Raw genomic sequence first — 111,369 nt, forward strand, 5'->3', positions numbered from 1 at the left:
TCACACAAGTTATAATTCAGTGGGATTTTGGACACCACAGTGAGCTCCATTACAATTTGGATACAATTTAGCTCCCCCTTCTATCTCTAATTCTCAGCTTGTTTGTATGTATTTCTTGCCATATTCAATGTAAAGCTGAAAAATTGTTTTGAGGCATTTTTTTGGAGTATGTAATCACAAAATATTTGTCCACATATGATTTGTGGATGTCACAAGTCGATACTGAGATCCATACTCTTGATATCACATTTCAGGTTTTTCTCTCAAACTGATTTGCATCTCAATCTTCATGAGAATTCAGCTGTGACTTGGCTTTAAATCACCCAGTTTGAATGCAGCAGCAGTTAGTGGATTCAGTATGAATGAGCACAAGCATGCAAGGATCTTCATTATCAAGCTAGTTGTGACTTGTCAAGTTCTGGAAACACAGATTCAACCAAACTGCAGCCAGTTTTTTCTAATCTTAAGTTTCCATACAGGAAAAATGTTCATATTTTTTGGAAGGCTGACACCAACAATCTTTTCAGTCTGACGGCTAAACCTCAGTATGGCTGTCTGCCTCCCTGTGTGAGTTCATCAACAGTATGTAGCCAGCAACCTTTATCCTTTGCAATGTGGTCAATGTGTCAGTTTGCTAAGCACAGCTTGAGTATGTCAGTTAAAACAAACCTCTTTCTGTGGGCCTGTAGCCCAACTTCAAAATACATGCTTACTTTAAATATATTAACACCAATTTATTTTCCATACACAAGGAAACATTTTACAGTTAGAACCAGGAGTATTTGCAAGAAGTAGTTATGTTTATCAATACTTTGTTGGGCAAATAGCAGACCAGCAATAATATCTGTGACCTGTTTTGATTCCCAATCATGTATTCTTTCAATTTTCACACCTAAAGTATAAAATGTATAGGCCTATCTTAAGGTAAAACTCCTCTAGACGACTGTATATCAGCTCAAATTTTTTCTGAACTCTTTCTCCTACTCTCATAATTTTTCATTTCTCCTTATTATTTCTCTCTGTAGTATTCTGTCTGTTCCTTCTACATTTAAACTCATTCCAGCCATTTCCTGAGCCTGCAGGCTAATTCTCTCTGTCCTTGCCTTCCTTCCTTTGTTTCCGCCCTCCCCCTCAGCCCTTTCAGTTTAGGTGAGTCAGTCCGCTGGGCTGCATCAAGCCAAGTTCTGCTCCACCAATTCTTTCCCTCTCTCATTCCCTTTGCTTCTCTGCTGTCTCTCTATTTAATAGATCTGATAGCTGACAGTAAACCCCAAATCAAATCATTCCATGAAACTGCAAAAGAATGTCATTCCACATAATACAGAGAAAGCTTCATCCATTTTCTTGTGACGTACCGTGGCTTTCTCCAGTGAAGTTGTTTCTAAAAACAAAAACAAAAAGCTCTGTCACTTAAATAACTAGGCTGTCAAGTACATTTAATTGACTAGCTAGCCACAAGTTCCAAGTGCACGCCTCCCTTCACAGTATGCCACGGCAACATTAATTCAGCACTCTGCGTCTGTGGACAGCAACAAATAGTAAATGGAGTTCCCTCCTTATCAGTAAACAGAATATGAAACCCACTAAAATAAGAAAAAACGTCAACAATAAGTCAAGACAAAGTGAGGTTATCAGCCAAGTAGGCCTGTGTGTGTGCACAGTGGCAGCAAAAGAAGATCAGTATTTTCAATTAAAAACCAGCAAACATCACAAGCAAAGAACCAGTACAAAAGAGCATATTGTCTTGCCTTCAGAAGTGCTTCCTTCTGGTCTTCTTCACCACAAACTCCTTGATTGTGTCTTTAAAATCCATGGTCCAAAGAATGTCATGTCCGATCGACATTAGGGTGGGGTGGCCCAGTCTTTCTTGCTGCATAGTTGACTAGCACCTACTTTTATAAGAGGAAATTTTTAACAAAAGAAAGATCGCTCTCTGCTTGCACTGGTGATTGGAATGGTAAGAAAAAGGCAAAGAGCTATGTCCGTACACGGTCGGCAATTTTCCTTGCCTCAAGAGTTTGAGCAGTTCATGCCAGTTCAATTCCAAAAATTGAATAACTTCTGCCACAAAGTCCTCCTCCAAGTCCATGTGATATTTTTGTTGGCGGCTCTACACTGATGAGTGGAGCTCCTGTGGGGAAATTGCCTGAAATTTGTTTTAAAAGTGAAAGCTTTCCAGAATATCGTTGTATGACTGGTATCTTCTGTCCAGCTCTGCCACTAGCCTGTCAATCACAACGGTAAACACAGACATGGAAAACTTGCTTTGGCTTGACATCTGACAGTCTGGTTCAGACGATTCATTGGCCTGTCTTTTTCATTTTCTCACATGTTGTGTGTCTTATAGATCTCTGATACAGTTGGAGACATCTTCTTTGCTGTCATCTCAAAACGATCAAATTGATCGTATAAGCCTGCCACATACAGCATTACACAGGTCAAGTTCAACTGCCTGTAGTGGAGCGCTCACTCTACGAAGCTGCAGAAGAATGTCATTCCATATATTGCAGAGAAATGCTTTTTCCAGCTTATCCATTTTCTTATGAAGTACTCTGGCCTACTCCCATGTATTTAGGGACTAGTGCTTATTGTCAGCAATGTTTTATAGTGGTTGCTGGATAAATGCATAATTCAAACTCAGGGCTTTGGTGGCGTCTGAGTGTACTGACCATCTTGTATCTGAAAGTGTTTTCAGCATTTCAATGCAGTTCTTTTCATTGTCCTGCAGTCCCACAGTGATAACCCGCCAGTGAGATGTAGACATGGAAGAGAAGTTGAAGAGTGTTTGAACAAAACTAAAAAACTGTTCTGATTCTTCACAGCAATTTACACTATTAATTCAGCGTGTGGGCAACACAGGTTACCCACTCTGCCAGTGGGACTGCAAACCTTTGTATGTGGCCGACATGTTGCTTGCATTATCATAACACTGTCCGCAACAGTTGTTGATGTCAATGCTTGCAACACACTTAAAATGGAATTAAAGAGGGCTTCTCTGGTGTGCTAGTGATTGGCAGAAATTTCAGGTAACACTCCTCAATATCGCCCTGCGGGGACATATAGTGCAGGATGAAGGTAAGCTGGTCAACATGGGTTACATCTGGCGTGGTGTCCATGCTGATTGAGAAGTATTTTGCCACTTTAACACGACTGATTTCAGTAAGGATTTTTTCTCCTAGTAGCTCAATATATTCTTCACACACATTCAGAGACAGATATGAGGGGCTCCCCCTGTAGGCATTTCCATACTTTTCAATAAAGTTTTTCTCTTCTCTCTACCTCAGTACACAGTCCTCCATCTTCCTCCACAGCAGCAGAAGTTGTAGCCCTGTTTTCCTCATTAGGCGGGATAGAGACTTGGTCGTTTGCTTGCAGCTGCTGATTGACATTGCTGCTTCTAGGCTCACTAGTAAAAAAGTCGGTGACCTTTGGCAAAATTTCATCATACACTTTCGTCTGTTTGTTTTATTTAATTATTTTTCTTTTATTTCTGAGCACTGCTAGAATGCGAATGCTTCATCTTTCGCACTGGAACCTCAGCTACAGCTAATCTGAAAGTAGGCTAGTCGACATTCAGAAAGCCAGTCCTACAGCTACCTGATTGGTGATTTGATGAATTACAAAACATATGAATAAATTTAAACATTTTATTTTTTTTAAGCTAATGTCTGGTTAGAGGCCCGGGGCCCAGGGCTTAAGCTCCGGTAAGCCCGTGTATTAAGGTGTCATTGTTAACATGTCTCAGTGAGCTTAAATAGCCTACAGGAACAGCGTTGGACTGTGCAGTGATTTTGGTGCAGTGGCAACAAGTGGAACTACAGGTCATGTGGCACCTGCTACGACAGAAAGAGTCTATAGTCACAACACTGGCATGGCAAAAAATGGTCACCTATCCTTTTAAACATATACTTTGCTCAAAAGCTTTATCTCATCCTGTGTGTTGAGAGATGTGCAGCCCATAGCACATGTGCATAGGTGTTGTTCCTGGATGCATGTACTGTCATTGTACACTGAGCTGGCACCACTGAAACAACATTTAGTGGGGTATTCATTTATGATATAGTATATGGACACCATACCTTAGAATATATTGTATTTCTGGTGCTTTTCATCTATTCCAACAATACTGATGTCAGTAACCAGTCTAATTTTTAGTTGTCAGTAACCAGTCTAATTGATATATTTTGGTAAAAGCTACGAGATGTCCTTTCTGTTGGATGTAAATATAAAAAGAAATTACACTGTTTTCACACTTAACATCATTTTTACAATATTTAAAGGTGCTGTAATCAATATTATTTTGTTAACAATAGATCAAATGACTGCATATGTATGAAAGGGGTTGCTTGTGGTGACAAAGCCGCAGGTAATTATCACCTGTGTATTTTCAGTTCATTGTTTTTGTTTTATGGCCCACAACTTTACTGTTTTGGTTCAGTCTCCCTGATAAAGTTAGTGACTAACTGGTGAATGTAATGGAGCATTTAGCAGCTATAGAGCCAGATATTTATTTCAGGAGTTGGTGGAGAGTAAAACAGAGCTAAAAGGAGAGTGAATATTGGACTTACATTTGCCAGATGGGCAGAAACACAACTTCAAATGAATGCTAACATTGCTCTGTGTTTGCTCAACGTGTAAATAGGCAAGTCTGCTGACACATTTGCCATAGTAGCTTTATAAGCTGCCCCCCAATGACCAAAACATTTATCAATGCAGGTTTAAGTATATCCAATATCCATCCTCCTGATCATCCTCATGGTATTATTTTTATCCTCATTCTTTTGTTTTGGAATCATGTTTGAGCCATTATACTTTACATCACAACAAATGCATAATAACATACATCAAAGCTGAGAATGGACCCTAACCCAAGCAAGGCAGTGAGAACACTTGGCTACAATATGTGTAGTTGAAGGGAACCAGAGATCAGCCTGGCTTCTATAATCACCAGCTGTCGTTGAACCACTCTGAACAGGCCTATTTAGTCAGGAATGCCTGACAGCCGGGTCGCAACAAAGTGTATTGGTGCAAATAGGTGTTGGAGGTTTGAAATTACCCCAAGATGGCCCTCTAACAGGTCATCACTGGAGGAGGCCCACTCTGATGGTCGAGGGCATTTGCCTGGTTTTATAGGGTGGCTTTGATGCCCTGGCCCTAACAGTTTAGCCATTTAAACACCTATAATAAATATAATAAACCTTTCAATCTGATTCTGTACAGAAATTATACATTATCTTTAGCAAATTTCATTATAAATTTGTAATCTAAATAAATTTAAATCTCATGACAGCCTGATCCCAGGGGGGTGCCTTCTTACCTGGAAGGAGATACCAAAAGACCTCAGAGATGAGCACAAGTCAGGAACTTTGCTTGGAGTGTACAAAAATACAAACCAGTTTTATTTGGTTTTCACAAAAATGAGTAATACAAAATACAAAAGGTTGAGTTAAAAATTAAAAATGCAAAAGAAAAAAAGCAGACCTCAAGTGACGACCCAAAAAGGAAGCCCAAAAAGAGAGACCCCCAGTCTCTCTTGGCTTTTCTTTTTATATCAATACATCTCCCCCTTCTTACATTCCTACACCCATATATGGTCTTCCACCAGGACATCTACCAGCTACATGCTGATGTTTTATGACTTTGCACAAAACAGTGACCTTTCTTTGTCTGTCACTTATAACACGTTCCATGGAACATTTCAAACTTCTACTTTTTTACGTTTGAGGTTAAAATTTTAGGGATGTCTGCTAGGTGCAGGAAACCACAGCTTCTCCTTTGGCCTGAGGTTCTTTACGGGTTATCTAAGTCCAAGGTGATTGTTTATGTCTTTTTAGTCTCACTTGAAAGTTCAGATGTAGTTCAGTAAAAATTGTGCAAGTTCTGCACAAATGGTATAAGACATTTGACCATATTTTGACTTATCACCAATTATAATTAAATAATTTAGTCAGAGGTAGGTTTGAGTGGAGTTTGTCTCAACCATTTATAGTGGAGCTTTCAACAGAAGGACAAACTGATGCAAGGTCATATGAGTCAGAAACACCTTTTTGCATGCCAATAATAGTATCAGTTTATAATTTTCTTATTTAATTAAGCACAAATGTATTTTTTTTTTGCAATATGCACCTATGTTAAACTGTCTTCAAATATTTTGGTAGCTTTATTACTATCATTTTTCTTGTATGTTGTTAAAAAAATGCAATGAGCATGAAACTATCCATATTAAAATCACACAGTTCTTTATATTTTGTATTGAAACAGAAACATTACATGTCACATTATATATTTCTTACTTAGTGCAATTGTACCTTACAGGCTCAGGGCTAATTTAGCTCCTTGTCACACAATTGACAGCACAGTTATCCAATGGTTAACAGTTTAATAATGCAATTGTGACTGGGTTAAGTGTAGTGTGAAAAGAGGTAATAATCATTTTAGAATTGAGTAAGATTAAAGTTTGACTCACAGCCAGTCTTACCCTGTGTTGGTTGTTAAAGAAGCTAATTAAACCCACATGAAAGCCTCTCCTCGGGAGCCAGAAAGATTAAACACCCTCAGGTGAATTCTTTCTCCAACTACCACACAACAAAAATAGAGCAACAATTAGACTGCACGCACAGTCATGCAATACAGATTCATATTCATTAATTAATTCAGATGCAGGATTAATGAGAATCAAGATCCCAGTGATGGAAATAACGTGTAATAATAATGATATTACTAGAGATGTAATAAAAAATGTCTCTTTACTTGTAGTTCACCCACAGTATTCAGTATGGTTCAGGCTGAGTGCAGTGATTAAGTCACTGTGAGTTTGAGCGTCTCCAACTTATAATTGCTTGTAAATTCATAAAATATGAACAGCAACAGCAGCAGTGAGCAGCAATTTCTGTACTTGTCATTAATCCCTTTGTCTCCTGTCTTACATAATTACACTGTGTTGAAGGCAGTTTGTGCTTCTTTCTTCAACATGTGTGTGCTTGTCCTCAGTGTGTATATTTTTCCCTGAATGCCTCTCTTTTAGATTACCATTAATTAATGCATTAATGACACGTTGAGTCCCTTTTTTTCCTGCCAACCTCATTGTGAGTGAGTGTATAATTTTGCTTTTTTCATATGAATATTATATGAGAAATATGAAGTCAGGCAACTGCACAGCTGTGTCTTCAGGTTTCTGTGTTTTGACATGTGAATTAAGATACACGCACGCGCACACGCATGCACACACACACACACACACACACACACACATACACACACACATACACACACACACACACACACACACACACACAGCAGCTTCCTCTTCGCCTGGCTGGATTTTGTAAGCCCTGAGCTCTAGCCAAGCTCCTGTTGCTGAGGGGAAACCAGCTGCACACTCATCCAATCCTCCTGCCAGTTCTCCCGCTAATGGAACAGCCCAGTGCACCCTTGTCCACCCCTGCCAAAGAAAAACACTTGGTACATCCCATTGGTGCTTCTCTAGCTGGTTTGTCACTGACTCAGTAGTATCATAGCAGTCAGCCAAAAGCCAGCCTGAACACACACACAGCAAGAGTGAGGACGTAAAAAGGAGAGAGTTGCAAGAGAGACGCAAAGAAATCAGCTAGCCTCTGTTATCTCAGTCGCCTGGTTGTTTTGCATCCCTGATATGACCCTGTTCAGCCCAAGATGTGAGTATACCGGAGTGCATACCTCTGTGTTTGTGTGTGTGTGTGTGTGTGTGTGTGTGTGTGTGTGTGTGTGTGTGTGCATTTGTTAGTGGATGTTTGCATGCAGCACTGTGTGTCTGAAAGACAATATTTTCCACAGTGCCTCTCATTTTTTAGCTATCCCCTCCTATGTTTTGCCTCTCTGTCTACTAGCCCTTCTCACAGGAGAATCATGCTTTATTATTTGCTTGTCTCTGTACTTCATTGTGAAGCCCAGGTTTCCTTTCACTTTTGCCTCATATGGCATGTTTTCTCTGGCTTTTCTTGTACATTCACATTAATTTAACCAGATGGTTTGGTAGTGAGTCAGAGGAAACAGGGATGTTGGAGTTAATGATGGTAAACACTGGGGTGAACTGAGAGGTGTTTCTGACAACTTTATGTCTACATCAGGTATGGTGAGAGGTATGATCCAAGCCCAACCTGTCTCTCACATTGGCAAGGTCAGCATGCTCTTTGGGCATAATGGCTCTGGCCACAGGTTTAATTACTTTATAGTCCTGCTTTCTGCTGATTAAAGCTTAGATTTTGTTTTCTTTTTTCTAAACAATTAGCATGAATAGTTCCTTTCTTCTGTAATCAGAGCATTTTACCAGACATGCAGGCAGAGCAGCTACTGTACAGCTACACTCACAACTTCCACACTTGATCAGAAGCAGCACTCAGCTCACAAAGCTACATGTCTGTTGGGAAAGAAAAGGATTCAGTAGAGTTCTGTAAAGGCTGAAAGACTTTATGCTTAAGTGAAACTCATCTTAGACTGTGGCTGTGTCATTCGCTGTGATGTGGATGTCAAGAGGGTTTTCAGGATCTATAACTCAGATAATGTGTAGTCATGTAACTGCAAAAGCTTCCATTTGCCTCTTTTTCCACTGCTGTGGTGTTAAGAGCCAATCTTTTCACTTTGGCACACCACAACATCTCCCTCTACATGCAGTCTATCCGTATCCGTACCATCTCTTTGTTTCTGTTAGGGTTATATTCCTCCCTTTTATGTTGACAGCCATGTCTGTGATCACTCTGCATTTAGCCCCGAGCATGGAAACTAAACCTCTTCCTTCATGGTTACAGACTTAACTCTAGGTCTGACCTGAGGTCAGTTGCAGTGCAGGAAATGGAGAAAATGCAGCATGACAGAGTGCGGAGCCTGTCAGCAAGAGGCATGCATGTTGTACTATTACATCCACATTTCATTTCATATGTAGGGGTCAGACTGTGGCCTGATTAATAAACTTCATGGCAAGTCAGGGCTAAAAAGCTGTGAATGCATTAAAGTGGAAACAAGCAAAGAATGGCCTCTTTACTGATCTACAAGATGTTCTAAACATCAGCCAAATACACAGCAGGCTGCAAACAAGGTGTAACAACAAAGCATATACTATATAATATAAAGTATGCCTAGTTAATTTGAAGTTTAAGACCTTAATTATATTTGAAAAAAATCAGCAAACCTAGGTGAAGAAATCAAGTTGAAAATTTTCTCGCTTGACCTTTTTGCTGCTTGAAAGCATGTAGCATTATATCTTAACTTTTCTGCGAGCTAAGATAAAAAATTGTAGGTTGTACCAATATCGTTACCACAATGAGAAGAAGCAATCTGCCAAAAGCAGTTAAAGTGAAATCAGTTTTGCAGTCTCAGTTGTCCTCGTTTAAATGATTGTTGCAAAGGCATTCAGTCATAATTGCTTTGCTTTTAGGCAGAGAAAATAAAGATATGTGAGCAGGATTACTAAACATTATTTTTTCTCTGATAAAAATGTTTGTGTCACTCATCCACTCAAGCGTTTAATAAAAGTAATTTTGTGTTCTGTTTTGAAATTAGTTGTTTGATTTAGACGTTAATTGAAAATTACATAAAAATGTAAGGATGCGGCTCAGCCCATCACATGAAAAATGAAAGAATCAGGAAGAGAGCAAATTATGATGAATACAGAAGACAGAAATTTTAGTGATGTTTTTATCTGATCACATTATTATTCCATCTCCCACACATCAGTGACTTCAAAGTGCACAGATTAATAAGACATACAGCGGTAATTTATAGTTTGTTACGCACATTACTGTCTGTATGGGTTTCAAGGCAAATTTTAGTGGCCTTACTGCAAGAATTAATTTTTGGGGGAAACAGTAGTAGTAACAGTTGTGTGTGTGCGTGCGTGCACATGTTGTGCAGAAGATAAAACTGCTTGCCAAAAAGTCTGTGAACATAAAGTGCATGCTCATGTGTTTCTGCAGAGCTGATGACCGCATGTCTCATTCTGGAGTTTTAAAGTTGCATTCATTAAAAAAAATCACGTGAAGCCTATCTTGTGGTAGTAATAAAAACAATAGGATACTTGATTGACCCTGGTAGGAAAACTCTCTTTTCAGTGTATGCAGGGAGGTCAAATCACAGGTGGAGATCCGGTGTTTTGCTCAACGACACTTCAGCAGGGTGGATGCTGTCTGACTTCAAAGGCTGTCCAGTCAGTTGAAGCATCCCCCCCCCCCCCCCCACTGCCTCCCATGGAAATTTAAAATCAGTAAAAGCTTTTCCACTGTGTAATTTTGTTTCCAGGTAGGGTGATTAAGCCGGCTCTCACTCTGGCTTAGTACAAAGTGACAGTCTGGCACTTGACCTGACATCCGTCGATATAAAGCACAGTGACAAACTGAAGACCGAGGCAAAGGCTTTATAACTCATTATGGCTGATCGTGTGTGGCCTTGATGTGTCCTCTGGTGCCCTTTGCTCCTATTTTACAAACATGCTGTTAAATAATTGTTGATGTCTGTTTGATGTATTCACACTTTTTCAGCAAGAGTGTGTTGAGCTTATCTCTGATTCAGCTGATATATAGTAAGAATCATGTGGTGACTCATCATGCGTTCATGACATGCTGCCCATTTTGTCATATGCAGTATAATGTAAAGCAGCTGTTTTAATACTGTTGTAAAATATCTATTTTAATACAGAGGAAAACGAACCTCTAGGATGGCAAAATAATCTTTCAAAAGTCAACAGTTCCTCATAATACTGTTCATGATTTCATGAAGTTCCATCATTTACATTTTATAGACAACCAAGGCGAAACAAAGTGCATCAAAGGGTACAAAGCCTGAGCCATTTTAACACACATACAGATGCGCTATCATTCTTTTTTAATAGTTTATTATGTTGGAGTCCAATTTCATTGGCATGTTACATGTTGCATGTTAAGTTGTAACTTAAAAAAGTAAATAAATAAGATAAAATTAGAAAGGCACACATGAGAAAAAATTAATCACATATCTATAACGATATGGGCAAAATGTATAATTACTTAACATCAATCACCATTATCATTGCATTCATCGTCATCACAGCCAACACAATTACTGAGCATAATGTGGGTTATCACAGAGGACATCTGCCTTAAGTGGTATTTATAAAGGCTCGATGTTTGGGTTGAGAGCACATATGGCACTCACCAAAAAAGAACAAAAAAGGGAGGAAAAAGACATCATAACAATCGTCATCGTCGATTTGACTTCATTCTAATGTAAAACATTCATACACCTCACTAAAGATTGGACTGTTTTCAGTAAATGAAGGAAACACAATGTACTAAATTTAAATCAACACAAACCTCAAATCAGAAAAAAAAAATTCTAATGTAAAAGCCACCATCCATCCATCTAACAAAAATACACATGCATCTATGTTTCTTTATTTGTGCATGGGTGTGTATGTGAAGTCTGCACTGGAGAGGCTAATTGCAGCGTATACGATTTTGTTTACCAAATAGCAGTCTGATTACCTCCTGAGGTTTTTCTCCTGTGGAGCGAGACAACTGTGCTCAGCAGCATCCTCCCCTCTTTTCCTGTGTAATGGCTTCATCATGCAGTCAATCATACAGTCATCATGTTGCCAGCAAACATGCCATAAAACGCAGTTTTGTTTCTGTCTGACACATGACTTCAGCACCATTTTGTGTAGATGAAAAACAGTCCAGTATGCTTTTAAAGTGGTCCGTCTAATACATATTGTCATAAACATAAATCTTTTGTCATCTTAGTGGAAGAAGATATAACTAAAAAGACTGAAGATCACATTGCATCTGATTTTATTTAATTTTATCTTGAAAAACTTTGAATATATTAATTTTCTGGTCTGTAGGCTGCAATACAAGTTTATTTTTGCTGTTTTACCTATGTTACATGAACAATGATTGGCCATCAAGTTAAAAAATCATATTCATCATATTCAAAAAGTAAAATGTGTTCACGTATCTCCTACAAGTACCAGTAATATTCCTTCAAAAATTGTCACTTTGATCAGCATTTAGATATTTAAAACATGTCATAATATTTGATAGGGTTATTACACAGTAGTAGTTTTCCATCTGGATGCAGGTGTGCATGCATGTATAGTTCAGAGAAGTTAGATGTCAGCAGCAGGGGCCTGTTCCTCACCAGCAGAGACACTGTTGGCTGCAGACAAGTCATCCAGTGGGTCACTGTTTGACTATAAACTCAGAAAATAATCTCTGCTGTGGGAGGTAAAGGCACTTACACGTGTCTATTTTTTTTTTTTTTCACACATTCAAACCCATACTTAATTAATTGTAGCTTCCAGCCATTTGACAGTCAAGCTGTGTGAGTGCATGTGCAGCTGGCCCGGTCACACTCCATTCACCGCCCATCTGTCCATGTCAGACTGGCCTCCTCTCCTCTCCTCTCCTCTCCTCTCCTCTCCTCTCCTCTCCTCTCCTCTCCTCTCCTCTCCTCTCCTCTCCTCTCTTTTCCTCTCCTCTCCTCATTCCTTCCTTTTTCTCTCTTTTATTCTCACTTTTGGTAAATCAATACCACACCACCACCAGCACAAGCAGTGAGCTGTTGGCATATCCTGTAGTAAAGATGGCTCATGGTTAATTGGCTCATTGGAACATGTGTATGGGGGTATTTGCAAGAGAGACATACAAAGACAGAGAGAAGGGGGCAGGGGCACACCACTAAAGCTGCACCCGGTTCCTGTTGTATGCTTGCAGACAGGAGACAAAAATGGAGGTGAACAGCTGGCTCAGACTGGCAGGAGCAATCAACATGGGTGTGAAGGAAGATGGACATGAAGAACAGCTTCTGTCAGTTTTAGCCGACCCTTCATTCATTATCATGTCAAATTATGGCAATGAGTACAACACAGAATTGTTTGAAACTGCTGTGAAAACAAACAAAAGACAGATTAGGGGTTATTTTGGTCAAATGAAAAGAGTGAAGTTTCAGGCAGGATGAACATAACCAGACAATGTTGCATGTTAGTTAATCATCTGAAAGTTCTTCTCATGCTGTGTTGTTTTATGATGCTCTTTACTGTATCAGTATGACGTTAATTGGTTGCTCTCCCATGCAGACATGAGCATGAGTGGAGACTTGAAGTCCAGCCGCCCCAGGGCAGCAAGTAAGAGGGCCAGCAACACCACTTACGGGTAAGTACAAACCATGGCCCCCCCAACAACCCCCCCTTTCCCTGCCCCCCGAAACACACTCCCACCCACACACACTCACAGATAATCATGTGCTCTATTATTTGCTGCAGCCCTTTATCTGTGATTCAAAGGCTGCACATCAGCATTGCAATCAATGCAGCATTATGTGTTATTAGCTGCATACCAGCTGTGTATGTAGGCAGCTATTGATTTTAGCCAGAGGTGCTGTCTCCATCAGTCAATGTTTTAATCTATCTGTTGATGTAGTGCACACATATGATTTGAGCTGATTACTGTTTATTGCCAGCGGTTCAATACAGTGCAGTGGAGCTACACTAACATTAACTGTGTGCTTAGATAGCTGGTGGATGGAATGGAGGGCAGAGGGGGATAGTGTGTGGGCTTGTTTGAATTCATTCATGCCTAGATTACTCTTACCTCCAACTCTCTCTCTCCTTAAACAGCATCTCTCTGAACAGCACCTACTCTGGCTGCAGCTTTGTTGGCTTGAGCTCCTCTGATGAGAATAAACCACCAATAAACTGTCTGTTTGAGTAGATTCCAGTTTCTTAGCTCTTACCTCACTGACTCTGACAGTGCATTTTTCTTCCACATGTCATCTGGAAGTCCATGAGAATCTCTCTTGTTCCTCTGTTGTCATACACTGATAGACATGCAAGCAAAGCAAGGCACTTCGGAGACATCCTTTAAACAAAACAGAGAAGAGAGACACCAGTAATGCAAAAAAATTATATATATTGTCTTCCTGAAAACATATGTTTAGCTCCACTTACACACATGTAATAATACACACATGCCTTTTTGCTGACAATAGAGCTATTGTAAGGGCATATGTTAGCATTAAAGCAACTAGGGTAAACATGATAAATATTCAATAAATAATACTGAAATTCTTTGCAGGACATCCACCCCAGGACACCAAAATGCAAAACAGATTAGGAATACAAACAAGAATAGGAAATGAATATTAACAGATGTAATAATATTAATGCCAGCTTGTTTGTCCCACGCCGAATCAGTAAATCTCATTAATATTCTGTGCTTCTGCAGAACTGGGACTCCACATATGTTTGCAGCTCCCAAATAAATACTGATATTTCCACATTCCTGGCAGCTCCATTCCCTCTCCCTCTGTTATGCTTCATCATTATCATACAGTACTATGAATACTGCAGTATGGGACATTATATATTATGTCCCCAGCCTGTCCTTCAGAACAGTTAATCCAGCGAGGCTGCTGCTCTCCGCTCCCTCCTCCATTCCCCACGTCTCTGACCATCTCTGCCTAAACCTTAAAACCCCAAACACTGTTTGCCCATTCCACCATGTAGTTATTCAACAGCGTGCGGCCATGCATTAATGAGGTTAGTCATACAGTACAACACACGCACACACATACAAATGGAACACACCTGAGGTATCAGCCCTGATATAGCCTCAGCCCACGAGACAAGACAATCTACATTATAATCTCCCAGAAACAGAAAACTACAATACAGCTAAAGTCACAAATGTAAATCAGGGTGAGACAGCCACCAAAAATCTCCCTGTCCAGACTCCAATAATCCTGCTCTGTGCTGCTGGCAGCAGCGTGCCCCGTCTCCTCCCTCCTCCCACTGTTCTCACAGAGCTGGCCAACAAACGCTGCTGCCTGTGGCCTAGATTACTTTGCGAACAAACTTTCTAACTCATGTCTAAGATGCGAAAGCAATGTAATCTCCCAATGCAACACCATGCGGGCTGCTAGCATTTCTGGATTGTTATTACTGCTAAAGAGTTGGATTATCATTTTAAAGAAAAATGATTGCCTCCCCTTTATTTCAATCAAAGCTTTTCCTCTATTTTTTTCTCCTTCTTTCTCCCCACTGCCACTTGCTCATATGTCACCCCACAGGCCATTTGCTTCAGAGCGAGTCTGACGACATAAGGGTTTTGTCATCATTTATCGTCCATGTTTCATGACTGTCACAGGTCCCCTCTAGCTTGTCAAGCCCCAGCTGTGGAAGGAGGGATGGGGTAGACAGAGTGGTGAGCATTTCACAGCCCAGATGCTGCTGCTACAGCCGTGGCCTCTGTTTGCTCCATTGCACTACTACAAAAGCTCACTGTACTGTGTGGCCTATATAGGGAGGCTCAGGTGCCAGAGGAAGGGTCTCAGCGGTCTGTGTGTATGAGTGTGTGTAGCAATTATCCAATGATTTAGAAAACTGTGCGGGTTATGACAAAAAAACTTCTGTAGTTAAGCAATTCTTTCATCTTTCCTCTCTTACTTTTTGTCTTTTTCGTGCCATTAAGAGACAGAGAAATATTGAAGACGGAAGCTCCACAATACAAAATCTATTTAATTATTTTAAGGTTAAGTCTCTTCCCTCCCTGATGTTTTAACCAAACTTCAAAGGAAATCTCTGCAAACCTATAACAGTGATTCTTAGTTTGTGTGGTCATAGCTTTATCAGTATAAATGTCCAGCTGTGTTGTGTGCTTGTGTTTTAACGCTTGCGCCATTAGTGAAGAGGGGAAAGAGAGAGCGACTGAGAAGGAGGAGAGGGGACTGGCCTGAACACTGAGTGGCAGAGTGTACTGAGCATATGGTCTCTGGTATTTTTGTCTGCTTTCTCTGTGTGCTTCATTCTTTTAATATTCTCTCATCTGTTTCAATTATCAGAAGGGCTGGTCATAGAGGAGTTTGAGTTAGGCTGGAAACAATGCAGCAAGCCCATCTGTCGTATAGGCTCAAAGATTTCAAATGGAGCAGGAAGGATGGAGGCATCAGGGTATGAACTCTCTGTCCTATCCGATGTATAGTCTTCCACAAGCTAATCTGATAGCAGACATTACAAAGATAGATAAGAAAGTGACAAAAAATAATCCCACTATATTAAAACTTATTCTGGCCATCACTCTTATCAGTAATAATATTATTGTACTCCTCAAATTAATTCCTGAGTTCTGGATGTCAACATCATTAAAAACAAATCTGATGGAGAAAGAAACATGACATGTAGGTTTTAAATAAACCCCAGGTTAGCCAAACTTATTTGTGAGAGAAAATGGAGGCATATGATAAAATTACAACCAAAGGTGTCCATTAGAGTTAACAGACCAACTTACAGACCTTCCATAATGGCTTTAGATGTACATGGTTTATATAATGTGGTATACCGTCATCTGACTGCCTCTTTCTTGCCCAATTAGACACTGTTGTTGTAATGCCACCATGTTCCTAAATCTCAGCTATTACTTTAATCAGTGTAATGTTGCCATAATCGATAGAAATTATGACCAAAACTATGAAAATAAAGACCCAAGATGTAATAAACCAGAATTACCCTTCAACATTTTAGAGGCAATGTGACCAAATCTTTAGAATAGATCCTTTAAAGTTAATATGCAGCTGAAATGTGTATCTCATTTTGTTCCCCATGCAGCACTTGTCACTTATTTTGACGGACCATATATTTGTATCTCGCCGGAGGCTCGGCTGCCTGACATCTGTAAAACCACCAGAAGCAGCGGAAAAAAGCAAAGGGCAAATCTAGGCAATCTGCAGTAAAGAAAACGATACTGAGGTCAATCCATGTTTATGGAAGACATCAGTCTGCCAGACATATTTCTGTGACATTACCCTTATTGTCACAACACAGCTGACTGCCAGCTGTTATGACACCCACCCACAGCTAACGCTGTACACGCTACATCCTGATCATTTAAAAACTGACAGCTATAGACATTATTTAAAGAGGGCAGTATAATGTACAGGGTCACAGATTGGCAGATAATATCTCCTATTTATTTATTGTTAATGGGAATAAATAACATTTTGTTGCTTGCAAAAAACATAAAATACATGCAACATACACATGTCCACCTACCTTTTTACCAATGTGTCCTGGAACTGTGGTCAATGTGGGTCCGTGCTGAAGTGTTGTGTCAACTCATGGCCAGGCTGATGATGGTGACTCTGTGAGGGATACAGTAACCCACCACATTAATTCTCTCCCAGGACATAGATATGGTCTCCCTGCATTTGATGACTTGGCTGGAAGACATTGTAGCATGTGATATTTGATGGATAGTCAGCAAATCAACTGATAAAGGCAAACGTTGCAAATTACATACAGAAAAAAAAATCACCATACCGCAGCAATACCGTCAGTTTGCGTTGTTCATTTGTTGTTGGAAAAATGCTTCAGAATATATGCTGCAGTTCACTGTGATGAATTTCTCACCATTTAGTTTCTCCTCACAAAATAGCAGGACCATTCTGCTTATGTCTGCACCTTGGTAAAATGAAGTTAAATGAAGTGTGGAGAGAGTCCTCGGCCTGTGTGACTAATATATCAGTATTCATTCTGAATAGCAATGTTGTTCTGGCCATGTCAGACACTTTGGGTCTGTAGAAACTCATTTATAATAAATGTGCATAATGTAATAAAAACAGTTAATATAATAATCTGCCAATAATGTAATCAAAATGGTGAGCGTAAAATATAATAACTTTCTGTGCATAATATAATAAGTTATTACATTTTGTGCAAGTTATTACATTGTGAGTTTAGTGGAAACTTTTTTGTTAAAAATATAATAACTCGACATATATTGTAATAGCAAATTAAAATGTAATGCTCTCAAGTCCAATATATACAGTATTTGATCCATATACAGCATGATCCACATTTCAATTGTGCCCCGTGTTTTTTCAAGTATAGGGTTGCTATTCAAATGCAAACCACATACAATTATTCCTTTTTGTGCATTTTAGGTGTTTTAGCAAAAGCAAAGATATTGGCAAATCTAATTCAGTTTATGAAAGTATAGATATTATAAATGTAAATATAATGTATACATGATGTTGCAAATTGTTTATCAGAAATCAAAATCTTTGACATGTAATTCTGTGCATAAATAGTGGTGGATGAATAGTAGTAGAGGCTTCTTTTCTTTTGAAACATCTAAATGCATGCATGTCAATCTATTAATACAAAAACAAGATGAATTTGAGAAAGCCCTGTTGCACTAGTAGCAAAAAGCTCAACAAATGCAGCAATGCACTCAACACAAGCAGATGTCATGCAATATGAGGACTTTTGAACAGTTTTTGATAAACAAATACTGACACAGCTGACAGACAGAAAAATGCTTCATGAAACATAGATAGTATTTATACCAGAAATTAAACTTTCTTATCAAAATGTAATACAAATTATATCCAAACTTCAAACATTTAAAGAGATTATATAAACCATGTCCTGAGCTTTAAAGTTTTGAATAGCTTATTTGAAAAATGCACCTGAAATGCGTTTCAATTAACAGGTGTGCCTTGTCAATTAATTAATTGGTGGAATGTCTTGCCTTCTTAATGCATTTGAGACTACTGTAGTAATCCATATTATGGCAAGAACCACTCAAAATAATTTCTAGCTCTGATCAAATAATCAGAACTAGAAAATTGCATTTCCTGCGATGTGAACGTTAGAGGCTGACCTGAATCTCAAAGCATTGCTGAAAATGCAGAAATATGAAACAAATTGCCTGAAAAATCTGAAAGCTCAAATGCACTGACTGCACTGCTGAAAAACCTGGAAGCTGAAAAATGTAAAACTGGCAGAACTGGAAGATGAACTGCATTACCTAAAGAAATACATTGCTAGAAAAGCTGAAAGCTAAACTTTAGTACTGTAAAAGCTGGAAGTTTCCATGTATTGCCTGAAAAGGTGGAGAGAAGAAATTATTTGTATAGATATCATACAGATGAACTGAATTGCTAAACACTTTGGAACAAAAAAGGTATTAGAGTAAAGAGCTGAGAGCTGCAAAACATTGCTGAAAATGCAGAAATGTTAAGTAAAATGCTAGAAGTAGAAACTGAACTGCATAATCTAAAGAAGCTAAGAGCTGAAATACATTGGTAGAAAAGCTGGAAGCTAAACTGTAATGGCTTTCCCTGCAAAAGTCCCCACAAAGATAGATAACTGTTTGTGTATGTGTGTGTTTTTGTGTCAGTGTGTGTGTCAGTTTGTGTGTATCTGTATGTGTGTGAGGCACAAACTGCTGGAGGATTAATCAGCTAATCACAATCAGCTGTGTGTTACTGTATGTTGATTAGAACTGGTGATAACATACAGAGAGCTCTGCCGAGGTACAACTCAAAGAAGACGCTATCATTTAAAAACTGCAGGTCATATTGTTGAAATGTCCGCACTGTCACAATCATAAGACTTTGCTGAAGATGTAGATGTGTAATTTGTGTGGATGAAGTTAAAAATGACAGAGACACAGTTTCAAAAGTCAGCACATTTGTGTTTTTGCCTAAGACAGTGAGAGGTAAAATAACATGACAGTCAGTGAGACAGCTGAAGGGCTCTCTTGGTGCTTTAAGGTAGAAAATTCAAAAACTGTAAGTCCTATTGCTTAAATAGGCACATTATCTGAAATAAGACAAATTTGTCTACGTTTTGATATATAACTTGTCTATGAGAAGTGAACGTTGTGGAAGTTATAAGGGTTGAAGATTTTTTTGAAAAAAGCAGAGGAGCAGAAAGGGATAGCTGAAAGTCTCCACCTTGACCTGTTTAAAGTTCAAATGACGTCTATAGTAATAGTATATATAGTTAAAGTATGCAGAAGGAAAAGCATTTCAAAGTGAAGAGGATTTGGAGATTGCTCCCATTTACTTACATTGTGAAAATTTGTTGAAAAAAGGTTAATATTTTAAAAAGTAGAAAAGGCAGAAAAAAGCTGAATACAAGCACAAGTTTCTTGAAAGAGCTGAACATTTTGGTATTTGAATGGCTTCTGTAGCTGAAAGTATCTAGAATTAGTAGTCAATTGAAAAACATATGGAAGATGGAAAAAGAATAATAAAGCTTAGAAGAACAATAATGCCTCTCTCCTATTCTCTTCAATTGACAAACTGATTAATACCTCCAAATCTATCCCTCACGAGTTTCCCTCTATTACCAAATGTGATGAATTTACCATTTTCTTTGAGGAAAAAGTCTCTCATATTAGAGATAATTTCTTGCAGCAATACTCCCGGCCCCTTGTCACCCTCATACCATTTTACTGCCATGAGCTCAATGTCTACATTCTCACCTGTTAACTCCAGAAATGCGGAGGAAGTAATTCAGCGCCTTAAGTCTTGCACCTGTTCTCTTGATTCCATCCCTACCTGTCTCTCACTGCTTTAGAAATGACATAGTAAGTATTATTAATAGCTCTCTGCAGACTGGCATTTTCCCTGCTTCTCCCAAGCATGCTGTAATCTCACCTCTGTTGAATAAATGCAACCTAGATCCATCTATAGACCAATTTCCAATCTCCCTTTTCTAAGTAAAATACTTGAAAAAGTTGTAGACAAACAACTGGATGAATATCTTTGAATTCACAATATATATGATACACACCGGTCGTGTTTCAGAGCAAATCATAGCACTGAAACAGCTCTCAAAAGAGTAATCAGTGACCTTAAGATCAACAGTGACTCACAGAGAACTTCCATTTTAGTATTACTTGATCTCACTGCTGCCTTTGATACTGTTGATCATGACATTTTAATTCAAAGGCTTCATGATTCAGTCGGCTTAACGGGTCCTGTTCTTAACTGGTTTCCATCCTACGTAAAGGACAGGAGCTTTTATGTTTCAATTGGCAGTTTTAAATCTGTAGAGACAATCTGGGGTTCTACAAGGGTCAGTCCTTGAACAACTGCTCTTTAATTTACACATGCTCCTGTTTGGTATCATCATAGAGAAACATAATATATCTTATCATTCATACGCCGATGACACACAGTTGTACATTTCACTTTCCTCCTGTAATCTCAGTCCTCTTCACAAACTAGTAAACTGTATTGATGATATTGATTACTGAATGTCCAGGCACTTTTTAAATCTGAATACAGACAAGAATGACATACTCATAGTTGGTCCTAAAAAACAGAGACAGGAAATTTATTCACACTTGGCATCACAGGTCTCTGAAATGCAGTGAGCAAGTCAGAAACCTTGGTATTATTTTGGATATTGCTCTCAATTTTGAAAATCACATTACAAATATCACCAGATCAGTGTTTTATCACTTAAAAATATATAAAAACTCAGAGCATTCATATCTCAAACTGACTCTGAGAAACTGGTTCATCTACAACACTCTACTTGCTAGATTACCCAAACAGCCAGTAAGACGGTTCCAGCTCAATCAAAATGCAGCAACCAGAGTCCTTCACGTACATGAAACATATTGCTCCGATACTGAAATCACTTCATTGGCTCTCCATACAATACGGGATAGTCTGTAAAGCACTTAATGGTTTGGCTCCTCAGTACATTTCTGACTTGCTCACTGATTATAGCCTGATCAGGCCTCTGAGGTCATCAGGCGCAGGTCTTCTAGTTGTACCCAGAATTAGATCCAGGTCCGGTGAGGGTGCCCTCTGTTGTTGTGGTCCTGCTCTCTGGAGCAAGCAGCCTGCTGATCTGAGGTCCATCACAACTGTGTTCACATTCAAAAGCAAACTGAAAACTTTCCTATTCTCCCAGGTTTATGGTTGAGTACTGTGTGCGTGTTTGTGTGTCTGTGTACGCATTTGGTAGCACTTGTTACAGTTACAGTTGGGTAGATGTGATAGGACAGGATTGTGTTGATGTTTCTGGGTTTTTAATTGCTGTGTGGTATGTTTAATGTACGGTGGCTGTATGTTTCATTCATTCGGTTTCTGCATTTTACTTATGTTTATATTCTGATATTTATATTGTTTATGTTACCTATGTTCTCATGTTTATGCCTATGTTTTTATATTTTGTTTTTTAATGGAAATCATCTTACTTGCAATGAAATGTACTATATAAATAAAATTGCCATTTCCAACTATATATACACGCCATGATTCTATCGCATCTCTCTTATTGTGTAACCGTCTGGGGCCAGACAACCCAATCAGTAATGAAACCTACGATGTCGTTATACAAACAAGCTTTGAAGATATTGGATCAGAGCCCAATAAAATGGCACCATTGCATCATTCCGAAAATAGAATAATTTATTAAGCTTTGAGAAGTTTATAAATCTCTCATTTATAAAATTGATTTTTAAGTGTGTGAATGGCCTCGCCCCAGAACTAGTCAGTCAAATGATTTTAAAATATAATAGCAAAGGAGCCACTTTGGAGACTGCAAACCAGCAAAATGCAAAATAACATTTGGTCAATCCTCTTTTCCAGTTAAAGGCCCACAGATTTGGAATACCCTGCCATCAGAAATAAAAACATTAATTGATTTTTAAAGCTTTCAGTACTAAGGCAAAATTATGGCTTAAACAAAGGCAAATCTGTGAACACCGAGATACATGAGTTTATAGCATACGTACTTTCTTTCCTTTTTGTTGTTCTTAATCGTTTTCAGTCATTGTTCTTGATTATCGTTTGTCATCTTTGTTGTCTAAATTACTGTTTGTAGTGGTTTTTTGTCTATATCTATTTTATTGTTAGTCTCTATGCCTGAATTAGGGTGTTGTATTATGTGTGTGTTTTATCCCTTAAAAGCCTAACCAGGGACAATGACTGAAAATTAGCTACAGCTAGAAGTCCTATTCACATTGCATCAGTTGCATTTTATAACTTGCACATAATGCAAACAGTTATTACATTTTGCGCTCAACATTTTGATTACATTATTGGCAGATTATCACATTAACAGTTTTTATTACATTTTTTATTACATTATGCGCCGTTATTACTTTATGAGTTTGTGCAGGGCCCAATCAGCTCCTCTGACTGACTGTAGAACAAGCCTGAAACCAGTACAGGCCCATGATGCATGTGTACATATTAAAGGCTCACTCTCTGCTCAGTGCCACAGGATTTTGTGTGTAGTGTCACATAAATCTTTGTGTTAGTGTAAATGAAAGCAGGAGAAGCTGAACAAAGTGATATCCAACAGTGGAAAATGTAAATTAAAGTCAACCAAGGTAAACGAAAAAAAGAAAATATGGAAACATGATGTACAATGCAACTCCTGTTGCATTGTAGATTAGACCTGTGACTAAAAGTGTGTTGCTGCAGATATGTGAGCTCCTGTTCAAATGAATGTAATCTGCTCTATTGATTGAGATCATACACAAGTTCACAGTTTTCCCAAGTCTGTCTAATATTCAGGTGCCCAAATGAACATTGAAACAGGTTTTGCTCACTGTAATCATTCCTCCTGTTCATTAAAAGATCCCTCTCAAATTTGCTTACAATGTAAGCAATGAGGGACAAGATTCGCAGTCCTTGTTTTGAGCAAAAATATATTTCAAAGTTTATCTTAAGCTAATGTGACAAAATTAAGTCAAATGAAGTGGATATCTTCCAACATTAAAGTGTTTTAGTACAAAATTCCCTCTTTGTGTTTCCCTGGACAGTGTTTCTCTACTGAGCATCAGTGAGAGGATAATAATTTGCAGTAAAAAGGTGGTAACTCTGTAAGTTATCCTCTTAATTTTGCTCATTTGGACTACTGAAGCTTCATATGAGCTTCTGACTTTCAAATACATTTTTGCACAGAAGGAGGACTGTGGATTCTGTCCCCCATAACCAGGGCCTGACATTAAATTTTGCTTGCCAACTTGATGGCTGGGGCTGGATCAACGTCTGTGATGGATGCAGAGGACAGCTGTACAGTCAGCAGGTCTGACAAGTTCTGACTCTTAAGACCGGCCCGCCAGTCCCTTTTGACCAGCTTCATGGCATTGAATCCCCGCTCACAATCAGCTGTTGAAGCGGGGTTGCAAAGGATGAGGTCAACCACATGGAGTATGTCCAGGCAGTTGCGGCCAAACCGCTGATTGACCTCAGGCCAGGGGTCCTGGTACAGCCTCGACTTTTGAGAAGACTACAATTTAATATGTGTGTGTGTATATATATATATATATATATATATAAATTGTGAAACTATCCTTTAATTGTATTGGGGCAGCGGCACATTGATTTATGCAACAGATTTTTAGGCAATTGCAGTGAATTAGCAATAGTTTCAACATTGAGCCAGCATGAAGAGGTAAGGCCTCAAACAAGTTACTGTACTTTGAACAGCACCTAAAACCTCCTCACATAACACAGAGGTGGGGTTCTGGCCATTTTTGTAACTATCCAAAACTGACAGTCTGACAAGCACGCCCTACTTTACACAGTGATTGAAGGCAGAGAACTTGTCTCTCAAGCTTTTTTATTTTTGTTGTTGTTGTTCACACACTTACGTCTGTCTCTTTTATGCCCTTGAGGAGAGACTGTGAAAGTGTGCACCTTTATCCCTATTTTTACAATTAATTACTCACTTCTCTACATGACAGCAGACATTTCGCCTCATCTTTGAGTGCGATTGTTCATAACAGCCGTAAACACTTGCCTTTAAACATGTTGGGAAGAGACTTCATACGCACGGGTTTGCTCGAAGCATACTGAACCAAGCATCCTTGCACACCATCCTTGAGAGAGAGAGAGTGACTACGATTGACAAGCACATGGATGTGGTGGCAGTTTTTGCTTGTGCTGTTGCAAAAAAACAGCACACCAACTACTCAGCAAAGCCTACTGTACCTTCCCCTTTCATTTCAGAAACAATTTTACTGTGTAACCTATTTTCATTTCTCTGTCCAGCTTTTCTCCCTGACCTTTCCTGGCCTTCTCTCTGCATGGATGCACAAGCGATGTAATACTGTCGGCAGTCTGTTCCTGTGAGAGATGACGGGGGCTGTACTGTAGGTAAAGGTCAGTGCAGTCAGAGGTGGATGTACTGCTGGAGAAAAGGTCACACTGTGCGGAGAAGGGAGGGGAGTGCATCTGCTGGTTTCAGGGCCACTGCCGAGCCTTTGAGACAGCAGAGATGAAGAGGTTTGAAGGAAGGAGGGAGAGAGTGATATGGTGGCTGTAGACATGATGCTCTGTAGAGATAAGGTCATGAGCCTGCGGTGGTGACACCAATGGCTCAGGGTATGCTTGTAAGAATGACCATGATAACAGAGTGACTAAGAAAATACAAATATTTTCTTGTTGTTTCAGTGTGTGTGGGGTTGTGTGTTGTTTTATATCCATATATTCTGTGGCATTACCAAGCTAGATGAGTTATCTCTGCTGTCCGGCAGGTGTATCACTCTACAGAGGTTGGTCCCCCTACTAATGAAGTTCTCTCTGTCCCTACTGCCTGCTCTAAGTTGGAAGGAAAAAAGTAAAGGAAGCAGGTGGAAGAGGGAGAAAAGGAGGCATGAATAAGGATTGATGCAAAAGGGTGAAAGGCATAGGGTGTAACACAGAGTAACAACAGTACAGCGGACAAGTGTGAAACAATTGAAAGAGAGAGGAGTAGATAGAGGAGAAAAAATGCAGAGAGAGAAAGAAATAACAACAGTCAGGGAGAGTGAGGGGTGAAGAAAGCAAAGGAGGGAAAGCAAGTGAGCACTGCACTGCGTGTCATTGGCCCCCTGGCGTGAACAATCCATCTCAAATTGATCTTCTAGCTCAGCCCAGCAGGGCATTCTGAATCAATCTCAAATTGATCTCTGTGCCAGAGGTCGGGAAAACTAGCGGTGGAGCTTATCAGAAATATAGTGGTGCTGGGAGGATCTGACAGGGAAACTTATCACACTGCACAACAGGAAATGGGCTCTGAGCCCCCGGGGCAGCAAGAGGACGAGCCTACTCCTTCCACACAAACACACACACACACACACAAGCACACACAAGCACACACAGATTCAATGTCTCTGTGTGTACCCAACACAACCATACGCTGACACATGCTCCCCAGTGTTCAGCACAGTACAGAGATGATACACACATGAAGACACAAACACATAAACAAACACATAAGCTCACACAAACACACACATCCCAGGCATCAGTACACACCTAGAGGCTGCCTCTAAAAATAAAAAAGTTTGTCAGAGCACAGTATGTCAATATATTTTAACTTAGACAGGTGAGATTTGACGCCTGGAGCTCTTAATGACTTATAACACGTTTAATGTGTCCTCAGCAAAGCTGTGTGAAAGGCCTGAGGAAGGACAATCAATACCGGCTTGCATTTAGACGGTCAGTCAGCTTAGGGGAGCAACGTGCCTCTCCAGGCCCGATAAACAATAAAACCATATAAACAATTGTTCAAAAATACCTTTCACTGCATTCTTTCACAAAATGTGTAAGAATTCAGAGCTTCACTACAAGATAGAGCTCCCTTAGCAAAATTAATGTTTGTCCTCATGAAAAATAACCACTGAGGATATTTGGTAACTTTAGTAGACTCCAGTTTGCTGTGATTACTGTCTAGTGGCCAGTGTTCCCATTTATGTTTCTAAGGGGTTCTGGACTTCTCAGCACTTTTTTCTCACTTCCCGTCACTGCTTGGGTCACCAGATTGAAGCTGACAGTGACTTTACAGAGCACAACCAGTGACCAGAACACACAGAAAAATATTTCAAAGTTCATTTTGATGACAGAGAGAGTTGCAGAATGACACAGAGATAGGATCAGGGGGGGGTGAGCAAAACAGGCAATGAGAGTCTGAGGGAGTGCAGAGGAAAAGAGTGAGGAAAGGGAGGGGTGTGTTTGAGCATGTCAGCTTTTGGGAGGCAGCAGGAGAGCCTTTTCTGTGACCTGGACTGGAAAAGCTCTCTGTCAGCACAGAGGGGTAATGGGGGTTAGCAGGGGGAATAGAGGGAGTCAAGGCGAGTGTGTGAGTACATAAAAGTGTGAGTGTGTGGGTACAAGTGGCTGCATGTCCCAAGGAATACAATATCAGCGACCTCAGTGATCCTGACTACAGAGAAATAACAAAAAACACACACATATGCATGTACTAAAAAATGGTAGTCACTTGTTATAAAGTTACGTAAGAGTAGAGTGAAATTATTCCAAAGGCAGAAATTAAAGTGATGTGACTGCACACCAAATATATTCTACCAGAGTGCATTGCAAAAAAAATCTCGTGTACAAAATCCCGTAGGAGAGGAAACAGCAACTCAGCTGCCATGATACAAAGATAGATGCTGATTTTACAAACTGATCCTTAAGTGGACACCGTGTTGTGGCTCGGCCTGCTTTCTGCTACAGTGCCACAGTTCCAAAATGATTTTTAATGCCCAAACTATCTTAAAATATTGCATTTTCCACTGAGAATAAAAGGAATGGCAGCCATTTTGTTTGTTTTTGCAGACAGAAACTTGACAGTCACGTGATGTGGACGCAGGCTAAAAGAAAAGAATAGGCCAAACACAGGCATTTCACAATTTTAGGGGTGTTATTGTGAAACTAATATGTTTTGCACTGTGGACCAACATAGCTATTAAACATTTTGATGTGAGACTGGGTTGTTCATCATTATGAAGACATACTGTTGATTGAATTAATACAGGTCTTTTTCACAGAAAACATTTTGACATGTCACAGGAGGAAAAGCACAGGTGTAAATGATTCAGATTAATAATGGCTGAATTCAATTTAGCTGTTTCAGTGTCAAGGTCCTGAGACACTTGAATATAACAGAGCCATCAGTACCGTTGTTAGTAACACCTGTGCTTTTTTTACTTTGACAAGTCAAAATGCCTGCTGTGAAAAAGTATTATCCCTTTGCACCTAACCCTAACCATTATTACTACATACCTATGTCAACCTTTATCCTAACTTAAATCTACATTTTAACCCTAAAACAGACATTTTAGACTGGATGATTCAGATAAAATACACTAGGATATAGCATATTTGTCAAAATATATGTCCATTTATGTCATGATGAACATATATTGAGAAATTGTTACTGGATAAAATACCCTGACATGAATGTCTGCCTCTGGCTAATCCAGTAAATTGAATAAAATAAAATTACTTCATCACACAGATGCAGAAATTGTATAAGAATCCAATACTGCCATCAATCAGTCCTGCTTATTGATTTGCAACATTTCCAACACTGGCCTAACACACTGGATTAAAGGGATAGACACCGTGTTATGGAAAAATATCTGACAGTAGACAAATGTATATTGTTTAAATGTATATATCAAATCACTCAGCCCTAGTTTAAAGAATTAGCAGATTTTATAAAAATGTCCTCATTCTAAGAGTCATAAACTAAAATAGAAGTGCACAAGCACCTCTATTTTAGGTGTTAGGGATGTGCAGAGAGCCCAGTATATGTATATGTATCTGTATTTGTTGAGGCAGCAAAATTATTTGTATTTGTATTTGTATTCGAATAAAAATGGAAAGAGGCTTTGCCCTTTTCATTTATTGCCTATTTTTTACAACCTAACTTTGTGGAAAGGAGAAGGGGGAACAACAGGTTATGGAGAGTCCCTTGAGAGCTCTTGGCTTGTGTCAGTCGCTTGTGTCTTTATCTCTGGGGAACACCCCCAACTCCAGGAGTGATGTCCAAATTATGAAATGTGCATCATGTAGCACGTGGATGTGACTCCCCTCGTTGAGACCTGCTGATAGACATAACAGTGGAGTAGAGGAGAGAGACTGAGATAGCGATGTAACCAAACTGTGCGCTGGTATTTGACTTTTTTTTTTCTTCTCGAAAACAAATAATTTAAAAAATATTTGTATGAAACAAATATTCATTAAATAACCCCACTATTTGTGCTTTGTCGAATAATGTACTTGTATTCGGGCCCACCCCTAATACACGTTATCATATTCATTATGTATGAGGGTAATAATTTGCATTTCCTATCAACATACATTTTCTAAAATCTTCTGACAGAATGTATCTGACCATTTAGCTCTGCAGCATTAGTCCTTAGATCTCTTAAAAAATCTTCTAATGGCTCTGTAGTACCAGCCCACTTTGTTTTTTTTTCTCTCAGCTATATAATCACAGCGTCTTGAAGTACGTAATACACTTGTCTCCCTGTTTTAATACATCTCTGTCTCTTTTCTTTTGATTTTTATGCCTCTCTCAACCTCTATATTAACAAAAGCGTGGCAGATACAGGGAGGTTGTTGACTGAGCAGGGCTAATGTTAGCTGAGGTTAAACTTTTGTCCAGTGAGGATCACAGACTGCAGTCTGAGGTTGACTCAGCAAATGTCAGTCCTGTCGATCATAGCTAAAACCACAGACGGCTCCCGTAAGGATTATTTTGAATGGCAGGTTATTATTTTCCCTACATATCCCCTAAATGTTCAGATCCTCTCTTTCTGTCCAAGATGAGACCTGGATTTGTTTGCTCCATGGGTGGATGACAAAGTCTAACTTGACACAGATACTCACACACACTGAGAATTTTGGTATTTTTGTGACAGCGTCTTGTCTTTTTTACTTTCCTTTTGGTTAGCCAGCAAAGAAGTAAATTTTAGCTCAGTGTGACCATGCTGCTTTTGCCCTTCATGCAGTTGAGCTAAAATGACTTTTAGCTTTTAATTCTTTAATAATTTCAGGACAACAGCATAGTTCAGGATGTGAAACGATGCAGGGGCTTGACAGAGTTGAAAAGGCTGGAAGGATTAATTACTCCAGGCAGTAACCTTTTTAACTTTGCGCTCTAAGTCGGTTCTGACAAGGATATCTGTGCTCCTCGCCCTCTTTGTGGGTAATGGGTACAGGGAAGGGGTCTCTGAAAGTGCCCTGGATGTCACTTGTCACCTTACTGCTGTGTAATGCAGCTAATTAGCACTAAGTATCCTGGACTCCTGAAAATTTCCAATTATTGCTCCCAGTGAGACCCTGAGCTTTTGATGAACGCACAAAGGTACAGCAGCTGGCCATCCTGGAGAGAAGTCACACATATACATATAGGAAGAAGTACATGCACTGCATCACTAACAGGCAGGTAACACTCATTTCCACCACCTCTCAATCCTTCATATGAATATTTGTTCTGGGAACAAGCTTTAGTTCAAAAGACCTTTTCAAAGTAAAAAAAGTAGCATCATTTGCTTGTTTTGTTATGTGTTGAGTTGTGTGCAGATGGTCTCAAGTCATGCAGAAGAATTGGACTTATCCCACCCCAAACACTCTGCCTCCAGGAGGATTAGGCCGCATTGTCAGCGCCACTGAGGGGAGCATGTTGCTGCAACACATACACACAGAGCTAAACCCACACTTATCTACATATGCACATATTTACGGTGTGTAGACATACCTACCCACATACTGTTCATGCGCTCTCACATAGAAACGACTGGATTATGCATAAAGACACATAGACATAAATTACACTGTATATCTTCCTCTTATTTAATTTCAGAGGTTGGAGTTTTTAGCTCTGTGATCTTTTTTATTTTTAGCCCTGCTTTGTATTTCTGTGTCAAACAGAGGCCAGCCAAATCTACCACCTGATCAACATGGATTATATGGGAGTGTTTTTACACTGACAACAAAGCACATAGAGTGTTATTCGTTTATCAATGCCCTGTCCTGCAAGCGTGCTAAATAAGCAATTATTATAAAAGCTTTCAGGTTTTTAATCACTGCAAACACCTGTAACACGGTCTGATTTGAAAGGCAGATTATGTTAATCTTTTGGTTAGACAGTCCAGGGCCACTGACAGTCTCCTCTTCTCTCCTCTCCTCCTCTATACAGTATCTGCAACATCACTTTATTTCCTCTCACTGAAATGTTTCTTTCATGTTTTTTCTGTGTTTTTGAGCTACTCTGCGGTCTTTTGTGCCTCTTCAGTTGCCGTGTGATCAAAGCCCTCCTGCAAATGGTGACATTAAGGTTTAATGGTTACAGACTGTACTGACACTGTCTTCTGTCCCTTGTGGGAAAACATTTAAAAGCACTGTCTCTTGACTCAGTCGTGTCAATTTGACATTTTCCACACATCAAATAAAGTAATAAAACTGTCATTTTTCTATCATTGTTACCACTCACTGGTAATGATGCTAAAAACACCAGCTGATTCATGAGACGCACTCATTATTTCCAACCCTGGCATGCTTTGGCCAGTTGGCTAATCAAACAGCAACCATATCGTGCCGTGCCACGCCTCGTCGTCCCTGCCAGGCTGATCCTACCAGCCCATTGTATCAGTCAGGAATGTCCGCACCCTGACAGCTGTAGGAGAATCTGACTCATTCCTCTCTGTGTCCCTATCATCCTTGCCTCCTTTACAAACGCTCCACTCATCCTTCTTCATACTCCCTGTCCACTCCACTTTATCCACTCATGTCTGAGGGCTTTGGCAAGGTGGTACTGCCTCTTCCTGCCATCTGAGTGTGATTTTACTGCTGATGAGTACACCTATTTCAGGGGAACAAGAGGGATGCATGCTGATGGGCAAATGGACTAGAGGGACAAAGAGGAAAACCTCTTTCTCCTTTGGGACACTTTTTATTGAGTCTCCTGTTCTCTGATGCGTGCCTGTTGTCTGATATGTACTGCCTGTTATGCTCTAGCTCTAGTTCTGGCTCCTGTTCAATGCCTTATTGATGCAGCAACACTCTCCAGCTCCTCTCTATCAATGCAGTGCTCTTCTGCTGCTCTGCAATCAAATCTAAAGGGCTGTCAGCCATTCAGGGCTACTTAAACTAAAGAGAGGAAGGATGAGTGCAATATGACACACAACCCTTATCTATGTACCTCTATTTCTCGGACTGAATAAATTGCTCTCGGGCTATAATTTCACCTTGATGCATGTAGGATATAAATTTATGAGCTCTTCGAGTTGCCATTACTCTAGTACCTCTCATGCTCTGGCCTGTAGCTGTAGATCACCACCTGCACTACATACAGTATATCCAAATGATGCAGACCAGTGGGCCAAGCAGTAATGGATGTCAAGGAGCAGATTACATGGTGATGTGTTATTGATCGGCTACTATCCTGCACATGTCATTGATTAAATCAGCAGAGTGTGTGATCACTGCGTGTTTAAGTAGGTTCTCAGGAAATAATAAAGATGCTCTTTGTCAAATGTTAATTCTCCCTCAGGATTTGTTGCAAGACCTGGTGTGTGTATACATTTGTGTATGTGTGTGTGCTTGTATTACTCATATTGTGGGGACGAAACTGTGTTCACACAGTCTGGAATCAGAGGGCCATAATGTACCCACAAGATAAACAATTAGATTTTATTATTAGTTAATATAAGGGTAAGGGTTGGGGTCAGAGGCATGGTTCCCATTCAACTTGAGGGGCTGCACACCCCCTCAAATATTTAAGATTGGATGGCTTTATTATTACTTAATAATAGAGTATATAAACAAAATTTGTTTTCTGTATGTTTTTATTCATACTTAACTCTGCCTAACTCTTTTTATGCAAAATAAGTATATGTGAAGTATCACTGCATTTTAGAAAAAACAAGAAGGACAGAGCAAGAAATTGTGAAAGTGAGTGAAATGGAGAGAGAAAAACAACGACAGTGATTAAATGAAAGGGAAAGAAGGAGTAGATTAGCTCAGAGTCTCCCTCTGAGAGGGACAAACGAGCTGCCAGCACTCCCTTCATCTTCCCCTCCTCCCCCATCAAAGCCTCTCTGCTCTCATCTTGATCATACTCACCCTTAACATCCTGTGCTCTCTCTTTCTTTTCTTTCCCTCCCCTAATTGTCAGTCCATAAATGTAGTTTTTCATTTTTTGGCAGGGCAAGAAGAAAAAATCCCTCTGTACATTACACACAGTAATCTTATTTCTTCTTGACTGCACGCTGTTGTCAGCCTCTCTGTGTAGGTGTGGGTTGTTTTCCAATATGTTCTCTCATGATTATTCTGCTTTGTTATGTTCTCCTTAAACTTCACTATAACTCTAGGTGGGGGGCCTGCTGCTAGTAAACACACTCTTGTTTTTTAGCTGCAGGAGTTTCAAGTCCCAGTGAAGACAAACCAGAAGAAAATACTTCTTCCTGATTGGCTGGCGGTTGTGCATTGACTGTACAGTATATGAAAACACTGCAGTTTAGTCAACAGATTAAACTTAGTTCAGTCAACACTTTAATCACTATCTAAAGTGATGATCATATACTCTGGCTACAGTATATATACACTGTCAACATTTTCTGATTGACAGCTGTTTATGTTCAAATAAAAATCATTTGAATGTCGAAAATTAATTGACACTTATACAGATTCATTGAACAAACATTTGAAAATGTTCAAAATGGTATGACATCATACCAAAATCAAATTCACAAATATCAAGAGGATTGATTTGGATACACATTTAAAACATAAGCAAATCATTCTCATGCAAGTCTTTCAATGTTGATTTTTGATATTACATATAAAAATGTTTTGCTATGTCTAGAGCATCTGCAGTGTCAGACCAATAAAGAAAACGTAGCTTCGCCACACTGCAGCTGCTTCTGTAACCGTAGAGTAACGAGACACAGACTGGTAGGGTTGGGGAGGACGAGAGGGGTTGAAAGGCATTTTACGCTGTCGAGGTCTAGCAGGATTATAGTTATCAACAGGTGGGCAGATTGGATCAGGCAAACAAACATATAAGAATCATCATGCAGACAGGACATTGCTGACAAGAAGTCAGGCAGGTAGTATGCATGCAGGTAAGAAAACCTGGACAACTGCAGCAGTGAAACAAGGAAGATCTGACTAAGAGTAACTCTGACGTTCTTTCAACACTTTACGCTCAATGTTTTTTAATGAAATTGCAAAAAACATGTTCAAGGCCGCTTATTTAGTGTGAACTGACCATGTCTGGAACATTATTGACTCTATCTAGTCTGTCTAGCAGTGTGTCTTGGGGCTTTCGTCAGCTGGATTTTTATCATGTCTCACTGCACTCCTCTTTGACTTACACAATGTAAAAATCTTCCATCACAAAAGACACAGAGCTCTCAGAGTCACTGTTGGGGCTTTAAGGGTCAATGAAACCCAGAGGGAACATGAAAAAGGCCCATAAACGCCAGTAGTGTCTTGGTCTGTTGCTCAGTCGTGATTTCCAACTGATCAGCATTTCTTACCGCTTCCTGCTGCTTCTTAGTTATGTCTGTTTGTTGCATAAAGAGAGAGAAAAGCTTTCTGCACACTGTCTACTGAACTTTGCTATTACATTATTTTATTAGGAGTAACATTTCACCACTAGACCTTCATCTGGATTTTATGGCTTCTATAAACATTAAAAATAATGAACCGTTTGCTTAGGTTGCAGTTAATCAAGTTACACATTGTTTCAGCTCATATGTACAGAAAGACCCACAAATGGAACAGAGAGGGGAACTCAAGTAAGTAAGATTTATTTATATTGTACTTTTCATATGAAAATGTCAGTGCTTCAGAATGAAAACTGTAAAGCACAAGGACATACAGGCAGGATTGTAACAGATGTAAGAGAATACAACAAATCAGATTTAATTCAGGAATAACATAAACAAGAAAGGAAAAAGTGAAGGAATATAAATGAGGCTTGAAATGTTTTTAAAAAATGTCCATTGACTTAGACTATGTCATATAAGAAGTATTGTACCTAGTCTCCCTAAAGTTGCTTCCTGTACTTGGACACAAGTCCAAACAACTCAGAAATGTATTCTGGGACTTAGCCCTCTACTTGAAAGGTAATTACAAGAGTTTATATTTAATTCTAAACTCCACTGGTAGCTAATGGAGAGAGGCCAGCACTGGAGTAATGTGCTCCCTGTGCTTTGTCTTTGTTAGAAGAGACGAGCTGCTGTGTTTTGAACCAGCTGAAGACGAGCTGCAGCTCCTTGGCTGAGGCAAGCATATGAAGAATTACAGTAATCTAGGCGTGAAGACACAGAAGCACGGCTTAATTTCTCAGCACTTTAAAGGAGAGAATATGTCTTATCGTAGAATTATTTCTTAACTGGAAAAAGCATGACTGAACAAGTTTCTTAATGTGGAAAAATTCAGACAGGAATTAACATGGGAAGTAAAACGGAAGGAAGAGGGTAGTCAGCAAGGTTTAAAGAGAGTCTCTCTCTGTTTAATTGCACTGTTTATGGCAATTGTCTGGTTTATTGCACATTTTGTAGTGGAAAAAAATCATGTACATTAAATAGAGCAGATGATTTCAGTGTTTAGACACTAATGTGGTGAGTTAGGGTTCACAGGTAGGAAGAACTTAGCAGAGAGGAGATTATAACTTGAATAGCAGCTTTATTTGTAGTAACAGTCATACCCTCAACACAGCAACAAATCCATATTTGTAACCACATCAGGGAGAATGAGACCAATTGTAGACACGACATCACCCGCAGTCTGACTGCGTTTGCTCATATGACTGATACAGTCAACAATAGGTGAGGTAATGGATATATTTTGGAACACTATTAACAATGCAGAAACATGCAAAACATCAGACATGCATTTATAAATTCTTGCCACGTTGCATGCTGAGAGGCTTCCCAACACACAAACAACCAGGAACACTAAACAAACATTTGCCTTTATATTGATGGATTTATCAAAACAGTTTGATACAGTTGATTGTGTGAAACTCTGTTGTCTCTTAATGGTTTGAGACTCTGGATTCCTGATGGTTACTCAGGAACGGTTACTTTCCAAATACGTCTTTATGCTGATGATACCCCTCTGAACCACTGATTTTTGTTGTTGTTGTTGATGCAGATGAATATGATCATCCTTGTTAAAACTGGTTAAGTGGTATTATGTGGTGCTTTCAGCCCTGTGTACCTGTGTTGGATTTGTTTTCTGGGTTGGGTTATTTTTATTCTAACACTTAACCAGGCTTCAAAATTCATAGGTAGTTAACATTCAATTTTGTCCACTCTGACCGGCGTTAACATTGAGAAAGTACAAATATATATATAAAAAACAGGGCATCCGGGTTGATCAGAAACTTTATGATTTAAATATCATAGCCATCCAGATTACAACAAAAGCTTGACTTTTTTGCACAGGAACAAAATCACCACTGACAATAATGTTACAATACAGTGTAACTCAGACCTGCACTTGCACAGTAGATCTAGAAAGCATCAACAAAGTTTAGGCCCGGCCTGAACAAATTACTGAGCAACTAAAGATTTCAAAATCTAGTCCAAATCAAAAGCTACTCCTGCATCAGTTTTTAGCACCTATTCATCTCTGAATGTTTTTGAAGGTTGACTTTTTTCCTTTGCAGCAGCAAAAGACAAATTATTATTTCTTTGTGCATATACAAACATGTACTGCACATTCATGACTGCATGGAAGTAGGCATGCATGGACACACACACACACACGCTCAAGTGTACTGTGCTCACACAATCTGAGCACAGCAATGTGTGCAGTACACTAATGAATTCAATTGAATAACAATTTGATATCATTCGTCATGCACAGCACAAAACCTTGTAAAGCATGAATTAGTTCCAGTTACTTCACTTCAACATGTATTATGTTCTCTTAAACATGTGATAGTGATTGATTTATATTTTCATCTAGAATTACATTACCAGTCAAAAGTTTGGACACACTTTCTCATTCAAGGGAATTGGAAAGTATGTCCAAACTTTTGACTGGTGCTGCAGATGAAGGTCCAGACATGTTTAATGACTGTCTTGAGAATACAGATTAAAGGCAGAACTGAACGTATGTTTAGTTGAAGCAGTCACTGTAGAGGCAGATACGAATGGTCTTGAATCTTTGAAGGTGTGTAAGTAATTTTTAGGTGGCTTTGCAGATTATTCCAGTGCACTAACAGTAAAGACAGTCTTTCCTAAATCAGCTGTGGTGTATGGATCTTGAAGCATGGTCCACAGTTCAGATCATTAAAAACGTAGGTGTACACAAGTAATTCATTTATCAGTTGTAAAGAACAAGAGTAGAATTATAAACTGAATCTAAGCATGTTTTTAAATTGCATCTTATTCCAGAACTGTGAGACAAACTGTGTTATGTACTGTAACTAAGCAGTTATAAAATATGTTTTTGGTATGTTGTGAATTAATTGTAAAGGAGTGCGGAACAAAAGAGTATAGCAGTGATCATTTATCACCAAAGATGTCACCATAACCAGAAACACAAGAATCTTGCAGAAAATGTCACTCTGATTCATTGTCAGTAAGATTTAAATTGCATCTGTCAAGGCTCTAAGCCAATTGCACCGCATCTCTAATAATTCATCTCACACACACACAACTTTGAGGTTCTTCCATAGATTGAGCCTCTGTGAGACTGATTTCCGATTTTCTGTCTTGGGTGCATGTTGGTAGAAATTTCTGTGATGCTTTGTTCACAAAAACAACTTGTCTTTGCCTTATACAGGCACACACACACACACACACAGACACACACACACACATTATGAGGCAGAGATGATTTATAGCGAGCCATGTCTAATGGATTGCTTTGGCACTTGAGAAATTATGAAAAGAAATTAATTAGCCTTTAGTGACCCTGTGTCCATCTCTCTCTTTCTCTCACACACACACAAACCTTGAAACATACACACACAGTGACCCAGGCAATTGGCTGCTCACTTTGGAGGTAATTCAATTCTAAATAGGCTGTGCTTTCCTGCCACAAATTTATCTTCACTAAATCACATGAAAATACCTGTTTATGTCTTATCATTACTGTACCATGGTGACATATTTTAATGACCTGATCATCATTAAGTGAGTAATGAATTACCCAGTATTTATTATTCATAATCATTCAAATAATTTACATTAGTTAGTATATAATACAGGATATTGTTAAGCACTAATTAATCATTAATCAGTATTAAGTAATGATGATACCTGAAATACAAAAAATATAATACAAAAAATAGTGTGAAAATGCTCCGAGAATAAATAACCAACAATGAATAGATGAGAAAAATAGAATTGAAATATAAAAAAAAATCTAAAAATATACAGCCAAATGGATAACAACAGACAAGACACAACAACAGAAATAAAACTGTTTTGTAAACCAGTGAACGCCAACGTAAAAGAAACAAGCAGAGAGTGAACAGCAGCTTAGTTCCCCCTCAGTGAGGATTCTGGTGAATAGCTGTTATTTTCTGTCTCACTTCTGGCTGAATTCACTTGGAAAGAGGAAAGCTTAGCTCAGTTGAGGTCTGCGGTGTGTCCTCCACTTCCTTACTTTTGTTTCCTCAAGTGCAGAAAAATCAAGATGTTTCAACTGGTTTGACAAAATCAGCTGAAACAACATGTAGACCTCCTCCATTTCAAACAGGATAACAGACGGCAGTCTATAAATTGGATTCAAAGGATGCTTTGCTTTTTTGGCATGAGTGTGCAGCTCAGACGTGAGCACTTGTTATAAATTATTTTGTGGTCTCCTGTCTCCTGAGCTCCGAAAACCAGCTGGTACGAGACAGAAGAGAGTCAGTGAGAGTAGTGCTGGAGGAGATGTGATTAAAGTCCACTCCAAAATAAGTTTGCACTTCAGATCCACACAAACACACACACAGATTGAGATGTTTTCCTTTCTTACTATCTTGTGATGTTTGTCTGTGTCCATGTATTACACATCAAAGCATGTGTGTAATTCTGACTGTGGAGAAGTATTGGGTTTAGTCCCTTGCTATTTATCCTGACATACAAAAACACATCTCTTCTTTGAGATGAGCTGCATGACTACAACCAGGGGAATCACTGCCTCCCTGAGCGACAGATAAGCAGATGGGAAGGGCTGTGGGTGTGTTAGTTTCCTGAAATATATCGAAGTGTCCTGAAAAATAACACATTTTTTACCAGTATCTTGTCTGAACATGTGCTATTACTTGGATGAGAATATGTGATAACAAGTTGCTCTAAAATGTGTCTGAAGCCTGTTAACCCCTACTCAGTCATGTTTCATTATCTATACTTTGTTGCCTTTATTATGCATGAAGTTTTTCTTACATATTTACTTACTTAAAGGATCAGTGTGTAGGATTTAGTGGCATCTAGAAGTGAAGTTGCAGATTGCAACCAACTGAATACCCCTCCCCTCCACCTCCCTTTCCGAGCATGTCGGAGAACCTACAGTGGCCACAAAACTCACGCAAAACACAAAAGGCCCTCTCTAGAGCCAGTGTTTGGTTTGTCCATTCTGGACTACCATAGAAACATGGTGGTGCGTGGAAGAGGACCCGCTCCCTATGTAGATATAAAGGGCTCATTCAAAGCTAACGAAAACACAGTGATTCTTGTTTTCAGGTGATTATACACTAATGAAAACATACTGATGAATATTATATTCGATTTCTGCAAATATTTCTTCCAGTGGATCCCCTAAATCTTACACACACACTGGTCCTTTAAAACAGGTTAGATTTGCATATCCAGAGATCCTTTTATTACCATACTCTAAAGGGTTCAGTATGCTTCAAACTAACTAGGTCGTATAAAGCAAAAGCTAAAAAGCTAAAAGTGTTTATACCTGTTCTGTATTAGTCACACTCAAAGGGCATGATGTGATGAATCGGAAAGTGCCTCCTGAAAGGCATTCATGGTCTTGCACTCAGTTGTACAGGTGAGAAAAAGTAAAATAGTTGTGTAAGGACTGAAAAAAGAGAATTTGAGAGAGAAGTTCAGAAGTGTCAAAAAAATTACAGAAATTGTTGGACACAGCCCACCTTTTTCTGACGGTGGAAAAGTGAGGGGGGAGGTAGTTTCAGGCACCGTTCAACACCTTCCAACAAGCACTTTGTTTGAAGCATACTGATGCCTTAACTCATACACTGAGCAAATATGCAGTGATAAGAAATTTCCTTGTTTACAATATATTTGCTTACTTTTACAATGTTGTTTTGCAAGTAAAGCTGTAATAAGAGAGAAATGGAGAGACTGAGGTCAGTATAAACGAAAAGAAAGCATGACAGATACAGTAAAAGAAAGACTGATGGAGAGAATGAGTCAGCGAGAGAGACAAAGAGACACAGAGGGAGGGTGAGCGACATGGGGGGATTATTAGCGACTCTGTGCAGGGATTAGGGAGGAATGCTAAGGTCTGACACACCAGAATATGATCTCATTCTGGCTTAGTGTCACTTTTCTCTTCTCCACTTCCTCTGGTCTGTTCTGCAGGTACACGCCAGCTACCAGCCTATATAAGTTCACTCCTGTCACATCACTCACCTGCCTCTGATTCTCTCATAGTCACATTCATGCCTCACAGCTTCCCTTACCAAGCCTCACGCATACACACACAGTTAGAGAACAAGACAATTTCTATGGATTTTCCGGCTTGGAGGCTGCAGCAGAACAAATCCAATGTCTTTTTCCAGCTGGTTGGAGATCATGAACACTGTATTCTTTCCAGATGAAGTGATTTTGCTGTATAACTCTGTAGCAGCTCACACACACATTCACACACTAACACACTAAGCAAGTTGAAAGTGAAATATGTGATAACCTCAGTAAAAGTACATCATGTAGTTTATGTCGTTTTGACAAAAACTTTACTAACCACCCGTTCTGTCTCTGTCTCCTTCCCCACCTCCCCTGCAGATCTGAGTTTGACCTGGACTATGACAGCTATCACGAGGACTATTATGACAGGTACTGTCAGAAAGCTACACATGGCAGCTCACACACCTCATTGCTTGTCTGTGTGTCACAGCAGGCTAAAGGAAGAGGCTTAAAGCGGATTCTTCATCCCCGCTGTCTCTCGTAGTCTCTGCCCTCCATTGATGTTTGCCACACAGCTGTCAATCAACAACATTGCCTGTTACTGGTCAACAGTCATGAGCTCACTCGTCACACACACAAATGCGCACACTCTCAAAAATACATATTTCCAGATATATACAGACAGTTGCACACTTACACACACCCAGATCATAGATTTGTGCTGCGTGGTCCCGTTTGAGTTAAGATCAAAGACACTTTTACTCAAACTAAATCTCAGCTCTCTTAGCTCAGACTGAGTTATATCATTTGCATAAGCTGCATCCGTCCAAAGGTGAGGAGGTCTCCTTGAACTTCAGAGGCAATACATTAAGCTTTTCTTGCATGATATAGCCCAAAATGGCCATAACATACAGCTGTGTGACAGGAAAAACCACCATTAAAAGATAAAGATATTCCCTCATTTGGTGGTGGATAATGATGGTGGTTGAGAGCACTGTCTAACACCAAATCTACTATAGTGTTCAGTTGAGTTGAGATCTGCTGGTGACTGTGAAGGCCATAGCATTATGTATGATTCACATCATTGTCACAGTCATCAAACTATTCAGTATCTTTTCCTCAAGCCCTGCATCTTCTTTTGTCATGTTTCTTTGCTCACTCTACATATTCTACACTCAGGTTTTTCTAACGACTGAAGACTAAAATTATAAAGAAAATTTACAACAAACATCTCAGTGTCTGTTGTTAAAGGGGATATATCATGTTTTTTTTGTGATTTTCTGTTATTTATACTGTTATAATGTCAGGACATATGTAAAATGCCAGCTGTGAATGCTTCATTTGCCATGTTACCTCTACTTCCTCCTCATGATGACATCAGATTGTTCATGCATGCCTCCGTAGCCTTTGTTTCTAAGGTTGTTCACATTGTCCACTTGCATATTTTGGATTGGATTCAGGCTCCAAGAGTGTATTTGAGAAGTTTCCATTTCGAGTAAAGAACGAGTGAAAAAAAGTGAAATCCTACTACTGCTATTAGTTTACGTAGATTCCTGGGGTCATCAGGAGGGGGGCCTTAAAGAAACAGGAGCTAAAACTGCCTGTTTCAGACAGAGGCTGAACTGAGGGGCTGCATCAAGTGCCAATAAAAATAATACATTTTTACAATGATTTTTTTAATCGTAAATCATGCAAAGATATTCCAGTAGAGCCCCAGAATATAAATGTAGACCTGGAAATACGCATAATGTGTCCCCTTCACAATTTCACATATAGGCCATTTATTGTAGTCAACTTGCAGTTCCTACCAGCTTACAGAGCAGGTTCACAACAAATATAGCTTTTAGTTATGTAATTCCCAATATGAAAATTGAGCATGTAGTTTGGTATTATTCATCAACTCAGTAGTTTTACAGCAGTTTACAGTGTGTTTACCTTTTCCATGTTACCTCAGAATACAGTTTTGTGCAGTGGTTAGGTAGATGAGGTAGTTGGTTAGACAGAGCTCCACAGCTCCACTCAGAGTGGCTCTTTATTATTGGTCCTCGACTGAAATTGCTCAGGGACTTTCTTACATCCCCTAGGCCTCGCTCATAAACACACACACACACACACATACACACACACACACACACACACACGCAAAATATGCACCTCATTCCATCGCCTTTCTCGCACATATCGATGCTCTGTTGCTTTGAGTATTAACCATCATCTTTTCTTTGTTTTTTTTTCATTTGGTTTGCCTTGCTCTGCATTTTTCTGTCTTTGCTCAGGAGGGAACACTAACCACTGATTTTCAATTTGTTTTTAACACAGTGCATGATTATTTCCCATGCTGTTGGCTAGCACTATTGACAGCTGTGTGTGTGTGTGTGTGTGTGTGTGTGACAATTTTTGTATATGTGCATATTTATGTGTGTAAGCACACATGTTTGCCTACGGGTGTGAGCATGTGGGGACTGTGTGTGTATGTGTGTGTGTGCTCGCATTTCTGTTTTGGTGTTTGTTGTTTGTGCACATGAGTATGTGGGAAAGAGAGAAATGACTGTTATTGTCCGCTGTCCTCTTGCGCGAACACGAAAGAAAAGTGTTTTTCAACACAAAGATAACAGCTCGAGCTGACAAAGCTGCTTTCCGTGTGGGGTCTAATCCATAGAGACAAACACTCTCTCTCACACACACTCACACACTTCTCTGTAATCCTCGCTCGTCTACAGTCTCTCATTGTCTGAGCTTCCATTCTCTGAGATGACACTTCAAAGCTGGTGTAACAACACATTGTCTATCTGCCCCTGCAAACTGCTCTAAAGGACTTTAAACTCCCATAAGTCTTTGGTCTCTGTGTCTCCCCACACGGACAATGCTCAAATCCTCTAATCTCTCACACTTATGGTGGCCTAATACACTTCATCCTTATGTGACATTGTGAGGCGTGTGTCTGTGTGTGCACTGTGGATGTCCTATGAACACATTATGTGCAGAAATCACTGTATCGAGCAGAGAGGAAACAATAAAAACAAAACTTTTCAGGAAGCACAGCTCCATCTGACTGACTGGCTAACAGCTCAATCAGTAAATCTACATTACAGTACGACTCGTAGTCCTTGCAGCTGACAGCTTGCCTCCCTGTTGTTGGCTTGTGATATACAGCAGAGGAGCTTTTTACTCTCCTGGCTTTGCTGAAACTATTTGCACTGTGCTAAGACTGTCCTCTATCCTGATATATCCAGATTGTGTTTAGATCCAGTTAAGATGGATTGCTGTTCCCATATAGCATCACAATACATGAAAAATATTCTGAAATATCCACTTGAGATCACAATTTGCTACTGTTTCTATAAAAAATCAACTAAGAAATTTCTTCATCATACCTCAGTATGATTTCTCTCAGTATGATGATCATTTACGCCTGATACACATAAACTAAGCAGAATATTAGATTTGTACAACGTTGCTCATTGGTGATTGGTTGGTTATTATCATGTGTCTGTGTTTCACCTGGTCATTGGGTCAGTGAGTGTTGAGATCAAATGAGTCTATGTTTCAATCACAGCATCAACTCTATTTCTATTAAAACATTAGCACAAACACACATGCACAACACACACACAGTGCCGTTTCTGTAACCACTATAGAGTTTGACTGTGATACACCCTCTGTCACCAGCACTACTAGCCTGGCGGGGAGCTATTGATTGGCCCTGACAGAACCAATTACATTCAGTGACAGATAGAGACATGGAGCTGTCCACAGGGAGGAGGCAACGCCAGAGCGAGCGAGAGAGTGAAACAGAGATAGACAGTAAAAGACAAAAGAACATAGAATATAAATATCCATATTTATGTATGAGATGTTTGAACTGCTGTTTTTCTTCACTGTCATGTCTCTCATGTAATTTCTTATTTTTCTTAAATTTTGAATCACCTACTTGCTTCAGCTAGGGCTGGGTATGGTTTGAAATTTTTCAATATGAATGTAGATTTGATAGAGTTTCAGTACTGATACCAAAATGATATTTTTCTCAAATTTATTGAATATAAACGCATTTTTATACAGTACTCATTTTTCATTTAACAAAAGTCACGTTTCTCAAATGTTGAATATCTATTTTGTCTAAATGAGATAGTCAAAAATTAGCAAAATTTTGATTTAAATCAGGGTGAAGAATAAATAAACAAGACTACTAATCTCATTTAATTCTAACTTGACAGTTTTAGACACTTTGTGTTTTGGTCAGGTCCAAAAAAAGGATTTAGGTTTGAGTACCAGCCCAAGTACTGTGTACAATATCAGTGAATCATCTAGATGAAGGTTTAAACAGTGGTTTTTAAATAATTATTTCTAATTTGCTTTTTCACAGGGAACAGAGGCTGTGGTCAACGTCGCACATAATGACATCTCAGAATAATCCTTCTCTCTGCTGTTCATCTGTATGCTTGGTTTAGTCATATTCAGCAGCATAATATGGTTTATTACATTGTTTTCAACTCCATCCTAATGCTAATTCCATGCTTGTGAGCAGGTTCCCTTTCATCATGATTTCAGAAAGAAAAAACTGGATTACATAAAACCACAGAGCACCTTCCCACAAATTCAGTAAAAACACAACTTGCTGCATGAACACAGTTAAAGACGAGTTGTTTTTAAATATCTAATAAATTTCTAGGGTGTACGACTACCAGCGTGTGCCAGCATCCCTGTCTCCTCTGCCCCTGGGACCCAGTCTGGCCAAGCGATCCCGCTCCTCCTCCTACTCCTCCAAGCACAGACGCAGCCGAGACAGAACCCACTCCAAAAGCTCCAGAGCCCACTCCACTAGTTCAACCACAGCCAAGTGTGAGTAATATGAACGGGCTCCAATTCAGATTTGACTCAATTTAAGATGCTCAAGACTGTTTTGTAAAAAAAAAAAAAAGTCTGTTAATTTTAATAAATCACATAGAAGGGTTGCATCATAGAAGAGGAGAAGAACATGGTGAATTCCCTCCAGGGCTGCATTATACCTAAATCTGAGCTTAAGTGGCAAATCAGAAACACAAATAAATTATACATCTTGCCCAACATGTTCAGAACATGCACTGTTTTAATATAAAATACCCAAAATGGCTTACTTTGTATGTTGCGTTTTATCTATCATAGGATGCGTTTGTCATTGCAGAACCAATAGTGGCTATTTATGTTTTTTCAGCGCACATTGGATGGTACATTTGAAGATATTTTCAGGTTTTGTAATTTCCTAATGTCCCGTATATTCTCTCTCTCCCCGCTCTCCCTGCAGTGGGCATGGAGGAGTTGCAGGTGATTAAAAAGGAGCTGACTCTGATAAAGACACAGATCGATGGGCTGCTTGACAGTCTTGACAGGATGGACACACAGAGGAATGACCACAAAGGTGAGACACTCATTCAGAAAGACAGTGGAGGCAGGCAGGTGTGAGATCCAATGATAGATAATCTATTCTCACATCAAAAAACATTTCAAGGCGGACTCCAGCAATATGCCACTTTCAGATTTTCTGCGTGATTAGCTCCACCAGTCACAACCCCAATCAAAATGATTCAGGATCTGTGCCGCAGGAAAACTGGGGGATGGAATACACTGCACCGCCTGAGCCACTCCTATTTTACCTGACATATCAATTATTTTTCCTCCAGTCAGGAATTTTAAAAAGTTGGATTAAGGGCGATATCAACCGCAGTGGGGATGGGTGGCTGTTGTGGTTGTGAGCAAATTATGGAACATGCTGAACAAACAGTGTGGTTGAAGAAACAGATGAAGCTTCAGAAAACAAACATCAGAGACCGAGAACAACAGCAGAGCAGCAGCATACATGGAGATGAGAGTTGTTGCTGCCCTCTTGTGGACATTTGAACACTATACAGTCACTGCGCCTGCCAACAAGAGCAACAGCCCAAGGGGTGAACAAGACAAAGATTTGTTATCCTTCTGAAGGAAATCAATTTTACTGCATTCTTAATTAAACTGATCGTAAACTAAAACACAGTTTACACCACTAATTTGCTGCAGTCCGCCTTCCTCTGAACACCATATCCTCAGTTGCTGCTTCACTAAAATGTTCTTGTAAAAATAAACAGAGGCAGTGCTTTAACCTTGAATCTAGAAGCCATTATTATAACATCAGCCTGGATATACAAAGTGTGCTAAAAAAGAGTATGTGTCTTGCTCGCACTGCAGTTTAGCAGTTGTACACCTGCAGGAAAGTGTGTGTCCACGTGTGTGTTTTCCCATCCACTTTGAATGACTTTGGGCGATTGATAGCTCTCATCTTCATATTAATTTATCTCCAGCTCTACTTGATTCCCCTGTCCCTCACTATCTAGCTCGCTGTCTCTCACCTCCCTCTCGTCATCTCCTCATCTGTCGTTCATTCTGTCACTTTTCTGCACGTCATCTGATGAAGTTTTCTTTATATTTATGCCAACATAAAACAAGACCTATGCTTCACACCAAACTGTTATTCCTATGAACTCCATGTTTGCATGTGCTGTTGCAGGGTCTCCCCTGAGAGAGGACAGTCCAGCTGGCTCACCGTACGCTCTGTCAGCCAGCAGTCCCGAGCACTCCCTCTCCTCCCTCTCCCCACCCAGCTCCCGCCATCGAATCCACAGGGAGAGCCCTGATCTGAGGGAGCCTGATGATGACCACCACACGGTAAATGAACGTCAAGACTGCACACACCTTTTCAGGAATGACTAAGAAGTGTATCAGCGAGAGACAGTTCTGTTCTGTGAAGTCTCTTCATTGTCCTTAAAGCATGTGTTAAACAGAGGTTCCCAGACTATTTATGTCAGGCCCCTCTTTTGTGAGAAAATATTTCAATTTGTCAAACAAAAATCAACAAATGTCCAGACCTCTTATTTGGTATGAAGGTGGCAATTAAGATGAAGCAGGGCAGTTAATGAAGAGAAGCTATCTATGTTTGCATGAATTGCTGTGTTGACCCCGCCGTGATGCTGTTTTTTCACTATTCTGTCCCCTGCGTGCGTGGCTCTACACAAAGTGACAGGTAGCTAAACAGGTGTACTAGGCACTGAAAGGTTAAAATGATGACTCAGATGTGGAAGCAAAGTTGAGGTCTGTTTACTTGTATATCTTCATCAACATGCTTGCTTACAATGCTTTTCCAGAAACTCTGTGAAACTGAAAATAAATACACAAGAAAATGTTCTTACTCTAAGTAAAAAGAGTGTAGAAATATAAATACTTGCTTAATACTACACAATTAAACCAATGTCTGCACTATATGTTGCCAAAAAAGGGATTTAGGTAATTATCTATAAATCTCCCCAAATATTAAATGAAACAACAAAATATGCATCAATCCTTATCTATAAAGATAAAACATGTAACATAAACTTACAAACAAAGCTTCTCCAAGGTTCAACACAGGTGGATGCAAAGGATTAAACAGACAACAATCAAAATGGCCGGTCTCAGACTACGACCTTACCTATGTGATCACAAATAACAGGTAGAGTTTAAGTACATTGAGCTGACATTAATCTTCAAAGCAACCACTAGGAGATGCTAAAATGCGCTTTGACTACATGTAACAAAATAACCTCATGATTTCAATAAAATGTTTTAGCTGTAAACAAATGCAGACAAAACACCCTCATTAAAACGTACTACTGAATCACTACACAAAACCTATTCATGTAGTAGCGGCTATGTAGTGACATGTAGGAATTGTGCAGTAAATGTGTAGTTTATTTACTACTCGTGATACACTAGTAGAGTTCTGTAGCAAAACAGCAGTGTTTCCAGTAGTAATCAAGCAGAGAGTTTTACTACTTGGTGTTAGTAGTGAATAAGTTGTCAAAACATTACTGCTTTACTACACATGCTTTTAAATAGTAGTCATGTAGAGGCTCTAGTACTTGCTTTTATAGTGATTATGTAGACACAACACTACACATACAGAAGGAAGTAAGTCAAAAGGGACTGTGAAGGCATACAGCAGTACGTGTGTAGTATATTGTGTAGTAATTCCATAATAAATGTGAAGGAATGAGTAGTTTTTATGTAGTCATTTCCCAAAAGCTAAATAGTGAGACAGTAGTAATTAAGTAATAATCATGCAGTGATTAAAATAGTCATTATGTAGTAATCATCAGTAGACATATGTCCCAAAACTCTACTTATTACTACTGAAATTACTACATAAATCACTACAGTTTGCTACACATCTCAGTAGCCATCAAGTAGTGGAACCAGTAGTTTTGAGTAGATATTGTATAATAGTGATGAGTAGTGATTAATTAGTTTTTTTCATGAGGGCAACTAGAGGTTTCAGTCTTGTGAGGCCTCTGGACATGAAACAACTACTGAGACTCCACTACTGTGAAATCAATTTATACTTGCATGATGAAATTTTACTTAGTCATTCTGAGCTTGCAGTTAAATGAAATGTTTCTTTGTCTTATCTTGCCGCTCTGTCTTTATCCTTTCTGCCTGTCTGTCACAGATGAGCAATCACAGCTCTGACCCTGAAGAGGAAATATGAGGGTGGAAAAAGAGAAAATGTAGAAGACGTGGATAAAGTGCCAAACATTGAGGAAGAGAACAACAACCATCAAGCCAACGCCCATATTGGAGGCTCCACTGAGTGTGCACATATCAAATAACACATAAAGTACACTCAGTTTTATCGAAGCAGCTCAGTTTCTGTGACCATAATTTTAAGTAAAACAAAAATACAGACAAATGTGACTTATATACACCAATTACTTGTATATGTGATTGAGAATAATTTGTTAGATCAGATGGAGGGAGGGAGTGATTTTAGAGTAGTTACATAAAAGACAGCTAGAGGCAGGATGGTGAATTCAACTTTAAAAATCCTGCCTAAGCAGGCAGTTCTGTAGTACTGTACAAGTGTGTTTGCATAAACACAAATATTAGTATTAATCCAAATGAGACAATATAGTTCCCTGATTAAAACATTATGTAAGCAGCTTATAATTTATCACATTCATTAAAGTCTTCTGCTGAAAACAGGCAGCATATGGCAGTATCAGACTGTACAGTACATAATAATTTGTGTAGAGTCATGGGGTCTGTGTGAGAATGTTTCTGCTGCTTCACCAGTTTCTCCCAGGAGGACACAAAATTTTAATGAATCTCTGTTTATGAAGGACCTTTAATTAGACTTAGGCACACAAAATGTGGGAAACAGGAGTAATGATGGAGCAGGGGCTGCAGGAAAAACTGGAATATTGTGTGCATGTACTGTAAAATGAAAATTATTGCTTTCTGTAAAAGACAGCTGTACACTGTCAAGTTAGATCTTTCAAGACACTCGACTCACACTTTACCTTCATTGTGTACCTTCAAGGTATCATAATTCAGACATTCAAAGTAACTAAATCCTTGAGAGATTGGATAGTCACACTGGTCATTTAGGAAAGAAACAAGTTGTATGTATGCTTCTTCTCTGATTGTGCTTCCCTGACAAGTTTGTAAACCACCTGTCACACCTTTCAGAAGTACTTTCTCTACTTTAAACATATTAGAGGAAAGTTAACACTCTCTTCCACCATGTATTTGGCACTAAGTTGTGCAGAGGCCCAGGTCAGTGTGTAATATTGTGTATTATTGTAAACTTTACTGTAATTGTTCAGCTGTCTGATTTTAATCTTGCTTTAGGACTTCTCATATGATTTTTTTTAAAGAAAACAATGATGTTATTATGATTCCTATGGTGGTACATGTTTTTGTTTGCATTCTTAAGATAAGCCAAGTGGAAATACTCATTGTCACAGTAGTAAAGGTATTTTCATATTGACTACAAATACAGTTCATGGGAGTGTGTTTTTATTATGCTGAATAGACACATGGAGGAAATGTTTCAAAACCTGATCAATTCAAGTATGCAACTAATATAAAGTCTATGTATTATATGATAACTGAGTCCATACCTTAGGCCATAATGGTAAATATCATCTTGCTTGGACTCAGAGTGGACCATGAGTTTGTGTGATCACAAGTCTCCCTGAACCATAAAAACCTTTTCTTCAGTGCATGGATGTGATTGTGCACAGCAACATTCACACTGTGTTTGTTGCTTTGAGGGCCGCTGTGTGCCTAGTTAAGGATGATGCCACCAACAGAAGCAGTTTCCATCAGGTCAAAGAAAAAAAGAAAACTAGTCCGCCCCTCTCATCAACAGCACATGGTTTCCTGCTGACTCACTATACTGAAAAAAGGCCAATTCTACCTGCAGCCTTCCTATCACCAGCTGTTTCACTGGAAAACCACCTTGAAAAAGACAAATGAGTGAGGAAGAGACAGATTGACAGAGTTAATAACTGAGATGCTGAGGCCATACAGGGATAAAATGGTCTATAACAATCAGCTGGTCCTATGTATAGGTCATGTATACAATATTTCTGGTGTAGCATAAACTGTGAGATGCGATTTTGGGCAGAGTTTAAGGTGTTTATGGGTGATTATTGAGTCAAAAGAGAAAAATTAGCATGATATAAAGTTAACTGGAAAGACATTTGATAATAATAGAAACTATGTCAAATCACATCAGGAAATGTAGTTTGGAATAATTCATGTTAATTTTTGACACCAATTTATTTAGCGACATGTCATTTACTTTTTTTGACAGTTGTATCTAAGGCAAAAAACTATAAAATACTACTACAGTCTCATTTTAGCAATTCGGCCTAAATTTACTATTTTACTCTTATCAATAACAACAGGAATGACTGATTAAGACACAAGGAGAAAAACAATCTAAAAATGGGAGATTCAAGGTGCTTTATTAGGACATTCTCATTTTATAAAGCATGATCAGAAATAAAGAGTAGACAAACACCCCTGCCAGATCATTTCCTGTCATGATAAAAGTTTTTTTTATATATAATTTTGTATTATAATATAATCAGCAATGTGCATTAGACTACTTAAAGCACACTGTAGTCTTTGGATCAAAAGCCAGCATGATCACCATGATTGAACTTATTTACAAAGTCATGCTTGTTGTCAAGGTTGTAGCCCAGAAGATCCTCCATATTTAAAAATACTATATTCAACCCTTAGAAGTTTGAATTTTATTAGAACCAGAGACTGTGGGGAAAATGTATCACAGGTAATAAGCACATGAGCACATGTTTGTGGAATTCAAGCAGGAAGTTGTACAGGAAGATCATTAACCCAGCAGTCAAATATAGGAATATCAGAAAATAAAAAATACTTTTTAAAAAATCCATTAATCGTACTCATCTGCATGTGCCTCAGCCTCAGTGTAGTCCACTTTGATCATCCATTTCCACTAAGTTCAAAGTGCTGAAAGCAAAGTGTGACAAAAGACGCTCTTGCACAACTGGTCTTCTGTTGACAAAAAGATAAGCACATGTGTACTGAGTGTCACACTGAAGAGGACAGGGGGTAGAACTGCATGACGGTAATGTGACAAAAACCTGTTAAATAAACCTTGAAATTACATTTTTCAGTCAGGACTGCTGACCCACTTTGGATTTTATTCAACAGCACACATGAGTGCATACAGGCTGCAGCAACTCAAAGGTCATATTTTGCCTGAAAATAAGGTAAGAAAAAGATTTAACAGGATAACTGTACAGTGATACAGCATTATATATTCAGTATGTTGTATTGCACCATATACTGTATTTTGTAGCATCTACGTGAACTCTGTGGCTAAGGAGATATTTTGGACACATAAATGTAAAATCTTATATCCAGGGTTTCTACTTACTGCCATTTTACAGTCAGATGTTGTGACCCAGCATTAACCACCACCTTGTACTGTAGCTATTAGAGTTTATTCATGTATCCTTAGGATTTATACATAATAAATCACAACATGCATGCTTAATTTGCTACTTTTATTTCAACTTTTCAAATTTCAATAGGTGATGGACAAAATAACTACAATTGTTTGCAAACAGCATTATTGTCTGTGATTTTCTGAAGCAGGATTTTCACTTTGCACTCCTAAATAACACACGTTGTTTCAAATTATTACACCATGTAACAAATTCTTACTTGTTTTTTGTTCCTGCATAGTAAGTGTTATTTCCTAATTGCTTCTGCATAAAAAGTACAGAAAATGGCTACTATTCCCTTCAAACTTTGCTTTTGTGATCAGGACAGTGATATTTTGAAATGTATCTATTTCCAATGTGAAAATTTGCACATTTTCATTCAAATAAAGTCAGAAAAAACAACATATGAATCACTGGATACAATGATGGGGGACTATATTTGGAGGCTGATTCATGATAGTGATTTACATTTTGTAAATCTTTTCTAAATCACCTCAAAAATGTGCAAATTCACCTGTTTTCCCATTGGAAATAGATACATTTCAAAATATCATTGTCCAGGTCACAAAAACAAAGTTTGAAGGGAGTAAGCCATTTACTGTACTTTTTAGGTATAGGCAATTAGGAAATAACACTTACTAACCAGGAACAAAAATCATGTTACATATTTTTCTCAGATTTGAAGGTTTCCTCTATAAACGATGAAGGAAGCTGAAAGCACAGTATTCAAATTAAAACATTCATAATAAAAAAAAGTCGATGTGCAATTTTTAATACTGTAGTCTAATATGACGTCTAAGCTTCAGATTTAAGCTGATCCATAAAGTCTTGTATCCTTGTCTTGTAGATCACAGCAATGGCAGGCTCACCTAGTCCTCTGACCACCCATGTGCTGAATACTGCGATGGGTGTCCCTGGGTCGAACATGACCCTCAATCTCTACCGACAGGACCCCTCAACTGAGGCCTGGAGTTTGATTACCACTGGGTAAAAACCTGAAATACAGTCACATGAAGAATAGCAAGTGACCATAAATCTCAAACATTACTACTGCAAAATTTTCGTTCATCTTCGACCACATTTTGTGTCAACAGGACCACTAATGATGATGGCCGCTGCCCAGGACTCATCACACGACAAATGTTTACACCTGGTGTGTATAAAATGTATTTTGAGACTGGTCAGTACTGGGCCAGTATGGGGGAGAAAAGCTTTTATCCATATGTTGAGGTGAGAAATGGTTCATCATATATATTTTATACTTAATATCCTCAGCTGCCATCGTTTTACCAGATTCTTCAGTCTGCCTTTGTTGTGTTCTCATACTTCTAAACTAGGCCTAAATGTACTTTTGTGTTATTATATTTTGTAACTGAATCAGTGGCTTCATATTTAAGCCTTATTTAACCTATATGACAATGATGCTGCTGATAATCTATATCAGTTTAACATGTAATTGCTGATCTCTTTCATGTTATTCATGGTTGTTTTTTTTTGTTTGTTTGTTTGTTTTGTTGCAGATTGTCTTCACTATAAATGATCCTGGCCAAAAGTACCATATCCCTCTGCTCCTGAGTCGTTTCTCTTACAGTACATACAGAGGAAGCTAGAGATCATGCTTGGTGAGCATCCTGAGGCCACCTCCCTCTGTCAGTGGTCATTAATAGGTCACTTCCACAGGAACATTCATCTCAGCACCTGTTGAACTGTCACACCTACTGACAGCACATAATACTCCATTTGAATAAATTCATAACCAACATCATCTTTGAAATTAAACAAACCATATTACTTATTTTACACTTATGCTATCATGTTTAACATCTATTGTGAACAGTTTAAGTGAAATATTTAATTAAATATGTTACATGTTCACTGTCAAATGTCTTTTTCCTTTTGTAAACTGTCTGAATCCACCCACTAATAATTTTTTTACCCTGCTAGTTCTTGTACAGTAGCATTTTGCCCCAGAAAGTGATTATTACAAAGATGTTTCTAATAAACGCTTCTCACATATTTCCAGTGGTGGAATACAACTAGGCTAATTACATTTACTCAAGTACTGTAATTGTACAATTTTGAGACTCTTGGACTTTGAGTGTTTCCATTTTATGCTTACCCCACGAGACTTCAGAGGGAAATATTGCACTTTTTACTCCACTGCATTTATTTCACAACTTTTAGATCAATATATTATAGGCCATGTGAAAAAAACATATGATCAGTTAATAAAATATGCATATTAGACTAACCCAACAATATAAACATCTAGCATTGACAAGAGTAATGATGTACTACTTACATCAGTATTAACATTTCAATAATATACATATATGATAAATATAACACTAAACAGGGTCATTTTGCATAATGAGTACTTTTACTTTTACTTTAAGGAGGTAGTGTTTTCCTGCAATACGAATACAATTTAGTAAGATTTTGATTGCAGGGCTTCAGAATCTGTTCATTAACTGAGTATGGCTAATGGAGTTTGCTCCCACAAATGCAACATAGAAGAATAAAAATAGAATATGAGTAAGGTATAATAATAATGAAATAAACAAAGCACTACTAAAATGAAATGAAAATGTTTAAATTTAAAATCTATTTACAGAATAGAATAATAATAGTTTTTAAATGGGATATAAAATGAATTAAAGCTGCAAGCAGCGATGATCGGGCCCTCACACCCTTGCGCACGTCGGGGCATGGCGCAGTTGAAGGGCTTCTATGCTATATAGCTATGGACCCAGTTTGCATCACTGACTGAATATTGTCATGTAGACGTGTTAAGGCTTAGACTGTTATCAAACATGTGGAGTTTCAGGCAGATCCAACCATGTACACTAAAGTTATAGCAATTTCCTTTGTCATGGCAAAACATCAAAACTCAACGCCACGCCACGGCCACACGCTTCAACCATAACTAAATCTTTTGATAACTTTTGATCAGAAACTAGTCTACATGACACTCCATGATTTTGAAGTTGTTATGATGAATTCTGTAGGAGGAGTTAAAATACAGGGTGTGCGAAATTGCCAAAATTGCCCACTAAATTCAAAATGGCCGACTTCCTGTTGGGTTTCAGCTATGGGTCCAAGAGATTTTTTTGTGTCCTGGCATGATACATGTGTGTACCGATTTTCATACATGTACACACATGCTCTTAACAAGCATATGAAATTTGGAAAAGATCAGACCATGTGGAGTCAAGTTATAGGGCTTTGAAATTTCATGGCGAGACATCGAAATTCACTGCGTCGTCATGGCAACACCTTTCAACAAAAAGTCACCAACTTCAGACTATACAAACTCCAAGGTCTTGAGACTATTCTGAGTAAATTTGAGGTGGGTCCAATCACCGTGCTACCTACAGGGCGTCTAAGTGTAAAACATGTTACTTCCTGTTGCCAGTAAGTGGCGCTATGACTCAGATTCAGACTCTTTTCAAGCACAGAAGGTTTGGGTCTCTTGGGATCATGTATGTTGGAGTTATGGCCGTTTCAATTTTCATGGCGAAGGATCGAAATTCACCGCCCGGCCACGCCCCCTTGGCAATGTCGAAAACTCACTGTTTTGATAACTTTTCATTTCCAAGGTCTGTAGATGATACTGACTGAATTTGAAGTTGCTGAGGTCAAATTTCTAGAAGGAGTTCGTTAAAGTATGCAGGCTGGAAATGGCAAAATCTGAGTCAAAATGGCAACTTTAATTCAAAATGGCTTCCTGTTGGACTTATGGTATGTGTCTAAGAGACTTTTTGGTGCGTCTGGTCATGATACATAAGTATACCGAATTTCATTCTTCTATGACAATCTGTATCGAGGGGCTCGATTTTCTTAGTTTTCTAGGGGGCGCTGTTGAGCCATTTTGCCCCGCCTTTTTGCGAGACACATAAAATCCTCCTTCAGATCCAATAGGGCCTTCGCACCGTTCGGTGCTCGGGCCCTAAATATTGACGGTACAAAGGAAATATAGATTGTGCTATGGACAAAGAAATGAAGTGTATGAAATATATGAAGTAGACAAGTGCAAAAATGAAATGTGACTTGCAACAAGTAATTAGATTGTGTCATGGTGCAACATTTACACTTGCAATGGAGTATTTTTTCATTGTGGTATTGTTATTTTTACTTAAGTAAAAGGTCTCAGTACGTCCACACTTCTGGGCTCTTCAGTTCTTTTTGCTTCAGTATCATATGATTCTGACTCTGTGCTCGATAGCTTTAGCCTGTGTTGGATCGGTCATCGATGTTGATTACTCTCCCCTGAGCTAGGTAGGGCACATACAGTGAATGGTGGGGCCTGACATCTGATGCGAGTTTAGTGTGCGCAAAATAACGCTATCGCATCCAGTTTCAGTCTTTTAGGTCTACATTATTGTAATAAACCATGGCAGACGACGAATTAGAGGCTATTAGGCGGCAAAGGATGGCGGAGCTACAGGCAAAGCACGGGGTAAGGACAAAACATGAGCAGAGACGCGTGTTTGCGCTCACCTTATAAGGAGACGCTGTTATAAGGAGACGCCGCTAGCTAGTGTAGCTAAACCAACCACCACGACTCAAACTAATTTAACTGTCACCCAGAGGATATACATAGCTCACATATGAGAGTCACGCTCGATGTATATCAACTGTAACAAGCTAACTCAGCAGTTAGAGAAATAACAGGAGAAACCAACACTAGCTTAGTGTCGACAGGACAGCGCACACCCCTCTGACGTTAGCGGAGCGAAACTGAACCAAAATTTTATTTAAAATCCAAGAAAAATGAGCCTATTTTAGGGTATATTTGGCAAAAAAGCACAAATAGATAGTGAAACGGTGGGCTTAGTTTGGGTATTTTCTGCTTTGTTCTGTTCCCTGTTGAACTTAAGGGTTTATTTACTGAATAATAAACTGAAAAATTAACAAATAGAAAAAGGGAACTGCTTTGTTGTATGTCAGTAATAAATATATATTAATACTGAATCATAACTATGCTTATGGTGGCAGCCTTAAAGGATGGGTTCACAATATTTCAATTCTGTCTTAAAACAACAATCAAGTGTCCAAATGAACATTGAATCATTTCTTTTGTTCATACTGGCCATTAGAAGATCCCTACATAATGCATTTACAATGTATGTGATGTGGGCCAAAATCCACAGTCCTCCTTCTGTGCGAAAATGCATTTAAAAGTTTATCTGAAGATGATATGAAGCTTCAGCCGTTCCAATGAGTAAAATCAAATAGATATCTTTCAACATTACAGTCTTTTTAGTGCCAAAGTCCCTCTTTTTGTTGTTATACTTCCACCACAGCTCAGCATGGAAACACTGTCCGAGGAAACACAGAGAGGGAATTTTGCTAAAAAGACTATAAATGTGGCAGATGTCCGCTTGATACGACTAACTCAGGCTGCTGAAGCCTCATATAAACTTGGCAAAAACCTTTAAATGCGTTTTTGCATAAACTGACTGTGTGGATAACTAGATTTTGGCCCCCATCATTTACATTGAAAGTGCATTTGAAGGGGATCTTTTAACAGCCAGTATGAACAGGAGGAATGATTACAGCAAGGAAAATCTCTTTCAGTGTTTATGTGGACACCTGTCTATTGTTTTAAGACATTCATGAAAATTGTGAACCTGTCCTTTAATTAATAAAATATTAAGACCTTGCTTTTTTGAAACACATTTCAATTAGTGCCCTTAGGTTTCAACTAACTGAACACACACTATGTTGGTGTGTTACTGGGCTTAAACTATGGGGAGTTGAGCAGAGATCCGCACACCAAGTAACTTCTGTTTAAAGGGCTTTTATTTTCTGCTGTGATGTTTCGAGCACATGGCTCTTCCTCAGACTTCTGATAAATACAGAGTTGCCATCTTAATACCCATAGTCCATACTACAAACACACGTGAGATAATATACCGGTTCCAGATTGCCATCAATAAAACTGTAGCAAACCTTACATTTCATATTTTACATATACAGTACAATATGCACAGATTTTTATAAATAGGCTACATATATACAAAAGGTGCATGAAGAAAAATATACAACTCATGTACTTCCAGTAGTTTTTACTCCAACAAAGGACTCAGGCTAAAAAGCCGTCATACATACTACCTATTAGAGGCGCTTATGTCTATTTATGAAAGTATTTATTATTTTGACATAGGGAAAATGTAACACCATTTGCAAAAAAAGGAACACTGACATGACTCAACATACAGAAAGGCATTATTACTGTAAGAGACATGACACATAGGGTATGCATTTACAAAAATGGTCTAATGTCCTCATTAAGACCTTTTGGGGCCAAAGTGTCCAGTGTATGTATTCAGAACAGTTCACATTTTAGGAGAATAGAATTAGTATCTCCCCCTCTGCATGGGTGTTTTAAAGTTTCAATCCCCATGTATCTGAAACTAGAGATGTTATGTTTCGCCTTGGAAAAATGTACAGCTACAGGACTAGATGTTACATTATTTCTGATTGTACTGTGGTGTTCAGCAATTCGAGTTTTTAGAGGTCTGGTGGTCTTACCAATGTATGCCAGTCCACATGGGTATTTAAGCATGCATATGACATTAGCAGTAGAACATGAAATAACACCTTCGATGTTGTATTTTCTTTCTGTGTGAGGGTAATTTAAAGAGTCAGTTTTTTATGTGAAATGGTATTGTTGGCAATGACCACATGGGTTATTTCCAGAGGGGACTGAGCTGAGGAAATGTGAGGATGATGGAGGGGGAAGGTCTGCCCTCACCACCATGTTACATAGATTAGGGGGTCTCTTATAGACCACACAAGGGGGTTTGGAAAAATAGTTCTTAAAGGGAAATTTCGCCATGTGTTACGCAAATGTCCAATCAGTGTTAATGGTAAATGTAGTCAACTGAAACAATAAGTTCCTTAGTGCGTGCAATATTGACCAAGAAAGATGCGTTTTCCTGCTCTGCACTGACAACTTTATCTTCCAACTGTAATTACATATCTTGGTACACATCATTACAACAGTTTTATAATTAAATTGAAGAGATACTTTTCAGAAATGTCTGTTCATGTTATGAGCACAATATGTTAAAGAACTAATATATATTGTTTCCAAATATTGTCCAAGTATCAGTCTCCAAAATCCAGATTTGTTTGGGCTTTAGTGCTTGTTGCCCCTGATCTCTACCTTTCCTCACCTTTCAGTGCTTGAACCAAACTAGACATTTCTACTAAATTTAAATTCAAAATATGATGCAAAATTGTGCACATTCCTATGAAAAACAGCACACTATGTGAGTTTGGTTTGGTTTGTGGATTACTGTCTGATATATCTATAAAATACAACATATTAGATTAATGTGGTGGCGCTGTATTCTTTTATATTCTTTTAGGATTCCTCAAATAATCAGCAAGGAGAAGAGGCCAAACAAAGGTAAGATGTACTGCATAAATCATTTACATACATACATTTGGAGCAAAGATTCTTATGGAAAAATGCTGTGTGATCAGTCGAATTGTTTTCTTACTTTTCTTTTTTTTTTGTGACCTTAACTCACATCATTTAAATTAAAATACGCATGTTCTAAATTATCGGCAAAATATTGTGAGATGACTACTGTTACACAGAGCCATTTGGAAATAAAGTAATGGACATTATGATATTATACCCAGGGCTTCCGCTAGTGTATTGCAAGCCCAGCAGCCCGCCAGGCTTAAGTTGAATAGCTCAGTGCATAGGTTGTGTATGTAGTGAGTGTGTGGTTGAGAGAGAGAGAGAGAGACTGTGAGTATGAAGTGAGCAGTAACGTTATAGCTGTGAGCGTGGCAGTGCAGTGTGTGTGCAGTTTAGACTATTTGTAAATAAATGCTCCTCAAGACCCAAGCCAAGTTCCCTTGTCTTGCTTGCCACCCAGCTGAAGTGCTCCTCTGAGTTTTGCTTGGCACCCCCACCCCCCCCAGGTAGCGCTGGTGTGCTAATATTGTTGTGGTACTTTTTATTCACAGAGAAACAGATATGAGAAACTCCATATTGGCTCAAGTTCTAGACCAATCTGCCCGTGCCAGATGTAAGTGTACTCTCAAAGTTATTATTTAGCTGATTTTTCCCTTTAAAATAATATTAATAGATATAATAATACAAAAAGCTGTGCAAAAATGACATCACATGCCAGATGATGTTAACTAATTGCCTAACAGACATTGTAAAAGCTTTTTTAAGGAGTATAAATGCAGAAAGCCAGATCAGTACTGGTGAGTCTGTGTTATGAATAATGTAGTAAAGATTCATAACAAAATTTGTAACTTACCAGTGGTTCCAGTTACACTAATGACAGTATCATACATGATTTATTAATGGCTCCTTTTGAGAAAATTGTTATTTAAACTATATTGTGTGATGGATGGGTGGTAATGCAGTATATATCTATTAATGGTGGTCATGTGTAAACACACAGTGGTAAAACAATTTTCTCTTTACAGTGAGCAATCTTGCTTTGGTTAAGCCGGAGAAAGCCAATGCAGTTGAGAACTATCTCATTCAAATGGCTCGTTTTGGAAAGTTAGGAGGAAAGGTAAGAGAATGACCTCTGATGCTTAAAATATGTTGTTGATTTTCTTCCACATACCAGCAGCGCAACAAATGTTTTCTCTCTTTTTAGATTTCAGAGTCAGGCTTGATTGAGATCCTAGAAAAAGTTAGTCAGCAAACAGAGAAAAAGACAACTGTCAAAGTAAGTTCCACTGAAATATCACCTTTTCTTTATTCATCATCAACCACTCGTCTGTCTTACGTTTCTTTTAATGCTGTGTACTTTTCAGTTCAACAGACGGAGGGTGATGGACTCAGATGATGAGGACGATTACTAACTTTGAACTGGAGCCCTGGAATGAGCCAAGAAATCGGGAGGGGATATGCTTGACTGGGACTCTTAATAGCATCCTTGACCAGCGTGTTACTGTTAGTTGAAACCTGGGATGCCACACTACCCTCTGTGTGTCTCTGGAAACTACATGCCAAGAGAGAGGAACAAGGACATGGAGTTGATATGATGGCATAAGGGATGGGAGGGGGTAGAATACACGCAGTGTTTAATTAGATGATCATTTGCAACCTTTTTTCAAGCAAGTTGCTACAAAGTTGCACTGCTTGTGTTTTACCCCTGACAGCCCGTGGCACTGTTTGACTCCTCTGGTCCTTTTCAGTAGTTACTCTTTTTTTTTCTTTATTTTTCACATTGGTTGACTTCTGTTCTTCAAACACAAGAAACTAGACAAAATGCAAAACCTAAGTGCTGCTGATGCATTTTTATCTAGACTGCTCTGTGAATATTATACATTGTTCTTCATTCAGGGCCAGCATCCCACCAACCTTGGATGTTGCACTTTGATATTTTCTTTTTGCTGACATGTATCTTAAAGGTTTACATAAAAATAAATTTAAAAAAAAGGCTAGTGTATAAAACTTCTTGTGTACCATTTTTACAGTTCAGTTATAAGAATTAGTGTTTAACCCTCTTGAAAAGTTTCCCATTTTGGATCTTCACAGAAATGATGTTCCAAGCCACAGATGTAACACGGTTGTAACAGTGGTCAAAGTAAAAACAGAAAAAACTTTGCAGCATCTTAAACATATGATTCTCACCACCTTACAAAAAGATGACTGTATCTGTATGTTGTTTTTTTTTTTTTGGTTGTTTTTTTTTTTAACAATATCTACAATTTCAAGTTCTGGATTTCATTTCAGAAACAAGAATTAACGCATTGCCAAATGTGTCCAGCTTCTTTTCAAATAAAAGGCATAAAGGAGAAACATGATTTTATTTTTTATCTAAATGCTCTGTATTATTTGTTGACATGCAAATAACTTCTTCTCAGTTCAAGTCTGGTTTACCAAAGGAAATGCTTTTTAAACTGATATATTACCCCTTTGGCATTGATTTTTATACAATACAACAGTACATCACAATAGTTAAGTGACATTTTATTCAATTTTCCATTTTAAATTTGATCATTTCTTTATTCATTTTTGTTCCCATTGCCAAGTAGAGAAGAGACATCCAGTTCCGTAAGAGAAGGAGTTTCTAGATGGCTTAATAGTTGTGGCACCAGTGGTGGAAGTTTTTACATCCTTTATTGAGGTAAAAGTAACAATATCACTGTATAAAAATGCTCCATGATGACTAAAAGTCATGCATTTAAAAATGTAAATAAAAGTTAAAAAAAACAAGCATTATCTGCAACATATACAGGAAGTGCCAATGGTAGTGGAGTTAATTGTAAATATACTGTTTGGTCCCTTAATGTATAGCAATGTATATTTCATGAGGTTGTGTGTAACTTAGTGTACTTACCAAATACATATGGTAGATTAAAACGTACTGTTTGCCTCCAAAATATAGCGGGGTTAAAGTATTAAAGAGTATAAAATTGAAATACTCAAGTACAATTACCTCAGAATTGTACTGAACTACAGTATATGAGTACTGTCCAATATTATAGTCCAATGAATTTTATATTTAAATGTTTACATCTAACTAACTGCAACTTTCGTTATTATTTGTAGTCATTTAGATATATTTTTCTCACAATCATCATCATCATTTCTTTAGGCTGTTATATGGACTTTACAGTCCATATAAATAAATAATAAAAAAAGTCAATCTTGCTGTGGATGGGTTGCTACAATGGGCTGGCCCATTTTCGCACGACCGTGGTCAGATGATCTCTCATTGGCTGTGCCGTCTGTTTAATTGAAACGACTCGGCTCTGATTGGTTGCGGGGGTAGCCACATGTTCAACGCCACCCAATCGGGAGAGACCTCGAAGAGACGCTACAAACGCCGTAGCAAGGTTGAGTTATGTTAGCTACACGCTGAAACTGCTAAAGACGAGAAGACCCCTGCTCTGCACATTTCAGTGTTTTCAGTCACTAGTTGATCAATATAAACATCGGTTTATTTACTCAGTTATGCCTGAGAGCAGTATGGAGAAGACAAACATAGTTACATGCACCGCTCCGGTAAATATAGCCGTCATCAAGTACTGTGAGTATCACCTCGATTTATTTTTAATCCAGTGTAATGTCAGTAGCTTTGGATAGCTTTAGGACGTAAAGTGAACTTGTCTATTGTATAATAACTTGTATGTCATGTGTCACTGAATACTGGTCAGTAACAGGCTGGATTCAGTGTCCAGCATTTTTATTTTGTTTCATTGTGACAGTGTGATAATATCGAAGTTGTGCATTGTGTATCAAACGTGTTGTTTTTCAGGGGGGAAGAGAAATGAAGAATTAATCCTCCCCATTAACTCATCTTTGAGCGTCACGTTGCATCAAGATCAGGTAAACATATTCATGAGAACAGTGATTTTTGTGTATAGGCAGTTAGCTTCCTCAATGTCTTGTAGGATTTTCCAAAGTTTTACTGTTTGTGTCCTGAACAGCTACAGTAACGAAACTGTAAATGAGGCTAATTTGGGCACAATACCATGTTTGTGTTTACTGGTAGTTTCAGTCAGGATGGTCAGTCTTGAAATACTTACATTCACTTGTGCTATTTCATACATTGTGAACCCAGTGTGCCAAAACTTGTGAATACTTGGTGGCTACTGCGAAAGGCTCTTGAAAAATGTCCTGGAAATATAGCAAGATGATACAAATCCATGACTAGGATTGTGGAAAATGATGACATTGCCTTTAAATTGAGTCTGGATTGAAATGTCCAGTTACAGAATGTTGAGTGAAAAATATAAGGTTTAAAGTATTTATTTTTTTACTATCATTCTATTATTTTCTCAATAAATCATTTGGTCAGTAAAGTGTCAGAAAAAGTAAAAACCTGTCCATTATAACTTCTCAGAGATCAAGTTGACATGTTCAAACTGCCTGTTTTGTCCAACCAAGAGTCCAAAAACAGATCAGAGTTTAGTTCATATCATAGAAAACAAAGACGACAAGCAAATATGTACATTTGAGAGGTTAGAATCAGTAAATAGTTGGTGTTTTTGTTTTTAAAATTACTTAAACGGTTAATCGATAATCACAATAGTTGCCATAATCTAGCTACAGTGTGGTGGGGCCCTGGTAGTCTACTGGTTATGGCAGTTCGATTCTGGCTGTGGACCTTTGTTGCATGTCATACCCTTCTCTGTTTCCTGTCTCTCTGCACTTTCCACTATCAAATAAAGGCAAAATTGCCCCAAAATACTGGGGTGTATAAAAGTATATGTGTGTATGTGTGTCTCATCTCCCTTCTCTTGTTTAGCTGAAAACAACAACAACAGTGGCAACCAGCAGATCATTTCAGGAAGATCGAATATGGCTCAATGGCAAAGAGGAGGATATCAGCCAGCCCAGACTGCAGTCCTGCCTGAGAGAGAGTAAGTCTTTTCTGTTTAATTTTTCCTCACAACGAGCACAGAGAGAACAAAAAGCATGAGAGTTAAAGGGCGGGCAGGACACGACATTGTCATTGTTCTGTGTTCTGTATCTAGTTCGACGACTTGCAAGGAAGAGACGAAATGATGTGGACCCCGGTTTGGATTTGACTGGTTTGTCTCACAAAGTCCACATCTGCTCCGTTAACAATTTCCCCACTGCTGCTGGACTGGCCTCCTCTGCTGCTGGATTTGCTTGTCTAGGTGAGATTGTGTGTGTACATTAGTAAAAGTTTCCCTGCTCAACAGCTGCTTTAAAAATATGTTACGTTGCCCGATGTATAACTTGAGTGTACAAGCTAACACTGAGTTAAGATTCATCTTAATAAATATAATACTAAATATTTTCATCATGAAACTATGGTGGGGCTTTTCTGACCGTAGAATGAAGCCTAAAGACATTTGACACATCTGCATTTCATCCTTGTCTTCTCTGCTCTTTCCCCCTCTTTTGTCACTGTGTTGCAGTTTACACACTGGCTCGGGTGTTTGGTGTAGAGGGGGAATTGTCTGGGATTGCCCGGCAAGGCTCGGGCAGCGCATGTCGGAGTATGTATGGAGGATTTGTTCAGTGGATCATGGGACACCAAGACAATGGCAAGGACAGTCTTGCCCAGCAGGTGGAGCCAGAAACTCATTGGCCAGAGCTCAGAATACTTGTTCTTGTGGTAGGTCTGTGTATGTTTCCGTGTATGTGAGTGAGTGACTGAGAGTGACAAAATGAGAATGAAAGCATGATGTGAGTCAATACTGTATTGGCACATCTGCGCTTGCTTGTGAAAGTCACTTACTTCTATAAACAACCATTTCTTGTGTAACACACAGAGCAAGTGTCTTGACTAGTGCACAAAATGCCAATTGAAAATAAAACAAGTTATATCAAGTGTAATTTGATGCATTTCTTCAACACAGGCCAGTGCTGAGCGGAAGCATGTAGGCAGCACCTCTGGGATGCAAACCAGTGTACAAACAAGCTGTCTCTTAAAGGTACTTTGCTCAGCCTCAAACATGCATCAATCAGTGTACTAACACTATTACCAATACTGTTAAATTGGAGATTATGTTTGTTTAAACCTCACCCATTGTCACTCACCTGAAAGTCTGTATAAATCCATCTTTTCTGTGTGCGGGTAGCACCGGGCTGAGTCTGTCGTCCCAGGCCGGATGGTTGAGATGATTGAAGCGGTGCGCAGAAAAGACTTCACTGCATTTGCTGAACTAACCATGAAGGACAGTAACCAGTTCCATGCCACCTGCCTTGACACATACCCTCCTATCTTCTACCTCAACAGTGTGTCTCACCAGGTCATCAACTTGGTTCATCGGTACAACCGGCACTATGGGGAGACAAGGGTGAGCGACTCTGCGGTTATGTTTCTGAAAGAGAGAGAAGAAAATAAGAACGTAGTAGTCCTCTTGGTATATTGTTTTAACCCAGTGTTTTCGTCATTACATCTGGGCAGCTGTGTGTTTACTAATTTTTCAAATACTTACTTTATTAATGTGCAACAATAACCCAACTTCAACAGTAATCAAGAAGATCAAACAGTAAACATGATGGATTAAGATAATTCTCTGCAAAATTAAAATTTGTGGAAACATGGCTGCTTTAAAAGGTAGAAAAGCGTTCCGAAAATCATGAAATGTCTTGGAAAATAGCTGGAATTTACATTACTTTTTACACACTTCTTACAGTGTACTATATATTTACTGCATCTGTAGCTGTTGTCTGCTTACTTTTGTATCCCTCTTATTGAGTGTGTGTTCTTCTTTCTTGGTCAGAGGTTTGTCTCAGTTAATGCCGCTGAATTTCCAAGATGGTATAATGAAGATGTGAAACTTGTGGGGGGGTTTCAAACTCAATGGGGAACAGAACAGCTTTTGCTCTTTATATGATTGCTCCAGTTTCCCCTGTTTCCCTTTAGGTGGCCTACACCTTTGATGCAGGACCCAATGCTGTGATCTTCACTCTACAGCAGCATGTTCCTGAGTTTGTCCAGGCGGTTCGACATTTCTTTCCCCCAGAGACCAACGGAGGACAGTGAGTTGACAGTTATCAGCTTTCTTAGCTTTAGTGCAAATTTCTCTGTAAAATTCTGCTTCCATACAAATTAAGTTGTCTATCTGAAATAATAATTTAGATACATAAACACAGAATGTTTGTATACAAAGGTGTGTTTGCCTTCAGGCCCTTTGAGGTGTTATTCTCTTCCTCATCTGCAGGTTTCTTAATGGTCTTCCAGTTAACCATGCTGCTCTTTCTGAGGAACTGAAGCAGGCTATTGGTTTAGAGCCCATGCCAAAAGGAATACGCTACGTTATTAGTACCAAGGTAGACACACATACACAGATCACACGGATGTATTTACACTGTGGGCGAGTTCTTTTAACAGTTTATTTAAAACATTGACTAAAAATCAGTGTTTTCTATTTTTAATTTATATATCTTGGTGTGTCTAGAAAGATATGACTCAGCAATTTTCACAGCAAGAGTCCAAGACCAGTTTGGAGTTATGTCTCCATTTCCACTGTTTTACACAACATTAAGTTGCATTACTTCAGCTGAATATTGTAGCACTTAGTGTGAATTAAAGTAGTTCCTCTGCTTTGCTGATGTATATAATAGAGAGCTGATCCAGTCTTGACCAATGGATGTTTTATTGATCAGCACTGTTTTGTTTTTTTAGGGTTATATCTCATTAGAACAAGTTTTTGATTCAGATGGATTTTTAGATGTTAACACACAGACACACTTACAGGTTCTGTTATTTGGTTGTACTTTCTTACCTGATCCTTTCTTCTTTTGTGTTTAAGGCTGGACCAGGCCCTTGTGTTGTGGACGATCACACGCAGCATCTGCTTGGATCTGATGGGTTGCCTAAGAATACAGCTTGATGCCACACAGCTCTAAATGGACAAAGGAGCAATAATGAATCTAATTCAGCACCAATAAAAATCTGTTTTATACATATGTAACAAGGTTTCTATAAATCACAACAACAACAGGCACCTCTTTTACAGTTGTGGATTGAGGTTGTTAATATGTCTCCCTTCAATTATCAAATGTCTCTGAGTCATTTATATGACTCTCTCTTCCTGTATGCTCTTGAATAGCTCTTTATATTTCTTAGTATCTACTGGTAGATACGGGTCAAGAGGAATTTGACTAATGGATTCAGTCATAAACATGAGCATGGGCTGGACTCTGAGGTGCTAAATATAGGATACCAACTCTGCCAACGTGCCCTTCAGCAAGGCACTGAACCATAAAAACTGTTCACAACTGCAACTTTGTGCTCTCTGACCTATCTGAGCAAAAGCCTATGCTTGAATTTATGTATGTATCCATGTGTTTAAGGGGGGTATTTTAATGTATCAGTCACATTGGTAATTAGTTTTCATTTTCATCTCATGAAAACATGATTTCAGACAAAGAGTACAGACTTAAAGTTTTATTCTGTAAAATTAAATAAAATATATTTTAGTCACTACACCTGTTGTTGCATCTTGTTTCATGGTGAGTCATTGTGTTTATAGTGAGGGCGATAAACAGTGTGTACTGCAGAGCAAGAGGCCCTGGAAACTGAAAGGTGAACGTATGGTCATAAAAGTCTGGGTGATAAATTGTATTTTACCATTTCTACTGTAAAATTCTTTTCCTTTTCCTGGACAGGTGCACAGAAAAAGGTAAATGAAATATAAAACCTATGTTCTACTCAATGCAGAGCTTAAAGTTTTTGGGCACCATGTCTGATTTAGCAGCAGTTTAGAGCAGTTTTAAATTCATATGATACTTAATTCAAAACATTGTACGTATTTCCTCCTGTAAAACTAATCAGGCTCACAAATCTTTTCTTACTTTAATCCCTGCCATTGTACTTAACATTAAAAACTCAAATGCTCTGTATGACACACAGTATAAAGCCTATAGTAAGCAGGTTCTCGGCTAAAAAGAAGTGCTTTCTCGTGTAAACCAGTCAAACTAGACCACTGTGGAAAAACTGGACGTCTGAACTTTATGTATAAACTTCATATTTTAAAAAGACCTGAAGACTGACAACAACCAGCAAGATGTAGATATGACATTCACTGCCTGCTTGGTTACTATTTCACCTGTTAGTTGGAGTTGATGCGGAGTTGCTTGGCCCCTCCTCTCTCGATATGCTCCTGCACCGTCGGGAAATGACGACTGAAATGGGGAGAGGCCAAGGTCGGTCCGGCCTCCTCATTCTTCATATTTACACCTCTCTCTCACATTTCACAAATTCATTTTCTTCCTTGTACGCACAATCAAAGCAGCCAGTCGCTGTGTGAAAAGTATCCGCCGTCTGCAGAGGGGCTTTTAGGTGAATACAATGGGGAAAATAGAGTGGGCTATGTGGGCCAATGAGCAGGCTCTGGCTTCGGGACTCAGTAAGTATACAAACTTTGTCTAAAGATTTTTTTTAAAGGTATATTCTTTGTTTCACTGGAATTAAAGTGTGCGTATTCTATAATTTTGTAATGAAATGATATTTTTATTTTTTATATTTATATTCTTAAAGCTGTATTCACCTGATTGTTCATAAAGTAAAACTATTTATTGATTTTATTACAGTAATATTAAATCATTTTAATCAAGTGTAGCCAAATCTGATAATCTAATAAGAAAATTAAACTGAATTTAAGAGTCAAGTAAAACTAAAGTTTAACACTTCGGGCGTGTCTATTCTGCAGAGTTAAAAAGAATGTGTGTGATGTTTATTTTATCCTCCTGCTTCCTTCTTTCAGTTCTCCTCACTGGAGGCATTGTGGGGGTGGCTGGACAGTTCAGAGGATGGCAGTTTGCTGCTTATGCAGTGTATCCTTTAAGATTTGCATAAACCAGAACGATGGTGTTTAATCTAAAGAAGTAACATTCAGGTTGTCTCTTTGTGAAAATGTTCAATATCCGGTTTCCAGAGTCCCTCCTCAAAGATCTGCTATCATAGATGTAGAATTTCTGCAACAATTTTGAAGTCTGTGCAAAAGCTTTCTACTGTTATGACAGACTTAAATGCAATAGGATGTTGTGAAATAATTCATAAAAACTAAAGTATTAAAGTATAGATGTGGATAACTAAAAATGCATTGTTGGTTAGGTTCAGCCACTATTTGTTTTTGTGCTACAGCGGCAAGGTACATGTACATTTATTGTATTTCAGACAATAGTTGCTGTGTATATGTGAGGTTGATCTACAGAAGTTGAAATACTTTCTATAAACACAGGGAGGCTGAGCACAGTTGTGTGGGAAGTTAACACTCAAACTTGGCCTTATATCCCACCATATGAAGGCTTGGGCCAAAATATAACAAGTCTCAAATGTGTCTGCTTCCATTTAGAGTCATGATATTTTTACTATTGTGAAAATATAACATAGGTACAAGTAGTTTTTACCTGACTTTCTTACCACATTCTGCATGTATTCTCCTCCATCTCAGAATCAGTCCACCCACCCATACCTGTATGCCCCGCTCAGAGTCACTTATATTTATTTGAAGTTGCTTTGATGTCCTATCAGTTATTATGTGATCAGGAAAAACCTGTAAGAAACTATGAAACAGCCTTGACAGAATACTTAGTGCTGCCGGGGTGTTTGTGTGTTTACTTGAATACCCTAGAAGCAAGAGGGCCAAAGGCACAAGTGTGGAGAGAACGTAAGTGATGTTATTTAAGCATAATTTATATATTTAACTTCCGTGAAGACAGTGATGCTTATTGGTCACTGCTGTCTCTTGTTTTCCCTCAGGGGCCAGTACTGCTTCACTGTGTGTGTGAAATCCTTTGGACCATTGACAAGGAACTACTATGTCAGAGCATTTTTACATGCCGCGTAAGTTCATTATTCATTAGCCACTTTCCTTTGCTAGACAGCATTCCTCACCTTCCCAAACAGACACTCCAACAAAAGACTAATTGCATATCATTATGATCTTAAATTCTCCACCACCCTTATTCTCTGTCTTTGTCTCTTTCTTTCTCAGACTCTGTGTTCCTGGAGGATTTATGCTTGCTACTGTCCTTGGGTGTGTCTGCCTCGGTATCGCCAGCCTCATCTACCTTGCAGTAAGTTAGTAGCTTTTACCACTCTAGTTAAGTAGGTTAAATATTACTCACTTTGATAAGGTTGTTTGCTGAAGCAGGAAGTGGACAGTTGATGGAAACAAGGAAATGGTAACAAGGAAGACATTTCATTACTGGTACCACTGTTGAGACATGGCTCTGTTGTTTTGAAATCTGACCAGTCAGGGGTGGGACTGAATTCTTCAACAGTCTTTGCTGTGGTAATTAAAGTTATAAAGCTTTCCTGGCTACACAATTATTATGAGTGTACAAGATAAAGGCCACTTAATTGTGCTGATAGTCAGTTACTCATCATCCAAGCAACAATAAGTTTCAATCAAGATTAAATTGATTTTACACTTGGGATAATCTAAAAAACTTCCGGAGGTGACAGGTCACCCACATTAGTGGATCAATCATTCATTACTGACTTGTATTTGTTTTAATCATCTTGTTTTCTAGGCAGCCATTCGAGGTGAACATTGGGAGCCAATTCTTCCACGAAAGGAGATCAGGAAGCCGCAAGTTGGGGAGAGCATCAAGAATCCTCCTCAGAATCCTCCACCAAGACCTCCTCCAGAGACACGCAGGAAACGAGTGGATGACCTGGAGGGAGCAGCCTACGACAATCCCATGACTGTTACTGATGAGTCGTAACCTGTCCAGTGCCCCATCTTCATTTCCTCTACCAGAACCCATCAGAACCAGTCATAATGAGAAGTTACCAGATTCTGTGATTCTGGTCAAATGAAGTTTAGTCAAGCTAGTGACTGTTGGGTCCGCACCTTCATACCTCAACCTGCAGAGGAGTGTACTGATAACAGAGGAAAAAATGTTTCTTAGGAGGATGGATAAAGTGAATGTCATATTTTATTTGTGAAAAAAAGGAAGCCGAAGGAAATAAATGTAAATGTTAAGGCTGCTAAATGGCAGCCACATACAAATATTGTTCAGTTAAACGATTGTAGGTGATGTTGGTGTGTTTACCAATACCTGTTTTCTGCTCCAACCGCAATATATATTATGAGCTGTACTGCCATACATAGATCAAACAAAATATTGAATTCTGTATGTATTTACACTGTCTTATTATACCCTGTGTATTCACATTATGAAGGTATTTTTCTTTGAGTCAATTAATGACATTACTGTTGGTCTAGACAGTACTGTTTATTAGGATTAAATTGACATGTTGTCTTTTGGCTGTATCATGCTAATGTTAGCCATTTATTAAAGTTTTAGGGGTTTTTTCTGTAATGTTTATGTCTTGTAAATAAATACTTTTCCTACTCTGAATGTTGTGGGTTTGCACATTAATACCACTTCAGTCATTGTCTTATTTTAGAGGGTTCCTTTGGAAAATTATTTTAAGTGAGGACATTTGCAACTTCCCTCTTTCCACCTTTCGCAAGCAACCTGAATTTCAATACATCAGAATTTCCCTTTCTTATCTTGAGGGTTTGTCACATTGCCATCCATTGTTGGCTTGTGATGGAAAAAATGTAAGATTGATGGTTCAACTGGTGGTTGTCAGACACGTTCTAAGCATTGGTGTCATTTCTTTTCTCACTTCTTAAGGTTTTCTTTTTTTTTTTTCTTTGGTCACAGCTGACCTGCTAAGCAGCTGGATTCTGTGGAAACCACTGAGGTATAATCGTACTTCCTCATTTTAGTTTGTGGGGCCAAAATATTTGAGACACGCCACCAATGAACAGTACTTATGGGTTTTACATTATTATTACCATTATATATTAATGCTTCTTATGAATATTTATAAGTTAAATAATCAACACTATAAGATGCTGTTTTAAAACTGAGTGTATTTTCCAGCTCATAGTGCTAAACTCAAAACAATAACATTTGTTCAAAACTTGCTCATCTTGTTCAGGCAGTTTTACTTACTTAAGGTTAATGCTGCCTCCTCCTGCTGCACAAGAGAACTACAAACAGACTGAGTTGATTTGGGGAGCTATGTATCAGATTTTATTTTTAGGCAAAGTGAGGGAAACAAGTTAATCTATATAGCACAATTCATGCACTGAAGCTGCCTCCAAGTATTTACGTTTTAACTTACAAGGAATGAAAAACAACACAAGTACAAATCTCCATGAGGTAAAATATCAATGTGCATACATGCATAAAAGAAGTAGCCTTTTTAGAATGACTTAGCAATATAAAAGAAAAAAAATGTGCAAAAATATAAACAAATGTAATAATGCAATAACTTATATTTATGCAAACAGAGATGTTAAAAAGGAAATTATAATATTCTCAGAACTTATGTGAAAGGAGCCATAGATATTGCATCCCTTGGCAGAGTAGAATTGAGAAGCAAAAAAGAGAATGAGGAGGGCATATCAAACACAAATTATTATTCAAAGCAATATATTTGTATATATCTTAAAACATGTCTGGATGGGATCTTTAATAAGACAAAGGCTGGGACACTCTAGGTTTGTAAATTGTAGAAAATCATTCATTTGGGCTCTGCAAATGTGGTAGTCCCAAGACCACAAATATGAATTCATTGTTCAGTGTCTTGGGGACTTCCTCTTTTCCTTTTGAAATTTAGTTTGGCTGTGGCACAACCATCAACTGAAACAAAATTGCACAGTTCCTACATGCTACAGGACTGTATGTGTGAATATAAACACTACTGTTATGATGGTTTCACGCACGTCTGCTTATATTATCCACTTATGTTTATAAGTTGTCATGTTTTAACTGCTTGCATTGATTGTTTGCATAACATGTTCTTTGTTTTGTATAATTTGATTGCATTGCACAGTATATTTCCCTGTTGTGCATAATGCTTTCCTCTCTCTTTTTAGCTCTTCATCATCTAATTCTTGTCTGTTTACTTTTAAGGATAAATTGTTTGAAATTAGTAACTTGGTTTACAGTGGTACCTTTACAGTGATGTTGATAAATGTGCATTGTCCCCTATAAAAAATAAAATGTGATCCATAAATGAGTAGTGTTTGGTGCATTTTCCCTCCATCCTGTAGAGGGCAGTGATACACTCAGAAGCATTGAAGCTGCTAAAACATTTAGAAGAAGAAAAAGAAAAAGAAACCAATGGAATTGACCCTCTCTCCACTGGTCCGCAGTGTCTCTCAGCTAACTAAAAACTATCTTAGTCGCAAATATTGACGTGGCTGAGTCCATATGAGCAGTGGACAATGTCTAGCCGGGCTCTGCGACGGCTCAGGGGGAAACAGCGGGGTCAGGAGGCCCTGGACTTCGGGGATCTAACTTTCGGTGACAGCCCGGAGGAGGAGGAGGAGCAGCAGCTGGACACGGCTAGTGTTAGTCCACCGTCAAACAGTAATGGCAACAGCCGAAAGGCAAAGAAAAACAAGGCTCAGAAAAACTTCAGCAACATTTATGAACTGGTAAGGTGACGTTACACTCCCGCTACTAAACGTTACTTATAACGTAACGTCAATATGTGCGGTGAAACTTGCTAACACAGGCTAACGTTAGCCGTGTGGCGTTAGCTCATGTCTCAGTTTATTTAACGTTTACCCTGCGGTGTCAGCCCAGATACATTAGCTTATGTTATTTTATGATTATTACACACAAACGTTAACGAACAAGCTAACTATCAATGTCAGAAATATTCAGCAGCACCAACCGTGAGAAGCACAGAGAAAGAAAATATCCAATGTAACCACTGTACAGTGACAACAGACATGTTCATTACAATGTAAAATGTTTTCTTTACGTGACACCAAATTGACATACAGCTCAAACAAATTCATAAAATGGAGTTTATTCATCCAACTCTAGTTTACTAAACGTTACTGTTAGAGACAGTAAAGTGTGAAGTATATAAAAACGTAGGCTATAACTTCAGAGCTGAAACCATTAGTCAATTAATTGATTAGTCGATTAACATAATGAATCGACAGCTATTTTCATGATTTTTTTTTCTTTTAGAAAAAAATGCCAAATTCTCTTGTTTCAGCTTCTCAAATGTGAATATTTTCTGGTGTCTTGAGTCCTCTGTCACAGCAAACTAAATATCTTTGGGCTGAGGACTGTTGGACGGGACGAAACAGCACTAATCTTATCCATGAGTAGTGGCTGGCATTGGATTGTTGTACCCATTTCATAATTTTAGGAAAAGATACTGTTGATTTTGCTAATCCAAATTTTAATCATTGGCTGCGCAGGAAGGGAGACACACATACCCATACAGAGGATCATAGGAAGTTGCACCAAAAGCATTTTGAAGCATAACTACTACTCTGGTCAAAAGGAGGGTTTTTGATATTTTACATGAACTGACTATGACCATGTTATATCAGGTAAAGAATGAACTGTAGAATTTAACACTTCTCATCATCACTGATTATTTTCCTCTATAGCAGTCTATAATGTCCATTTAAAACTGCTCCTTCTCAATGCTGGACAAAGATGTCGGCAATCTCTGCAACGCATCTAGCAATGGGGTTTTTACTCACTTTCAGCACTGCATTACCCAACACACTTTCTTGCCAATTTCACTTTTTTTTTTTTTTTTTACCAGATATGTGATGCAGACAAGGAGGCAGAGAAAATCTCACCTGATGAAGATGCAGAGAAACCAGATGGAAATAAGACAAGTGGCACAGGACGGAATGATAACAAAGACGTTGAGAGGAGCAGTCAAAAGCAGGAGGAGGTATCCACAAAGATAAAGAAAGATGTCTGTTTGTGGTCCTGATATATCTAAATATGTTCTATATGTGCCTATAATATTTTAATCTGTCATCTCTCTTTTCTTTATCAGTCTTTGTCTGGAGACAGAGTTAAGAAGAAGAAGAAAAAGAAGAAGACAAAAGTGACGTCAGAAGATGGACAGGTATGTTTGTTGAGATTCTATATCTGCTTTGGCAAGACAGCTGTATAACTTTACCTATGTGATAATCCACATTAAAGTCTGATAAGTTTAGATTGCATTATTATGGATTTATAATTTTGGTCCCATTTATTACATATCATAATACAAGTTATTTTGCAGACAAATAAAATGCTTTGCAGTCGATATTTGGAGACATAAAATATGCCCCTGATCTATAAAACAGTGTCTTTTTTACTGACTTCTCTGTGTAGTGTCAGAATGCAGCACCAGATGATAACATTGATTTATTGCTGGAGAGCCTGGAGCAGTCCAGTGGTCAGGGTTTGCAAAATGAAGATTGTGGAGGCTCTGACAGAAGATCTGTGCTACATGTGGAGCATAGGTGAGGAGACCAACATCTCTCTTTTAGACAAAGTAGATAGGCTCAGATCTGATGTAATCTCTTTGTTTTATTATATTTCAGACACACTTTCAAAACTGAATGAAGAGTGAAGTTTTACATAGAAAACCTTGCCTCTTTTATTGGAAAATTGTGTCTATAGCTGAGCTGTTGCTACATATATGTGTACTTATTGTATATTTACATGCACACATTTTCTTTCCTTCTACTATGTTTTCCCAACAGTATTTCTGTAAGATGTGCTTTTAAGAGTAGTTTTATCTGAAAAAAACACCTGAACATGTGACAGGTGCATCGGACAAAGGTGCATCTTCAAAACAGTGGGAAGAACTCCTGCACACTGTCTTGCTTACTGCTTGAATATTTATTAAATCACAATGTTTTGGTCTGTCAGATCTACATCAGGCTGCTGATTCTGATATTCTGATATTTGTGATGAAGGTCAGACAGACGAAAAAGTTGTGAAATATTCCAGCAGTAATTGAGACAGTGTGCGGGAGTTCTTCTCCTTGTTTTCAAGAGTAGTAATATCTAAAACAGCTCTTGACCAGGACATACGGTCAATTCAGTGGCCGCACACACTCAAGATACAAATCTGTGATTCCAGGTTGCCACCATGTGGTGGCGCTTAGCTCACATAAGAATAGTAAATCATTTCGAGGCCGTTAACACAGAAGGTTAAAACTCGTTGCAACTCATTGTTGCACCTCTGGCCACAAACCAAATAGTGACATCAAAACCATTTGACATGTCAGGTTGTTTCCAACAGCTGTCAAAGCTGTCATGTAGGCAGTTTTCATTGATGCAGCCACTACTCACTGCTGATACAGAGCGAGCAGTTTGCTCACCTCTTCGTAGAGTGGATTTTATATGTGCAAACTCTGTGCAGCTGTGATGTCATCGATGGAGTATCTATAGTATGCAGTGATGCACACCTTATTTGCCACTATTTTTATTCATTTACAGAAAAGACAATAAAAAATGTAAAAGATGACTTTTGCGAACATCAACACAGGCATACAATCAGGCAGATTACATAGTTTTGTTTCAGTTTTGTACATTGGCAGTCACAAACAGTGAGCCATGATTTGGGTGTCCCACCAGTACAATTACCTTCGTACTTAATCTTGCCTCTCGTATCTTATTTGTTCAGTTTTTTTTACCACTGATACTGTCAATGTTGTGTGAGCTTGAAAACTTTTGTATTAGAGTCTAGAGTTAACATGGACTGACATTAAAAAAGTTTAATCAAACAGTCTGTATTGTTCCCTTGGATTGTATTTCCTTAACTGGTCTACATTGTAATTTAGCCTGTCAAGATGTTAATGACAATTTCTTTGTTAATATATTAGGAATCTTAACCCAGAGACGGAGCTGAAGAGATATTTTGGGGCTCGAGCTGTTTTGGGGAATCAAAGGTAAAAAAAAAGAAAAAGTGATTGTTTTGATTTAAATGGTCCACATCTTCTGTCTGTATTCTTCTGCTCATTATGTCTTCTTTTGACAGGCCACGACAAAGAAACAGGCAGTTTCACCGTAGCACCTGGATGACCAGTCCCAAGGACAGCTGGCCTCGCTTCAGCCGCCCAGGTAAGCCCTTTCTTACAGTCATCGGAATTACAGCTTATACCTTTTTTTAAACATATCATGTAGATTTTTTAAATTAACTGTTAGCTAGTTTTAAAGGTCTGTCCTATATTGATATTATGAGCTGTTGCACAACCTATTTTGTTCTGAGAATACTCTTAGAGAGCTCCTAACTTAGTCTAAAAAATTCCAGCAAGGAGTCCTAGTTTAGGAATGATTTAGGAAAATTCTCAGAGGAACTCTGAGCAAGAAAGGGACAGAAACTTTTACCATAGTGAGGAGGTGTGGTTGACCCCCGTTGCTAGGTATGACAAATATCTTAGTGTTGTGATCACTTTCATTTCTGGCGTTACAGCATCATAGCACTGGGTGGGAGATGTGAGTGCATCTCTGATAAGATCGACCACAAACATTATCCCTGCACAATCTAATCTGCAGCGTTTCAGCGCTTGGAGAATATTTCTCCCTCCTCTTTGTCTGTCAGCCATTTTCTCCTCTGCTGAAGAAACTCTTGAGCCTTTTAAAAGTCTTCCTCCCTACTCCTAACAGTTTTTCACCTTAGGGGCTCTCTTAAGGGCTAAGATGTTTTGTGAATAACTTTACCAGGATCTAGTCTTAACTGTAAGGGGAAATTCTTAGAAAACGTCATAATTCTTAGAATTTCGTCACGAGGAGCAACTCATTGTACTGGGAAGCTTTATGAATATGATCCCTGATCTCCTGACAGACCAATGTCCATTTCTATACCTCTGTTGAAATTTTATGGGCATGTTTTGTGAACTTTTTATATTAGTGTATATACTTTTATACAGAAAATGGAAGCGATTTAACTTTTTTAAATTTATATGTTCTGTTTTAATTACACATAATTCAAACTGACAAGAACATAAACAGCCCAAAGCACTATTAGATGCTCCTTCACCTTGTAGTCTGAAGGAAGAACAAGCAACGATTTATGAATGGTAAGAGCCTCAAACTACCTCAGTAGCAACAGATATTTTAAGATTTAGCCAACGCAATAGAAGCTGAATGTAGCTTCTGTTATACTGACGTCATCATAAAGACTGCCTCCTTGTGTACAGACTGAAAGTCACCATTGACGTATTGTGTAAAATTTCTGTTAGTTGTTCATGCCACGGTTGGATTTGATTTTTCCCACAAATGTCATCTTGGGTAGCTACTGAAGTGACCTTATCTGTTCCTTCATAATAAATTTGAGAATAAGAATATGATTTTCTTGAAAATGTGTCTTATGTAAACACTTTGAACAGTGTTTAAAGAGTAAAAGTTCTCGTAACATCTACATAATTTTATATCACTGTTACATCGCCTTTAAAATCTGGGACATCTTGGATCTTGTTATTATTGTTCCACCATGATATGCCATGAGAAGCCATGATTTACAGTCTTTTTCAGTGTTGGTAGACACAAAATGAAGCAAGCAAATAATCATTCCCAAAAATATGTTCAATAAATCATGTTTTTTTTAACTTATAATAAGTGAGGAATAATGTTTTTCTTTTTAAAAGCAGTGTTGAATGGTAAATAAAATAGCATATAAAGCAAACTTTTACTGTCACTTCAAACATGATATAAAAGTTACAACTGGAACAATCAGTATTGTAATTCAAATTCTTAATGCATATTAGACATTTTTATGCTATGATAACAATTGCAAGGGCTTGCCTCTGTAATGGGCCTCATCTTCCAGATTTAATTCTGTTAGTGTGAATTACATTTATCCTAACATTGTATCACCCTATTGTGTCCACATGTTGTCTTTCTTAACTCGGCCTGCCATCTCTGCAGGAATCTCAATGACCTTAATCCAGTCAAAGGATGGCATTCAGTATTTTACCTTCGAGCACGGTCGAGACTACCAACAAGTACAGTTCAAGTTCCTCGATGCTGTCGAGTCCATGGACCCAAACAACATTGTGGTAAAAAGTTCATCCTCTGCTGTGGGCTTTGTTGTCTGAGTTTGTCTGTAGTAATATATTAAAGTAGGCATGCTAATTGTTGGCTTTGCCTGGAATGCGTAAAATAATGTAATAGAGTTTCAGAGAGGGCTGAGTGATAAGGGATGGCAAAGCCTGGCATGTAACTTTGTATAGATAATATTATGTGTCTTCAACTCTTGAATAGGCATGAAACTATCCTATTGAATCATCAGTACAAACATTCAACAACTATAATACGAACATCCTGGTTCTTTGATACAAAGTCAGAAGTACAAGGCTATATAGAGCAGCTTCAGGAGAGAAGTCAGTGACAAGTGCCAAAGAGCACTGCAGTAAAAAAATGCGTAACATTTTTTAGTGAAGCTTAATGTTAAGCTTTGATGTACTTTTGTTGGTCATATGTGAATTTTGGATCCATTCCACTGTTATGGTGCAGTGTTACTGAATCCAACACCGATGAATTCTGAATATTCTATGTTTTTACATACCAACCTGATAAAAATATACCACCATACAGTATCATTAAATTATCCTGGAGAGTCATGTGTTTCTGCATTTAGTAGTAAAATGTTCCTTTTAAAAGTAAACATTCAAATGTAAATGTACATTGTTGGAAAAATGACTAGATACCATTTATTTGACACACCATTAAAGGATAGGTTCACAATTTTTCAAGTCCACCTTAAACCAATAGTCAGGTGCCCATGTGTGCATTGAAACGGCTTGCTGTAGTCATTCCTGCCTTCCTAATTTCAGTTTAAATGATGGGGGACACCCTCCTTGTTTTGTGCAAAAATCTATTCCAAAGTTTATCTGAAAGTAATATGAGGCATCAGCAGTCTGAGTCAGTAAAATCAAGAGGATATCTTCCAAAGTAACACTCTTTTTAGTATAAAATTCCCACTGTCTTTTTCTCTGGATAGCGTTTCTCTGTTAAGCTGCAGTAGAGAAACAATAACAAAAAGAGGGAATTTCTTTATATATAGCAATTTTCTTCCATTACAGCTATAGCCCAGTTTGACACAGCGAAGACCTGCCTGTCTGTGCATGTAAACATACTGACAAATCTAGAGTTTCAGAGATGGTGTAATCACATGATCAGATCACATACATTTATATTAAATTTTGACCCATGACTTGAATTGTACTCCAGTAAACTTAATACTTACACATTGTCTCTCTTTTCTCCCTGTAGGCTCTGCTGCAGCTGAACCCCTACCACATCGACTCTTTGCTGCAGCTCTCTGATGTCTGCCGCATACAGGAGGACCAAGAGATGGCCAGGGACCTTATTGGTGAGGATCATTGGCTCTTTCTATATAAAAAAAACATTTATTCTTACCAAAGACAGGAGTGAAAATGTGTCGATGACCCAGACGCCAAATCAATAAGCAGCGAACTTCAGTACCTCATCCAGGTCCACCACACTTCACCATAACTGCATCCCCCTGGATCTATTTAAGAGGAACTGTTACATATGTACATACTTAGCTTAATGTACTACTTAAAGTAGCTTAATGGCAAACTGATACTAATTGTTGTATTAAGAGTTTGATGATGATTCTTCCCAAGTTAATGTCAATTATTACAACATATATATTTTACGTTTCGTTACGTTTTGTTAATATTAATTCATCACTTAATTTGCTCCAAAGATGGATGTGACTTGGATGAATTATGTTGAGCCCATGAAAGATCTACTGTAAGCCTTTGCTCTCACAATTTTCGGCATTTTAGTTTTAAAACAGAATCATTATGATTTTATATTTCTATTAGAGCTGCAATGATTCGATATGTAAAAAGTGCTGTAGAAATTGAACTGAAGATTTACAATTTCTGTCAGATTGTGGTTGTCTTGGCGTCTTTATGCTTTTGTAAATAGTAAAATCAACAAAACATCCACTGTTAAAAAGTTCATGCTTTATGCCATGCACAGTAATGGGTCTATCATTACAGGCCCCCTCCTCAACTGAACATCTACAAGAAGTTTATGTAGATGACCAGAGGGATAATTTAACAAACGGCATTTGTCTTATTCTCTGGATAATTTAATAGCATGTCATTTGTTGAACTTTAACATAAGACAGAGAGATAAGACAGGTGTTTTTAGCCCTGGCTCTTGGGATGCAAAGCTTTGCTAGTGAGGCGATTGTCTGTGAGAACATGGCTGACACAACCTGCACCTGCAATGTTGTATGACTGTGATTACCACTGATCTCTGTACATTATGCCATACCCTGTGTGCCATTGTTTCAGGGAAAATGTTATATTTTTGTTTATGTAGATATAAATAAAAGTGACGATTACTTATCTTTTTTTTTCAGAAAGGGCCTTGTACAGCTTCGAGTGTGCTTTTCACCCTTTGTTCAGTCTGACTTCAGGTACCTGCCGACTTGATTATCTCAGGCCAGAAAACAGGTTGGTTGTTTCTCTCTTGTTGCTTGTTTTTGTGAGACATCAGTTGTACTCCAGATTCTCATTTGTAACTTAAATTGTGTTTTCAAGGACTCTGCAATTAAATGACTGATTAATGTGTTTGCAGGGCATTTTATCTGACTCTTTATAAGCACATGATGTTCCTGGAGAAGAGAGGATGCCCACGGACAGCTTTAGAGTACTGCAAACTGATCCTGAGGTACAAAAAGAAAAGCAGGAGCGTTGGGAAAGACGTGCTTTAGAGTGAAAGGCAAACAATCAATTTTTTATAAGAGAATACATAAAAACCCCACATGCTTCTCTATTTAATGGTTTACCAATATTATAGCTTTTAGTTCATTTATAGTCAATACGTCCCCAATCTCTTTATGACTTACTTATCTACTCTGTGCCCATTATCTTAAAATGAAGGAGGGTGGCGGTTAGACACTCTATTCTATGTAGTGTGCCTACTTCCGTTGTTTTTGTCATCACATTGAAAAGCGTTACATATGATCACATGGCTTGCTAGCTAAACAAAAAGAACTCTTATTTCCCTGAATTAAGTAACCACCGAGAGCAGTCATCAGACTTGGAAGATATTCTTCAAAGACAGTAAACTATTAGTTTTATATTCTGTCTGTTCAGGCTCAGGGTGAAGTGAAAAGTAACAATTTTGTTGGTTGTATGACATGATTATATATGCCAAATATGTGCTGCTTTATTGATGATCAGGTATTATACATTTGAACACATTTACCTATTTATATAAACAGTGACATAGTTATATATAGGCTAGTATAAACTCATTTTTGTGATCAAGATAATACAAATGATAAAATCATTTACATTAAGATTGGTAATAAGATGCAGAAACAGTCCATGCAAGAGTTAAAATGTCAGTACACAACATAAAACCTCCCATATCGTGGCGGTACACAGACCACTTACATAAGGTTTTCTCCACACTAAGAGTCCTGCTTCCACATGCTGCTGCCATAGCTGTCATAGCTTGGCCTTTAGAGCCTATACATATCATGCTTATCTTTGATTTCCATCAAACTCTTGCTTCCTCACTTCATGAGATCTTTGCTCTGGTCCTTTTGTAAAGCAACAGTGTGGGAATAAAAGCTGACGGCTGTCCCCCTCCAACCAGCAGAGATTAAATCACTCTTAGCTTAAAATGGAAACATAACTGATAACAGAACCTGGAAAAAGCACTGTCAATATACTGTTTTAGAGAAAAGAACCAGTAATTGCATTTTTATTCTCTTATTGTCTTTCACACTGTATTCGATATCATCAGATGGCAGACTGCATGCCCAGATGGTATTGAATACATTCTTGTGGATGTTAAAGGAAACCATAAAGATTAACTTATTTCACTATCATTGTCAGTAGCAATTGGTGCTACAAGTTGTCAGAGTCGAGTTGAGTTTAAAATGACCTTAAAATCTTTTTAAATGGAGTCTTTATTGATCTTTTGCCTGTGATCTTTGTCTGCCTCTTTTTTTTAGTTTGGACACAGATGCTGACCCACTCTGCATGCTGCTGCTCATTGATTTCCTGTCGCTGCGTTCCAGAGAGTACCAGTCTCTCCTCCAGCTATATCAAGACTGGGAGGTAAAGCACGTGCACGTGTGTGTGTGTGTGTATACATGTGATTTAGGCAACTTTTCAGTCTGACACAGAAACGGTTTGTTTTTGTATTTCAGGAGCACAGAAATCTGTCCCAGCTGCCAAACTTTGCGTTCTCCACTGCACTCTGCCGTTTCCATCTCAGTCAGCAGGAAGATATGGATCCTGAAGAAAGCGACAAACAAAGAAAAAAAGCTGACCAGATGCTGCAGGACGCTCTCATCATGTTCCCTGGAGGTTAGACAGTCAGATATATATCACAACCAGAATATGAATATATAGATGTGATTATCCTTCAGTCACGTCTGGCAATAACTAAAAGGATTTCTATAAAATAATAGGGATCTTTTGGCATTCACATCATGATCTAAGAAGTTTTAAATGTGTGTTTTCACGTGCTTGTCTTGCTGTAAATGTGTTTTCTGCAGTCTTGATGCCTTTGTTGGATCTGTGTACTGTGCAGCCAGATGCATCAGTCACTTCACATGCCTTCTTTGGTCCAAAGAGTCAGATAGGGTAAAGTACGGTCTTTTTATTTTCTGTGTTGTATAACCCATCATTTATTAAAATGAAGATTAACTCCATTATATTAATGTAGCATGATGTCATTAATCCTTCAGTACTATTATAGCCATTTACTAGAACAAATACATTATATTATTGTTGCAAATATTTTCCTTGCCTTTAAATTTGTCCTCATTTTGTATCCATTATGTGTTTCCATTGTTTTTTTTCCTCCACTTCTTCTACCCTAACTTTACAAACTCATCCATCTACCTTCTCTCTGCATCTCACTCTCTAGGCAGCCCCCAGCCCTGGCTGAACTGACTGCTCTGTATGTGGGGAGGACTTACAGCCTGTGGAAGGAGGCGGCAGTAATGCTTTGGTTGGAAGAGAGTGTGAAGGAGGTGCTGCGTCGATGTGATGCAAAAGACCCTCTGGTGGAGGACTCACAAAACAAGTAAGATGTGAGATACTCTGCTGCCACAAGTCCACAGTGATGACAAGCTTGGGTTTGTCAGCAATAGAGACATTAATTAAGGACAATAAAAAAGCAAACTAAAAAGAGTAAATGAAGCATGCTATCATATGAAGAAATCAAATATGATATGGAATGGATTTGTTACCAAGTTTACTTGGTTTTCCACTGAGATAACTGTTCTCAAAGCTTTCACCTTCATCACTCTGTTGTAGGAGAAAGCAGAGGTACCAGAGTGCACCACGGAACATCCATCGTCACGTCCTGCTATCTGAGATCAAAGAAGCCACCTCCAGTCTGCCTTTAGTAAGACACAATCAGCCTCTATGTTAAAACATCCATAATCTCTGCAATACAGTAACTGTAGGTGTGATGGACATTAATAGGGTTGTAAAGATTGAAATGTTCCAGTTGTCTTGATACAGCCTTCAAGTGCTCTGTGACTTCTTTTAAAAACCAAAAACACTGTCAGATGAAAAATCAAACTGTCAAATCCAATGTGGAAAAATCAACTTTTTCTCTTTTTTTTGATAATTTTTTTTTTTCCTCTGTGTTGTTGTTTGTTCTACACATGCATTTACATTTTAAAATTATGGAAATGCAAGAAGATCGTGCTCCATACACAAAGCCAGTGCTGCTATATTCCAGTCCTCCAAGTCATCCGTCCCTCTGCAAACCATGGAAATTCAAACTGAAAATTGTGGCAATAGAGTAGTCTATTATAAGGTCCTAAATATCTAAACTATATTGAAAATTGAATGAATCACACATTTTTCAGTTTTTTTGGTCTCTGAATCGTAATTATGGTCACACAAGTCAAAGTACCAAAACGAACACTAAGAAGTGTTAAGTACTTAAAGATATAACCACATCTGGTGTTAACAGTAGTATCATAGTATCGTTAAAATGCTATTCATGTGCCTCAGAGGAAGCGACTCCAAACTTACTTATTTGTTTGACACCCTCAGGAAGTGACCACTCAGCCTGTGATGGGCTTCGACCCTCTGCCTCCACTGGACTCAGTGATATCTTACACCCGACCAGAGAGGTAATAGACGACCCGTACATCTGCACTCATAAAATTCCATTTTACAGTCAAAAGTGATGCAGATATTGTGGTTTATAAACCAACAGGCACTATATCCTTAGTCTTCATACTTATATATTTCTGTATGTGTGTGTCTGCATGTAGGCAGCATGTTGGAGCATCTAATGAGAGTACATTGTCGCTGTTTTTCCGGTCTTTGCTGCCAAATTTCAACCTTCAGGTGAGTTGCATGGATCAGGCAAAATAATGAGAAAACTGACGAGACAGCTATGTACATATGAAAATGTTTTGTGTGTTAGTTTTATGAGAAGACACAATTACAGTTGTCTCCCATGACTAAAAAAATGTTTCAGTTGTTTCAAATATTTAAAGGACAATTACACCCTAAAAGAATTCACATACAGTCAAAAGTTTGGACATATCTTCCCATTCACTTGAATAAGAAAGTGTGTCCAAACTTTTGAGTGATTTTTAAATTTAACAAGGAGGGAAATTCCTGGTGCTGCTGAATATATGGGAAACAATAGAAAAACTTCCTCTCACACTATGAAAGCACCCGTGGTGATTTGTGGCTGTGGAGGCACAAATTGATAACAGCTTTAACATGTGAACAACATGTAAAAAAAAAAACTCATCCGGATGCAGTCTCTCTAATAATTTGTGTGAGCCCATAGAGTCTGTCACTAATTCACGGTGAATTGACCTACTTCAAAGATTATCAACTGATGGGATCATAAATTGACTTCCTCCTGCTTAGGGACAATCATCATCATCCATTTATCATCCAAAAATCATTGAAATAGTACAAAGTAAATCCTGTTTAATGTTGAATATTTCTATTCAGAGCTTTCTAAAATAAAACACATTTAGTTACACCCACTTAGTAGCCTCCAGGGACCCTCCAGGGATGAACTGGTAAAGATCTGGGCCAACATCTTAACACATATCTTTGACTGATTAAACACTTCCTCCCCAGACTCATGGTCACCTCAAGGGGACAACTGAAAAATATCAAAGAAGGCATATGACTTTGTTTCAGTTAATTCTGTCCAGCATTTCTCAGTGTCACTGAAGAACAAAACAATAACAACATTCATGAAGTGCAAAGTTATTTGTCTTGGCTTTGCTATTTGCTGCTGTATATATATTTTGTTGGAGGCTAATTTTGTCGAACATCAAATCTACTTTCCCATAATTATTGTGGGATGTTGTCAATCTTCATTGTTACCTGTATTTATAAGAGCAAAAGCTTTGGAATATGTTTAGTGCTAGTTGAGTAAAACATTTTTTTCATCCTATACTAAAACATTGAACCATTACAATAGCCCTCATGCGATGCTGAATTTTGAGACCCAAACCTGCCACTGCATGCACCTATTTCTGCAACAAGAAATGGAGTGAAAAGAGCAGATATCAGTAATTTACTGTACTTTTTTCACAGACTGCACATTTAAAAGAAAAAAGTGGCTTTTTTTGTCAGAAGTGGATGTTACATTGAAGCTACTTAATCAGTCGTTCCTTTATTTTTATTTGTAGAAATTCACTAAGTTAATTATAGTAATAATTTTATTTGAAACGACTTTAAATGTCGGCAACATGTTGGTCTGTTTAGGTAGGGGGCGGTATTATATAATTAAACCGGTGCAGTTATTGAGTCATCCCAAGTTCCATATCGTCCTCAGCAACAAATGAGTATTTGCTCTTTCCGCTCATTTACTAAACATTATTTGCTCACCCCTTGTTCCCTCAGAATGGACTGTAGTTTGGCCACGATCATGTAGAAGAGGACAAATATACGGAAAGACCATATGATGAACACCTTTTGATGTAGGGCAGGACAGTAGGACCGAGAATTATCATTTCCAAGACAAGTCTTATGCAACCTGTTGTGTTCATTTTTGACTGACAGCAACGTTACTTACATTATAGGCCTTCTGTAGTTAATAACCTCGCTAAAGTGACCAAATGTGGCATTTGAAAATGTCTGACTTTGGCACTCCCTAATGGTAGTAACAAAAAGACACTCTGGCAGACAGCAACTCACACAGCATCAAGCATCGAGTATGAAAGCAGTATGAGGTGAATGAGTTCCACTGGGCTCATTTTATTTTCCTACCAACGAAAACGTATATCATCAACGTGTTCTTGAAATATAATAATATATAATATAATAGTTTAAAGACTCAAAGGCTGCTTTGGTGCTGTTAAAGGATGCTGGTGCCTGACCAAACACAGAATCTTTAGCTAATATCCAAACAAAGTTAAACAAGGGGGCGTTTACAATTTTACGATGGCTGAGGTGCCTAATGTGGAACAGTGTGTACCCAAGGGATGTTATGTGAAGACTACACATGCATATTCCTCAATTTGTCTATACAGTAGAAGATTTCTGTCTATCTCATCTTTGGTCTTCTAGTTCAATGCAAGTTTGCAGCACAAGCCAACTGCTGCTACATTAAGATACATGTATCAGGTACAACCACACATACAACATCCTCAGTCAGCCATAAATACTTAATGTTAATTAACATGCCCAAGGCATGTTTCCATCAGGACAGTTCCATCCATCCTGATCGTGTTATCCACTTATGGAGAGGAAGAGATACAAAATGGATAAAAGAAATATAGTTAAGACTACCGCGTTCTTCTTTCTTACTGTTCAAATAGAGTTACATGTCTGAAAACAACATTATGTTATGTTATATAACACAAACCCAGATTACCCTGCTGTTGATGTTTTTTTTTAATTCAGGTCACATGCATTCAATGTTCAGTGCATTGTATTTCTAAAAACATAAAAATGCTTTGTGTTGATATCTGCAGCGATGTTAAAACATAAATAATATCAGTTTGAAGAACTTAGAGTCTCAGCATTTGCATATTTATTGACATCTCTTTCCTTATTAAGGGCGGACAGAGGCAGGAGGATGAAATGGAAGTGGCTCGAGCTGGTCAAGAGCTGAACCAGGAAGTGAATCGTCTAATGGTGGCAATGAGAGACATGCTGGCAAACATCAGGTTTCAAGAGCCACCAAGAGACGACAACCCCTACAGAGACGAGGACGAATGGGACTGAAAGAGGAGTAGAACGATAAGTGTCAAGGATAAAGAGGAATCAAATAGACAAAAACAAGTTAAGAAAAAATGAAAATATTTAATGGTGTTTATAATAATTGAGAAGAGATGGAGTGAGACAACTGAAGTGTTTTTTTTTTAATTGTCACAGTATCAGAATACTAAAGTGAAAGGAGGAGATGCTTGGTGTCCTCTCTGCTTTAAAATAAAACACTCTGGTACAATCCAGATAGTTATGAACATGAGCAACTTTCTCCCAAACTCAGAGTACAGACTTTCATGTCACCCCAGTTGACAATGTTACTTAAAATAATAATAAAACATTTTGCAGATTCAACATCTCCAGTCATTGTCAATGCAGCGCATAATGGATGCTTCTCTTCTTCCATTTCCGGCGTTCTGAGAATTTTTCATGCTCACAGACAGTGGGCCGCTTCATGAAAATGCAGAGGTGAAATGGGGAGGTTAATTAATCACGTTAAAGCACATCGTTCCCGTCAAGCATTTTTAATCGGTTAAATCTGTTTTTGCAAATGGAATATTAACCTCTTTCATTCTAGGGATTCTGTTTTATAAGTCTTACTGACATTTTAATAAAACTTTATTTCTTAGAAACACATTTATAGTTAATTTTTGACATGTCACTGATGTGCAACCAGTTTGGAGAAATCATTATTTTTCACAGAAGCATTTTGGGGGAGAGGGGGAAGCTGTAACCATAATCAGCTTGTACAGAGTTTATTCTGATGTAAAAAAAAAAAAAAGAAGAAAAATCAAAAGTTAATAAATATGAAGTTCTTTTATAAACAACAACTGTGTTTACCCAAATCTCGGCCTTCTGTGATTTCCTACCAAATAACAAGATTTCTGAAACAAACACATTTCATTTCTGATCACAAAAGTCATCAGTCACATCATAACATCCTCTGACTATTTTGTGACTTTTCATCTGCAGTCATGACATTACTCATTCTCTAGGTTTTATAAAATAATTCATATTTACCAATTTCTGATTGTATCATAAATATAATTTTAATTTTGTTTCATATCTGCTAATTTCATAATTTACTCAATTTAAACAGTGCTGGGTATCCTCTCTTTTCAAAAAATAAATACATTGGTTAAAAGGTTATTTTTCTTACTTGTGTTACACAGTAATTTCAGGGGAAAACTGCAGTCTGAGAATCTGATCACATTTTCTTGGGCCTGCGGCGTGTGTTTTTTTTTTATTCTTGTGTAAATCTTATCATTACTGCAGGATGTCTGCTGTTTTCCTGCACTGTTTTGCACCCTCCCTCCTGGCACAGAGTCTCACATTTCAGTCTGGGTCATCTTGCCAATATTTAATTATTTGTGGTTTACTCCACCCAAGTAGGACAGCGCAGAGAACTGGCCTGAATTTTTCCAGTATTCTGCTGCCGTCCATTAAGTTATATCCAGTACGAGAGTATGACAGATATGTTATCAATTTTGCCTTAAATGATTTTAATGTTTCCTTTGCGCTCGTAATCAGATACTCATGACCTCACTCGATGATGGCTGATTCACTGCACCATAAACCTGAGGCTATAAATGTTGTTATGGCAACACACCAACTATTTACTTATAACATCACTTCACATTTTCCACCATTCTCCAAGTATTTCAGTCTTGTGTCGTCGATTTTTCACCATAATTACGTCTGAAGTAAGATGCTGAGATGTCTCTTGTCAGCCTGACAGCCTCAGAATCAGTCTCATGATGTGCTAAGACAAAAAGTTGTCAGATAAGTCTTTATTTTATGCATCTCTTTTCTTAAGTAGCCAAACAGATTTTCATTCAAGTTAAATTACAGTCATCCAAAACAGCTTCTATTTCACAAACAGGGCATAAACCTTGGAGACACTGAACTAATGACTCTCTACACATACTGTGGCTTTCCATACGCTAACTTTGTTACTCAGTGGGACACATGATAACACAGTGTGACTGATGGTCAAATGATGTCATTGTTCCCAGTTCACCTGGAGCTATGGTTGAGGTTGTGAGAACTGTTCATGTGATCGGTCGTCAGTATAGAAAGGCTTTCATATCAGTGCCTCAGAAGGAGCTGTGTTGCGGCGGTCAGAGGCTGCCTGATGGTGCCACCACTCTCAGTCATGACTGTATAGTTAATGACAGGTATTAGATCTCAGAATAAAAGCCTGGAGCAAATCTAAATCAATAACATACAGTAATCCTCCATATCCAACAATGCAACAAAGAAAGTAAAAGTTTCTTTCAACATATCTATTGTAATAGTGCATAGTTTATTTTATTATTGATTTATGTGTAAATCCTTTATTTGATTAACTGATAAAGAAGACAACACTCCCAGGGTGTTGTCCTCTTGAAAAGCAGCAAATTCCAGCTGGCACTAGATCATGTTTGGCATTTTTGCTAGAAAAAATAACTTAAACTATTGATTGGATTATCAAAATAGTTGCCACTTAATTCTCTCTTGATTGACTAATTGATCAACAGTTTCAGCTCTAAATGTGCGTTTCCTAAAAGCATCATTTGTTCAATCGATGGTTCACCACGTTGAGCTTAGCCTGAGTGGGATTTACATGACTACAGGTATGAAGTAGTGAACACAGGGCTGAAATGTTACACTATGTCTAATAAAATCTAAGGCCTAAAGTTTTGATGGCACAATATACACTGAAAATTAAAAACAAATCTTTCTGAGTCACACCCACAAATGGAAGTTAAAAGATAATTTGTAAAGGTCTGTTTTCAAAGTAAACCTCTATTAGTAAATGTGAAAACATTCACAATGAATCGGTGATGATATCCTAATTCATTCATTGTTATGAAGTAATAACCAATTATATCAATTTAAAGATTGCATATTGAGTAACACAGCACATCTAACAGTCTTGTCAATAAATTAATAAATAAACCACTTGATTTCCTTCTTTTTTTTCAAATTTAACTGACATTAATTTTATGATGTGTAGGTGAAAAGACATAGAGCTGCCTAGGTTCAAACTAGAGGCTAATTTTGATCAGGTTTTCACCTTAATTACACCATTAAACTGACTTTATTTCAAGGTTGGGTTAGTCATTTAAATAATGCTAAAACAATTTGAATACTAGATGTGTAACAAACTTTGCAAGCACATTTAGTCCAGTTTTAACCAAGACACTTGAACATACTTTGAGCTGCCAATTTCCAAAATGCTGTTTATTGAGTTTCTCAAAGTCTGCTGTGTTGTTTTGCAGTGCAAAACAGTTTGGGATGTTTTTACACTCATTGTTTCTTTATATTTATACCTAAATATCATTATATTTGCACTTACATATATAATCCATGGTGAGAAAAATGTAACTTCCAAACTCTGCTGTTAAATCCAGTCATTTAACAACAGTTGCAGTGCTGCTCAAATGGAAAACGGCCTTATGGATGATTCCACATATGTTTTCTCTGCAGGTCAATAACACTCGAATTGTTTTGACAGATATTCTATTTATAATCACCATTCTTTGTTCAGCTGACATTTTCTTCCTTTCAAGTCCCAAACACGAGTTCATCGTTAATTACTTTAATTTTTGCATGACTTGAGAGCTGAGGAGTCAACAACAATGTTTTCTGCTAAATCTGAACCCCCTGACTTCTAAACTCTGTTTCAGTTGTTTAAAATCTACACAGTTATAGAAACATAAGAGAAACCAGGAGTCAAACTCAAACTTGGGGTTGAATTAAATATGTTCATATTTTTCAGTCTGTCTTAAAACAAATCTCACAGATGTACAATGAAAGACTTTTTGTTAGCTGTAATTTTGCTAAATACTGTAACTCTGCCAGACTTGTGATTGATTTGTTAAACTCAGACTGCTGAAGCCTAATTAGCTAATTTTTACACAGAATGAAGAGGGGTTTTGACCTCAATCACTTACACTGAAATCACTTTAGGAATGAATTTCTTTTCAGCCAGTATGGACAGGAAGAACAATTACAGCGAACAGTAACTCTTTCAGTGTACATGGCAGTTTAAACAGGGCGCTAACTGCATACATGATTGCAAAAGAAAGTGCTTTTTAAAGCGCTTCATGAAGTGCACTAAGTAAAAAAAGTTTACAGTGTCTCAGCAGAGGGCTGATCAGTGAAGCGTAGACTTTTGCGCAGGGTGCGTGAAAGTGTTCATTGAGAGGGAGAGGTCATTACTATGTTAAAATGAAACAGCTGAAATACACCAAGAATGTAGACGGGGCGGAGCGGGGTTTTCTACCTGCCACATAGACTAGTCTCAGTTACTGCGTGCACTTTGAGTTTTGCCAAGTGATAATGCAGTTTGTTATATTAACTGGTACTGGATTAACTAGATCGTTTTAACTACACGGATATACGTCGATTTGATTGATTTACTTTAATGTGCAATGAAAAAAACCCACAAGGTTGCATTTCTGTTTTCATTATAATCATTTTCAAACAGTTTGTACTCGTTTTTTACACAGTTCTATGTAGATTTGACCTGTTGGAGGGCCGCGTAGCCGCACATAGAGAGAAAAAAAAAAAGAAACACACACGCCATGGTCAGTGTAGCAGCTATAGTTGATTATAATGACAAACTAGGCCTGTCCCATTTTTCTGCATGCCTATCAGACATTACTGTGGAGACAGAAGTGGAGCCCAGCTGACGCTTGCGTGAGAGGAGGAGTCCCCCTGAAGTCTTTCAGAGTCCAGCATCACTTTGAGAAATGTTCAAGCAAGCCACAGTCTCCAACTCCCGGGGTACCAAAGACACTTCTATCACTGTCATCATGATAGTCGGAATAGTTTGAAGTGATACGAGTAGCTTTCCGGATGGGTGGGACAGGCGCCCTTACACAAGTGATAAGACATGTATTGTGAGCGAAATGTTTTGATGGAGAAGGACATTTTATGGATCTTCGCGCTGGACAATTTGCACAAATAAGAAAGAAGAGGGCGAGGAGACAGATTTTACACGGACTGCTATGGTGCGTTAGGTTGACTGATCTTCCAACAGCCGATAAGCATTTATAAACGGCTGAAATGATAATCAATAACAAACTGTTATTAGGAGGAAGCTTTTAGTTTTCAACTTGTTGATGGGATTAACAATCGCACAGCTGTTCGGGCGAATTGCTTGATTTTTCCCACTGGTTGTGAGGCACCAGCTGAAGCCGAAAAAAACTTCCAAACCAAAGAGAAATTCTGGTAAAACACTAAGTTTATCTCTGTGCTGCAGCAAACTCCAACATCTTGTTAACCTGTCATCATAAAGAGGTTAGACATGGAAATTGCCAACAGGACCCAGCATAACCCCTTCATCCTCCATGCGGATCTCAGCCCGCTAAATGACTTTATGGAAGAGAACGACACGAACGTCACAACCGGAGAGCGAAACTCGTTTGGCTGCGTGCAGATCCGCATCCCTCAGGAGCTCTTCTTGGCGCTGGGGCTCATCAGCCTGGTGGAGAACATCCTTGTGGTGCTAGCCATCATCAAGAACCGCAACCTGCACTCACCCATGTACTACTTCATCTGTTGCCTGGCCGTGTCCGACATGCTGGTCAGTGTCAGCAACGTGGTGGAGACCATGTTCATGCTCCTCAATGACCACGGCCTGCTGGACCTGCACCCGGGCATGCTGCGCCACCTGGACAATGTCATAGACGTGATGATCTGCAGCTCCGTGGTGTCTTCGCTCTCCTTCCTGTGCACCATCGCCGCGGATCGCTACATCACCATCTTTTACGCCCTGCGTTATCACAGCATCATGACCACGCAGCGCGCGGTGACCATCATCGTGGTGGTGTGGCTGGCCAGCACCACCTCCAGCATCCTCTTCATCGTGTACCACACCGACAACGCTGTGATCGTGTGCCTCGTTACCTTCTTCTGCACTACCCTGGTGTTTAACGCCGTGTTGTACCTGCACATGTTCCTCCTGGCGCACGTGCACTCCCGGCGCATCATGGCTTTCCACAAAAGCAGGCGCCAGTCCACGAGCATGAAGGGAGCGATTACGCTGACTATCCTGCTCGGTGTCTTCATTTTATGCTGGGGTCCTTTCTTCCTCCACCTCATCCTCATCCTCACCTGCCCCACCAGCCCCTTCTGCAACTGTTTCTTCAGAAACTTTAACCTTTTCCTCATTCTCATCATCTGCAACTCGCTTATCGACCCGCTCATCTACGCCTACAGGAGCCAGGAGCTGCGTAAAACCTTGCAGGAGCTGGTCCTGTGTTCTTGGTGCTTCGGTGTGTGACATCATATATATATATAGGCTACACACACACACACATTCAGGAAGAAATCGAGAGAAAATAAGGTTGTCCACAACTTCGGCTATCTCTTCCTCCTGAATGTACATGTCAGAAGCAGAAGTAAACCGAGGCTGATGTACGCTTGAACTGGCAAATGATGCCTCTCAATAATAGACTAAGACTGTATCTCTGTCACACTCAGACTTTTATACATCTCATTGTGGATTTGCTGATCATTTCCACGCATGGCTTCAGTTTTATTTGGGTATTTATTTATTGTTGCGTTACGGCACAGCTATCGCACAGGTTCCTGCGCTGTGAAACATCTGGACGTTTAATCCAGCAGTGAGAGGGATACTGAGATAGTAAACTTTCTTAGTTAAGAGAGTCAGAAGGTTATCTGACTAATACCGGACACAATCTTTAAAAAATCTTTCTTCTGTAAATCAATTTATATATACAGTAGTGCCTCTTTTTGTTGATCTGTCCCAACTTTGCTCTTAAATCAATACTGTTCAGAAAGAAACTGGAAAAACTGCTCTGTAAATATGTTAAATTATATGCCTTAACTGAATTTCTTGTATTATTAAATTAAAACAGAATTTAGTGTGCAAGTATTGTTTGTTACATATTGGGCACACAGTCAGTGAAATAACCCTGCACGAAAGTCTGCATTATCCCAGCAGTTTGATCCAGATTCAGGGTGAGATTAAACATACAAAACTGGTTTTAGGTTTGATAGTGTTGCAATGTTTAAAGAACATGTGATGTGTTATAGAGAAGAAATTACCACGGTTGGCCTGGTGTTTGCATTTCTTCCACCCAGGCGTCCTGTTAACGCCGTCCATCCTAATCGGCAATTTTACGCATCATTCAGAAAAAAGAAGCTATAAAAAGCAGTAGAGAATCATCACTCCTTAGAGATCAGAATAATGTTGCAATTATTCTAGCAGCAAGAATTAAGCTAAGATATGTGCGGTTCATTTAGCAATAAATTGGCCAGAATTTATTTAAGCAGGGTACAAGAACAGCAGAAAACTGCTGAAACGTTAGAAAGGAAAGAGGAAAGTGATTTGAAGGCATTTGAAGAGACGCGTAATTATTCTGGTTTGTTGCTTTCTGTTTATGGTGCTGTATGTGGATGTGTTTCCCCTAAAATACGGTAAATGTTCGGAAGAAAAAGTACTGATGGGCAAAATCACATGAATAGCCTCATCTGGCAGGCCTGGGACCCATGCAGGGCATAAGAGGGTTTGTAAAGTTGAAAATATATTCACAGACTCGAACTTCCCGGATCAGTAACTCCTAAGCGAAACGTTGTTAAAACACAAAGGACGCCTCTTTCCTACCGTAGTACAACGAGCTACAACCTAATCTTCACGAACACAGCCGTCCTTTGAGCAGGATTAATAACATTGTTCTCAATGCACAGCTGTGAGACGAATGCGCAGGGACCGTCTGAAAAGTGCAACACCGAAAAGAGATTCTTCAAACAATATTCAATAACTTCACTCTCATACAGTGTAGTTTCCCCCAAATCACTTGGTCACATCAATGGCCTCCTGTTGGTTATAGTACAACACTTAGTTTGGAAAAATGTGCTTTTGCATAATTTGGGGGATTTTTTGGGAGGGGGGGGGGGGGGGGGGTATTCAATAACTTACTAACTAATACATTGTAGTGTCCTCAGAATCAATTCACACATCAATGGTCTCCTGTTACTACAACACTTCGTTTGGAAAATGTTTTAGTTTTAATGATATTAATGCTTTTTAAGATAAAGTGTAGTGTCATGTCTAACGCCAGGAGATGCCTGATGGTTATACAAAACCACCTAGCTTTTTAAGATTTTTTTGCTTAATTTTGCTTAATTTTACCAGAATCTCTTTAGCATTGAAACCGTGTAAGAAGGTGTCCTGTTTGCTTTCCACAAACCAGAACATTGGTTTAGGATACTTTCATGAATACAGACTCAAACACACAATCCGTCTTATATTTACTTTATTTAAGTTTTTGTTAAGGAGCCCTTCCCAGTGGTCAGTAGTAGAAAAGTGAGGACACTCTGAACAGTTTATCGGTGCATTACAGTCCCAAAATAAAAATATTTTTTTAGGAAATGATTTGTGAACCTCCATTTATTTTTATGACCAATAAGTGAAAAGATATGCAATCGTGTTTGACAGGTGTTGTCCAATTCTTTTTGTGGTGAGAATTCCAAGTTACATTGGTATGAAGTATCATGTGATATGGTCAAACTGGTGCAACTGTGGACCTATGATGTTTTGTATGGTGTATTTGTCTTGAATAAAAATATAGTATCACATACATCAAGAGAAGAGCCATGAAAACTAGTTCACTCATTTAATATCTTCAAGAAACTACACACACACACTTGTGTGTGTATATATATATATGTGTGTGTGTATTGTGTGTGTGTATATATATATATATATATATCAATTTTTTGTAAATTTGTTTTATATATATATATATATAAATATAACAAATTTACACAGCAAAAAAACATCTGTACAATGAAATTCAGTCACTCAAAGCAGTGGTCTTAAGACATCAACTGAGATTCTGAAACATTTTGACACGAGTTTTGATGCAGTAAAATGATATGAAAATTGAAAACTAAATATGGCAAAACAAACACTCCTTGAATAGCTATACCACACATCTTATTGTACATTATTAATGAATAAATCCACAATCCTAAATTTGACTTCACTTCATGCTTGTTTTTACGAACTTGAGCTTGACTTATGCTTGTTTGAAATCACTTGTGGCTGAACTAATTTTCCCTGACATGCAGTTTGTGAGTGTACAACTACAATTATTGTAGTAGTAAAAAAAAAAAAAACAAGAGTCCCATTTTGATATCAAAATGGGAATCCTAAACATATTTAAAAAATGCTAACTTTAGGAAGTCTGTAATGCATAAAAGTATACAATATCTGATGTGACTATAATGTTATCCCTGGAATTTCACTCCAGATTATCTACAGTTTGTCCACTATTCAGATTATCTATTGATATTTTACAACAATTAAACATTAAGTCTCACCCAAACACCATCAACAGCATTTGTGGGCAGGTCCTCATTTCCACAGAAGGAACAGACCTTGTCCTTTAAAACTGAAAAAAATAAAAATAAAAAAATTGAATCTACTTAACAGTAATATACTTGATATTACTGTTAAATTTGTGTGAAGTGTTCAACATATTAATTAAATTTTTTGAACGATACCTGATCCTCTGAGAATTTCTTCAGCCATGTCTCTTCTTAGATTTTGAAGATTGTTTTGATGAGTCAATGTGAAACGTCTTTGGTATGTGTGGAAATTCCATCACCATCATCTTGGCCATCTGTACGGATGGAAAAACAACACATGTACTGTGTATGATCTTACACAGTACAACGACATGTTTTATCTGTCATAAAAACAACTTGTTGCACAGAACCACCTGCATGACAAAGATCCCACAACTGGTGTCATCTTTCTGGAAGGTGTGTGTTATCATGCCACTTGATGTTAACGCAGTCCTCCTTTCCGAGTCTATTCCAGCACATCTTGAAATACTGTCTACAGGACGAAAGGAAAATCAATTTTGGTTTACATTTGCGCTTACTCTATGACTTTACTAAATGTGTGTGTAACCTATTTATTTCCCATAATCTATTTAATATTACCCAAATCTGTAGCCAGCCTTTCTGGACTACTCATCTTTATTTGACCCTTGCAGAGTGTGAGAGAAAAAATGCTCATTTGTGAAGGAAAGATGATCAACCACAAACATGTGGTTTGAAAGGGCATGAAGATACTGTTTGAAAAAGTAACATATCATTAAACCATAAAATCTTCAAATATGTCAGCAACAATAATAAAATGATTAGCTTTATTTACCTAAAATGTCAAAACCACAGTTGACAAATTGATACACAGCATGTAAAGTACATTTACTGTACAAAAGAGAGTTACAAATGTGATTAAAAAAAAGTAACAAGCCATTTTAAATAAGTATATTTTAGCATTCTACTGAGAGAATTGACAGCTGTCAGATCAGCTGGAAGTGAGTTCCACAATTTGGGGTCATAGTGAATGAAAAAAGACTCAAATCTTTAGACAATGAGATACTGTTGGATGATCTGAGTGCTCTGTTTGGACAATCATTTTTATTTCACTAAGATAGGGATGAAGACTATGAAGACATTTGAAAATCTGACATCTGATAACCAATGAAGTTATTTCTCTCTCATTTGGTCATTTTGTACATGCAACAGCATGAACAAAATGACCAGTAAGTAAGTGTTTAATCACATTGCTGTCAACATGTTTGAGAATGGATCATTTATGCAACACTTTTGCCAAGACTGGTTTGTCTGAAGTCACACTCCAGACCTTCTGAACTGACACTCTTCTTGGATATGATTTTATGCAGCACAACTCATGACATTTTCACATAAACCTTTTTAAGGACTGATGCATCAGTAGATGGATTAATTTGAGATAAACAATCTGGTACAACAGTTTTAATGAGAAACTTGCCTCGCCTATGATAAGTTTGTCAGGCCTCAAACTCTGAAATTCGCTGTGGTGCAGGGTGAAATTCAGCTTCTGTTCAGCATGTTTTACAACAGCCACAGCAACTTTAGTTGGTTTGCATGTCGGAAGGGCATCAACATTCAAGTATATGAGCAATAAAACTGTAATCACTTCATACAGCATTTGCAAACTCATTCCATTTTAAATTTTTCAATACTCTGGCGGCACAAGCTACTGTGCTGGTACAGCATGCTGTTATTGAACTAGTCCACCTCATTTTGTATTCATGAATATTTCTCACATTATTAAAATTGTTGTGTTTTGTGATTTTATGAGTATTTTATGGACGATGTACTCAAGCAGAACTGTGCCCTGGGGTGAACAGACCCTGGGTGTGAATACAGATGCTTCACTGATGCTTAATGTTTCTTAATGCTTGCTTAACCATGTTTTTATAGCTCTGGAAAGTGTTTAGTGGTTCCAGGCTCTATAAATTACAATGATTTGATTTTAACCAGTTTAGTGCATTTTAAACCGATTGCATTTTATTTTAGTGATCAGCAAAAAAGCACCTCTGTGGCGGGCTTGGACCCTTTATTTGTGAGGTCATTGTTCAGAGTTGACTCTGCTCTCTTTGGAGCAGTGGTTGGAGCAGTGTAAAATTTGGAGCTGGCAGTGTGGGGCTTTGCTCCGTCTCTCTTTGCCCAACCCTCTCGAGATTGAGTGATGCCTTTTGGTAGCATAGGTTTAAGGAGTTACTGCTCAGAGAAGTTATGAGACATGATGTGCTCTCTGTAGAGAGCCATACATTTTCCTGACAAAGGTCCCTGTCCAGTTGCCTCTGCTTTTTCAGAATTAACTGTTTAACAATTCCAAACTATCTCTCCACATGGCAGTTTATGTCCCTTGTTTTACTTGAGTCAAAGGTTTCTTCTTCTTTGTCAGATGCATACCTTTTCAAATTCCCCAACAGAAAGGGTTAAAATGCCTAGGTAGTTCTCAAAAAGGACATCAACAATGCCTGGGCAGAAGTATGGATTTTCCTCATCATGTGAGGTCTTGGCATCCTTTTTTTCACCTTATTGAATTCATATGTGAAGGGAGATCTGCCAACAATTGTGTCAGCATTTCTTCTTTCTTCATCATCTTCCTCCTGAGCTAAGGGACTATCTTCTAATTTTTCTGTTTCTCCCATGTCGGGAAACTTGCATTAGTTTATTAAGTCCTGCATGGCCTCCAGATTGGCAGTATTGGTGTTGTGTTTGCCAATTAATACAGTGCAAAGTGAGCCGAAGATGTTGAGTGCTGTGGTCATTGAGGAAGTGTTTTGCAACTTGGCAAATGCAAATGTTGCAAAAGCTTTCAAACCATCGTCTTCTGTTTTAATGTTTAATGTTGTAAACATTCTGATATCCTTCTGTGTCTTCAGTTTTGAAGAAATGGCAAAAGGCCTGTCCAAGTAGCTGACAATGCTCTCCCTGTTGAATGACAGAAGAGCACTTTGGAGTAGTGCCCAGCTGTAATCTGTTTCAACCTGATGTAGTCTTAATTTTGTGTACTGTGACAGTTTTAGGAACCGCATTAGCCAGAATATGATTGGTGGCATAGAGTGTTCATTTGTCAGCATTTCACAAACTTGGAGAGGAGGTGCATTCTGACGACCTTCAGGAGGAGTGAGAGAGTAGTAAAGGGGTCTTTTGGTCTGACTGGGAACTTTGGATGCAACATTAGCTGTAGTATCTAGGTATCAGGTCAGTGGGGTCTTCTTTCTCAAGTGTTGTACAACTATGCTTATTCCTGTTTTATTATACATTTGTACACCAAAGGGGTCAACTGGAAAATGTCGTATGTACCAAGGCATCTTGTGAAGTTTGAAGTCACATTCCTTCATGATATTTTGAGTGAGGTATATCTCCATGAAAACATGATCATGAATTTTCTGGTTGTGAGGAGTTTTGATATGCTGGCTCTTGAAGGCTATGGTACAACAGGGATTTTTCTTTCAGAAACTGTTGTACAACACGTTGGTCCCTGGTTTGCCATTTTTTTCTATTCACTTTAATTGTGAACCTCTTTCATACCACTGGCAACTTTCTCCATTGTTTTTTGTTGAATGTATTTCCATGTTCAGTTTGAACTCCACTCTGCAATGACATCTTCTGTTGTTCATCTTCTGTCTCATTCTCTTCTGTGTCCTCATCTGATACTGGTTCAGTATTGTGAATCATGCTCAGAGGCAGGTCCTCTGTCCCTCTGTCTTGAGTACATGCCTCTCTAACTCTAACTCTTCCCATTGTCTTCAAATTGCTTCTAACCTAGGGAAAGGGGGACAGGCAAAACTAAAACCTTTTGTCAAGAGTCAGAGTCAAAGTCAGTTTGTGTAGTAAACTCTTTTGACAGTAAAAAAAAAAAGGAGGCCCGATATGTAATTCTACATCTGGTACTTTAAACAAACAGTACTTAAACATATTAACTAAAAGAACAAGTAAAAATCACATTTCTAGTTTTACATAAATCAATTTCCCTAATTTCTAATTTGAGTAATATTTCAACACATGGTTAATGATAGGTTAGGTACATCATGTGTCTTTGTCTTTGTTGTATTTATTTATGATATACATATTGAAAAAGTAATACATTTGTTTGGAGCTTAAATTCAGTCACATTTCAGTTAGTCAAATATGCACAAGATCTAGCTCAAATTTAAATTTCTGAGTCTGAACAGGTATACAACCGTAGCTCAACTAACTATGTTAATAACTACAATGAAAAGACAATAAAAACAAAAGATTATTTTCGTATAACCATGGATCAGGACTGGAGGCAAATTTTCAAAGGAATCCAATCACATTAAGTATTGAAAGATATCTTTCCCCATCATAGTGCTTTTGCAGTAAAGACTGAAATATGATCACTGCAGGTAGAGCTTTACTGAAAGTTGCTCCTGATTGGCTAGTGACTTATGGCTCTTTTATACAGAGATCCTGCATTATAGCCGTAAGAAAGATCTGTCATTAAGCCGCCTTTGTTTTTTTACACTGAACAAAATAAAGCCGGCATCATGCTGCCCCTGTTTGTGCTTTTACATAGCATGCCAGCGTTCGGAATTCAGAGGTGTGACATGTAACATATAACATGTAACACAACAGCGTCAGCTCCCCATCAGTTCCTTGTCCTGCCGTGACGGCTGTCCCTTTTACACAGATGTTGATCCGGCTCTGTGACCACCTCCATAGCCGGCTTATTGGCAGAGCAACTCTGCCCCCCAACTCCGTGTCCATACCTTTTATACAGAACAGCGGGGTGGAATAAAGGTGCAGCATTCCCACCTTGAAAACGCTGTGTAAAAGGGGCTTTAGTCACCCTATGCATCCTTCATTTGATTGGTTTAAAGGCAGTGGCCATGAGGCAGCCATGAGATGATCTATTGATAACCATATGAAAATTCAACAAAATTCAAATCCCCAAAATTATACAAAAGATTTGTGTGTTATAGTATAATCAACAGGAGACCATTGATGTGTGAAGTGATTTGGGGGGAACTACACTGTATAAGAGTAAAGTTATTGAACATTTCTGTAGTATCTCTTTTCGGTGTTGCACTTTTTAGACGGTCCCTACACGTCTCAGCCGGCTTTATTAGTCCAGCTCGGACGACGGCTCTTTTTAGTGAAAATTAGGTTGTAGCTCGTCGTTTACCTCATTACGGTAGGAAAGAGGCGTAGTTTGTGTCTTAACAACGTTTCGCTTGTGAGTTATTGATCAGGGAAGTTCAAATCTGTGAATATGTTTCCAGTATTATAGAAGAGGGCATATCAAAGTAATAAGTGGTAAGATTTCAATTGTACGTCAAACAAGAAAGACATTTGGCCTGCAGTTGTATTGTGAAGAAGTTTTATGTAAAATATATAAGTTGTTAACACAATAAAACCGTTTACACTTTATGTCTATGTAAGTGGCGCACATGCACAAGTCCAAAAATGTTGAAACAGCCAATACAAGCAGCCTAGATACTACCACTACGTAGTTGAAATTACTTGTCATTTAGGCCTAATAAAACACCCATTGCTCTTAGAATTAAGTTTTGTTTTTGTTTTTTTAGTATTTTTTAGTTTCTTTTTCTTATTGTTTATTGATCCTAAGGATTCACTGTGAATAAGACTTATATTTGAAAGTCTAGCTCACCGTTTTCCCTTTCAAAAAAACTGAAATGAAGCTATGCTATATGGCATGAATTTGAGCCATGACGTTTTTTTCCCCCACAAAATGCTTATTTTATTGACCAAGTGCTGGAGTACAATGGCTTTGGGCAGATTTCAGAGTTGTTTCCAAATTAAGGGCGAGATATACAATGATCAGACTCTACCAGGACAAAAATAATTCAACTTTACTGGTTAGATGGTGGCTATGCAGTGTGAATTGTGTATGTGAATATTGACAGTAATGTATGTTGCACACTGTATGACTTGAACAACTCTGCCAGTGTATTTGCTGCTGAGTATTCAACTGTAAAATCCCAACTATTTTGAAAATATGTATTTGCTGAATATGAAATCCATTATATTTTCCAGTGTATTTTTTATTCTGTTGCTTCTTTCTAATTCACTTTACATTTTATTTAGATTTTTGTATTTTTCATTGAATATGATTTTTTCATTACTGTAACTTTATTATCTTTATTTGTCTCTTTTTCACACAGAAGTTATTTCAGAGGATTGTGAATATGTTTGTCTGGTTAAATGTATTTCTAGTAAAGGTAAATATAGAGGCTACGGTATTCAGTGCTTTCGAATATCGCCTTAAAGTAAACCTGATTCACTACAAATTTGTAAGTGCAGTGGGTATAACTAAAAAGCTGCAGTCTGCATCCCATTTTCACTTAAAATTGAGCAAAACAAGACTGTGTCGTATAGTTAGGAGGAACAGTACATGTGTTATATGTAAGCCTTGAAATTGTTTACACGTTGTCTATTTGTCTCAATTAAGGAGGCCAAAACAACAAGACCTTGTGGTACATTAATAACAAATCTGAAGCATTGTTATGAACTCAGTGACCCCTTCTGCGTATTTCCATCATTTTTCTCTGTGTTATTATGTACAGTATGCCGGGTTAGCAGGTTGGTTGGGTGAAGACCAAAAATTCAAACAAGAGTCATGCGCATGGAAATAAGATGAGAGTTTGAAATTTTTCTAGAAAATTGCTTTGTAGCACCATGGGATGTGTAAGAGATACTATATAAGGAGAGAGATATATAGTATAGGTTATGAAATTATGGCAGCTGTTCATGGTTTCAGATGTTCACGGCCAAATCACTACACCTAACACAGGTGTATTTGGCAAAATCTTATTTGCTCACGCTACATATCCTGGAACTTAAACACACATTTACATGCAACATGGATACTTAGTTCTGCTTCATTAAAAAAAATTATGCAATACAACACTGGCTCTCAGCAGACAGAAGCACCATTGATATATAACACAACAGAGGCATTTTATGAAATGCTCTGTTTTTAAACTCATGATCAAGTTCAGTTGCTGTGCCGTAAATAACAGCATTGAAGAGACGGGAAATTCCAACTGGAACAAATATAAATCCTCATCCTGTCCTCAAGGAAGAAATTAAAAATCTTAATTGTTTTAAATCATTCCATAAATTCCTGGGTTTATCCTGTCCACATGGGTATAATTTTGGAAAAATTAAATAAAATATATCATCTCACAGTTTTAGTATTTTAAGTGAGTGAAAATCAAATAAAATTTTCGAAACAAATGTGTTCCTGAATTTTTGGGATATGCCCTTAAAAGTTGCAAGACCATTTTTTATCGTATTGCTAACTCCCACTCTACTTTTTCTCAAATATTTGTAGTGATTGCAATGGTACATTTGTTTTATCACCATAATTTTGTTTTATTTAATTCTGTTTTATTTAATAAATATTTAATAAATTTTATTTAATAAAACGGGGGAACGAGCAGAAGGCTCGTTCCCCCGTGGTGTGGCACTTAGTACCGGGGGCCCAGAGGAGCGAGCTGCTGGCAGATCTGAGGGTGTGGGTGGAGGTTTGTGGTATGATCAGTTCCTGTAAGTAGGCACATGACCATTGATGGATTTGTATGTGAGTAACAAGTAGCAGGACTTTAGTCAATCTTGAAGGAGACAGGGAGCCAGTGCAATGAAAACACAATTGGTGTTATATATTTGTGTTTTCACACTCTCATCAGGATCCTGGCAGTGCTGTTCTGAGTGTACTGGAGCTTCTGAAGGCTCCTGCCAGGGATCCCTGTAAAGAGCGTATTGAAGTAGTCCAATCTTGAGGAGATAAAGGCATAGACAAGTTTCTCTGAATCTGACAGGGTTAGAGAGGGGCAGAATTTAGAGATGTTTTTTAAATTGGTAGAAAGACGTTTCGCATAGATGTCTTTATGTGGTCATCAAAAGTCAGCTTAGGGTCAAACCTAACACCCAGATAAGTGACTTAGAAGGAAAGGGGGATGTCCTGGCCATCAAAGGTGAGATTAGGTATGGTAGGTGACTGAATCTGGTGTGGAGAGCCAATAAGGAGAGCTTCAGTTTTGCTGCTGTTTAACTGCTGTTTAACATCCAGGCCTTTATCTCAAGACAGGTGCTGAGGTGTGACATGGCTGCAGAAAGGCTTGGGGCAGTTTTGATGTACAACTGCGTATCATCAGCATAGCAATGAAAAGACATCTTATGTCTGCTGATGACATGTCCAAGGGGAACATGTAGAGGGTAAACAGGATGGGGCCCGAGAACTAATCCTTGCGGAACACCACAGGTGACAGGAAGCGATCTAGACCTGCATCCTCTTAGTGAGACATATTCTTAAGTGTGGAGTCTGACAGTCCAATGGTGGTGTGGAGGTGCTCTAAGAGGATAGTGTGATCCACAGTGTCAAATGCAGCGCTCAGGTCAAGGAGAATCAGGAGAGAAGGGGACCCTGCATCAGCTGCCATCAGTAGGTCATTCAGAACCCTTAGCAAAGTTGTTTCAGTGCTGTGTGCTAAACAAAAACCTGACTGAAATTTTTCAAAAGGTTGTTGTGTTTAAGGTGGTCCTGAAGCTCAGAAGCAACTACCTTCTCCAACACCTTGGACAGGAAAGGGAGGTTGGAAATAGGTCTGTAGCTGGCAAGAACTTCTGGGTCCAGGGTGGGCTTCTTGAAGAGGGGGTAGATGACTGCAACCTTGAGGGCAGATGGAACACTACTGGTTTGAAGGGAGAATTTGACAGTTTTGGTGATCAGGGGGCTGAGAATGGGAATGTATGATTTGAGCAGAGCTGCAGGAAGGGGTCCAGGGCAAAAGTACATGGTTTTGTCTTCCTGAGGATTTCCTCAATGTGGTTCTGCCTGCCACCAGTGAAATGGAGTAGAGATGGTGAGCTCCATGACAGTGTTGATGACAGGAGGAGGCAGAGAGGAAGAGCTGGACATCAGAGGCCAGATGTTCGCTCTGAAACATCAATGAAACTGTTACATCACTCTTCTGTAGCATCAATTGGGGAAGATGATTGTAACTTCAGGAGATGATTTATGGTGGAAAAAATATGCTTAGGGTTGCCAGGATTATTATTAATTAGGTTGGAGTACAACTGTGACCAAACATCTTTAAGGGACTTTGAGTAAGTCCTTTGATGTTCACGGAAACTCAGTTTATGGATAGCGAGCCCAGAGTGTCTGAAGCGTTGTTACAAGACACATCCAGCTTTTTTTTATTTTCCACAGATCATGAGTGAACCATTAAGCAGACTGTGAAAAATTGACCTCAGGCATCTTGACAGGGTCATGAAGTTCAGAGATGTATTGTAGAGCTCCACTAGTTCATCCACTGATGCAGGAGCTGTGCAGGTGATGTGCTGGAGGTCCATAGTCATGATGGCCGGGTCAGTGCTTTTCCAGTTCTGAGACCTCATTGTGGTCCGACACACCCAGATTATAGACCTGTAGGTTATTGATGGGGGCGGAGTCACTGATGACCAGGTCGAGTGTGTGCCCCCTGATGTGAGTAGGGACATCAACATGCTGCTTCAGGCCAAGACACTCAATCAGACTCCACTGCAAAATGACAGGAGGGGTTGTCAACATGTATATTCATATCAACAACAATGACTTGTGTCATTTGTTGACATGGAGCAGAGTGAGGTTAGGAGCTTGTGTATCTCAGGGAAGAAAGATAAGTTTGGTTTGGGGGTGCGGTAGATGAGAAGCACCGTCATAGAGTATGGAGGTTTACATTTTAGAGCAAGGCATTCAATGGAAGAGCTGCAGGCTTTTTCCATGTAACTATGGCCAGGAGGGCAGGCCTTATTAAGCAGAGTAGTCCCCCGGCTTATGCCAGGTTTCAGTTAGGCACATCAAATTAAGCCCCTTGTCCAAGATGTGGTGATGTATAAGGAGGGATTTATCAGTGAGAAATTGTGTATTAAATAGTTCCATGGTGGCAGGAAACAGAGCTGAGGATGGAAGTTTCTTGGAAGCCCAAGTGTGTTATTTATTACTTTTTTGGCATGGATGTTGTTTCGAAGGACTGTGAAGGGCATGAAAAATGAAACTAAAAATAATGAGGAGCACTTCAGTGTGATAATTGATGATCTGTGCCTAAAAATAATTGGTCACCCGACCAAATCATAATTTCTAGATGGTATTTTCTGCAGGGAGTTTTCCCCATAGCTTTTAAAAAAATGTTTTTGTATTCCATCTGTCCTTAAAAGGCCATCTCAGACCCCACTCTGAAGACAGAAAGATCTTGTTACTGAGTTTAAGCAAGACAAAGTTATACTGATTGACCTGATTAACCCGTTTGTTTGTCCATCAGATCTCATTTGGAATAAGCAAAGATCAATAAAATGGTTATTAATGATGCATATATATACATTTAAGGAAGCCATGTGTTTTTGAGGGGCATATCAACAACTAATAAGTTGCCATATGATAAATGTGGCAATTGGTATTGATATTAGTGTTCCCCAAATCATTTTTGAAATTGTTTTTCATCATAAATATATTTAGAAAGGTAAAAGATACATTTAGGATGGTGTTAAGGACGAAACCCGACTTGTTAGGAAATAAATATTGTAAATGTTTAAATAACTGATTAACTGCATTTTGAAATACATTTAAAATAAATGAATAAATAAATCAAATGCACAACAAAATTCATAATTTTGTCTTTCTTTTGGTATCATTTATTTATTATTATTATTTGTATTTTCTTCTCAATTTGACCATTTTTATTTATAACTTGATCTTATAAATCATCAAAATAAGTCAGATTTAGTCCTTTATAAAGGACGTGAAGGAGAACTCTGATCGGCTGCTTATCTGAGCTCTATCAAATCAAATCAACTTTATTTACACACAACACAGTTGATCCAAAGTGCTTCACAGCACACAGCGAGGAAGACAAAAATAAATAAATAACAAAATACTGAGCCCATAGTGGCAACACAGACCTACAGAGACTTCAGAAGAAATATCTGAACTGGATTAAGTTAGTCACAGTTAAATGAGTAGAAATATGTTTTAAGATGATGCTTGAGAATCTCAATAGTGAGAGGGGATCAGATGGTGAGAGGAAACAAATTACATAGTTTTGGGGCAGCGATAGAGAAAACCCTGTCCCCATAACACTTTGTCCTGGACCTTGGGACAGACAGAAGTTTTTGGTCAGACGATCTCAGTTCTCTGATAGTGTGATATGGAGACAGGAGTTCTATAATGTAAGGGGGGGGCAAAGCCATTTAAGACCTTGTAAACAAACACCAGGCTTTTAAAATCAATTCTGTATCTAAAAGGCAGCCAATGTAGGGAGGCAAGAATGGGAGTAATATGCTCCCATTCTTGCTTTTTTTTCTATGCTTTTTTGGCCCTCTCAAAATTCTTGCTGCTGCATTTTGAACTAGTTGGAGACGAGATAAACAAGACCGAGTGATACCAAAATATAATGAATTGCAATAATCAAGGGCGGAGGACTTTCTCCAAGTCAAAAGTACAGAGAATTGATCTGACAGCTGGCTGATTGATCACATGATGTCCTGGGAGATAATCAGAAGAGAGACAACTACCTGACATGACCTTGATTGCATTACTCTGTGGGCAAACATCCTCTGACAAACTTGTGATGCTTTCATAACAAACCATATTGGTTATGGGCCTTATTGTAGATATCCAGCCATCTTTGTTCAACAACCTCAACAATAAGTTTAGCATTGTGAGTGACGTGCACTACAAACAGATAGAAGTCCTTTATAAACAGTCTTGAAGGGATCCATCATCATCAATGTGACAATAAATATAACATAACATACATAACATACCAAGCAGACATAGCCGGGACATAGCCAGGCCACTTGACTGTAATTATCGCTGATTAGCCCAAAAGAATGACCAAAGTGTGACTTTATAATTTGTAGGGAGCAGCATGTTTACAGTTAGGGTTAGAGTTATGACTTCTTCCTTCATTTAGCCACACAAAGCAGCTCTGTTCACAGCAAAGAAAAATCTCCACAGCTGCCACCCAAACAACAAACACACAAGCTATAATGATCAGGGTTATCCATATGACCAGAAACCAAGGCTCCGACCATCAGGGATGGACCCTCAGGCATGGACACAAATAAAATATAAAACAAAAACTCATTTTGATACAAAATATATAAAAAATCCCCAGACATAGATGTGGCCTACAAAAATATTGAAACTGAGTGCTTATCTTTATTTGACTAGTTATCCTGAGCCCGTGATGTTGCTGTTTTTATGATGTCCGTTACTATTTTGTGACTGCTATTTTGATTGTTTAATATCCTAATTATATAGATGCTTATCAATCCGTCATGTCACGATCACCCCTTAATTTCTTAATTCTTATCTCAAGACAACAATTTGTACTCAAAACAAATCATCACAGTATCTGTATTCCATCTTTATCCTCTTTCATGTTTACAGTCCTCTTTTCTGAGATGTATTTTTCTCTCAAGGAAAAGAGAAGTGGCTCCATGTTAAAACCAACTTGGATAGAAAGGGTGGTGGCGAAGCCCTTTTGTTTTTGTTAACATGTGAGTAAAATATATTTCTGTTAGATGTTCAACACATTCAGCCATATTTTGCTTAGGGCCTACTAAGGACTGGGACACACATGCTTTACCACCAGGTTTTTATTTTCCCTATTTTAAATTAGGAATTTCAGTGGATTAAGTTGAAATGGGCTGGACTGGGTGGAAGTATAGTTTCTCAGTCTCAGTTTCTGTGACTGACAGGGTAAACCCTGTTAAAAAGTGATACAAAATATTGTGTCTGAGGTTGGTCACATGCTTCAGCCAAAACAGCATTTCGTGACAGAAAACAGCTTTAAACAGAAGATCTCTTTATTAAGGAGAACACAGCATCCTTTGCACAGCATCTCTCTCCTGAGGAAAGACATTTTTTGGTTCATGAAGCATGAGGAAATTAAAAATCTATCTGTTTTATGCTTCACTATGTATCTCTGCATAATGCAGTACTTTTTTGCAATTTGAAAATGCACCTACCACAGAGTCTGATACCGATGAGGGTTCTTCCATCTTGCAATGGAAAAAAAAATCCATTCACTTATTGTCACTCTTGTAACAAGTTGATTGGTTTGTTCCTTTCTCTTTGTATTTTGAAGAAAATCAAAATTACAGTATATATTTATTGCCTGTTCATTGCTCTGCAACATTTTGTCTCAAAGGTTCATCTTTAGCAGAGGAATTCCTTCTCATTGGTCTGTACAGATGACTGGTTTAAGAGTTGTCTTTGTACTAGATGTAATGCTCTAAATATGCTCTAAATATAAATTCCAATGTGCATCCCACATGATCACCACTTCCAGAATCTACCAAACTGTTGTAAATTATAATGTCTGTTTGTATTTATCTTTTAAAAAAAGCTTTGACCACATTAGTGGTCAGAACTCATTTCTGTGAAAAACCACCAATCATTGTATGTTGTTAGTGTCAGCTGCTGATGAGGATATTATAGGACATAAAACATAACATGGAGCCCCAAGAAAGGTCACAGCTTGTTATTTTGCTATACTCACTGAAATGTTTATGAAATGTTTATGTATGAAATACCACGTAACCAACTATATACAC

General features: G+C 38.4%; 7 protein-coding genes and 1 long non-coding RNA gene across 8 annotated transcripts; 7 read left to right on the forward strand and 1 right to left on the reverse strand.

Moving 5' to 3' along the window:
• Positions 1–7,481: 7,481 nt before the first annotated feature.
• Positions 7,482–49,970, forward strand: si:dkey-234i14.2 (heterogeneous nuclear ribonucleoprotein C). Its single transcript, XM_067590779.1, has 7 exons — positions 7,482–7,673; positions 13,082–13,157; positions 40,527–40,577; positions 44,818–44,987; positions 45,430–45,543; positions 46,666–46,823; positions 48,640–49,970. Exons 1-7 carry the CDS (start codon positions 7,652–7,654, stop codon positions 48,676–48,678), a joined length of 630 nt encoding a protein of 209 aa, XP_067446880.1. The 5' UTR covers positions 7,482–7,651; the 3' UTR covers positions 48,679–49,970.
• Positions 49,971–50,925: 955 nt separating this feature from the next.
• On the reverse strand, positions 50,926–51,714 carry LOC137183634 (uncharacterized). Its single transcript, XR_010928511.1, has 2 exons — positions 51,629–51,714; positions 50,926–51,515 (listed from the first exon to the last, which is right to left on the reverse strand). It is a non-coding gene; the product is annotated as an uncharacterized lncRNA (long non-coding RNA).
• On the forward strand, positions 51,548–53,853 carry uraha (urate (5-hydroxyiso-) hydrolase a). Its single transcript, XM_067590804.1, has 5 exons — positions 51,548–51,588; positions 51,675–51,733; positions 52,818–52,957; positions 53,065–53,200; positions 53,491–53,853. The coding sequence occupies exons 2-5, from the start codon at positions 51,680–51,682 to the stop codon at positions 53,578–53,580; spliced, it is 420 nt and encodes a 139-aa protein (XP_067446905.1). The 5' UTR covers positions 51,548–51,588; positions 51,675–51,679; the 3' UTR covers positions 53,581–53,853.
• A 2,370-nt stretch (positions 53,854–56,223) lies between these two features.
• Positions 56,224–61,766, forward strand: pdcd5 (programmed cell death 5). The gene is made up of 6 exons (XM_067590816.1): positions 56,224–56,429; positions 59,350–59,390; positions 59,963–60,024; positions 60,437–60,528; positions 60,616–60,687; positions 60,776–61,766. The coding sequence occupies exons 1-6, from the start codon at positions 56,364–56,366 to the stop codon at positions 60,821–60,823; spliced, it is 381 nt and encodes a 126-aa protein (XP_067446917.1). The 5' UTR covers positions 56,224–56,363; the 3' UTR covers positions 60,824–61,766.
• Positions 61,767–62,770: 1,004 nt separating this feature from the next.
• On the forward strand, positions 62,771–67,360 carry mvda (mevalonate (diphospho) decarboxylase a). Its single transcript, XM_067590766.1, has 10 exons — positions 62,771–63,000; positions 63,229–63,299; positions 64,222–64,336; positions 64,451–64,597; positions 64,862–65,061; positions 65,306–65,380; positions 65,528–65,746; positions 66,319–66,434; positions 66,617–66,725; positions 67,208–67,360. Exons 1-10 carry the CDS (start codon positions 62,925–62,927, stop codon positions 67,286–67,288), a joined length of 1,209 nt encoding a protein of 402 aa, XP_067446867.1. The 5' UTR covers positions 62,771–62,924; the 3' UTR covers positions 67,289–67,360.
• A 1,264-nt stretch (positions 67,361–68,624) lies between these two features.
• cyba (cytochrome b-245, alpha polypeptide) lies at positions 68,625–71,771 on the forward strand. Its single transcript, XM_067590791.1, has 6 exons — positions 68,625–68,806; positions 69,164–69,233; positions 69,995–70,069; positions 70,162–70,245; positions 70,397–70,478; positions 70,938–71,771. Exons 1-6 carry the CDS (start codon positions 68,749–68,751, stop codon positions 71,130–71,132), a joined length of 564 nt encoding a protein of 187 aa, XP_067446892.1. The 5' UTR covers positions 68,625–68,748; the 3' UTR covers positions 71,133–71,771.
• Positions 71,772–73,522: 1,751 nt separating this feature from the next.
• tcf25 (transcription factor 25 (basic helix-loop-helix)) lies at positions 73,523–88,764 on the forward strand. The gene is made up of 18 exons (XM_067590836.1): positions 73,523–73,870; positions 75,010–75,144; positions 75,253–75,324; positions 75,576–75,706; positions 77,077–77,142; positions 77,232–77,314; positions 79,121–79,251; positions 80,468–80,567; positions 81,597–81,690; positions 81,815–81,907; positions 83,205–83,310; positions 83,403–83,562; positions 83,754–83,841; positions 84,128–84,286; positions 84,520–84,610; positions 85,273–85,352; positions 85,497–85,572; positions 88,261–88,764. The coding sequence occupies exons 1-18, from the start codon at positions 73,658–73,660 to the stop codon at positions 88,426–88,428; spliced, it is 2,046 nt and encodes a 681-aa protein (XP_067446937.1). The 5' UTR covers positions 73,523–73,657; the 3' UTR covers positions 88,429–88,764.
• A 143-nt stretch (positions 88,765–88,907) lies between these two features.
• Positions 88,908–96,293, forward strand: mc1r (melanocortin 1 receptor). Its single transcript, XM_067590847.1, has one exon. The coding sequence runs from the start codon at positions 93,707–93,709 to the stop codon at positions 94,682–94,684; it is 978 nt and encodes a 325-aa protein (XP_067446948.1). The 5' UTR covers positions 88,908–93,706; the 3' UTR covers positions 94,685–96,293.
• The last annotated feature ends 15,076 nt before the right edge of the window (positions 96,294–111,369 follow it).

The sequence above is a fragment of the Thunnus thynnus genome, chromosome 1 (genome assembly GCF_963924715.1).
Source record: "Thunnus thynnus chromosome 1, fThuThy2.1, whole genome shotgun sequence".
NCBI lineage: Eukaryota > Metazoa > Chordata > Actinopteri > Scombriformes > Scombridae > Thunnus > Thunnus thynnus.

Coding starts and splice junctions, on each gene's coding strand:
- si:dkey-234i14.2 (XM_067590779.1), top strand. CDS start 7,652: ATGACCCTGTTCAGCCCAAGAT. Junction 40,578..44,817: donor CACGAGGACTATTATGACAG/GTACTGTCAGAA, acceptor ATAAATTTCTAG/GGTGTACGACTACCAGCGTG. Junction 44,988..45,429: donor TAGTTCAACCACAGCCAAGT/GTGAGTAATATG, acceptor CTCTCCCTGCAG/TGGGCATGGAGGAGTTGCAG.
- uraha (XM_067590804.1), top strand. CDS start 51,680: ATGAGTGCATACAGGCTGCAGCAACTCAAAGGTCATATTTTGCCTGAA. Junction 52,958..53,064: donor TGGAGTTTGATTACCACTGG/GTAAAAACCTGA, acceptor TTGTGTCAACAG/GACCACTAATGATGATGGCC. Junction 53,201..53,490: donor GCTTTTATCCATATGTTGAG/GTGAGAAATGGT, acceptor GTTTTGTTGCAG/ATTGTCTTCACTATAAATGA.
- pdcd5 (XM_067590816.1), top strand. CDS start 56,364: ATGGCAGACGACGAATTAGAGGCTATTAGGCGGCAAAGGATGGCGGAG. Junction 59,391..59,962: donor GGAGAAGAGGCCAAACAAAG/GTAAGATGTACT, acceptor TTTTATTCACAG/AGAAACAGATATGAGAAACT. Junction 60,688..60,775: donor AGAAAAAGACAACTGTCAAA/GTAAGTTCCACT, acceptor TGTACTTTTCAG/TTCAACAGACGGAGGGTGAT.
- mvda (XM_067590766.1), top strand. CDS start 62,925: ATGCCTGAGAGCAGTATGGAGAAGACAAACATAGTTACATGCACCGCT. Junction 64,598..64,861: donor TGCTGGATTTGCTTGTCTAG/GTGAGATTGTGT, acceptor ACTGTGTTGCAG/TTTACACACTGGCTCGGGTG. Junction 65,381..65,527: donor AAACAAGCTGTCTCTTAAAG/GTACTTTGCTCA, acceptor GTGTGCGGGTAG/CACCGGGCTGAGTCTGTCGT.
- cyba (XM_067590791.1), top strand. CDS start 68,749: ATGGGGAAAATAGAGTGGGCTATGTGGGCCAATGAGCAGGCTCTGGCT. Junction 68,807..69,163: donor GGCTCTGGCTTCGGGACTCA/GTAAGTATACAA, acceptor TCCTTCTTTCAG/TTCTCCTCACTGGAGGCATT. Junction 70,070..70,161: donor GGCACAAGTGTGGAGAGAAC/GTAAGTGATGTT, acceptor GTTTTCCCTCAG/GGGCCAGTACTGCTTCACTG.
- tcf25 (XM_067590836.1), top strand. CDS start 73,658: ATGTCTAGCCGGGCTCTGCGACGGCTCAGGGGGAAACAGCGGGGTCAG. Junction 81,908..83,204: donor TACTGCAAACTGATCCTGAG/GTACAAAAAGAA, acceptor TCTTTTTTTTAG/TTTGGACACAGATGCTGACC. Junction 84,611..85,272: donor CCACCTCCAGTCTGCCTTTA/GTAAGACACAAT, acceptor TGACACCCTCAG/GAAGTGACCACTCAGCCTGT.
- mc1r (XM_067590847.1), top strand. CDS start 93,707: ATGGAAATTGCCAACAGGACCCAGCATAACCCCTTCATCCTCCATGCG.